The sequence below is a fragment of the Anthonomus grandis genome, chromosome 7 (genome assembly GCF_022605725.1).
Source record: "Anthonomus grandis grandis chromosome 7, icAntGran1.3, whole genome shotgun sequence".
NCBI lineage: Eukaryota > Metazoa > Arthropoda > Insecta > Coleoptera > Curculionidae > Anthonomus > Anthonomus grandis.
Window position 1 is genome coordinate 13,695,947 of NC_065552.1, and position 144,179 is coordinate 13,840,125.

At 31.7% G+C, this 144,179-nt stretch overlaps 2 protein-coding genes across 5 annotated transcripts; one reads left to right on the plus strand and one right to left on the minus strand.

Moving 5' to 3' along the window:
* Window positions 1–50,251: 50,251 nt before the first annotated feature.
* Window positions 50,252–96,325, minus strand: LOC126738522 (uncharacterized). Of its 3 annotated transcripts, XR_007661365.1 has the most exons (6): window positions 96,107–96,325; window positions 85,823–85,957; window positions 66,839–66,948; window positions 52,125–52,262; window positions 51,977–52,041; window positions 50,252–50,269 (listed from the first exon to the last, which is right to left on the minus strand). XR_007661365.1 is itself a non-coding variant. In XM_050443894.1 (3 exons), exons 1-3 carry the CDS (start codon window positions 96,194–96,196, stop codon window positions 65,908–65,910), a joined length of 1,266 nt encoding a protein of 421 aa, XP_050299851.1. In that variant the 5' UTR covers window positions 96,197–96,325; the 3' UTR covers window positions 65,788–65,907. The 3 variants fall into 3 exon arrangements, 1 of the variants encoding a protein (XP_050299851.1); XR_007661364.1 differs by lacking the exon at window positions 50,252–50,269 and having other exon boundaries at window positions 51,618–52,041; XM_050443894.1 differs by lacking the exons at window positions 50,252–50,269; window positions 51,977–52,041; window positions 52,125–52,262 and having other exon boundaries at window positions 65,788–66,948.
* Window positions 96,326–136,899: 40,574 nt separating this feature from the next.
* Window positions 136,900–141,031, plus strand: LOC126738537 (polygalacturonase-like). 2 transcript variants are annotated; one of them, XM_050443908.1, is made up of 4 exons: window positions 136,904–137,246; window positions 140,015–140,205; window positions 140,257–140,584; window positions 140,640–141,031. In XM_050443908.1, the coding sequence occupies exons 1-4, from the start codon at window positions 136,937–136,939 to the stop codon at window positions 140,897–140,899; spliced, it is 1,089 nt and encodes a 362-aa protein (XP_050299865.1). In that variant the 5' UTR covers window positions 136,904–136,936; the 3' UTR covers window positions 140,900–141,031. The 2 variants fall into 2 exon arrangements, with proteins under 2 accessions (XP_050299864.1, XP_050299865.1); XM_050443907.1 differs by having other exon boundaries at window positions 136,900–137,246; window positions 140,015–140,584.
* The last annotated feature ends 3,148 nt before the right edge of the window (window positions 141,032–144,179 follow it).

Consider the following 144,179-nt stretch of genomic DNA (forward strand, 5'->3'; position numbering starts at 1 on the left):
CACTTATATTAATGTAATTTTACAAAAATTAAGAAAACAATACAAATAAATAACAATTAATTAGACTTGTTAGGCTTGTTTAAAACAGAAACTGATGGTTTAGATTTTATTTTATTGGCCAGAGCATTAAAAATTCTAACTCCAATTCAACTGAAAGAGCCTTAAAATTTTGTAGTTTTATATTTTGGTACCATGAAGTTGTGTGAGTGACTCTTATTATAAGATTTTAAAAGATAAAAGATATAAGATTAAAGATAATGTCTTTATACATGTACAATATCTTTAGTTTAAGGAACGCTTTCTGGAATATATAAGATATATAATTTTCAAAGCAAAGTTTATTCTCCATAAGTTTACCCAACTTTTTTTTAAGAAGTTTATAAAGATAAATTATTTATATTGTTTGGATTATTTTTGGGCTTAGGGTTCAATAAAATAAACGTCCAAGCCTATTTAAATTTGCCGACGTTTCGTAAAATATATTTGCATCCTCGGAGCGCTAAAATACAATAATAATAATTAAGATAACAGAAAAAAGTATTTGTACATTTAAAACTTAATTATAATTATAATTAAAATAAATAAAACTTGATTTTCCTAATTTTGATTTTTGAAGAGAGGTGTATATTATAGGACAGATAATGGATTTCAAATGGACCAAGGGTTTGTTGTTAGACTAAATATTGCATATTATTTAGACATTTAATATTTGTAATAACCATAAAATAGCAGGTATGTCCAAAAGAGGACATTTATTGAATATCCTTAAATGGTGCATATATTTGACCCCAGATCCAACTCACTTAGCAAGAAGCATATTAATATAAAATATTTTTCGATTATAGCCGTCTATATTTAACGTCTCTTCAAAGGAACTAAAGAATAATAACTACATTTGATGATTGATTTGATGACTCTCATCAATACGTAAAGCCTAATTTAAAAATGTATGTATGTATAATAGCAACCGCAAAGAATCTAAACTTTTTACTATACACTGCTCTGTGAAAACTGTATACAGGTGTGGGTTTTTATGTCCGTTTTGGAATTAGTAAGAAGTAAGAAGCATAAAATATTTGTGGGCCACAAAAAAAACAACAATTTAACATTTATTGTAGAAAGATCATACATTTATTGCAAGACATACCAGCTATTGCAGAGAAGAAAAAAATTATCATGCTGTTGAGAAAATCGTGTTGATTATCATTATAAACTAGTTATTTTTGCCATGCGCTATATAAAGGTTATGGTATTTGATCCGATTTTCAAATGACAGGTATGTCGGAAAAGCTGAAAGAAAGAAAATTAAAGATAGCGATACTTTACAGCAAGTTTATTTATACTGGTTGGCTCAGAATAAACCGAATACTGGATAACTTTTTTGTTTTTCAAGCAAAAGAAATTGATTTTGGAATAAAGAAGAAATTTAGAATAAATGAATTAGGTCAGTGCTATTTAAAAAAAAACATATTTAATGTAACCGGTACATTTTTACATATTTTGATAAAAAAATGAACTTATGAAAATTAAAGCACTCCACTTGTCCTCAACTGTCATAACGTCAAAAAAAGAGTAAATGTTTTATTTCCTTAATAAGGTGATATATATAAATAAGTCAAATAGTATAACTAAGTTTGTGAAATTTCCATGATATAACCATAGAAAAATAGTTTTAAATATTTCATTACCTATTATTTTTTATCTTACAGTTATTTCCAATATTATTTAGTTAAAAGCTTATTTATATATAATTCTTTATATCTGCTATTAATAAACTTTGCTTAATACTTGTTTTTAAAATTCGTGCAGAGCACATAAAAAGCAAAGTGTGATCAAAATCATAACTTACTCATATATATAGTACTTTGTTATTTTTTTTTATATTATATACCTACTACGCTTAACCAATGTTATTAACATTAATAGAGTTAACGTTTTAAGTTAACATTATTCCCATTCATTACTAATATCATTTTTAATACTCTATATTGTGAATACGAATTATAAGTCCAAATCAATTCTCAGCATATCAAAGTGAAACTTCAAAACTATCGCAGATAATATTCTGTCCTTAAGGCATATATAGAATATAATAGACTCTTAATAAACTGATTATGACATAAACTGTCATGCCATTTTACAATGCCCTCTGGCGACAGCCGCCGTTGAGGTTCGGTCCAACTCCAAAGCATTGTTTAAGGTAAACAACATATGTGGTAAGCGTATGAGAGAGTCGGCAAAAGGGCATAAGGGCCTAAGGGCTTGCGATTCAAGTTAACATCAAGTGGACGGAATTTGTCAAAGGAAACATGTATTTTTGTTTGTATTTTAAATTCGTTTAAACATTTGTGTCTTTTGTTTGATGCCGGACTGTATGAGCCGTTCTCTGTTAACCTTTTTTCAGAAATTATTAAAAAAAAATTAGGGTTTCTTTGAGTATGTTAAAGGGTAAAATAAAATATTTACGTTTGTAGATTATTAAAAATATTATATGGCATTTTTCTTTTCTTGGCTTGATCTAAGAATGCATACTATAATTAATTTCCATTGATCAACATATTTCAATGCCAAATATAATTAGAACGCGTCATTTTAACTTGAAAAAAAAACATTATAAAAAAAATTATAACTTATTTATAAAAGATTGAGTGCATACTAACCACCCACTATTAAAAATAAATGAAAAATAAAGTCTTATTTCGAGAATCTGCTGCGTGGGACATAGTGAAAGATGAGAAAAAACCGTTTGTCTAATTTTATTTATTGTGATCGGCATAGCATTGTTAGACACACACATTTTTAAAATAGCAAATTATATATTCCCGGGTTGGGCTGTAATAAAATGATTTTCTGCTTTTTATTACGGCAGTGATACTGTAGCAATTTTCATAAGGTAACAAAAAACAATGAGTCAAAAGTTACTAGAAAAAAACGGTGTTTAAGGGGTAAATATTAATATCTGCGTCTTAAACGAACTGAAATGTACCCGATGTAAGTGGTAATGTACTCGGCGTATGATATGTAACCAAGCCTTTTTATACAGTAAAATGTTTTGAACCCTTAATTTGTGCATTTAATTGGCCTCTAAAAACTAATATGGAATTCTTCTATTGCTGTATTGTAACGTAATTCAGGAATACATTAATTTTTTGACAACGTCAAAAACTCTAACCTGACTCGTATTATGTCGTTAAATTGTTTTCCAAGGTAAACAACAAAACTATTGAAATTGATTAAAATATCGTGAATTGCAATCCCTTTTAAAGACCCATGGAACAATTTAGAAATATTTAGAATTGTTGTTGCCGATGCGACCAACAATTTAAAGAGAATGCTGACAATCAAAGCAAGCAAGCTTACATATTCCAATAAATTAAAAATACAGGGATTTATATATAACATAAATAACCCAAATTGGGTACAAATGATGTCCTCAAACAACACTGACTACTTAAAACCTAAACATGAACTACTTAAAAGCTTAACACTTTAAGTGAAAATAATGAACTAAACGTAAGTATAACCCTGAATAAATTTAACTAATCAACTTAAACTTTAAAATACGACCAAAACAATTAAAAACTATAAAAATAATTAACGTATTTACATTTTTATAATACTGCTATATTTAACACATACTTATTTATATGTGTTTACTTTTTTATTTATATACATATTTAACACACTGATTGATAAGTTTAGATGACTGATCAATCAACACTTCCAGAGTCATGATAAGGCGCTATCCGGACGATGTTTCCAATTTTTATCTTCGTCGTCAGATGTCGCTGGATCCGGTTAGGACTGAACTCTCTAAGTTAATAACCGGTATAAATCGGTTATAACCGGTTTCAAATGTCCGATTAAATCTTTTAACCATCCCATCAACCTGAGGAAGTAGGGGGTTGTGTGGGTTTAATTGATTTCCAGCAACTGTTTCATATTTGTTGAAGTATTTGTGACTCATATTTTTAATAATATCACATAATTGTGAATAAGTAAATAAAAATTAGCATATGCAATTCTGGAATAACACTTCAGCTACTGTGATTGCTTCGGGAGAATACGCCTCAAGCCACTTGCTAAAATAATCCATAGCAACTATAGCATATAGATTTCGGGACCTGCTAGTAGAAAAAGGTCTAGGTACGTCTAGAGCAATTCATCCAAAGGGTGCACTAACAACATACTGCACCATGATCCCTCTGGTTCGGATTCTAAAGCTCTTGCTTTTGCATTCTCTCACTTTTACAAAGGTCTAACTAATTCGAAAATATCCTCCATCAATACCGCCATGGATAGTTTCAAAACTTCTGGAATCCGCTTTAGAGAAAGGACTGTCAGATATATCTTTTTTTTCGATCTGCGCTCTCCCAGATTATCTTTTTAATAATTCATCTTGCAAAACCAATGAATTCCATTGAGTTCAGTACGCTTTTAGTTCTGGAGATTTGCATTCTGGCTTTGAAATTTCCCGAAACTTCAGCCGAAAATAAGGCCGAATACTGAGTCATCATACTGATGCTGCATTATAATACCTCCGCCGCACTCTTCAGGACTGTTAAAATTAATACAATGATAAGTAAGTATCTCTGGGTGTTGTTTCAATTCCTCCTTAAGACAATGTTGTCATGTTTTCATACAAAGTTGTCTGGATAAAGCATCGGCAATTTAATGATGTTCGCCTTTCTTATGTTCTATTGTAAAGTAATACTCTTATAAACTTTAAATATGTAAAATTTAATTTCAAACCTTTTCACTGCTATCTTCCGCCATTTCCATTGATTCTACATAATCCATATCAACTTCAGGTAAGCTAGTTGTAGGCATTTTTGCTTCTATTGCAAGTTTTTTTTGCGTCTGTAGTAAGTTTCAGAATATTTAAAGTCTTTATATCTCATCATTTTTAAAAGCAAAACAAAAATAATAAATCCCAATAATACCAAGCAAAAAATGAATTATAAAACTAAAAATATAGATTAAGTAGGTTATTTTGAATTGAATATTTTTTCTTCCTCTTATTCTCTCTACCTTTATTTTTCATCTTCTTCCTAAAACTCTTAACATGTCAAAAAGCTCCCTCTACAGCGAAAAATGCTTAACACAGACAATCAGGCAATGTAATACCCAAACAACGTTGCAACTAGTGAAAGTAAGAGTAATCTCAACTTAGGTGACTGCAAATTGTTACTTGGGAGGCCTAAGTTTTATAAGCAGTTTAATGTTAACCATTTTAACCGTGATCCACGGCTTAAATGGTCTTTCTTAAATTATGTTTTGCTTTAAGGGAGCATGCTTATTAATTAAAAGCATCATGTAACTATTAAATATATTTAGTTTATTAATTACATTAGCATTATAATAAATGATATCTCAATTTAATCAATGATCAAAAATGGTCTCTGAACTACAAAGTTCATTACAACTTTAAGGAGCTAGTGCCTTACTGGATATGATAAAGTCCAATAGACTAGAATTATCTCTATCAAAATTATATTAAGTAGGCATATTAACGTACAGCACATAAATTATAGGTTTCAAGTAAATAGTTTACAAGATATTTTTTTCCTAGGCTTTGACTTAGAAAGTTTAGGTTAAAATCTCCATCAAAAATAGGGTGATTGCCACGAGGTACAGTACAAGGCTCAAAATATCCTTAAATATGTCTAAAATTGGCAACATTCGAAGAAGGCGGTTTGTATATAGCAGTGAAAATAAATTTTTTTCACCTATATTAAATTTTATACATATATATTCACATGATTCTGAGTTTAGTTGAAGTTGATGGACTTATTAAAAATAAATTTTTAAGTAAATGCCTACACCTTCACCGTTACCTACCCTGTCTTACGTATAAATTACCCTTAAACTAGAGTTAAGTTAGATATGGGTCAATTAAAATCCAAGCTGTTAAAATCTTTTTTTCTTTAATGCGAATGTTTTGTCTTATATTAGGCCTTCTCCAGGGCGCTTGTTTTTCCTGCATTGTAACAAAAAAATTTTATGATTATTGAATTTTGCTAACTATGTGTTAACTTTTGTTTTTTTTTTATTTTATCTTAAAGATATGAGTTTTAAGTCCATAAGTGCTTTTAATCCTTTTTAAGTCCTCCAGAAATCCCATCCTGTATAGTTTTTTGTCCGTGTGATTCAGGAAGTAACTAATTTAATATGGTGTTTACTTCTAGGATTAAGTTGGATGTAGGGTCAGTTAAAGACCAATCTGTAAAAATCATAAAATTTCTCTATTAAAATTCAGAAAGAATAAGGGTTCTGCTGAATGCATAATATAGGCCAAAACGTTAAAATTATAAAAAAAGATTTAAGATTTAAACCGCTTGGACTTTAATTGTCTCTACATCCAACTTAATCAAATAAATCTCTTTCTCTAAAGAAAGAATAGAATTGGAGTCCAGAGTTGCTTTTTCATTAAATTTTTTACTTGCTCTCTATTGCATTTTTGACACATTCAAGTTCCAACATTTTTTCTTTACAAATTGTTTATAAAACTCTTTACCCGACTTCAGTTCAGCCCTTTTTTTGAACGTTGTTAGTCGCACGTAGATTTTTTGTAAAGCTAGGCCACGCTTGTAGTATTTAACTAGGTGGCATGAGAGAATTTTTGGCATATCTCTGAGAAAAAATGTTTCTTGGAATAAGGCACTTCATTTTTAATTTTGAATGTTTTGTTGAAATCAATAATTTTTTATTTAACAAGTGAGTAATCCTTTCAAATGATATATCAAAAATTAACTGAACAACCACTCATAAACTGAAAATAGCAAAACACTTATTACTACAATAATAATATGGAAGTGACACTATTCAGCTACATTTATTATTTTCAAATCTATTCTTGCGACTTTGACAAATTCTACAACTGGGTTTTCATTGAGCATTATGAGAAATTATAGCTGTAGTCCTATTTGCGTTTGTGCTAATAATGCCCTGTATTTTTTGCTGAAGTAAAACCGAAATATTTGTCAGTCTTCTCCTCATCATAATTATATGTGGTTTTGTAAGACTTTTAGCCAAACATGCAGTAAAAAATCGTATTTAAACAGTAATATCAGTATTATTTTCATAAACGGTTTTGGAATTTATGGTACTAAAAAGGCTGCAAAATAGCGTAAACGATTAACAGTTACTAAATCTGGTCACCGAATATTCTTCTCTCATCGGATTAGCAATGTCTATGCTACCTTTTGTGCTATTATAATATGTTTTACTTCTGGTTTTTCACTGGGGATTCTGGAGCGATTGCATCACTATTATGAAAAGTAGGAATGATTAGGAAATTTTTATGATTCTTGAGAATATTTGATATATTATTGGTAGTACCAAATATTCTGGTGGAATATTGCGCTTATTTTAACTAAATTTAACTAAAAACTTATTAGCAAATCCAGTAGATGAAAATTACTTATCGACAGTTATATTTGTTCGTGATATATTTATAGGTTTAATCAGCTTGTTGACTCTACTAGCTGCATGATTTGATTCATCTTCATATTGTGGAAATTAAATGTCCTTGAGTCAATAAGAGCGAACATCTTCAGGTGGTATTTTGCAGGTTTACATTTTATAAATTGACAAAATCGGCATCTAATCTTTATGAATCACCCTGTATATCCAAAAATATTTTAATGTTATGTACCTTAGACAGTAAAGTAACTTTGTATAAAAATTTTCTTTTGTATCACTATATAAGGAGCTATCGTCCGTTATCGCACTAATGGGACACCCTGTATATTTATACTTCGGATTTTTGTAAAGGTTGACAATCAGTAGCGACCGCCCAACAACTATACCCTTTACGCACTTGATTGTTACCAACTATTTATTAATTTGAACTATATAAATATAGTTTGCTAAAATGTACATAGATTTAGTGTAAATATAATTTTGCGGTATTGTTGAGACTTTTAACTTTTTGTTTTATTTTACTTTGTCTAGGATCATTTGACATTTGAATGAAATGCATGGTATTTATTTTCTTAGTTTTCTTACTTTCTACCCTTATTAAGCAACTAAGATAAAAAATAATAAGGAATCATAATAAGGGATTCTCCCAACAATCCCAAGCCTCCAATAGTTGCCATCTGCACTCTCTTGGCTAAAATTATATCTTACCGTAAAGTTAACGCTACAGACTTTGGACTGAAATTTAATTACCATAAGACAGCTTTACGCAGAAAGATGTCATGGTGATAATATAACTTACACAAGTATAAGTACAATTTCTCGAGACGACAGTCGAATACTCTAATTGCACATTCTATATCTATTCACCATTACCATAGTAGTAATAGTAAATTGTACAATGATTTATTTATTTATAATTTTGTTAAAATTTTATTATTTTTTTATATTATATTTAAAAGTTTTAAGTTCTTATGATTTTAACTTTTTGAACAAGACTAAAGTAATATATAAATTTAATCATAATTTTTAAAAAACTTATTTTAAATTAATTACTATGGACTAAATAGATAAATAAATAAATGAATATTACGTTTATTTGTCAATATAAATATATTATGTAGAAATTACATCAACAAAAAAGGGCAATAAAATGGTTACTCACATAAGCTGCACTAGTTTGCCACTTGTATGTGAAATTCTTGACGTAAAAGTCACATTCGGTGAAACAGTCACATTAGGGAATAGGACACTTTTCAATATTGTAGTCACATTTAAAAGTTTTTTGTCAAGTCCTTGACATCCTTTTGACTCTTTACTAGTAACACTAATACAATAAATAAGCCTAAAATTTTATGTAAGACTGTATAACTTTAATAACTTCGATGGAGATAATACATAAAATACATTTTAAGAGTTATTCACCAAATTATGAAATATTGATCTTTTTGTTTTTTTGTATCCAATTTTTAAGATCATTTTTAAACACTTAAGTTTCATATTATCTTGTAGGGTTTAAGGTAGTATATTAAAGAGTTTTGATGAGATAAATTTAAAATGTCTTTGACCAATAGCTTTTTTACTTTTTGGAATTTTGGCATGTTCATTTTTCTTTTTTCTGGTGGTGTAGGGATGTGTTCCTTTATTTGTGTATACCGTTTTAGATGCTGATCAATATGAATACCTAAATATTTCATGGTGCTTGTCTCTGGAATAATTATTGATCGATTTATTTGTAAAGGACCTAATTTTAGTAGGTTTTCTTCGTATGAAGTGAAATTTATATATTTGGTTTTATCAACATTAAGTGATAATTTGTTTGCCTCAAACCATTTTATTATTTTCAAAAAGTCCCTTTCTGCTTCAGTTTTTAGATTGTTTCAAGTTTTTTCTATATAGAGTATACGGCATCGTCTGCATAACTTTTAATTTTTCCTGTAATGGATAAATGTAAAAAACTGTTCAAATATAGTATAAAAAGGAGTGGTCCCAATACTGTTCTTTGTAGAATACTAACTAGCCACTTTTCTGAAATCGCTCTGAGTCCATTTATTTTTACTGTTTGCAATCTATTTGAAAGATAATTTTAAATTAGTTTCTTAGAAATACCGCGAATGCCATACATTTTTAGTTTCTTTAACAAAATTTTGTGATCTTCAGTGTCATTTGCTTTTAACAAGTCTACAAAAATACAAAGCGTCGGTTGATTTTTGTTAAGGGAATCATACAGGCTTGAAGTTAGTTTTAATATGGCATCTTCTGTAGACTTTTTTTCACGAAATCCATATTGGCCCTCAGACAACACATGATATTTTGTTATAAACTTTACAATCCTTGTTTTAATTATTTTTGCAATAATTTTTGTTGAGTGACACTGGTCTCTTATTACTAACGTCATTATCAGATCACTTTTTTTACATGGTGTTCCGCGCATACGACATTTTGACACTCCTTGCAAAGTTGTCTAGATTTGCGATCTCTATTTCGATCACAGAGATAATAACGTCCACTTTTAAGTCTTTCATTTTGGTTTTCAACTGGAGGAGACGCCAAGTCTGGAACAACATCGCGCATATACTGCCTTAGCGTCTTGCTCAAGCGTCCTGAGTTATTATATCTTCGTACAATATATTCTTTTACCAAAGATTCTCCTAACTGAAGCAAAAAATATCGTCGGTCGTCCTTCGATTTTTTGATTTTTGGATACTTGATGTCCCATAAAATAAAAGAGTTTAGTGCTGCAATATCTAATAATTGGCCAAAAATTGCCATTGGCCATCGATTGCAAATTCTGCAAGTAAAGTATTGCTTTACCATTTTATCTGTGGTGTCTACAGCACCCTTTGTATCATTATAACGAAGTATAATATGAGGTTTATTCTTATATTTTTCATCTGCAACAGTATCATCATGATGTTCCGTAGACAATAAAATAACTGATTTGCCTTTGCTAGGTGTATAAGACACAATAGTATGTTCTTTTGTGAATGCAAACATACTAGAAAATTCAGGCCTAAATAATTTGGGTTGCAACTCGTTTGGAATGTATGACTTTTTTTTTTTTGAGGGTTCCACACAGGGTATGTTCTTTTTCAGCAAGCTTATCTGCCAGTGGTAGACTTGTAAAAAAATTATCAGTGGTTACTCCATATCCAGTGCCAAGGGGTTCAACAAGATCCAGAACCTCACCCTGATTTTTTTCTGGTTTGTTATTTATTTTACCAAGATAAACCTGTAAATTTGCACTGTACGAATTTTTACTTTCCGCCATTGCCCAAATTTTAAAGTCATATTTATCGGACTTAATTTTCATGTAAACTCGAAAAGGACATCTCCCTCTGAAGGAAACAAGTTGCTCATCTATAGTAACATGTGACCCAGGTGAATAGACCATGATACAATTCTGAACAAACAAATCAAAAACTTCTCTAATTGGCGCCAATTTATCGTTTATCTTACGTTGAGGTCTAGTAGAATAGTCGTCAAATCGAATAAATGCTGTAAGCAACTGAAATTGATTACGTGACATACTTGCCGGAATAATAGGCCTGACATATTTCTTATCTGTACACCATAACATTTTTTGGGGCTCCTTGGTTGCTTGAAGCACTCCTTGGATCAGCAGGATTACTAGGTACGCCTTGATTTCCGTAGAATCGGTAAGCTGCCAAGTTCGTTGCAATTTATGTGGATATTTTTCATTCCATTGTCTTATTACCTATAACAAAATAATTCTTAATAAGTAACAGTAAAATAAAGAAAACTAATAATACTAATAAATAATATCAAATAAAATTTTAAATAAGGTTAATGAAAAAGGAAACTTACCTCTTCAGCTTTTCTATTCGTTTGAACTACTAATATATTCAATATATTGTCTGACATGAACAGTAAAAAAGTACTTCAATTTCAATGGTAAAATTTGAACTATACGGAGTAAGACCTTGTTTATTCTTTATTATATCTTTAGCTCCTCTGCGTGCCTGAGGATAGGGAACTTTTGACCACTGGGTACCATCTTTAGATTTATAAAATAGATTTCCACCGTCTATAGAGTCTTGCTGTTCCTGCTCCACAGATGTGCCTTGACTGTCACTATCGCATTCAATAAGATCCGACTCCTCGTCATTTATTTCCGGTTCCCCGTCACTTTCCTCATCGTCAGACAAAATTACGTCAAATTCTTCTATTTCATCATCTGAGTCTGCATATAATAGCCGTTCTAATTCGGCATCACACTCTTAAAAATAGGTGAATAAAAATTCAACAATTGTATAGATTTTACATACAATTTGATTCTGGAAATGGTACAGAATCAATTTGTGTAGAATTTCTCTATGCTATTGTGTTTAAAGAACTGTGGTTCTATAATCAACAAATTGTGTATCAATTTGATTTATTTTATTGTATATATAGTACACTATTTGTGTACTCAAATTCGACAATATTTTATATTTATTTAATATAATTGTTCAGTAAAAAAGCAAACTCTTAGTGTTTTTTTAACATGGTATGTACAGGAAAAAAACACAATTTGTGCATTTTAAATACACACGTTAGTGTAGGTTGTTTTAACAATATATTTTATTTTCTTTCATTTCAACTATTAAATTTTATTACAAATTGTGTATAATAATACTATATATTGTTTTATAAATTTAAATATAGTGTAGGTTACTTATTTTAGGTTTGTATATCAAATTAACATAAGAACTGGAGTTTTTTATTACAATGTTTTGTATTTATATTCATAAAAATTTAAAAATAATCAATATATTTGTATAAAAAAAATAAACAAATTGTTTAAAAATTTAAAATACATTTTAGAGAATTTCGTCATAAATCTGTGTAATAATAAATTCTAGTGAGCCTGGGAAAAACAGGATAAAAAAAAGCTGTTTTTTTATTTTAACAATTTATTTAATTGTATGAAATATTTTCGAAAATTCCACCATTAATACATTAAAGCAATGTATTAAATCTTTTCTTCAATCGTTTCAAACCTAAGTTTTTTCCATAGATATTTTACACTGTCTCCTTTATAGCTCCATGTAAGTTTAGGGGATCTTGGTGGACACGATATATCTACAGAAGCCTTCCTTCCTATCCAATAAAAAAAATCTTAATTATTTGTTTTAATAGTAATTTTTAAGAATTTTTCAAAATTTAATTTTAAAAGGTTTGTTGGTTGTTTTTTAGTTTGTTGATAATAGTTTAATTACCATAATAACATATCCAAACATGATTTATTTTCTTGTTTCCATAGCCACTAAACTAAACCAAAATAAACAGCAAAAAAAATGAACAATGGTTATAAAAGTTTATTTTTTAAAAACAACCCTATCATGTGATACATCATTAGAAACAGATTCCGAGATCCCTGTACTAAACATCGAAAAAAGCTCACCCTGTATATATCGTATTTTTCCCCCTCTCTAAGGTTTTAATAATTTAGTAGGAACTTTAGTAGGTATAGATCTACCGACCTATAGTTGTGAAAGTTATACTTGCTAGATTTAGTATCTGTGGACTGCGGTTCACTTTTATGAAAAGTTTGATTTAACTTTAAACAAACCACATTTATAAAGACTTACATAAAGCATTTCAATGCAATGACAATATTTGGTTTTTCTAAACCAAGTTAACCAAAGGACGAGAGTGTGAGAGCTAGTGGCTGCCCACAGCGAGTAGGTATATGTAGGTATAGAAGTTCAAATTTCTTTATAATACTACTGCAGGACTTGAAAAGGACGGTACAGGACTGTCAGACAGTGCTATGATTAAGTAGATACCATTTTGTAATACAAATTGAAATACAAATGCAATAAAGGTTACAAATTTAACCGACCTCTACATTAAAATTGGATAGGTACAAAGATAAAAAAGATGTAAAAAAAGTAAGTATACCTACTTATCTATTCTACTGTAAAGCTATCAGTTATCACTGAAAAACTAAATAGGTACCAGCTACCTGTCTAAACATCCAAATATCCAGTAAATTCCAAAGTATACAATAAATGCAAAAAAAAATATGGTGCTTACCTAATTACCTACCTACAAACTGCTCCTGGAGTTGGTCCAATAAACCCCACTCTTTAAGTTTATCTTCAACGAATATATCCATTTTTTCTTATGCAATTTTAACATTTAACGAAACGAAAAAACCTTGAAACAAATTAATGCCGGCCGATTGATTGAAGGACTGAAGAATGAACAGTTGAACACCTGTGGCAATTATAGCAATGCTGCCATCAAATGTATCTTAAAGATTACACCGCCAATTAAAAAAGTTACGTTTCCTTTTTCCTTACGTGTGTTATTATCACGATATTATTTAAATAAATAAAATTAGAACTTATGCTGATTGGGCTTATTTTTAAATATCCTATTAAATCATTTTCAATTAACAACTTTAAATCGACTGCGAATTTTAATGCATACCTTTACAACTGTTTAATATTGAATCTGGCAACATTGACGCTAACAACGAAGTTCTAGCGGCAAAGGCAAGGGCGCCGGGCGCGTCCCCCTTTTTACACAATTGTGTATTATAACTACACAATACATGTTTTAAAATTCTATAATTGTGAAGGGCTATTAGCAAGAATCTTTTTTATTCTACACAATTGTAAATAAAATCAACACAAGCCACAATAAAAAAATTATTAAAAATTGTAGTAAAAATATACTTGGTTATTAGATTTTTTACCAAACTGCATTGGATTTAAAAAAAAAATGTGGAATATTTATACACATTATCTTAATAATTAATATCCACTTATGGTGTATTAATTTAATATGCAATAATTGTATAAAATATACACATTAAAACATATACAAAATGCCTGAGAATTTTTATACAGGACTGTGAGATATTATCTAACAATTGTGTATTAAAATTAAACATTTTTTTTACACAACAAAATGTGAAAAAATCCATCGGGATTTTTCTGTGTGCACTAAGGCCTTTCGACATTTTTGATTAAATTTTAAAAAAGCGAAATACCACAAAACTCGCAAAACTAACTGCTAAAACAAAACACTTCAATGGTTTTGAAATAAATAAAACAGTAAATAAGTCTGCGCACACTGCAACGATCACTCTTATCCTAATGGTCTATTTTTAGAAGCAGCGCGCGCCGGATCGAAGTACAAAGCACCGCCAAGCCAGTAGGCGTGCATTCCCACGTGGGGTATAAATGTACCCCAGGCTATTCAAACAACTTTATTTTTGAAAAACCGAGAAAAAAATGTGGTTTAAAAGGCAGTAAATATTTACAAAGCTTTTATTAACAGAAAATAAAATTTGGGGTTGAAAAAAAGGGTTGTATCATAAATAAATCTTGAGTGCTCATTGCATTCATTTTCTTCAAAAGTAACATTTGTTGAATCTATTTTAGAGGCAAACTTTTCTCCAATTTCTCTAAAAAAGTTGTTTAAATAATTTGAAATGTTTGTTTTGTCTGTTATCATTTCATTTGAATTTAGTTTTAGTTGTTTTATTTGTTTCTTTTATATTCTTGCTTATTACATAAGTTGTTATATAGTTATATGAGTTGTTTATGGTGTTCCACAAACTTTTGCTTGAATTTTGACCTTTTGCTATTTGTCTTGAAATGTAGGCTTTCTTTGCTTTCTTTATTTGTTTTATGAGTAAGTTTTTGCATTTTCTGATTATTCGAGACATTTTTTAAATATATTATACTTTTGAGAAATTGCATTGTTTATAGTCTTATTGATCCAGTTTTGTTTACAGTATTGTAATACAATTTTATTTAATAAATCGCAACTCGTGTTTAAAAAAAATTAATTTATTAAACACAAGAATACAATTTATGTTACAATGTTGCAAAGCTTACTTTATGACTGCGCTAAGATGACTAACTACTCCTCTTTCACATCCTCTATATATATACTTCTAAATGCTGAATAAGCTGTGACAATTATTATCTTAAACTAAACTTATATTAAGCATAAGTGGCCATATAATTCCTCCCTTCTTTAGGTCTGAGAAAATTGGGGATTTTCGAGGGGTTTCAACTCTATGTCTACTTTTACAGTTTCTGTTTTATATTTTTTATAGAAATACATACTTATTACTAATGCAAGGATGATAACAATAATAATTAACAAAGTAATCGATAATCCGGAATTTATACTATCGAAGTGCTGTAAAGGATGAACTACCAATTTTTGAGCGTTGTCCAAATCTTCTTTAATATTTTCAAGATTTATTTCTTTTAAGTCTAAAGGTTCGATATTTTGAACTAATCGCTCATCGATATTAATTAAAGGAAGTTTTAGTCTTAGATTGATTGTCTCTGGTCTTTGTGAGTCAAAAATTTTATCATCTATTTTTACTTTACAATCTGAGGGTATAAGTAGGGTTGGTTTACTTATAGTTTCGATACTGTATTGACTGGGACATTCAAAATAGATGTTCTTCTCAGAACTCGGAATTACTATGATTGAATTATCATTTAACTGTGTAGCAGACGTCTCTTTGTACTTAATAGGTATCATAGGGCAATGATTGGTTAAGTTAATAGAACAATGCAAGGTTCGTTTTGATTAAGCAAATTATTAGGGCATAAAAACATGCCTTCTATTTTAAAGCAGGTTTTTCTTAAATTATAGAAATTATTATTAGATTTTAACAAATAGGAGTTATTAATAGTGATTAATTGATTATTTACAGGAATTGGGTATTTATGATAAAGCATGTAAGATTTTTCCGATATTAGTGGAATGGCTACGTAAAATATAATTAAATTATCTTTAATTGTTACGTCTGCATGTGCAATTTCATAGTATTTGATTATATTGTCAAAAGGTATCCGGTTTTTAGGGTCAACGTTCAAGATAATCGTTTTAAGCTCTTGATATTTAAAAATGCTGTGATGCATTATATTTATCTCAGCGAAATTAATTGCGGTTACGAAGGTTGTTTTCTAAATTGTCAAGTAGCAAAATAAAATAAGAAGTTATGGTTATAGACTGGGTCATTTGTTTCAAGTCAGTGACCTGGGTCAATAATACTTCTTGGTTATTTTTAATATTGCTTAGTTGGGTGTCTATGTCTCTCGTCAAGTTTTTAACGATTGTCTGGGTTAGGGAAAGGTCATGATGCAAGGTATTTTGGTTATCTTGCAATGTTTTTATATACGTATCATAACGTTCTTGGTCGTGTGCCAAATAAAAACTTTTGAGTTTTACCTATGAAATTAAATAATCCTCTTTTGACTCTATTTTGAGGGGTAGAATAATGTTCAATAAAAGATTCTATTGATTTTACTTGTTCAAATAGATTATGAATTCTTGTTATCAATAGCTTGTATAAGGGAAAGTAAGGGGTAACATTAGTTTTTCCGAGGGTGATATTAGTTTGTAAAAGGGTTGTTTTTGTAATGTTCAGACAGTCTTTTATGTCGGTTAAATTAACATGATAATATACATGATGGTAATTTGTTATGATATAACTAATTCCTTGGTACACTGGTAGCAAAGGATTCGTTAATTCTTCAATCTTATACTGGACATTGACTATTAGCGGAAGTAGAAGAATGATTAGCTTCATGGTTTTTGTTCCTGAAAATTATTATCGTCTTTTAATATTCTTGGGATGTCGCTGATTTCTAAACATAGTTTTCTTATATTTAGGTTCTAGTTTTGAGGCTAGTTTTCGCGGTGTACTTATATATATGATAAGTTGTGTAGTAGCTTCAGGTATTTCGGGGTCATTTTCTCGTTCTTTATTTAGTTTTGCTAAAATATTTGCCTTTTTTGCGTTTAATTTTGAGGTTATATTTTCATTGAGTTCTTTAAATATTTGTGCTAGTTCAAAAACATAATCAGTTTGCATTTGGTTTAGATTTTTTTCAAAATTTAATTGGTAATTTAAATTGCCTTTTAAGATTTGAAATGGGGTGTATTCATGTGATGAATGAATACTGTTATTATAATTTAAAATAGCTATGTCTATTAATTCTTGAATAGTTTTACTACGATGATCGTTTCTAAGGGCAATAAAGCTTTCTTGAAGAGTTGAATGAAATCTTTCTATTGGGGAATTTGAATTTGGGTTGTATGGGGTTATAAAATGTAATTCTATTTGGTAGATTTTACAGAGGTCTTGTACTAAATTACTTTTAAAGGATTTAGCATTGTCGGTGGTAATCTTGGAAGGTGTACCATGATGAGAAAAAAATTTAATCAAATTCTGACAGATTTCTATTGAGGTTTCATGTACAGGGTAGGCAGTAGCAAATTTTGAGAAATTGTCTATCAAGGTTAAATACTTTTGACCTGAAATTGAATATATGTCCATATATATATGTTCAAGCGGTCTCGATCCAGTTGGGGTCGGTTTATATACAACTTTGTATGGGTGTCGATCATACTTTGTTTTTTGACATGTTTCACAAGTATTTACATAGTCTATAACGTCTCTTTCCAGGCTCGGCCAGTAATAACGTTGTTTAATATTTTTTATGTTTTCCGTCATTCCTCTGTGCGATGTTTTCGTGGTATGATATCTTTCTATAATTTCTTTTCTTTCATCTACGTTTAAAACGTCTTCAAGGAGTGTGTTTGAAATAACAAGTTTGTATGCGTTATTTTTAAATGTGTCTTGAAAAATTCTTAAAATTAGGGGTTCTAATTCCTTATTTTGGAAATATAGGCAATATGTATCTGGTGGTAGATAATCCTTAAAGAGTGATTGTATATCAAAAGTTAAGCGATCTTTATTTACAAAAATAGATTAGTCTTTTTTTTGTTTCGAATAGGGTAGTTTTGGTCACATAGGGTTTCTCTTTTGCTGTCCATTTAAATATTATCTGATTTTTGAATATGTTTAAAGATTTATTGACATACGGGGCACCTAATATAGGGTCTTCCTTTGATGTGTGTACTGTTTCTGTTTCGGAGTTATCTTTTTTGTTGTTTACGATCTCTTGAGGTTCTGGTGGTAATTTTTCTATGGATAGACTAGCTGTGTCTGTTTCCGATCCATCTTTTTCTGGAATTTCTAGTAAAATGATGTCGTTTTCATGGCTTGTCGAAGGTTTTGGTGATTCTGATTTATTTTGTTCGGGTTCCTTGATTTTCTTCAATCTTGGTGGAGGTATTATTATTTGAGAAATAATATTAATCTTTTTTGTTTCTTTTTTTTTCTGTGGTTTTTCAAAAAGATTCGGTTGATCTTGAAAGTTATCAAAGAAATGCTTGATTCTTTCGTGCCATAAATATTGGTCATCTGCCTCATTGTCATCGCATGTTGCTGACATGTGAGTAGAAGGAGGTTTCTTGATTTCCATGGGGTGTATTTCTCTTGGTGGTCGTGATAGTGCATCGGCGTTGCTATTATGAATACCTTTTTTATATTGAATTGTATATTCATACTCTTGAAGTTTGAGTCGCCATCTTACTAATTTGGAATTAGGATCTTTGATCGAAAATAACCATTGAAGTGGTTTATGATCCGTTATAATTGTAAATTTTCGGCCAAAAAGGTAGGGACGAAAATATTTTGTAGCCCAAACTATTGCCAAAAGTTCCTTTTCAATTGTAGAGTAATTTTAAAAAAATTTACTCCCTGGATCACGAGCAATATAAAATTTTTAATGAAACTTAGAGATAAGGCACGTCACAAATATTTAAAACAGAAAACTCCTGGGAATTTAAATTACTACAGACAGCTTCGAAATTTCACTAAACATGCCATAAGTAGAGAGAAAGCGGCATATTTCAAACAATTTTCCTTAAAAAAAGGTAAAGATTTTTGGAATACCGCTAAAAAACTTAATTTTACAAAAACTAAAACCAATCCTTTACCAGAAACACTAAATAATGCAGTTGACCTAAACTCATTTTTTTCTAACTCCGTGGCTTTTACAAAATCAACCTCAAATGAAAAAATTGACTTCTACAAAAATAATAAACTAAATGTTAATCAGGAAGAGTTTTATATCAATTTAATTGATGAGGAAAAAACTGCGAATATTATAAAAAACATTGGAAGTAATGCAATGGGAGTTGATGAAATTTGTATTAAAGATTTAAATATATGTCTTCCTTATTGTTTAGAGGCTTTAGTTAATATTATTAATAGTTGTATTTTGCAGAAAATTTATCCTAGTGAATGGAAACAAGCTATTCTTATTCCTTTACCTAAAATTTCCTCCCCTGAAGAATTTAAAGACATAAGACCAATAAGCATTTTACCAGTTATATCAAAAATATTAGAACGTCACATTTATAATGAACTCTCTAAATATTTATACAAGTTTAAAATAATTCCTGATTGTCAGTCGGGATTTCGAAAATCTTTTAGTACTACAACAAGTCTCATAAGCCTTATTAATGATATTAGAATTAAAGAAGACAAAAAACAGATAACTTGCTTAACCCTACTTGATTTTAGTAAAGCATTCGATACCATTGATCATAAATTACTATTAGCTAAATTACACTATTTTGGGTTGTCTACAAATGCCATTATATTTTTCCAATCTTATCTTGAGGGTCGGTCTCACTGCGTTCGGGTAATCAAAAAGTCAAATTATGAGTTCTCCAACTTCTTGCCTCTTACCATGGGTGTTCCACAAGGATCCATATTAGGACCGTTGCTGTTTTCTCTCTATGTGGCTGATATGGAAAAGTGTCTTCAAAACTCAAAACTCCAACAGTATGCTGACGATTCCCAGGTATATATTGCTTTTGATACTCCAGGTATGCATGAGGCTCAAAATAAAATAAATACTGATCTACAGAGCTTGGCCGTGTTTACTGAGAATCATAACTTAAAACTTAACGCATCAAAATCGTGTGTAATGTTTGTAACACATAACAAGAGTCAGCTGCAAGAGGTTTCAAACAGATTTAAAGTAGTTGTTAAAGGCGAGTCTGTTCCAGTTGTAACTGAAAAACGTAATTTAGGTGTAGTTATTGATTCAAATCTTAACTTTACTTCCCATATTAAAGTCAAACTTCAAGCCGCCTACATCAGATTAAAGGGCCTTTATCAGTATAAGAAAATGTTGCCTTCAAAAATAAAACATTGGCTGTGTGATACACTAGTTCTTTCATTACTTGACTATGGGGATATTGTATACGGCGATTCTTTAACTAAATACTTATCGAACAAAATACAAAAACTTCAGAATAGTTGCATGAGATATTCATTTAATATTGCCTCTAGAAACCGCATAACTCCATATTTAAATTCTAATTTAATTCTGAATATGAGCAATAGAAGGAAAGTCCATATGTTTAATTTAATTTATAAAATAATGAAAACCGGACAGCCTGCAAATTTAAGAAATTTATTTTTTAATCAAGATACTCCTTATAATACAAGAAATCCCCATTTGCTTAGAATTCCTTTACATAGAACAGCAACCTTTAAAAAATCTTTTTTATATATGGGCATTTGGATGTGGAATGAACTACCTATTTATATAAAGGAATGTTCGCCTAAAAAATTTATTATAAACTTAAAAAATTTCTCTTAAACACGCAAATTATGGTAACCTAATGTGACCGTATTTTATAAAATGGTATTTTTGTTTTAATTAATGTTCTGCACACCTGATCTTGCTAATTGCAAATATTTACATTAAAATTAAATTCTCACTTGCCTGTTATCTACCCTTCGTGCTCGTCCCTATACCGTTCTCGCTCGTCTTTGGATTCTTTTATTTTTTTTTTGTTTTTCTTTTTGCCCAGCTTCATAGCCACTCGCTAGTTCATTGTAAAATGCACATATTGTCCCTTTTGATTTTGGTATGGACCTTATTGTAAATACATAATATTACGTTTTTTAGAAAATAGTTTATTTAGGAAGACGGGTTGTACAGCACATGTACAAGTAATCTATGTACTTGCATGTGTATCGGTTTTTTTTTATGAAAATCGCGTTGCACTCCGATTACCAAACAAATTGTTGTAATTTTGAATTATTTGTATATTCATGGAATTTAGTTTCGTATATTCTGTAATAATGTTTAATAATTTTGAATGGTAATAAAAGTATTTTTTTTTTTTTTTTTTTTTTTTTAATTACATTCAGTGGAATTTAATGTGCGACTAGCATATGAAATGGGTAAATCGGATCCGATGGGTCCTTGAGATAATATAGCTCCAATCGCGTATTCTGATGCGTCTGTTGTCAGTACAAAGGGTTTATGAAAATCAGGCTATTGTAGAATCGGGTCGTTAGTTAAAATGTTTTTACAGAGATTAAATGCTGTACGAAAGGCTTTATCGTGAATAATTTTAACGTTTTTCTTAAGACAGTTGGTAAGAGGTTTCGTGATCTTTGCGAAGTCTTTGATGAATTTTCTGTAATATCCGACGAGGCCTAAAAAGGATTTGATTTCTTTAGGGGTATTTGGAATTTTAAAATTTTTTATTGCTTCAATTTTACGTGGGTTTGGTTTAACTCCTTCAGCTGTTATGATATGTCCTAGGAATTCAACGTCTTTTTTCAGAAATTCACATTTGTCTAATTGTATTTTCATGTTAAAAGACACAAGTCGCTCGAAGACTAATTTAAGGTTGTTAAGATGTTCTTGCAGGCTGGTTGAAAATATAATGATGTCGTCCATGTAGACTAAACATATTTTGCCTAGTAAACCTCGTAACACATTATCCATTGCTCTCTGAAATGTCGCGGGTGCATTCTTGAGTCCAAATGGCATGCGTACGTACTCGTAATGACCATGTTCTACATTAAATGCTGTCTTTGGTATGCTTTCCGGATCCATTTCTATCTGGTGAAACCCGCTAGCAAGGTCTATGGTTGTGAAGTAGTTACATCGGCCTAGTTTATCCAATATGTCCGTGATGTTAGGAATTGGGTATCTATCGCCTATGGTTTTTTCATTCAATTTCCTATAATCAATGACGATTCTCCATTTCTTTTTTCCTGTCACATCGGCTTTCTTCGGGACTATCCATACAGGTGAACTCCATGGGGAATTTGAAGGTCTAATGATTTCATCATCTAGCATCTGTTCAATTTGGTTGTCGATTTCTTGTTTAAGGATATGCGGATATCTATAGCTTTTAGTATAGACTGGGATTTCATCGGTAGTGTTTATTTTATGTTTTACTTGATTTGAAAACGTTAATTTATCTCCGGGTTTGTGTAAGACTTTTTCGAACTTTCTTATTAGCTTAAAAAGTTCTCTGCGTTCCTCTTTATTTAAATGTTCGTGTCTAATCAGGGATTCTAAGTTTAAATCGTTACAAGCAATATTTTTACTAAAATGATTTGTTTTAAGGGTGTCGCAAGAAGAGATTTTATCTAATATTTCGTAATTATTAAGTTCAATTGGTTCCAAGGGTAATCCATTGGATACATGACCTTCTAACGCAATTGATCTTTTAGAATGATTAAGAATATATATTATATAGGATTTATTTTTGATCGTTACTAATGTAGGATGAATTGTTATTTCTTCATCATGAAAATAGGGGACTAACCAAGTTGTATCGTTGGGTAGATCGGTTTTTATTATACATTTTTGAACAGTTTCTGGGGGTATTTCGATTACGAATTCTTCAAAATTTTCTCTATAGTGGAAAGGAATTGTTAAATATTGATTTACCAAATTTTGATTTTCTAAGTCAATGTTTAAGCCAAGTTTGCATAAATCTTTAATTCCTAAAATACCATCAAAATATTCATGAAATAAAAATAAAATAAACTCTATTGATTTTGTTATGCCAAAATTTAGAAACAAGGGAATAAAAGCTCTACTTGTGGCTTTTTGTGAACCAGTACAAGTTTGTAGGGTACTAATGTATGGTTGAATTAACTCAGGAAAATAAGTTTCTGCCAATGAGGGTCTAAAAAGTGATGCATGTGAACCTGTATCTATAAGTAATCGAATATTTAAAACAGGAATGTGTATGAAGGGTAGTTGATTAACTTGGAAGCTATTTAAACTTAAACAGGGTTTGTTTTCTCTGAGGCTTCTAAATGAAAATTTTCTAGTTGTTCTACTAGTGAATCTTCAGAATTGTCTTCAGGATTGTAATTTGGAAAATTATGTTCGTCGTAATAGGGTTTTATAGTTTATTAAATGGTTGGTTATATGGTCTAGATGTGTTTGGTTCATTTTGTCTAAATTGATTTGATTGATTTTGTCTTTGTTGATTAAATTGATTTTGTTTATATTGATTAAATTGATTCTGTTTATGGTGATTAAATTGATTTTGTGGTCTCAATTGATTATTGTTAATTTGTCTTTGTTGATTTATTTGTGGTTGATTTGGTGGTTTGTGTGAAGTTTGTCTTGCAGTATTTTGATTATGAAGGTAGTTATTTTTGAATTGGTTTTGACTTGTTAAAATATCATAGTTTGTGATAATATCGATAGCTTGATCTAAGGTTTGTGGATTTTGCACAATTAGTAATGTTCTAAGTTCATTAGGGACGTTCGCTGAAAGATTTTGTGTAGCTGTTAGTTCATTTTGATTGATGAGAATTGTTTTGGCTTCGATATTATTAATTTCGGAACAAATCTTATTATTAATCTTATTAACTAATGACTTTAAGCGTTGAATATAATCATTAATAGATTCATTTTTTCTGCTTAAGAAAATTAATTGTTGCTGTAACTTAGCCCTAGTAATTGGATCGTTAAATTTTTGTTGTAATGCAATTTTTATTTCTGCCCAAGAGTTTAAGTCAGATCTTGTTAACAAAAAGTCTTCAGCCTCTCCTATAATTTTTGATTTAATTGCTAAAATTACATATTCTTGTTGTGATGGGTCTGCATTAAAGTATCTTGCATAAAAGGTGTCAATCTGGTTTAAAAATGTTTCTAATCTGGATGGTTGACCATCAAAGCTTTTGAGAAGTGTAACGGTTGATTTTAATGCATCAGCCATTTTATTATTGTTTACTAAATTACTATTGTCTACTAAGTTTAAATTTATACCTAAACTATTACTATCTAAATTAAGGGATGATAAAGTATTATTCGCTATTTCGGAATAAAGCTCGTTTAAGCCAGAATCTAAAGAAGAATTACTGGTTGAAGTAATCTCTAAACTCTTTACTCTAGGATAAGTTATGTCACTAACTCTATTGTTAATTTTTTTCATTAGAGTTCATACTAAACTTCAAAAAGAAAAATAAAATAAAATTCAAAAATAAATTATAAAATTTTCAAAATATTTTCTTAATTATTAGGTTTTCCAATTAACAGAAACAATTCTATACAGTACAATAAAAAGTTTCTAGTTTCTGACCTGTATCAAATGATGTCTTTGCAACAACAGCTATACTGTAGTGAAGGCACCACCTGTCTTGGAAGCTAGCTATGCCAATTCTTCCTACTGGCTACTCGCAATGGCGTACCACTTTTCGAGGGTTGTTGGCCAGGAATCACTCAGCTCGTCTCAGTTTGCTCAGCAACTAAATTCTTGATCCTTTCTAAACTGTTAAAACAGAAAAGTGAACTACTGGTAATCCGCACTTTCCAGACACTAAGCACTGTATCAACGCTTATAGCTAAGGGATCACTCACTCACGTATTTACGTAATTCACGTTACGTAACTCGCGATTACTCGTATCTGTACTCGACGACGATGTTCACAGAGATCCTCCGAAAGGATTCTACTCACTGCGCCAATTTTATTTAATAAATCGCAACTCGTGTTTTAAAAAAAATAATTTATTAAACACAAGAATACAATTTATGTTACAATGTTGCAAAGCTTACTTTATGACTGCGCTAAGATGACTAACTACTCCTCTTTCACATCCTCTATATATATACTTCTAAATGCTGAATAAGCTGTGACAATTATTATCTTAAACTAAACTTATATTAAGCATAAGTGGCCATATAATTATACAGAAACAATATAATGAAGAAAAAAACAACGCAACACGCTCTTGTGTATGTTTGTTTCTGTCTATATAAAAGTTTAATTTTGGAAGAAATTCACTTGTTGCTATATTTACGTTTTTCTCATTAAACGCAGAGGACCAGTATTCGTTCATTAAATTCTTTGTTAATATTTCATAGTCTATAAATGTCTTTAACCGTGTTTCCATTATTGTTGAAATTTTGTCATTTAGTTCGATTATCAAAGCAATAGGATAGTGGTCCGTCAGATCATATTTAAAAGTACTAACTGTATTAGAGTTCAAGCATTTTCATACAACCAACAATTATTTTTCAAACCGCTGTAGGAAATTATTTATAGTCATCCATTATCAGCATCAATTAAAAGTAACATTGCTGCACAAAGAAAATAATTATATTGTAACGAGCGAAAATGGACGAAATTAGCGAAAACATTCATGCCCGAATCTGTAAAGATACCTACAAAATGTATGTGCCCTGAAGGCTAATAATGTCAGGTTTAGGCATACATGTTTAAACCGTTTCGCCGTTTTGCTGCTGGGAATTATTTACAGTTTGCTAACTCCGAACTTTGATAAATGCTCTTGAAAATTTTATTACTGCCGTGAATAATTTTATGAAGTAAAAAAGATATTGATCCAAGGAAGTATGGAAAACCATAAAAAATTAAAATTTATATCCTTTTTATATACAACAGGTACAAAGATTAGAAGAAGGTACCACTTGGCTAGACTGGCATTTGGTAGGTGAATAACCAATCACCGAAGAAGTATTTTCAAAACACTATTTACTGAAGAAGCCCAATTCAGAAGGGAGTCTTAAATTTAAGAAACTCCCTTGTATGGGCAGATGAAAAGCTCCATTTCGTATGATTGGTTTGTTCTCAGTAAACGTTTTCGGTGATGTTTGGTAAGGCCTAATAAATGATATTTGACGTGGCTTGTATAAAGAAGTAAGTTTAAGAGGCATACAACAGGAGAGCACCCGTGCATTTTGAAATCAATGATTAAAATGATCTTGATCGACAACTTGCTGATGGATGGATTAGAAACGGAGATCCACATCCGTGGCCAACTAGGTCGCCAGACTTTAATCCAGCCGACTACTTTTTTATGGCGTATCTAAAACAAGAATTGTACAGTAATTCAATCAAACTATGGATGAATTAGAGATTAAAGAAAACGCTCAAATGATTCACCGTTCGATTGCAAACCTACAAAAGCGTGCACAAAAATGAAGAGAAATCGGTGGTATTCATTTTGAAAACATTTTATATAGATTTTAGTCCAGCTTTGATTGACATGTCTTTTAAGAATTAGCTCCATTTGTAGTTTTGCCCTTATCTAGGTTTTCAATTTTTTTTATCCAAATAAAAATAAAAATCATTCAGCAGAGAGAGTGTTTTAAATTTATCAGTATTAGAGATAGTTTTGATTTGTTTTTAAGACCAATCAGCAAATAATAGTTTTATTCTTAGGTATAGTTTTAGTGCACACATCAATAAAGATTTTTTTTGTATGTAATTTGTTGTGTGACACTGTAAACATAGTAGCATATTAATTTTCAGAAAACTATTTAGTATTAAGAAAAAAAGTAAAAAAATGGGTGGATCTATTACAAAAGCTCTTAAATCTTAAATAGTCGACGTACTCCTCAAAGGTTTTAGGCTTGTAGGCCTCCCAAAATTACTCTCCAAACGTAAATGAAGTTCGTCATCGAGGACAACTTTTGCCGAGTTTTTCCTGTAGATTCGTAAATAGAAGAACCGCGAATAAGAGTGGTTGTATACAGGTATCTGAGTTGGTTTACTTAGAGCCTTCCACAATTCTTAAATAGGTTTCAAAAGTACAACTAAATCTTTTAACCATTCCATCAGACTGAGAGTGTAGGAGGGTTGTGTGTGTGTTATTGATTCCAGCATCTGGCACACTTGTTGAAATATTTATGACGCAGTTCCTTCCTTAATCTAAATGTGTCTCTCTGGGGACACCAAATCCACAGATCCAGTTTTGGATCAGCACTTTATCTACTGTGGTTGCTTTTTGATTAGGAATAAGATAAACCTCGTGCCAGTTACTACAGAAGTCCATAGCAACAAGAGCATATCGAGTTTGGGAGCTTGGTAGCAAAACCGAGGTCCGGGTTCTTGGGATCTTGCTTGATGAATATTGCTTACACTATTCACAACAGCGTTCAATATCTTTATGAGTGTTCAGCCAGTCTTTCCAAGGTCTTACTAACTCTAAAATGTCCTGCGCCAACATAGCTGTTTTCGAGAAAGTGTAAAATATGCATTTTCTGTTCCATCAATGCTCTCCCATACTCTATTTAATAATCCATCTTGTATAACCAATGAACTATTGAAACCAGTAAGCATTTAGCTCTGGAGATTTATCAGAAATATATTTCCATTCTAGTTTCGAAATTTCTCGACATTTTATTTCATAAATAGGGCCAAATTAGAATGGTATCAGCATATTTAAAAATATTAAGAAAATTAATTCAAAAATTTTGAACATATTAAAAGGCATTTTGAACAGATTACTTATCACATCGGTATATAAAGCCCTTGTCAAGACAATAATACCATATATAATAGTCGTGTGATATTCAACTGAACAACTGTATAGTATTCATTCATGGTTTATTCTTTTAGTCATAAAAATAATAACTTGAAAAATTATGTAGGTCATAGATATAGCACGCGAAATAAATTAACTTTTATGTGTGTCACTTTTGTTTTCATAGAGTTTCTGATAAGATTTTTTCTTTTCTCTATTGCCTTGTTGATTTTGTATACATTGTCACCATTTTTTCATTAGTCAATGCTTTATACACTCGCCGGCACAAAATTCCGCCACCCTAAAATATTGGCCAAGTTTGATGTTTTATAATTTTTTTATTTTTTATCAGATTATCACGATTTTGCCATCAGTTTTTAGATACATTTGTAGTGATTTTTTAAAATCATTTTGTAAAGTAGCATTTTTCGATTAGGCTATATTATACAAGAGTAAAACAAACTATTGTTTTTTCTCGTAATTTCAAAAGACCCTGTAGGAAAATTAAGGTGGATAATTCTGTTTACATATTGTTCCTTATAATCTTTGATGTATTCTAAACATTTCGATTTTTGATTCATTCCATTATCTCATTTCTGCTGCTAGCTGCAAATTTTTTATTAAAACGCTGATTTAAAGCGTATTTTTATTAGGAGAAACAAACACTAGGTATATCATAAAGTTAATAAAAAAAAACAATTTTAATAGCGTGTATTTCCTCCTCTCGCAGCAATAATAGCTTGCAGTCTTCGCGGCATCGAATGAATAAGGGTCCTTATTCTTTCTTGAGGCCTTGAATAGCCTTATATTCTTCGATCAGCGCAAGTCGTAAGTCATGCAAGGTTTGTGGTTGTACAGGACGACGACGAACGGCCCTTTTAAGTTGATCTTAAAGATGTTCTATTGGGTTAAGATCTGGGCTACATGGGGGCCATTCCAATCTTGGAAGTCTAACTTCATCCAGATATTCGCTCACTACATGTGCAACGTGAGGTCTAGCATTATCATGCATTAATGTAAATTGGTTTCCAATGAATGAAGCAAATGGGACAACAACTTCTTGAAGGATTTCCTCAATATAACGGTAGGCGGTTAGAGCTCTATTTTCAATAAATACAAGATGGGTGCGTGCTTCGGTAGAAATACCCGCCCAAATCATGACTGAACCGGCACGATATGAGATTTGTTCTGAAATGGTGCCGTCAGCATATCTTTTATTTCTACGTCTGTATACCCGCTCACGACCATCCGGCATCCTTAAACAAACCCTGGATTCATCTGTGAATAGTACGTTTGCCTACTGTTCTAGAATCCACTCAAAATGCGATCTCGCAAATCTCAGTCGGTGTTGTCGATGCCGAGGAAGTAATTGTGAAGATCTTGCTGGCTTTCGTGAATAAACTCCAGCTTCTGCTAATCTTCTACGTATCGTTCTTTCACTTACACTTACTCTATGAAGTATTCGCAAGTTATTTTTTAGACACACAGCAGTATATCTTCGATCTCTTAAAGAACTAATGGTGACAAAGTGATCATCAGCTGCAGTGGTCACTCTCCTTCTGCCAGAGCCTTGTCGTCTAGTAAAAATTCCCGTCTGTAAATACCTATTTCAGGCATCTCGAACTGTAGACCGCGGAAATCTCACGTACGAGTACGGGCGACATAACTTTTGCTACGGCCATCCTAAATTAACGCAACAATTCTACCCACGTCTACTGGAGTTAATACCATTTTAACACACAACAAATTATAATAGTGATACTGTCAAACTTTATGTCACATTAATTGCGTCCTTAGCCAACGTCGATAATTTGTAACCGAAAACTTGACATTAATTATCTACAAATAAGCTTCAAATCAGCGTTTTAATAAAAAATTTGCAGCTCGCAGCAGAAATGAGATAATGGAATGAATCAAAAATCGAAATGTTAGAATACATCAAAGATTACAAGGAACAGTATGTAAACAGAATTATCCACCCTAATTTTCCTACAGGGTCTTTTGAAATTACGAGAAAAAACAACAGTTTGCTTTACTCCTGTATAATATAGCCTTATCGAAAAATGACACTTTACAAATTTTTTTTTAAAATTACAACAAATGTATCTAAAAACTGATGACAAAATTGTGAGAATCTGATAAAAAAAAAAAAAATTATAAAACATCAAACTGGGTCAATATTTCAGGGTGGCGGAATTTTGTGCCGGCGAGTATAGATACAATTAAAGTTTATTGTTTTTTTTTTCTTTATTTTTTTATAAGCACATACAGACGGTAAGTAATCTAGGTGCTATTTAACTAAACCTACTTGTTAAATTTTCTTGTTAAGAATAACATTGTTAAATATTGTAATATGTTGTATATAATATCATTATCATTAAGGAATCTTGTGGGTGGTAAGAAATAAATAAATAAACAATTCTTTATAAGGTACGCGTATCTTTGCTTATTTAATATACAACCTTTTTTAATTATTTCTCACAGTTAATATGTAATCAAAGACGTTCTACTCATAGTTTTACCAGGAGAAGAGTAAGAGGGGAGTCGGATTTCCAGAGCGAAATTCAGATGAGTCAAGTTTTTTCGTTACATTTAAGTTCACGATAAAAAATATTTTTATATTTTTTAATAGCTTTAATCAAAGTTTGCTAAATATTTTATATTCGCAAGTTTAAATATGTTTTTTTTTAACTTAGTGTGAATTTATTTCGAAATCCAAGTACCTAGTAGAATTCTCTTTTTATAGCCTTTCTTACAATTTCCCCCCTTTGTCCAGATTTCTCATTTCCTGAATGCTGTATTCACGAAAGTCAGTAGCCGTTACCCTATCGGATTTGAAAAGGGCAATTTACACCTTTTAGTCAACATTGATAAAAAAGGGCTTTGTTAAGCATATAGCATAATTTATGGAATTCAAAGGGCAAAGAGAATTAAGGCGAAATTTAGAAGAGAAAACTTTAGTAAAGTGTTAAGTTAGCATTAATACAGCATGAAAAAAAGTAAAGTAATAATTTAAATATATTGATATTTTGATGTTTTGATGACATGAAAGATTATATATTAAGCTAAATTGAAATTTGTATAACAGTAACCGATATTTATATACGATGCTATTAAATGAAGTACTCAAGAATAGCATTTATTTGGCGTCCAATTATGTTTAAACTAGTTTCGATATTTTATATTATTAGACTTACATTAAAGATCAGATCTATGTTAAAGTTTTTCTTAATAATTTAGATATTGTGACTTTACGTTAGTCAAACATTGTACAGTTAATGTATATAGACAGTAATGAGATGATGGGCTTTATTCTTAAATACATAGGTATCAATGTTGTCATGGTGGCGATATTTTATAGTTTAAATTATGGTTTGTATTTAGGTATATTTAAACTTACATTTATTAAATTGCAATGAGTAATAATTTTTAGGCATGAGAACAGATTTAGAATTTAAATTATTTGAAGAGTAGTGATATTTCAAACAGCATAAATATTTTAGTTTAATCTCTAAGAAATATTACACTGTTGCTCTACTCAAATTAACAATTTTTTTGATCTTCATATTAATATAATTTATTATATTAAAATGAAGTGAAATAACACCTTTAGCCGGAAAAAATATCGACTGTTCCTACCTATTTAGATCCCCATTAAACCCAGCAAACAAAGTTAAAACTACACTAATTAGTAAAGAAAGAAAAACAAACGCTCCAAATCATGAGTGGTTGGCATAATATAACAAAAAACACCAAAAATTATATATAAACTAATAAATAATGCAAATTAATACCTATTGTTAAAGCTATACTTGTTTAGGAGAATGCTAGACTACTTAGTTGCAGTTAGGCGTTCAAGAGTAGTCCTACTACTATTTAAGGTGACTTTAGTGATTGAAGAAATAGGAGTACTGTATTACTAAATATAAACAATATAAAAATGAAGTATTACCCCCGCTTAGAACGTAAGCCTTTTGTTTTAGGGAATCCATAAATTATTTGATTTGCCCCATCAAATAAAAAACCATCAGTATTCCATTTTTGTCGAATGAACGAAAGTATTGGATTGAGAAGCTTTTTCCCGATTTTTTGTGTTTTCGATATTATTGCATGACATATATATATTTTAGTATTTTCTTCTACTTCTTCGTATTTTTCACCCTTGTATCAACTGATACAAAATATTCATTTAGCCACAGGGCCATCAAACACAAAGCGATTTTGCATTTCGGTAAATATTAAACACATTAGTCATATAAAAGGGCGCGTGATAGGGCGACGTGTGCCCGTGCATATTTTACACGTGTCACTAGCTTGTTTAAAAGGCCATGATTTTGCACCGGGTGACAAATGGCCGTTTCCCGCCCCCCGACGTACGATTTCAATGTTTTGTTTTATCCACTTTAACATATTATATTTGTGTTATATTATTGGTGTAGCTAGTTTTAGATGAATATGGGTAGGATGACACGGACATTTGTATTCTAATATTAATGGATTTGTGTAATTCATTTCATTATTCCGAAAGCTTGTCCAGTCTATTTGTATACGTATACTAAAAAAATATTTACAGAGAGAAACGAGAATACAGACAAAAACCCACAAACAGAGGCTATTAAAAAAGAGAATTTATAAATTATCCTAGTTTATCAACTAAATGTTCAATATTTTCATCTTTACTCTTCATGAATATATACTGAGGTTTTGTTCCAATCGTTGCTTCACATGTTGCCAGATATTAAAATTGTTTTAACTATTTGTAATTCCTATCTCCTTTGTTTCGATAAATTTTCGATTACCAATTTGTTCTAAGAAACGAGGCCAACTAAATTATCGTCGAATTTATTTTATTTATTTAAATATTAAAACAGTAAAACAGTAAAAAACCGATGGTCCTGCGAGTTAGATAAAGGGATCGGCACAACTTCTTTTTAAAAACAAATTTTATTCAAGAAAAATTACAGATACGGATTTACGTTACTATTGACAGAACAAGTAAGAATGAGGTAAAAGACAAAAGTACATATATTTATAATCTGCGATTTTCATGGTCGTGGGACAATGCTGACATCGGCAATTCCGTGGGTTCGCTGGAAGTGACCATGGAAGATGTTCACATAACTCCTCCCTTTTCAAGTCAGAAAATAGGGATATTTTCTGGATTTGAGGCTGCTCGTTCCGCATCCTTTGGTGTCTTTTTCTGGCATCTTTGGATAGCGGTCTTCCCTTTGAGCAGACATATGATAAGTAGTACCAAGATCAGGATTGCTAAGGTACCTACTGATAGCATCTGGTATCGAACAGGTTCTTGGGAAACTTCTTGTACAGGTGAAAGCTGATTGATTTGTCTCGAGAGCTGGTAGATTTCATTGAAGTCTATTTCAGTAAAGTTTTCACTCCTCAGAACAGTTGAAGGATCAGAAAAGTTTACTATTTGTAGTTCAGGTAGTACGAGTGGCTTTCCATACTGGATCTTAAAATTATTACTAAATTTCTTTTGACCAACTTGGATAGTGCAGTTATTGGGCATCTTTAGTAAAGTGGGTCCATCCAGATCGAACGATTGATCCATATTACACTGAGTGGTAATTCTAAGTTTTTGCTGGGGTAAAATCAGGACCTCGTCTGTAGTCACTTGCTCAGCAATGGGTTCGTCAACATGGGCTTCAATTATCTGGCAACTAGAGGGCTTCACATTGTCCAAGATTTGGAGGATGCAGTCATCACGTGGATAGAACTCCTCCTTGCAGTAAAAGGCATGTTCCAGGAATGGGCAATCGGTTGCTTTAAACTGGACCTCTTGTTTCGGTCGTGCCAAGTAAGGGTATTTAGGGATGATTAATTGGGAGTTTTGGATTATAGGAAAAAGGCGAATGAACGAATATGTTTGAGGTTTCGAGATTGGTACGTGAATAGCAAAAATTATTTTGTTATCAGAGAAACTTACTTGAGTTCCCAAAAATTGATAATAATTAATTGGGTTCTTAAAGGTTGGCAACTGATTTTTGTTATAAATTGATTTTAAATAGCCCATCATATTTTCTAATTCATAGGTGGATATAATACTATCATGTAAAGCATTTAGTTTTGCAAACATAATGGCGTCCTCTAAATTATCTACAAAATTAATAAGATTTTGACAATCTAAATTAATTTGAAACAGAATGCCTTGAAACACTAAAAAATTATTGATGTTATTTATTTTATTTTCACTTTTAGCATGTTTAAAACTTTCCATACTTCTTTTCAATTTTAATTGGTTGGAATTAAGGAATGAAACAGTTTTATTAAAGTTATTTATAAGGCTTTTCTGTAACGAAATTTGTAGATTAAGTTCTTTCATAACATTTTCTTGATTTTGTAGAAGACTATTAATTGCTTGATCGTAACGTTCTCCATCGTCAGCGTCTAAAGTTCCAAATAACCATTTTTGACCTTTTCCAATTATGTCCATTAAACCTCTCTTTTCCTTAATATGAGGATACAAATTAAGAGCTTTTTCTTTTGCATTTGTAATTAAATATTCAGTTCTAGAAAGAGAGTTTTCAGACAGAATATGGTAAGATATCGGGTTTATATTAGATAGATTACTATTATCTACTTTTTCTATTTGATTTTTTATGATATTAAAGTACTTTTGGATATTTTCTAACTGATTAATTATAGGTAATATATCAACATAATGAAGAAATGTATGTTTAGTATAGAAAAGTTTTACATCCCCTAAATAAATAGGAAGTACAGGGTTTTTGATAGTAGTTAATTGAATATCATAGGAATTAGTTGTTACTAGGAATTGAAACAAGTAAAGTAAGAGTCCAATGTTCTTCATTCTGGTTTTCCTGCAAAGATTTTCGTTTTTTAACTTTTGGAAGTCTGGCAATATTTTTATGATAGGAACCTTTTTTAGTGAATATTTTAATACCACTTTGAGATTTTATGGGGACTTTTTTGAATTTTGGCATGTTTTTATTTCTTAATTTTGTTCTTATAAAAGCATTTTTCTCTTGAGAAAAGTCCGGGGGTTCTGATCTCTTTTCGTTACATTTATTTATAACCTTTTCCTTAGTCATCGCATTCCGTTCTCGAATCTTGCTAAATAATAATTTCGTGTTATCTTTATGAGACTGTACATAATTAGATATAATTACGTGGTCGCTTAAGTCAAAGGGATCCGTATTATTTATATGGCCTTTTATTATCTCGAAATGTGTATGCTTTGTTATACTATGAATAGAGTTGTTGTAACCTAATACGGCACGTTTTATCAGCTGGTCAGCTGTGAAATGACTGTGTTGTTCTTTTACGCACCTAAAATGTTCGATTAAAGTGGAATGAAACCGTTCTACGGGTGAATTACTGTTACTATTTTTTGGGGTGGTGAAATGTAATTCAATTTTATAGAGTTTACAAAAATCTTCAACTTCTTTATTTTTAAATTCAGTACCTGAGTCTACAGTTATTCTCTGGGGCAAGCCATGATGACTTATAAATTGGAATAGGCTTTCTATTATAGAAATTCCGGTTAATGAAATTAAGGGGTAAGCTTGACCATACCGCGAGAAGGAATCAATTATGGTTAAAAAACATGCATTTGAAATTTTAAAGGTATCCATATGGATGTGTTCGAAAGGTTTTGAACTTGTCGGGGTCAAGTTAAATTTAATGATAGGTGGATTTCGATCATATTTATTTTTTAAACAAATTTCACAATTATTTACAAAATTTTCAATATCGATTGTCGTTTTTGGCCAATAAAATTTTGATAAGAGGGCCATTTTTATTTCATTTATTCCTCTGTGACAAGTTTTGATGGTGTGATACAAATTAAGTTTTTCTTTTTGGTCATCTGATGTTACAATATCTTCCAAAAGTTTGGAACATAAGATTATTTTAAAAGAGGAATTTTTAAATAAATTTTGTTATGTTACCGTAAAATGTTTGCTTAATTTGTCGTTACGAAAATAAATAGCATAGGTGTATTTGGGGTCGATATATTGTTTTAATAAGTCAATAAAATTGGGTGTTGGATTTCTTGCTGAAACGGTTACGTACATTCGTTTGTTTTCGAATATTTTTTCCGTTTTTAGCTGAATTTCTTGGGTATCTCCGGTTGTAATAATAATTTGATTTTTAAAGGTATTCAGAGATTTTTCAGTTATAGGAAGATTTAAAACTGGATTTTCGGCAGATGTATGGGCCGTTTCGATATCGTTTGATTGATCGGGGTTTTCTGGTTCTAATGGAGTAATAGTTATTTCTGGAGTATTATCAGAAATATTAGGAAGATCGGGAAGCTGGTCCACAGGGAAAATTGTTATTTCTGAAGGATTGTCTTTAGGACTGCATTTAATTTCCTTAACAACTCTTGTTTTAGAAGGGGCTTGAAATATTGGGGTTATAGTAAATTCTGGCAAATTTTCTGGACTTTCTTGGATGAGGCTGGCTTGAGAAGACAGTTGTGTTTGAGCAGGCCTGATTGTAATATCTGATAAAATATTAATTCGACGAGATTGAGAATTAGGCTCAAGAAGAATTTCGTCCAGGTTGGAATCATCTAAGTTTGGGAGTTCATTTGGATTTTGTAGAAAATTATACACTATTTCATCCACATCACCAGGGTTGTTTAAGACAGATTCAGTTTCAACAGCATTGACACTCACGGGATTTCGGGAAAGTGCATCGGCTGCTTGATTAGATTTTCCTTTTTTATATTGAATAGTGTAATCAAACTCCTCTAACTTCAAACGCCATCTTATGAGCCGGGAGTTAGGCTCCTCAAGGGAAAACAACCCCTGAAGAGGCTTATGATCTGTGTGGATGGTAAACTTATGGCCAAACAAATATGGCCGAAAATATTTGCAACTCCAAACAATGGCAAGCAACTCCTTTTCGATGGTCGAATAGTTCACCTCGGCAGGGTTTAACGTACGGGAGGCATAACAAATGGGGTGGTTTTCCTGTGATAGAATGGCACCAACAGCATAATTTGATGCATCTGTCGTTACTTCGAAAGGCTTAGAAAAATCAGGGTATGCTAGTACGGGTGTAGATGTTAAAAGATTTTTACAGGTGTTGAAACTGCTAATAAATTCTTCTGAATGTTGGACCTTTTCATTCTTTTTTAAGCATTTAGTAAGTGGCTTAGTGATTTTTGCGAAGTTATGGATGAATTTTCGATAATAACCCACAAGGCCTAAAAAAGATTTGATTTCACGCTGCGTTTTGGGAATTGGGAACTTTTGAATCGCAGCAATCTTTTTATCGTTGGGTTTGATACCATCTCGAGTGACTACATGCCCTAGAAACTCTACCTCTTTACACAAGAACTCACATTTATCTACTTGTATTTTAAAATTAGCTTCCCTCAATTTTGAAAAAACAAGTTTTAAATTTTGAATATGTTCCTGCAGTCCAGAACTGAAAATTATAATGTCATCCATATATACCATGCAGATTTTATTCTGCGAATCCTTTAATACCTCGTCCATGACACTTTGAAACGTGGCAGGGGCATTTTTCAGCCCAAATGGCATCCTCAAATACTCATAATGCCCATTATTCACAGAGAAAGCAGTTTTTTCAATCGAATCTTTTTTTATTTGGATTTGATGAAATCCGCTGGCGAGATCTAAGGTGGAAAAATATTGAGCCCTACCTAAACGATCTAAGATGTCATTGATGTTGGGAATGGGGTACCTGTCATCGATTGTTTTAGAATTTAAATTCCTATAATCACAAACAATACGCCACTTAGTTTTTCCCGATGCGTCTTCTTTTTTGGGAACAATCCATATAGGACTTGACCACGGACTACTTGATGACCTAATAATTCCTTTTTCTAACATTTCATTTATCTGACGTTGCACCTCCGCTTTGTGCACGTAAGGATAGCGATAAGATTTCGTGTGAACCGGTATGTCATCGGTGGTTTTTATCTCATGTTGCACTTTCGATGTAATTGAAAGCTGATCTCCTGGTTTCAGGAATAAGTCTGAGAATTCATTACACAAATTAAATAAAAGGTGTTTTTCTTCTTTATTTAAATGGGAAGTTCGTAACAAAGAATTTATTTTTTCAGGGTTTTCAAAATTGGAAAATGAATTTTGGAAATGTTCGATTGAGAAAATTTCGAATTGATTTTCTTCAAATAAATCTGCCAGTAGATGTTGAGACACTGTTATAGAAACAGTTTGGTCTGTATGATTTTGAATTTCTACAGGGGCGAAACCGTTTTCTGCAAATGTTAAAATTTGTGGAAAATACAAATTATTACAAGTACAAGGTCTTGTTAGAATTTCCCCGTAAAATATATTTACTGGTATTCGCTTTACAATTTTCTCATAGGGGTTGACTGAAAAAGAAAATTTTACATCATGGGGTTGTCTATATTTAAAGGGTATTTCTAAGGTTTTCCCGATAAGTTTTTGGTTTGTTAGATCGATATTTAAACCTAACCTTTTTAGGTCATTAATTCCTAAAACTCCATCGAAAAAATCGTGGAAGTCAAATAATACGAAATCAATATTATTTTGTATACCAAATTCAACAAATAATGGAATAGAGGCTTGGAATTTAGTTTTTTGACTGCCGACAGCAGTTTTAATTACGTTATTTGTATGGTATATACAGTGTGAATAAAACTTTTCCGCAATAGCAGGGTCTAAAATTGATCTTGAGCTTCCGGTATCTATTAATAGTTTCATTTTGGGGTTTTGAACTTAGGGAAGTGAGTTGCAAAAGGAATAATTTATTTCTATTATGTTTTTATGTTTTCGGGGTTGTCTTCCCAAAAATTTTGATTTTCTGAAAAAGAGTTATGTGGGTGCATTTGAGAATCCTGATAAAAATTAGGGGTCTCTTGATATACATCGGTCGATTCTTCTTCACAGTAGGGGTAATTAGACTCATAGAGTTGAGAAGACTCTATTTTCTCAGGGGTATCTGAGGATTCATGGTTAAATAACTCTTGTGATACAGAGTTATATGGTTGTCGATTATAATTTTTAAAATTGTTGGAATTATTATATTGCCTAGAATTATGAGAATGGGTTCTAGAAGTTGTCGACATTGGAGTGGGCTTTGGAAGTTGATGATCTGGAATTTGGTTCGGCCGGAATACATTCTTGGGCGTGCCGAATACTTCTTGATTTGTTGGGAATCTTTGAGGTGGCATTTGTTGGGGTTGAATGTTCACAGGTTGTGAAGGCCATTGATATTTGGGTATAACATTTTGTGGTACATTTTGTTGTACTCGATGCGGCTGATGGTAGGCATTATATGGATAGAGATTATGGTTAGGGTTATAGTTTTGTTGTTGACTTCTATGTTGGGGTTGATGCAACTTTGGTCTAGGTTCATGAAAATTTCCATACAATTTCTCAAAATTCTCAAATTCATTGACGTAAGCTATGTCATCTTCAAGACTATTAGGCTTCTTTAAATACATATTATTTCTTAGGCTGCCACTGCAACCAGCAATAAATGTATTAAGAGCTGTTTTTTTATAATGCTCATTTTGACATACTTTTTGCATGGGTGACAGTGAAGTGTCATTGCTCACGCGTTGAATTACATTGCTAAGTAGTAATTGTAATCTTTGTCCAAAATTAGTTAAACTTTCATTTTTATAAGGTCAAACTCTATTTAATTTTTGAACAAGGCAATCAATATCTCTTCTGTCAGAAAAACATTGAATTAAGGCAGTTTTTAATTTATCCCAATTATCTAATTCTACTCTTCTACCTACCATTATTTCAGCTTTCTCGATAAGCTTTTCTTGAATGCACTCGAATATGTGCTGGTTCAGTTCAGTATTATTTAAGGGCTTATACTTATTAATTAAGTCTTCACTTCTTAAAATAAATTTAGAAAGTGTATCGACATTGCCGTCATAATTTTTAATGTTTGCAAGACGAGATTTGAAAAGATCGAATTTGAATTCTTCAGGCATTTTTACAGTAGTTAATGAGCTTTGCTCAGAATTAGTAATACTGAGTAGGCTACTTAAAAGTTGATTGGTGGTTACTTTTAATTCCACCATAAAAATTCAAGTAATTAAAAATAAAATATGTAATTGTCTGTATAATTACCAAAAATTAAATATATCAAAAATTATTTTAAATGATTTTTTCAAAAAACCTTAAAAAAGGAAAGTATGCGTTTTACATACGCAATTAAAACTAAACTTGTGTGTGCAATACACAGCCCTACAATTAAAAAAATTGTGTGAACGATACACAGATTAAAACTAAAATTGTGTGTGCAATACACAGCCCTAAAAATATCCCTAGAAATCCTCAAACAAAGGGTTCAAAAGGGGCGGAAAGGAAAATACTTAGCACTTACCGTAGTCTTCTTCTTCCCCGACTCTTACTGCTCTTATAGTCGTCTCCAGATATCTGGGTCGATCCAAGGTTCTGGATAGCGCTGAAGGGTTGAAACCTCAAATGGGACGAATCACCACCGCACTATCCTAGCGACTGCGCCAGTTAGATAAAGGGATCGGCACAACTTCTTTTTAAAAACAAATTTTATTCAAGAAAAATTACAGATACGGATTTACGTTACTATTGACAGAACAAGTAAGAATGAGGTAAAACACAAAAGTACATATATTTATAATCTGGGATATTCATGGTCGTGGGACAATGCTGACATCGGCAATTCCGTGGTTTCGCTGGAAGTGACCATGGAAGATGTTTACATAACTTGCGTAAGCTCGGCACTTGAGTAAACTGCGATAAGTTTATCTCTCTAATTATTATGCTTTTCAAAAAAAGAATTGACTCAAGCATTGATTTTCAAAATAATTTAAATTGTTTCACTTAGTGTTTGAAAAAATTAAAATATGCAAAATGTGTTAAAAAGGCAAAAAAGACTAAAAGGCTTTATGTAGCAAACTGAGCAGCTGTAAGATTTAACTATTAGAGCTTTTGTTGATAAGTCAGCTAGAAAACAATTTAAGAAAAGAAACATGTTTCCAGGATAAATAACAAAACAATGATTGATGATTGTATATAATAAAAAAGTGTTGTATATTATAGGTTTTAAACTTATTTATTTTTGCCATCAAACAATACTTCAGACTTGGGGTGAAAAATGGTTGCGCGAGATTTATTAATTCCCCTCAAGTAGTAAACTTGTTAAAATATTTCAGATTTTTTTCCTTTAGAAGTTTTTTTGCAAATATGCATATACGATTCTGAAATAACACTTCTGCCACCTTCTTATTTTGCCATTTTTATTGGTTTTTTATTTCAAATAAGATAGATGGTTCCAGGAGAGGCAACTGATGCAAGGTTCTGCATACCAACAGGGCATACTCGCTTTCGAGAATGCTTCTATCTTCCAAGCTGAAGTCTTCATTGTATTTACAATTGTATTCACAAATTGACATTCTAATTCTATACAGGGTGTTCAAAAAATAGAGATATTTCAATGGACGATTCCTTGTAAAAAAATAGGAGAAGAAGTTTCTATAAACATGGGTCCGGAAGTGCATATTTTTCAAGATACAAGGTAATAATTAATTTTTTATTAATAAAAAAAAAAATATTTACTCCATTCTTTTGAAATTTGGCAGTTTACTTGTTGTATTAAGCGGCTAATTTAGCCCTAATAAGAGATGCCTGTATGCAGAAGCGTTTCCCCAACGGCAACTTCCAGACAGTAAAACCTTTAAAAGCGTAAACCGCAGATTGCGGGAAAGAGGTAAATTTTCTTATTTATTTTTCGTGATGCTTTTGACAATAACGTTACTTAGGAAATTTTGCTATTCCCACCATTAATAGAGGCCGGCCGAGGTCCGTAAGAACGCCTGAGTTTAAGGAGGCAGTTTTATGTGCCGTGGAAGAAAATCCTGGTGTAAGTACCAGGACTATAGCAGCTCGATTAGAGGATAATCAATCCAACAGTACTGTGTGGCAGGATCTCTCCGAACAACTTTTGTATCCGTATCATGTTCAACGTGTGCAGGCATTACTACCAAGAGATTTTCTGCCCCGTTTATAATTTTGCCAATGGTATTACGAAAAAATTAATAATTACAGAAATTTTAATAAAATCATACTTTTTACGGACGAAGCTGGATTTCAGCGTGATGGTATTGTTAATTTTCATAATACTCATGTGTGGAGTGACGAAAATCCCCACGCTTCCGTACAATGTCGCCACTAAGAGCAATTTTTTTAAATGCGTGAATGGGTGTTGTTGGTGACAATTTAATTGGGCCTTTCTTTTTACCCTTAAGATTAAACGGCGAATCTTACTTAAAATTTCTTCAACAAGAATTGCCCGTACTTCTGGAAGAAGTTCTTCTAAATGTACATAATCAAATAGCTTTTATGCATGATGGAGCTCCTCCTCATTTCTGTATAGCGGTTAGAACTCATCTTAATAACATCTTTGGGGAAAATTGGGTTGAAAGAGGTGACCAATTCAATGGCCACCTCGCTCCCCTGACTTAAATCCAATAGATTTTTATTTATGGGGATACCTTAAAAGTCTGCTTTACGCTAGTCCTATACAAACAATAAAAGAGTTAAGAAATAAAATTGTAAATGCTTGCAAAGAAGTGAGAAATACACCTCGAATTTTAGCTCGAGTGCGTCGTTCAATAATTCGTCGAGTAAGAAGGTACAGAAATGGATGGCGGATATTACCAACATTTGTTGTAGTTGTTGTTGCAATAAAAAATTCCTAGAAATGTTTTTGATTTTTTATTTTCCAGGGCACCTGTGATTTTTTTACCAAAAATTAATAAACCAATTTTGTCAAGTGGCATGCAATAAAACGGTATTTATTTTTTAATATCTTGAAAACTGTGCATTTCCGGACCCATGTTTATACAAACTTTTTTCATATTTTTTTTACTAGGAATCACGCATTGATATATCTCCGTCTGGTTTTCGAACACCCTGTATAATACTACATCAGGCAGCATGGCTACCATTAAGGCTATTACGGCCAAAAAGGTTGGCTTAAATGTAGATTTTCTGGATGACTGGCCCTTTAGGCTATGCTGGAAACGACGAAGCGGACTCCCTTGTTAGACGAGGCTCTGCAAAACGGCCAATAGGAACCGAATCTATAATTGGTACAGGTATAGCTGTCGCGTCGATCAAGAGTCTGCTGGACACGTGAGCCTTTTAGAGATGGAAGGAAGCATCTGGCATGAGACAGGCAAAGGTATGCATAGAAGACCCCCTGCCTATCTCACCAGATAACCACTGTGCTTAGAGACGATACCAAATATTTTTATACAAAATGTTTAAGTTGTTTTATGTAATTTAGACAATATGTTATTGCTTAATTTTGTTACAGCATTAAGTAACGCTGAAAAGATACCATTTTTACTTCAGTAATATTATCAGTACTATAAGTAATATAATCATTTACATATTTAAATTTTTCCACAAATTTAATTTTCATATAAACATAACATGTATTGACAATTTTCCATGTATAGACTTCTATGTGAATTTTTTTTCATTCTTCCTTATTCCGTGCGGCCTACAATAAATGAAAGCTTCCCTCACTTCTTTACTTTAGCAATAAAGATGAAAGTTGGTACATATTCATTAGGTTGCTCATTTTAAGACAGATTTACTTTTTTTGGTTTAACAGGAAATCGCTTTGGTTTCAACAAAATCTTAAGTGTGTTTCTATTTTATTTCATAAAAGAATATATTCTAAAAAAAACCTTATCACTAAATAAAGTTCTCTAAATGGATATCTTATTAAAACTTAGAAACAGAAGACAATTCTACTTAAAATTAAAAAATTTAACAGAACAAAAAATGTATATTTACCTGCATGTCAAATAGTTTATATATATTTTTTTAAACCAAGAAATAACAATGTGCTTTTCTTTATCATGTACGGTATAGGAAAGGTATCAGGTACGGATACGGATTGTATAACTCTTCTGAGTTCCTTAATAAAATAACAAAAATTAATTACTAATAAAACAAATTAAGTTGTAGGAAAATAAAATTACAGCTTTTAATATGATTTCACAGATTGGTTAACAAATAGAATCCATTGCTGGAGTATGGCAAATCTAATTATACTAGCTATTACTGCAGCCGTTAATCAAAGAGAAATTAAGAACATGATTTTAATGAAACTGTTGGAAAGATACTGCTTGTTTACCTTAAGAACCGGCAGCGATTTTGTTATAAATTGAAAAAAAAAGAGCTCTGTGCTATAAAACTAGACTTGCTCTCTTTATCAAATCTTCATTTTCTTTTTTATTAATAGTCTCTTATCTCTTAACCTGTTTCTCAAACTTTGGTAATAGTAACTCCATTAACTATTACTCTCCATTCTGGTCTGTTGGTTAAATACCTTTACTAATTGGGGCGACCAAATATCCACTTTTAATACCAAATTTAATGAAACCTCTCGTACAGTAATAAGATCATTATTTTAAGAATACGCCTTTTTTATATTAATGCCAGATTATATTGCTTTCAACTAACTGGCGTTCAATGCCTGCATTTTGAATATCCAAGATAAACAATAAAACTTAATAATATCACGAAACCTATGCCCTTTAAAAGATCCATAGAATTATTTAGAAACATTTGCAATATGGTACGATAAAAAACATGAAAATTATTCACGTTCTTAAATAAACATAACAAAACTCTTTTAAATATTTAAAAAAATCGAAAAAAAACACTCTTGCTCGATGTTGCCTTGTCTTAAACCATTATAATTCATAAACTTCCTTAACTTATAATTGGCACTTATTTGCACCAATATTAAGAAGTGACATGACTATTTTGAAGACCCAAGTGGATGACTGTATTACTTGATAAAAAAGGCGGATAATCTAAATTGATCAACAACTAGATGCTTGCTACTCCTGCTAGTACCAATATAAAAGTACAATAAATGTGAAAAAATAAGCAAATCATTTTCATCGATACACCTAGTTTAATAGAAATACCATTTAAATGAGGTATGCGTTTATTGTGAACATACTCTGGAATCAAGACGATATTCTGAGATTAAGCCTTTTCTTTTTACCAGATGTAACATTTATTGACAGAAATGCAGCTGCCCAAGGAAACATTTCAACTGACTTTAACCACATCCAATCATTAACAGACCATCCAAATATTCTAAAAACCCTTTGAGAGGAAGGAAAAAGAATTCACCCTGCAGCCTGGACCTTTGGTACAACCGTCGGAACCATATTAATTATATTCTCTATATTCTTCGCTAAGTATAAGCTTATTAAAAAGGAAAAGACTACTGAGGAATAACTAGAACTCCAACATAAAGAAGAAAGAGAAGCTAAAGTGAAAGATGGTGCCATATAGTGCTACCCCTGGCACCACAAACATCGTCTAACACATCGTCCCTATTGTTTTCGACTTACGTGGTAAGAGTAATGTACATACATAATTATGGTACCCTATATATATTGTTTTGCTTATGTATATGCTTACTATTGTTATATTATATTTCATGCTTTATATGCAGTTTTAGTCATTAATAATAAATTCATTTGCATTTTTAAATAAAGTTAATCTGTATCGCTGACTGTCAAGAAAAAGGTACTGTTGGCGTGATAACTTACTTTAAAAAAACTTTTTTGCTAATGAACCTTAAATAAAAAGTTCAGAAGACTATCTGAAATTCTGTTGCATGGCAATGCGTAGTTTAAAATTAAAAACTGAATGCCCCTTTAAGACTTATCACAACAAGGACCGTTTTCTATGGATCGCCGTATATAATCCGTATATAATCCAATAAAATATTCCTAAAACTTAAGAAATAAATCCCCAATAGTTTAGCCCTTTCGGTCGCGGCGGTCCACAGACAGCTCTTTTAATTAATCAATTTATTTAAGTTAGCTAAATCATATAACCTAAAGGGGTGTAGTGACAAATTAGTCAAGTTTACAAACAAGTAAAAGGGTAACAGCTGTTTCAGATTTGTCCAGAGTCCAGGGTGGACTTGACAGGGTGGCTGCCGCAAGGCCATTACTTATGTTTCGAAAACCACTGCTATATACCTCTGCACCAACTACTACACTTTGGGGATACTTAATAAACATCTAAAAGTTTCAAAGTTTCGAGCTTGCTGGGGGTTGCTAAATATTATGTAATGTAAAATAAAATATAATTTTACTTATGTGATCAATAGAATAGAAATAGTAGAATATTAAATGAAATGAAGATAGTACAAAAATTTAAAAAAAAATCAAAAATGTTGCTAATATATTTAAACATTTAATCGCTAAAAATAAAACTTCTGAAATAACAGAAATTGTTTTCTTGCTATTGCATAATATGACTATATCTAACAAAATCAATTTGGCTGTCATATATTTAATCTGAAGTCATGCATGTATGCATGCCAAGGGACGCAGCCTGGAAAAAATATACGTAGTCTTATAAAGAAAACATATCTTAGGAAAAGACAAGGCAAAATTGCTTCTATTATATTTTTTGAAATGTTTAAAAGAATTATGTTATACTTATTTAAAGACGTGAATAATTTTAATGGTTTTTGTATTGTTATGCTCTTATTTTATAGTTCAGTTAAATTATCGTGGGCCCCAATTTAGATTATTTAGGTTAGTATATTAATTAGCTGGTTTCTATACTACTTAATTTTTCCAAGTTAAAAAAGGAAAAAAAGTTTTAAAATACTAGTTTCAATCGCCATAATAAAACGTAGAATGTTGCAAATATTTCTAAATAATTTCATGGATCTTTCAAAAGGTACCGTTTTTGTGCTTTATTCGGTTTTCTTGTTTTTTTCTAGGTATAATTCAAAATGTAGGCAGTCAATACCAGTTAGGTGAAAGTAGTGTAATCTGACATGAAAAATAATATAAAGAAGTGAGTTTCCTTACATTTGGTGTTAAAAGTGGATATCTGGTCGCTTGAATTAGTGGAGTTATTTAACCAATAAACCAGGATGGAGACTAATAGATTGGAGTTATTATTACCGAAGTTTGAGGAACAGGTTAAAACTTTCAAAGTTACAAGAGACTATTCGTTAAAAATAAAATGAAGATTTGATGAAATGAAAGTCAAATTAAAAGAATCCAGGAATAAAAAAAGAAACTAGTGACCAATGTTGACGCAACTATTGAAGAAAAATTGGGGTAAAAACAAAAAAGATTGGAAAATAATTAAAGAAGAATGTAAAGTATGCTATTTTTCATCCTGATCTTAATATAAAATCAGTCCTGAAAATCAAGCCACCAAAGTTCGATAGCAAAGAAGCATAGAGTACATATTTAACCCTAGCCGTCCCAAAATAATAATATTTTATTGGATCCCAGAAATGGATCAAAATTGACCCTTTTTTTGTAAAATTTTTATTTAAAAAAATATGTGAATCATAATAAAAGATGTTTCTATATTTTGCTTTACGTATATAACAAAAATAAACTAAACTAAACTTTTTTATTCTAAATACATATACCCAAAAAACTTACGAAAAAGAATAACAAACTAAATATTTACTTTTATTTGTCTAAAAAATCACATTAGTCCTTAATCTCCATTCATGTCTTTTAAACAATAGGAGCATACTACTGTTTTAAAAATTTTAATTTCTGAGTGTGTGTGATAAACAAATTTTCGACACTTGTCACATTTTGTGGAATATTTGTTATCATTTCCCCGGCACTGAAAACATCTACTTCTTTTTGCGCCCGCGTGGGGATTGGACTGCTTCTTTTTTACTGGAACTCCCGTAGTTTCAATAGCTTGACATGTAGCTGCGGAAAACCCTCCACCATCCTCATGATTTTTTTCTGCTCGCCGAACAATCTTATCCTGGGTCAACATGTTCCCTAGTTCTACTAAAAAAAGTTTCCTTCTTATTTTCAAGTTACCATTAAAACTTTTCCAGTCTGGGTTCTTTGTAATCCAGATGACAAAAGTATTATATGAAGCAACATGAAGCCAATAAAAAAATAATCGTAGAGGCCATCTTCTTGTGCATCTTTTGGAAGAGTACTCGCGTACAATTTTATCCAAGCAATCGACGCCACTTTTTGTCTCATTATAGGAGATTATTATATCAGGTTTAAATTTCAAATCCTCCCCCGCAATGTTATGTTGGTGATGCATTGAAGACAGCAGTACCACACATTTTTTGGGTTTCGTAACGTAGGACACTAAAGTAAGATTTTGTGTGAAAAGAAACTGTGAAGAATTCATTGCTCTTTCGCGAATATCCAGTAAGCACTTTGGCAGGTCTTTGCGAGTTTTGTGGACCGTCCCTACAATTCTGGGACAAAAGATCTTCTGCTAAGGTAATGTCGGTGAAAAAATTATCAGTGGTTATATTTCATCCACTACGATACCAGTGGCTTGCTAAAGTTTTAACAACTCGAGGTCCTTGATTCTTTTCTACTATTCCATTCCTAAATATACTTCAAAATTGCAGCAATAAAAATTTTTAGCATCACAAAGGGCCCATACTTTTATACCATATTTGCCCGGTTTACTTGGTATGTAAACTTTGAATGAGCAACGACCCCGGAAAGTTACCAATTGCCCATTAATAGTTCCAAAAGCTGACGGATTGTAAGATTTCCTGCAATTCTCAGCAAATATCTCAGTGATCTCACGAATCGGAGCAAGTTTATCCTCCTTTTTTCTATCAGCCCTTGTAGATAGATCATCGAAACGAAGGTGACGTAAAATGTCAGTGAACCTATTTCTGGACATAGTAGCCTGATAAATAGGCCTGGTGAATGCATTGTTTGTAGTCGACCATAAACTACATACACTTTTTCTACCCTTTAGGAGGCCTTTATTTTCTTGCAAGATATTGCATGATCTGCATTTTCCTGTTTGATGTGCAACAGTATACTAAGTGCAATTATCAACATCGTACGACTATTTATTGCTCACTGTTTCGTTTTCTAATGGATCAGATAAATGTATTTGTTCTTCTTCTAACTCTTAAAATGAAAGATTGCCGTCATGTATCTCAGGCTCTCCATCCGAGGTGTCATCATCTGACAAATCACTAAATGCCTGTTCCAAAGGTATTTCGTTTTCGCACTCGTCATCTGAAGAATGCATCAATATTTCGTAGAGTTCCTTGTCAGAACCATTTATCCTAAAACCGGGTCGTCGATGATCCATCCATCATTTTTTGAAGTTTTTACCACATAAAGCATTGTTATGATAAAATTTGAGAATTCATGGACGCTCACTGAAAAACAATCAGGGAAGCAAAAGATATTTCAGGATTTTTAACTTTCGGGTCATCGAAGACCCATACTCGGTACGGCGAGGGTTAAATTAGTTCGCTAAAATAACGAAGAACCGGAAATCAATCTTTTAAAGTTATGCGAGAGTAGCGAAGTTCTCGAACTACTAATGGTGCCATACTATGAGGATTAGCTGTTCCATAGAGATGATATTCCCTAGTGAAGCCTATCTAGAGCAGTATAGCAATATTATAGATGAACAAAGTGAAATGTATTAAAAAACCTTATAAAAGCCTTCAACAGTTTGTGGCCAAAAATGCTTATCGAATTTGGGTGAATTCTGATTTGTAAGACAGTGGGCAACCAAAGGGGCAATTTTACTCATAGGTTTCCTAATAGACATGTTGTGGCTCACCGAGGGCTACCAGAAGCCAATAGCCTTGGAAAAACGAGTGCGGCACTCTGAGGTAAAAGACTTAGATGTAACTATAGGTGTTATCCAGATGGGCACTTAACATAAAGTAGTCTGAAGTATCATTCTCTTTCCATCAGCACCGGCATTACACATAAAACTTTATAGACGTTCTATTATTTATTTTTCTAATTAGAAAAACCAAGTCTTTGAAGTAGCCGCCTTATAAAAAAACTAACGCTGTACTAAAACTACTAGAACTTAAGGTGTTTACCAACCTCAAGCCATATCAAGAATGTTTTTATGTATCAGTTTGGGAAGTTTAAAGGAATAATTGTATGTTTAGTTGTCTCAGCCTCTACTGAAGACTGCTTAAAGCCGACATATAGACTACTGATCGATCCTCTCCAATTGAGTCATCTGTATAAGCACACGTTCTTCTCTCCTCAAAGCACTGGTTTTATTTAACTCTATGTAAAGACCAACATGTGTTTTATGTGGTTTGTCCTACTAATGAAAACTGTATTTTTAAACTGAAAACTGTGTTTAATAACAAATATAATATACCATTGCTAATAATATACTAGTAGTTCTATGGCTACTAATACCTTATATAAAAGGACCTACCTAATATTTGCTGTTCTTAATATCTAGCTTTACAGAAGGCAATAATTACGTTACTTATAGCAGATAGATTTGAGCTTTTGAGAAGATTCCTGGGCTTCTTTATAACCCTAGATATCTAGATATTTTTTCTGTTTCCTATAGCCCTAATACTAAAACCTGAAAAAAAAAATTCCTATTATCTTGAAGGCTAAGATTTCTTCACTTGTGACATTCTTGACCGAAGATATAGGAATGACTCCCAAAACTATTATTGATATTTGGGTTCAATTCAAAAAGGAACTTCCTGCATTATTTTATATTTCTTTCTCGCACTTTATTTTTGCAGAAAAAATTCAAAAAGTCAAATGATACTGTTTGGTATTCATAAAAATGTTGAAAATTATTAGAGCCAATCATGTTAGTCAGGTACAAGATACTTAGTATTACGTCCGTTCTGTTGAAAACCTAGGAGACTGCGCTTGCAGAGATTTAACACCAATTAATTTAGTAAGTCATTTCTTGTAATGTCAGAGTCCCTCTTGAATTTTGTGGCATCAAAGTGAAGGAAATTTAACGGAATCTGATAGCTCAAATCTGGAAAAACCTGTAGTCTTTTTAGGACAAACAAATCTTTCCTTTGATGATAAATATTTACATTTTATTTTTTAAAATCACAGATTAACTTATTATTAACCTTAATCTATTTACATTCCGACAATGAAAATTTACCTATCGGTTTGAATACTGGGCATTATCATTTTCTGCAATAATTTTGGATGTTATCGGCCAGCCAGCTTAAATAAAACCAAACAAAGGGTTTTATCTCAATGCGCAAGCTATTTCAAAATAGAACTTAAACCAAATACGCTGTTTTTAGATAATTTACTTAAATACCGATTTACTTAATTACCGAATTTGTGAAGCAAAATGTTTGTCGCACTTAGCCTTGGATTAAGCTGATTCCTTAAAAATCACTATGGTAAAGTATCAAGGAGCTAAGACCAAGCTGTCTATCTTTGTTTGTTGTTTAATGGAAGCAATATATATCAAAGTTGTTTCGGATTTTGACTTTTAATACAGTTATAGCTGTACTAGGACTGCAGCACAAACTTTGTGGCAGCATAAAACAAATGGAAGAAACTACCTCAGTTTGATTCAGATCACTTAAAGATCGCCTGACATTTTCACGTAGATCTTCAGATTTTACTAGCTAGCTGATCAAATTAGTGAAATCGCACTTGCTGCGTCTGACTGATCAAACTATAAAGTTTAAAGCGTATTTAACCTTAACACCCTTTTGATCTTACAAACTGATAATTAAATACCTTTTAATAAAACAGTGAACCAAATAGACTGATGTGTGGGTAAAGATTAAATTAAAATTGAACTTTAGTTTATTAAGTAAGTAGCTAATTATTTCGCGGTCGGTTCCATAACTATTTTGAACTACTGACGGAAAAAATCCTAGTACCAATCATTTTTTAATAAGATTTTTTAATATTTTATTTATCAAGAAGGCATACGCAACAACCGAAAAACTACAGCCGCATATCACATGGTTTAAGTTTTGTTTTAAGATCTTTACTAGAATTTTATATATTCGAACATTAAAAGTAATAGATTCTTCTCTTTTCGATAAAAGGGAGCAGCGAAGAGATAAAAAAAGATTCAATAGTGGCAAAGAAATCTTCGCATTAATAGATGCATCATTCAGAATTCACATGAATTTTCTTTGCTTCTGCTCAAAGATCTTAAAGTTTCCAAGTCTTATATTATGTATTAAACGATTGATAACCCTCTGGAGATTAACACTTTTCTCAGATTAACATCTATTCATCAGAGGCTCAATAGGTGGTATAAGCTGATGAGTACAAAAAATCTTACTCTTTTCTATATCGCTGCTGTATTTGTGTCATTTCGCAAGACACGAGGTTATTATTGTGGACCACCTGAAAGAGGGAATCATAAGATAACTCAGTTGTTTTATAATAATACAGCCTTAAACTCTACGCAACTAGCAAGCAATACCTACAGCAGCTTCTTAAGGTGGTTCACAATTTTACTAGAGATGGGGGCATGAAGCTTGGACAAATACGCAGAACTTTAACTAGAAAAAAACCGATACGGGACTATTTTCTTGAATGACCAACTTACTGAGTTCTTCGTCCTCCTGGAAAATAATGAAACATATAATTATTTAAGTATCGGGCAAAACAAAACACAACGTTAGAGAAGTAAAGACAGCACTCAGAAACAAATATATGCAACGTTTCTGCAATTCGGAATCAGAACCCAAGCTATCAAAAATAAACAAAGTAGTTGTTACTAATATGCTGGCAATATTGCTTTACTCCTTCGGAGTTATTAAATAATCTGCAAAGGAAGTGAAATAGTTGGAAATCAGTACATGCAAATTTACGCATTTACCCTGCAGCTTGCATTGACGTTAATCGGTGCCCCGTAATTATTTCATATGCCAACAAATAGGTCGAGGCCTATTTAATCTAGAGTTTATGCACGATTATATCGTACTGAGCTTGGACTGCCAATGCGGATCCACTATTGCGATTTGTACGGCACCACGAGATCGCTAACGTCGATGCATAACTATTTAAGGCAACTGATCGAGCGGCTTAGAGGTTTGCTCTCAAATTTGAAATTAACGTTAAAGATGACAGGCCTGTTACAGTTGCAGAAATGAAGACAACTTAAGCCTTTCGTGAAAATTCACTTCTTGATCGCACGCCAGGATGGCAAAATACAGATTCTTAATGTATCGGAGAGCCAATTTGCCAAGATCAAGAATGAAACCCTTAGACATCTATTGTCTGCCTGTTCAGTGTAGAGAGTGTTCCATTTTCATGCGTTTTATGCAGTATCTCGTTTATGCGTGGAAATAGAAACTTGCGGTTTTCGCGACATTTGCTACTTTTTTGTGAAATTTGATATGCCGTTGTCAAAACTTTGACAGCTGTCATAGTTTTTATTCTACAGGGTCTTTTTAAAAATTTTAGATTTTCGAACACTCCTTGTATCTTTGTTACTGTATAGCATATTGAAAAAGTAAAAAATAGTTTTGATATAAAATTTTTCAGTAGAATTTTATTCCGGAATTATTATATAGGAATAAATAATAAAATTTATAAAAATTAGGTGCTTATAATCATAACTACACCGATTTGTATTAAATATATCTTATTCTACATAAAAAAGAAGGAAACTTGTAACTTACAATAAAACATCAAAGAAATTAACAATAATTATTAAGGAAATGCCACGACATAATATGTAAAATTTTAAACATTGCTCAAATTATAACCCATTTTCTCTAATACACAGCCGGCATAGCTTTTGAATTCTTTCCCAGGCTTTCAGAATGATAGGGCGACTTCTCAATTCTCTTAAGGAATCTTCTATAGCGCCACGCATATTTTGAATTGAATCATATTGCCTTTTGTAAACCTTATTTTGAAGATAGCCCCGTTAAAATAAATCCAAAATCGAAAGGTCAGGGGACCTAGGTGGCCACCGAACAGGTCCATTTGTTCCGATCCAATGATTGAGGAAATGTTCATCCAGCCAGTTTGTCACAGCTCGCGCATTGTGCGCTGGACCTCCATCTGGCTGGAAATATATATTTTGAACTTAAGCTGGACGAACATCATCCAAGAGTTGAAATAGGTTGGCGTGAAGAATTTCCAAGTAGTGATTAGCTGTTAAGCTACCTTCATACATAACATATGCAATTTTTATGGCTTAAATTTATTTCATTACGAAATTCTAAGTTAAAAAATAAAATCTTACCTCTGGAAGTAAAGTTCAGCTGCTTCATCCGCGTTGTCATTACATTGGATATAGCAAGAAATCATATCATACTTATGACGATTTTCAAATCTATTTTGCATAGCCATTATTTTATTGCTTAAAAATTGATAAACACAATATTATATTATTATTAATTTTATTATTAATTCATGGCCTACTACTCGTATATCAAAATTTGTATTTAAATTTCTAAAATCGTTATTTTTGTGCTTATTTTTGAAAAAAAGTGCTAGTGTTATATATTTTTAAAAAGGGTAAAATACGACCACTTTAAGGGTCTATAAATATACAGGATGTTCCATTTAAGAAAACTATATTTAATTTTTTTTCTCAAAAATGAAAAAACCTTATAATAAAATGGATGCCGAAATTAAATTTTATGGAAAAAATCCTATCAAAACCATTTTTACTTTTTCAATATGTTATAAAGATACGAGGAGTATTCGAAAAACTAAAATTTTTAAAAAAACCCTGTAGATTAAAAACTATGACAGCTGTCAAAGTTTTGACAACAGCATATTAAGTTTCACCAAAAAGTAGCAAACTGTCGCGAAAACCGCAAGTTTTATCTCCACGCATAAGCGAGATACCCCATAAAACGCATGAAAATGGGACACCCTGTATATAGTTAATGGTTCGACAACATCTGCTGCATTTATTGGCATTATCAGAGCAAGAGTCTCTTTGTATAGAGTTAGAATAAATTTAATTATAGAAATAGAAATTAGTTATAATACAGTTCTCTGCATCAGCGAAAACTAACATAAATATAAAAAAAAACAAAAAAACCGAGCCAAGTGCACTAATCTAGATCTGATTAGTGCACTTCGATCTGAATCCTGAATATACCCGTTCGATTGGTTGTCCTAATCGTTATTTTGAGTGAAGTAAGAAGCACTCTAGAAAAAGAAATTCTTCTGAACAAATCTGTCATCCTTGGGTCTTTCCGTCTTTTTAGGTAAATAAATTTAGCCAAAGATCATTTACCGAGCGAAAGTGAGGAGTAGATTTCTATGCCGTTGGCCTTCCGCATGATGCTCTATAAGGTTAGAGCTTTAGGATGTGGTATGACGTATTTTGTTATTAAAAATAAAAATAATAATCTAGTAGCAACAGAAAATAAGATAATACAGTATTTAAGCAACAAAAAATTCTATCAGTCTTAATAATCCTATATCACAACACAACAACAATACTCGAAAGGACATCGAGAATTTCTGGAGTGCTCAATACATAATAACAGGGAAGTCTAGCCTCAAAATAATATGGTATGTTACCGAACGACAAAACTGCCACACATGTAACCAAATGTATTATGAACCGTTTACAACTAAAGCTATTATTTATGATTGAAATATTTTTGTGGAAAGAAAATTGAGCCCATCAGTTGTATGCGCGCCAATGATGATTATACAATATTTCATCATATAATGAAAAATTCGCAATTACTATTTCTTAAAACCATCAAATTGAATTTGCATATCTGAACCGGTTTGAGAGCAATAAATAAACCATTCAGTTTGTAAGAAAATTTCTACACCACGTCCTTCGGAAATGAAGAATTTGAGGAAATACGTTTATATTGCAAACTAATGCAGAATCACCCTCTGAAGTTTACCGCATTTATTTACACCTGTATAGTTTAAAGCTCCCAGGCACATCATTATTTAAAATATTTTTTTGAAATCACGATGTTAAAACTTGAAATTTGCCATATTATTTTCTTTAAAAAATGCATATAAACTCTTACAGAACCCTTTAATTAAAAAATAAATTATATTTTAGATAGAATACCCAAACCATTAAATATTCAGTATACCACTGCGTCGAGGCAAAGAACAACAACGAACTGTTTTGAAGTAATCTCCTAAGATTGGTGCTCTATTATTCCTTGCTCCTTTAAGCAAACATCCTTAAGGAAACGGTTGTTATTACCTGAATATTTCTCATAACGGCCCTAATTCCAATTACAACCACCGGCGGGATTGTTAAACCAACATAACCCGAACCTGCTTTAGCCCCGGCACAAAATCTAAACTCTAAACAAAGACGCTACTTCTCCCGAATATTCTGACTATATATACGTATCGTTACAATAATAACATCTCAATCCTTTGACAAATTATTATAGGGTTAAGCATAGGCGTAGATATAAGGGTGACAAGTGGACATAAAATATAGTATAGAAGTTTTTTCAGAAAGTTTATATTAGATGATCATTTTTTTAGTATATTTTTATTGGTTAAAAAAAGGTTTTCTATATTGTTTCCCATATATCATATATTATATACAGAGGTCGGCATAAGTCAGTTAACCAATTTGCATACCAAACAAAAAGAAAAAAAAAACGATACAGAAAAATCGCACAAATTCGGTAAGGCAAGCACCGTTACCGCGTTTGCACTATTTTTGAAGTTAACTGACTTATGCCGATCCCTGTATTATAGTTATTATTATACAGTGACCGCCTAAAGTTCCGCATAAATTCATAAAAAATAGAGATATGATGTTTCGAGAAAACGCCCGGACCCGTCGATTTTTATTTTAAGTTGCGCATTATTTCATATAAATTTTTGTATACAGGGTGGAACAAAAAAAAAGACATGATGTCATCGGTCATTTTTTTTAATGGAATGCTATATATTTTATTGCATTTATGAAATATAGGCGAAATTCCAAGCAAGTCTCGTATAACACACCTTATCTCAAAACTCAACTGTTTCAGAAATATTTACATTTAACCAAGAAGAAAGCAAGTAAGTACGTCTATTTACAAATTAAGATAAAATGGAGGATAAAATGTTATACTGTTATTACTGTTATAACTGTGAACACTCTTATTAATGTATCAAGTGTTCAAACTAATCCCCATTTACTTCTTGGCAGAAAGCAAGACGGTTTACAAACTCAGGTAAAACACTATCGATTAATTCGGATGATATACGTCTAATTTCATATCTAATTCTATTTTTCAAATCTTCTATGTTGTTTGGCTTCTTAATATAAACTTTACTTTTCAGGTACCCCCATAGAAAATGGTCGCAGGGATTTAGGTCTGGTGACCTGGCCGGCCACTCTATTGGCCCTCTTCGCCTGTCTTTCTGGGAACACTGTATCCAAGTAATTACGGACATCTCGAAAGAAATGTGGCGGTGCGCCATCTTGCTGAAACCACAAATTATCTGTCGGGACAGCAGGTTCTTGTTCGTCTGGGTATAGGGCAGCCAAAGCAGGGATAAGATCTTCTTGAAGAAAATTCAAATATCGTTGACCTGTTAAGTTTTCTTCGAAAAAGTATGGCCCTATTACTTTATTTTCCACGATACCAGTCCAAACATTAACAGATTTACTGTGTATGAGTCTCAGTTGCCCAGTGTGGATTTGACACTGAGCGTACCGACAATTTTGCCGATTTACGACACCGTTTATACAAAAAGTTGCTTTATCCGAAAACAAAATTCGTAACTCAAACTGACAGTTATTATTGCAAATGTTCATCATTTGCTTGCAAAATTTGTTTCTTCGATCAGAAACAGTTGAGTTTTGAGATAAGGTGTGTTATACGAAATTTGCTTGGAATTTCGCCTATATTTCATAAATGCAATAAAAAATATAGCATTCCATTTTAAAAAATGATCAATGACATCATGTCTTTTTTTTTTGTTCCACCCTGTATACAAAAATTTATATGAAATAATGCGCAACTTAAAATAAAAATCGACGGGTCCGAACGTTTGCTCAAAAAATCATGTCTCTAATTTTTATCGAATTTTTGCGGAACTTTAGGCGGTCACTGTATAAAACAGGATAGTACATACACTATCGGACAAAAGTAGAGCAACAAAGTTCAATTTTATTCATGTTTGAATAAAAAAAATTATTGGGTTGTGATTTTTCGCTAAGCTTAATGTCACACTATCCTTACACTGAAAGTAATATTTCAGTACACTTTGGTGTACTTTTAATCATTTTAAGAACGGTAAATATTAATGATTATAAAAATTGATAAGAATGGGGGCGACAAAAGTAGAGCAACGAATTGTATTTAACAGTATTTTTTTTTACTTTAGTTCAACAAAAAATATTTAACACATTTTACAACAAAAACAATTGAAAGTAATACCATTATTGTTAATTACTTGCTGACGGCGCGGCATTGAAGCAATCAACTTCTGAATAACATTTTCGGGATGACTTGTCCAAACTTCACCAATTTTATTTATTTGGAAACATTTGGGTACGAATAGAACGTTCTACTTCTTCCCAGAGATTCTCAGTGGGGTTAAGATCTAGGGATTGTGCTAGCCACTGTAAAACACGAACATTATTTTCCCGAAACCACTGTTGAACAACTTGTGAAGAATGATTTGATCGTTGTCGTGTTGAAAAATAAAACGCAATGGCATTTCCCATTCTGGATAAGGAAGCATAACATTCTGCATGATATCCCTATAAACAAATCGGTCCATCGTATCATTAATAAAGTGCATAGGGCCTACCCCATTCCATGAAAAACAACCCCATAAAAATACACTAACTTTACCATGCTTAATTGTAGGTGTTACGTATTTAGGATTAAACCTTGTATTGATTCGTCGCCTCACACGCCTCATTCCATTAGAATTGAATATTTTGTAGCGCGTTTCATCACTGAATAGAACTTTTTTCCAGTCATTGACGGTTAATCATGCTGGTATTTTGAGCGACACTATCATAAGGCCATTTATTACTGATTCTACTTTAAATGGCCAAAAATAGCTTGAGTTACATCAAAACCAAGTTCTTCCTGTCATTCAATTCCTATTTAATTTAGATCTAGGATCGGTCTATTTGCAACAAGCTGCCCTACTCATAATGCGGTTATGGACATTCTGTAATCATTCTAGCCGTTTTATTAATGAGACTGGCGATATTAAATAACCCCCTATATATCAAGATTTATCCCTTATGACTTTTTTTTGGGGGTCTTCATAAGGAGACTTTTTGCACAGACCAGTTTAGTAGCTTAAGAAATTTAAAGGAGTTACGGGAAACAAATTGTTATATGTGGCAATTCCATTTGACCAAAGACTCCTATGAAACTACGAAATAGCTATTTTAACTTATTGTTAATAAGTTAAAAAGAAGGTATGATTAGGCCTCTTATTTAAGGAATTAATTTTTGTTAGGTTTATTTTATAAAAGTTTTAATTATATTTTTCTATACTGTTTAAATTTTTTCTAGTATTATCGGAACTTTTTTATAAGAATTTTTTGGGATTGCGATTTTATGTGGCTTGTAATTTTTAAAATGCCTAAATTTTGCGAAATTTTATTACAAGTAATACAGTCACCTTCATCAAAGTCAGACGCTTGCGTCGCAACGTCGTAGTTAAGAAAAAACACCAAACTTTTAGCACCTCTCTATGGATAATGATCAATTCCCCAACCTGTATATATGGCAGGAGAGTCAGTAGATTTGAGTTTATAAAGACCGACTTTTTTGAAAATCAGGTCGAATTTGTTGTTGTTTATGATAAGCTCGGTTATAAAAGAACTAGTGCTCTTCAGTGATATTTTAATATTAGTTTGATAATTATTTTTTATTGCTCTAAAAATTTGGAAAAGATTTAAAAAAAGAACGGATAGATGTTTATAATTAGGAGAGTCTAGAGTATATGACTACTATAAAGTAGGACTGCTTGCCTTTTTGTTTTTATCTTGGAGACTTGATTGTCAACATGGCTTGGGTCGCATCTATTGTTAAACACAATTTATTTAGTAATATCAATTTCATTAATAAAATCTGTTAAGGATATCGAAATATTAAGTAAGCTTTTAATTAAATAATTAAAGAGTTCCATTTTGTATGTCTACCATATGACGGTTGCCTTAGTTTGATTTTCAGAAAATTTTAAAGAGATATTCTTTTTAGTGATTGTGCGGTATGAGAAATTAAGGTTTTTATTCATTTCGGATTTCACCGTGAATGTAATAAATGGATATAAATTACTAAAACAAAATAAGAATAAAAATATTTAAAGGATCAATGGAAACTGTTGTAAACCAGTCATCCACGTATCTTATCCAGTTTAAAATTTTATTTTCATTCAACAATATAGAAAACGAACTTTCTCTATTATCTAGAAATAAATCAGCTAAGAGTGACTAGATTTGTTTCCTTAAAAATTAAGGGACCAATAAAATAGAAAATTATAAATGCTAAATCTTGCAAATATTATGCCAAATTGAAAAGTATACAACACTTAAGGCGGTTTATAATTAGAATATTTTATCTAGTGCGAGAGGGAAATTATCGCAAGAAATTTAACGTTGCTTTTATATTGTGCAACATATAAATTTTTATATAATAAGTAAGTTTAAATAATTTCCTCCATTTAATTTCTACGAGCCAAATTTTTGCTAAACGCCACATTAGCAAAAGCCTGCCAGATACTAGGGTAAGGAAAAAAACCCGAAATGGTGTAAATAATAGCTGCTGTCAAAAGTTTTAGTAGCACGTTTCCCAAATCATTCTCCCGAGTACAGCAACGGGAAAGATTTAAAGTTGTAGCGGCAGCCGCTTATCTGCCGCAGAGATAACCGAAAACTACATGAATTATTTACCGAATTTGATAAGTGTCTGGAAACTCTTGAGTTTGGGAATATCTTTAAGAGTCAAGGTAGTTAAAGTTTGCTAAAGTATATTATTAAATAAGATATACTTCGTTGAGGGTACATATTATAAATAAATAATAGATAATAAGATTCCAGACAAAGAACTAAATTGCTATTAGTCTTATCTTTTTTACTTCTTATAAAAACTATTTATAAGTGTCAAGAATAAGAAATTCAGACTTAAAATAAAACTGAAGATTCCAGTTTTTACTTGCCGAATTCGCTAGATTTTTTATACATTTTTATAAGGCCCAACGTACACATTTTCAACACTTTATATACATATATTTTACTTGGGTAGCATTCATTCAGAAATTTCAGAATAAAGTACTATTATTGTTAGTATTAGAGAGAGCTCATAGGGAGTAGTTATATAATATAATTCTATATAATGTATCCAAAAATGTTTTCGATTATCTTAAAGGAAGTTACATGAAATAATTGAAGGAAACTGCGTAGAAATCTATTGCAAGTAAGATATTAAATATGGAAGAGAAAACTTAGTTATTACAAAGTATTTTTATATGCCTAAATCCACTGGAGGAATAATATACTGCATTTAGCTATTTAGTCTTAGACAATTTTAAATAAATATATCTTTCTTTAATCATAAGTTATCATTCCAGATTATTGTTATAAAAATGTATATAGGTTAAATAACATTAAATTTTGTGTACTGTTTTACTCCTATTTTTTAGTTTAAGTTGATTAGTGAGTTTATTTATGGTTCTACTTATATTTAGTTTAATATTTTCCTATATCTTATTTGAGTTGTGATAATTGGACTCAAATTTAAGTTGTTTTATTGTAAATCCTGAAAGTTTAAATTTTTTAGACTTTGTATACTTGCTTGCTTTGGTTGCCAGTATTCTCTTGAATTTGTTAGTCAAGCAAAAGCCGTGTCGAAACTTTCGTGAGTCTTTACAAGGGACTGCAGTTCTTGATACGAGGGTGAATCAAATATGAACCGGACTTTGGTTTTAGTAATTTTATTGGTACAGTAAATAAAAGTTTGAACACATGTTATTTTTCTACATAATCTCCTCTCTTATTTACGCATTTTTCCCACCGGATCGGAAGTTTTTTAATTCCTTCATCAAAGAATGAAGCTGGTCGTGTCAGTAACCAATTGCGCACAAACGTTTCCACACCTTCGTCGTCGTCAAAGTGATAACCTCCCAATTCTTCTTTTAGTGGCCCAAACATGTGGTAGTCACATGGTGACAAATCGGGACTGTAAGGCGGGTGTTCAAATCGTGCCAAAAGCCTTTCACACACGGCAAGACGGTTTGCTTTCTGATCTTCCGTCAAAAGGCGAGGAACCCATCTTGCACACACTTTGCGGTAACCCAAATTTTCTGAAATGATTGATTGAGCACTTCCGTATGATATTTCGACGTGTGCAGCAATTTCCCACAATGTAAGGCGGCGGTCACCTTCAATCAGCTCACGGATCGCACGAATGTTCGCCTCATTGATGCTTGTCCTGGGTCGGCGTGCATGGCTCTCGTTTTCCACTACCTCTCGGCCATCGGAAAATTTTTTGTGCCAGTCGTAGACTTGAGTCCTTGATAAGGTTTCATTACCGAACTGTGCAGTTAGTCGACGCAAAATTTCGGAAGGTTTTACGCCCTCACGCGACAAAAATTTTATAATAACGCGTTGCGCAACAGACGTGTGTACCTCTTGTTCAGACATGATGCTACTAACAGCTCATCTACTCCGGTGCGCCAAACCGACTGACTCCCCTCCTCTTGACATCCCTATCTAGCATATATCAGGACGTCGCGCCACTCGCTTCACCTATGGCGCGCTAAACAGAAAAGTCCGGTTCATATTTGATTCACCCTCGTATTTTAATCAGTTCTGTTGTTTACCTTGGAAAGAATTAAAAAAAAGTTGTTAATAAAAAAAGTGTATTCCTTACATAAAAGTTTGCAATATACTTAATGACTATTTTCCTTATTGTAATAATTTACCTGATGGCACTTTAAATACCTTCATTAATTTTTATTAGAATGGTAATAACTCCCGTGAGAAGCTGAACTGAGGAATTTGTGAGGTGAGCAAAATAATTTTTTATTAAAATTTCGCTTTAAAAAGTTGGATGTCTTTTTAAACTTTAAATTAAAATAAATGCAAATATTTAATGGGTTATAAGAAAAATTATAAGAATAAGTTGACCATGTGCCATGTGCAACTTACCTAGGTTGGAATGTGGCCGTTCTTTGGAATTTTTATGACAAAATAACACAGAAAACCTTAAATACTCTTTAGTCTGTTTCTTTAAAACTGCCCTCAGTAAAACTTTAATTTAACTCACAAAAAAATCCAGACCTAGATAAGATATTTTCTTTGTAAATCCGCTCAAAGCGAAGCCAGCTGAAGTCTTCAACTCTCAGCTGACAAATGACCCATTAACCCAAATCGGTCGAAATGGTTCCCCTCCAGATTTTACCATGTTTAAGTCATCTGTCAGACTGTCAACCTTGGAATCTTACTGAAAATATAGACAATTCCTGCATGAAATAAGTAGTACTGTAAGTATGTACCAGCTACAATAAAACTTAAAAAGGTCCTGAGAAGAAAATCAATATTTGGGTTTGACAATTACTTTGTTTACAATTTTATTGAAATGAAGATTCACTAACATTTCCTACAATAAAATTATGTTAAAAGAAAGAGCAACAATTTTTGCTCAACTGACTATTGCGGACGTCACACATAATAAAGTCTCATTCTAATTTTCAAATCGACATTGACCAAGGCAACCGAAAGAAATCAGACACCTGTATAACCTCACAATGCAAGATCAAGGTACCAACAATATCAACCTAGTCAAGATTAATTATTAATATGAATTTTAAAATTATTAAAGCTTAAAAATTAAGCTTTAATATGAATTTTATTCTTAATAAGTAGTTAATGTTATAAAACAAAATATCCTTTCCATTAATGTTTATATTCTGTTCTGATATATTTATAAATATATTCGTCATTTAAATACATTTGCAATAAATATGGTTATTTCCTAAATGGATCAAAATTTTATAATTATTGAAACCTATACAATTATGGTTGATTTTTCTATGGAGATTACCCTTTCTTATAAGCCCAAACCCTGTTTGCTTTCTACCTTTATAACCACTAATCCAAGACTTTGATAAATGAAAGAAGTTTTATTAAATTATATTAAAATATTCCAAATTTGAATACATTGAGTTAAAGTATTATGCTCACAAAAAAAAACTGTAACAAACTTTGTTTAAGATAAAAGCTTAGTTTTAGACAAATGGATTTTTCTATAAGATATTTAATTAAAGAAAGTTTGTTTTCTATATTGTTGAATGAAAATAAAATTTTAAACTGGCCATTTTAAAATTTTAGACTGTTTTACAACAGTTTCCATTGATCCTTTAAACATTCTTATTCTTATTTTTTTTTAATAATTTTTATCCATTATGTCCTCACACCGCACAATCACTAAAAAAAAGAATACTTCTTTAAAAAATTCTGAAAATCAAACTAAGACCACCATATGACATACAAAATGGAACTCTTTAATTGTTAAATTTTTGCAGAAAAAAACACTTTTATACATTATTCATACGCGTATTCTGGAAAATATATTCCTGAGTTATGGAAAAAAGCTATAATTAAGCGACTAGATAAAGTTTCCGATCCTAAGAAGCTTAAAAATTTAATACCTATTGTTTTTACAAAATTATGAAGAAACATATTTATAATTAGAATATAAAATTTTATAATTCTTATAATATCGTTCCAAGCTGTTAGTTTGATTTTTGTAAACAGTTCAAGGCAACTACTTACCTTGTATTGAAGATAAAACAAATGACTTGCCTATATCTTCTGGTCTTTGGTAAAGCATTTAATACACTTAATTTTAAAATCCTACTTGCAAAGTGGCACTAGTTGCACGTTTATAAGATGATTCACTTAATTTATTGATTGTATTGCATATTTCTATCAGTATTTAGACGTAAAGACTAAATTTTATAATGTAAGTACTAACTAACTATGTATGTAGCATTAACTATTGGAATGTTATAAGGCTCCTAACTAACAGAGCCAAGAAGCTGTAGAATATACCATATTCGATGAATATTCCATATTCATCGATGATGATGGAAACCATATACTTCATGAGGCTGAAATATATTTCCAGCAAGACGGCGCTCCTCCTCACTATTTTCGTCCCGTTCGGCAATGGCTAGACGACGAGTTTCCAGATAAATGGATAGGGAGAAGGGGATCTATAGAACGGCCTGCTAGATCTCCTGATATAACGCCGTTAGACTTTTTTCTATGGGGGTCATTTGAAATCTATTGTGTTTACTCCCCAACCTAAAAGTTTGGATGAACTTCGTCAACGCATCCTCGACAGCTGCCATGATATCCCACAATAGGTTTTTAAAAATGTCCGTCAGGAATTTGAACATCGCCTATATCATTGTTTGGGCAAAAACGGGCATCATTTTGAACACTTATTGAAATAAAAACTGATATTTTCATGTTTTTGTTTTCTATCTGAACAAATTAAGATAAACAAAGATTTTTCTAATTTTCTCGAAAACGAATCGACCGATTTGAAAATATCAAACATCAAAATAAAAGATTTCGACCTTTTAAACAAGCTATTACTCGATACCCCTTGCCATTTAAATTTTTTAAAGGGATGATCCTGGGGGGCAGAGGGTGAAAGAGGGTGAAGTAATTTTAGGTTAGAAAGTTGTCCTCCTTGAGAAACCTTTTGACGTATTTCGGCATTTTTTTTAAACAGTGGTTTTCGATAAATCCGTGGTGGGAAGTTTTCAAATGAACACCCCGTATATTTTCTAAGGGTGCATTGCATAGGTTTTTTTTTACTTAAAGTGAATTTATGTATCCTATGTAACATTTTTCTCTTTGCTAAATAATTTTTTAAATTTGAATGTAATTGATAATCCACCGTGTTTTTAATTGGATAATGATGTACCGTATGTGACAGAGCAATAAAAGATCAAGGTTATATAATTTTTGAATAAGATTTTAAGTCTGGATACATCTCCAACAAATGTAGATAGGTGTATATCCTATTATTATGTATTTATTTATTTGAACATATATTATTTTATTAATGCATCTCAATTATAAAAATGTTTTTTATTGATAGCCGTACATTAAATGAAAGAAATTTAATACAACTTAAAAGAAAGTGTTTACTGGTACAATTTTATTATTCTTTTCTTTTACAACTTTTTTTATTTGACAATTTTTAAATATATACTATATTACATTATAAAACACTATAGATGATTTTATTCATGCTTCAGTTAATCTCTTTTAGCTCTAAGATATCTAGTATATAATCTGGCTATGATCCAAGAAAAAATCAGAGGAACACAAGTAAAAATAATTAATACAGCAGGGCCGAACGTTTCATAACTAACGCCAAAAATCAAAGGAACCGTTAATAAAGCAAGCTGGCCTGTGGTGGTATTTAAATTATATAGAGAGACATTTTTACGTGTACAAAACACTGTAGGCCATATATAGTTTATTTCATGACGAATGAATATCACTGGTACAGTAAGAAGCAAAAAAAGCTGGAAAGTTGGCATCCATATAGTTAAAGCCATTAAAACAGTTGCTAGAAATAACATTAAGTCTGCAATAGAGTCAGAGGGAAACACCTTGAAACTTACAGCGTGACTTTTGGAAGTATAATAACCAAATATAAAGTCTAAGAATGTAATAAAAGCCACAGTAAAACCTGCCGAAACTGGATCTTTAATGTTATAGTGATGTACCATGATCTTACGCACTTTTGCCATAAAGACCCAAAAACTTCCGACAAAAAGGTAACGAATTAGCAAAAGATCCCAATTCGTTCCTAAGTCAGATTGCTCGAAATCTTTTATATTTTCCATTAAAACTTGTTTAGTTTTTCTTACTATTGATGGGTTTACATCTGCAGTAATTTGTTCGTGGCTTATTTCCTGTATTGGAGTTTTTGTCAAAATTACAATATTTATAAAGGTAAGCACAGCGGATAGGCTACATATTTTCTCAAATCCTTCATCGATGCCATATAAGTATCCAGCACAAATAGGTCCAGCAATTAGACCAAACTTGCTTAAAATATTATATTTAATTAATAATTTTTCGTAGCTATTACTATCAAGTTCTTTGGATAGTAAATCAACTAAGCTTGCTTGAGTTTGGTTAATTAAGCTAAAAAATATACGAGTCAGTATTACAAACCAATAATTTGTTGGAGTCAACGGTGTGCCTATCATCAAAATCGTTAATAATGTAACACTAAGTATAAAAAGAAGCCGCTTTCTTCTGCTGTAGTTCAGAGTCAAGGTGTTCTGAAAAAAATAATTAAAAATTAATGTGGTAGAATATTATTTTTAGATTTTAGAATGTATTTATAATAATACGTTTACTATTATAATATCCATTCCATCATTTAATGAGGAGCGATAGGTCTTGCTACTTTTCTTAAAATAATAAACAAGATAATATATATATATAAATATATGCACTATCGGACAAAAGTAGTATGTTATATATATCTTATACATATTTATATACAGGGTGTTCCGTTGATCATGTTACAAACTTCTGGGGCAAATAGAAAACGTCAAAAGAAAAACAAAAGTTCATATTCGTCAACGTCGAACCTAACCTAATACATAATTGGCGGCTGGGGCTCGTGTTCAAATTTGATTTTTGGCTGTTTGAACTGCTATGTTTTTCATTTTAACTATCTACTTCGGCGAAGACTAGGCTGTTGCATCGTGTGGTGAGTTTTTGCTTTCTAAATCCGTTTTGCATCTGGCCAACTCTCTTGTCCCCGAAAGTAAACACGGCGCATTTGAACTTTGAACTCACCTGGGCAGACGTCTCTCAGACATTCCAAGTTGCTAGGTTGCCAGAAGTACTTTAATATCACCAATCGTGGGAAATGGTTAATAGAAACTGTAAAGGCTGTGGCAAAAACCTGGGTAAGGGAGGCCTTAAACTTCAGTGTGGACGGTGCTGTTCATATTTCCACCTAGAATGCGGAAAAGTTACAGAAGTTGAAGGGAGGCTAATGCAGGCCCAGAAAACTCCATGGAGTTGTAAGGATTGTGAGAGGAATGCTGCTGGGAGGGTATCCTTGTCCCAATCTGCATCTAGACTAGTGGATAGCGACATGCAGGAACTGAAAGCCATGATCAGGGATTTGCAGAGTGAACTTAGAGATGTAGGGCGATCCATGGAGTTTATAAACGAGAAGTTTGAAGAGGAACGAGAACGTAATAGAGTAATGTCTGGGATGTTTTCGGAAATATCAAAAGATAATCAAGCATTAAAGCATCGAGTTGAGAAACTGGAAAGGGCCTTGGACATGGAACACACAAAAAAAATCCAACAAAATATATGTATTTCTGGTTTTCCTCTCAATGAGAATAATGGTACAAAGGTGGCCGCAAATGATATTATTAAGCTACTTTCTTCGATGGATGTTACTGCTACGCCCGAGGATTTTGTAAAAATTCACCAGTTTGACACCAAAAATGGCACTAGAATATCTGTTACCTTAAAGGATATTAATCTTAAAAATCGCATTTTAACTGCTCGGTCTAAAAAAGGCAAGATGACACCAAGAATTTGTGGTATGGGTTTATCAGAGGCGCCAATTTATTTAGATGAAGAGTTGACCAAGGAAACATATAACCTTTTTAAAAAAGCCAAAATCCTGAAAGATATGGGTTTTAAATATGTATGGCATCGCAATGGTAAGGTGTTGGCTCGCAAGAACGATGGAGATAATGCGCTGTTAATAAAGAACGAGAATTTTCTCAACGGACTTACTTCGGAATCCTAAGGTATTTGACGCCAAATTCTTTATTTAATAAATATCTTGGTATAATTTTATTCAGTAATTCGCAACTAAGCTTTTTAAAAAACTTTATTTTACAAAATTACTAAATATGTGATCTACGGCGAAGCAACTTATGGACTGACTCATAAATGACTGGAGTCGTATTTATAATTATATGAAAATAGCTGAGACAAGCATTATTCTTATGACTAATTATGACTAATACAATGATTAATTATTATTAGATCATCGGAAATGGCCATATAATTCCTCCCTCCTTAAGTCTGAGAAAATCGGGGTTGATTTTCGAAGGATTGTTTTTCAAGGGGATTCAATTTTATGTCCACTTTTACATTTTCTTTTGTTTTACATTTATACTTATAATATACAAAGATTATTATCCCTATTATTATTACAATAATAATTATAATTAATGTTACAGATACACCTGAGCTGATAATATTTAGTTTTTCTAAGGGGTGTGTTGTTAATTTATTGACATTTTTTAATTCTTCGTGTATATTATTTAAATTAATTTCTTCGAGTTCTAAGGGTTCTAATTTTTTAATTAGTTCTTCATTAATTGTTATTGGTGGTAGTTTTAATCTTAAGTTAATAGAATCTGATTTTTGAGAATCGAAATAATCATTCTTTATTTTGACAATACAACTTTTGGGTAGAATTAATGTTGGTTGATTGATTGTTTCAATGGTGTGTTGATTAGGGCATTGAAAATTTATTTTTTCTTGATCTTTGGGAATTATTATAATTGAATTATCCTCTAATTGGGTGACAGATGTTTTTAAATAATTAACAGGAGTCATTGGGCAATGATTTGTCAGGTTAATTGTCTCAGAGATGCAAGGTTCATTTTGATTTAATATTTTTGCATGGCAAAGAAAGATGTCCTCGATTTTTTGGCAACTTTCTTTTAAATTATAGAAATCTTTGTCTGATTTCAATAAATAGGGATTACTCAACATTGTTAAATGATTATTTATTGGGATAGGGAAAACATGATAGAAAGCATAAGTTTTCTCAGATATTAGGGGTATTGCTATATAGAAAATTATTAGGTCTTCCTTTATTGTTACGTCAGCATGTGCGACTTCATAATATTTAATTATGTTATCAAAAGGAATTCGTGTTTTCTGATTAAACTTAGATAGGATGACTAATAGTTCTTGATATTTGAGAATACTATGATGCATAATGTTTATTTCTGCGAAATTAATTGCAGTTTGCACATTCATACGTATCTCATTGATGACGCGAAGATTGTTTTCTAGCGTATCAAGTAGTAAGATAAAATATAGTGTAGTAGACGTTGACTGACTCATCTGTCTTAGGTCATTAATTTCCTTATATAATTTTTGCTGATTATTTCCTATGTTAGTCAGCTGAGTGTCAATATCATGGGTTAGTTTCTTTAGAACAGTTTGTGTTTGTAATATGTCTTTTTGTAAAGTATCTTGATTATTTTGGAGAGTTCTAATATAATTGTCATAGCGTTCTCCATCGTCTGCGTCTAATGTACCGTATAGATATTTTTGCGCTTTTCCTAAGAAGTTAAATAATCCTCTTTTATTTCTTTTTGAAATTGGCTTGGTTGTATAATGATCTAAAAATGATTCTATTGATCTTGATTGATTGAGAAGATCATTTGTTTTTACAGCTAAAAGATGATATAAGGGTAGATTTGATTCTCCCAAAGTCTTATTTGCATACATAAGCGTTTTCTTTGTTAGTTTTAAGCAATTCCTTATATTAGTAAGATTTACGTGATAATAAATATGATGATAACTAGTTACTACATAACCTTTTCCTTGATAGATTGGTAATATTGGGTTGTTAAGAGTTTCAATCTGGTATTGTGCGTTCACGAGCAGTGGAAGTATTACAAGAAGGGTCTTCATTTCCTAAAATTTAGAATGCCTTTTAATATCTTTAGGATGTCTTTGCTTTTTGAACGTCTTTATTTTATAGATAGGTTCTAATTTCTGTGATAATTTTTTAGGTGTTTTTAACAATTGATCAGTATTTTCCGGTATTTCAGGGTCGTTTTCTCTATTTTGATTAAGTTTGCTAAGGACATTTGCCTTTTTTGCATTCATTTTGGAATAAATGTTTTTATTTAATTCCTTGAATGTTTCTGTCAATTCATTTATATAATCCGTTTGTAATTGGTCTAGGTTTTTCTCAAAATTTAACTGATAATTAAGGTTTCCTTTAATTATCTGGAATGGGGTATAATCATGTGACGAATGTATGCTATTGTTATAATTTAATACAGCTAAATCAATTAGATTTTGAAGTGGTTTTTGAGAATAATCGTTTTTTAAAGCAACTAGGCTTTCTTTTAGAGTTGAATGAAATCTTTCAATAGGTGAGTTTGAATTCGGGTTATATGGTGTTGTAAAATGCAACTCAATTTTATATGCTTTACAAAGATCTTGAATTAGGTTGCTTTTAAAATTTCGAGCGTTATCTGTTGTGATTCGACATGGGGTTCCATGGTGTGAGAAGAATTTAATTAAACTCTGACATATCTCAATTGATGTCTCATTTATTGGATATGCTGCAGCAAATTTTGAAAAATTATCTATTATTGTTAAATACTTTTGAGCTGCTATTGAATATATATCCATGTAGATATGCTCAAAGGGTTTAGATCCTGTTGGGGTTGGTTTAAATATTACTTTGTGTGGATGTCGATCATATTTCGTTTTTTGACATACTTCACAGGTGTTAATAAAATCTATTACGTCTCTTTCTAAGCTTGGCCAATAGTAGGATTGTTTAATATTTTTAATATTTTCGTTTATTCCTCTATGTGATGTCTTTGTTGTATGATATCTATTAATTATTTCTTTTTGTTCATCTTGATTTGTCACATCTTCAAGTAGCGTATTAGAAATGACTAATTTAAACATATTACTTGAGAACGTTTCTTGGAATATTCTAAGAATTACTGGTTCTAGTTCCTTGTTAGGGAAATGTAAACAGTAACTGTCTGGTGGTAAATGGTCTCTTAGAAATATTTGTATTTCTTCTGTTATTGGGTTTTCATTTATAAACATTATTATTCTTTTCTTGGTTTCGAATAATTTCTTCATTATTGAATAGGGTTTTTCATTTCTTGTCCATTTAAAAATGATTTGATTTTTATAAGTATTTACACTTTTGTTGACATAGGGTGCACCTAGTATTGGGTTTTCTATTGATGTATGAATTGTCTCTGTTTCTGAATCTTCTTTTCCATTTTCATTTTCTTGTTTAGAAGTTGATGGTAGTGTTTCATTATTATTTTTATTCGGAGGTCTTAATTGAATATCTGATATTATTCGAATTTTTGGTTCTGGTTTGGCTTTTTCAATTTCTTTTTGTGGTTCAAACAGGTTTTCCTGCGATTCAATTCCTTGCGATTCGAAAAATCGTTTAATTTTATCATGCCAAGCATATTGGTCTTCAGTTTTTTTATTTCTTTCGCATACAGCAGACATATGTGTTAATGGTGGATCTATTATATTTAAAGGGTGTATATCCAACGGTGGTCTTGAAAGTGCATCGGCATTTAAGTTTCGAGTACCTTTCTTATAGTGGATAGTATATTCGAATTCTTGAAGTTTTAGTCTCCATCTGACTAATTTTGAGTTCGGTTCTTTAATGGAGAATAACCATTGAAGTGGTTTATGATCTGTTACCACTGTAAATTTTCTACCAAATAAATAAGGTCGGAAATATTTGGTGGCCCAGACAATTGCTAATAGTTCCTTTTCTATTGTAGAATAGTTACATTCAGCTTGGTTAAGAGTTCTGCTTGCATATGCTATAGGCAAATCTGATCCAACGGGACCTTGAGAAAGTATAGCGCCGATTGCGTAATTGGATGCGTCTGTAGTCAGGACGAATGGCTTTTCAAAGTTAGGATGTTGAAGTATAGGATCATTCATTAAAATGGTTTTACAAAGATTAAATGCTTCTACAAAAGGTTTATCATGAATTATTTTAACATTTTTCTTTAGACAATGAGTTAGGGGTTTTGTAATTTTAGCAAAATTCTTAATGAATTTCCTGTAGTATCCGATAAGTCCTAAAAAAGATTTTATTTCCTTTGTGGTATTTGGAATCTTGAAATTTTTTATTGCTTCGACTTTCTTTGGGTTTGGCTTGATGCCGTCTGGTGTTACGACGTGTCCTAAGAATTCTACAGTTTTACGTAGGAATTCACATTTATCTAATTGAATTTTCATATTAAATGATATTAGACGTTCGAATACTCGTCGCAGGGCATCGATATGTTCTTGAAGTGAGGTCGAATAGACAATAATATCGTCCATATATACTAAGCATTGTTTTCCTAGTAATCCTCTTAAAACATTTTCTATAGCTCTTTGAAATGTCGAAGGAGCATTTTTGAGGCCAAAGGGCATTCTTAGGAATTCATAATGTCCATGTTCTACGTTGAATGCCGTTTTAGGAATACTATTTTTTTTCATTTCAATTTGGTGAAATCCACTTGTTAAGTCAATGGTCGTAAAATATTGACATCTTCCTAGTTTATCTAGAATATCCGTTACGTTTGGCAATGGATAGCGATCATCGATTGTTTTCTCATTTAATTTTCTATAATCGATCACAAGTCTCCATTTTCTTTTGCCAGATGCGTCCATCTTTTTTGGTACAATCCATACAGGTGAACTCCAGGGTGAGCTAGAGGGTTGTATTATTTTATCTTTTAACATTTGTTCTATTTGATTATTTACTTCTTCCTTATGGATGTATGGATATCTATAATTTTTTGAATGAACTGGGATTTCATCTGTTGTATTTATAACATGTTTGACTTGATTTGATGATGTTAAAGAATCTCCAGGTTTAGTTAAAATTTGGCTAAAGTTCTTTAGAAGTTTAAAGAGCTGAAATCGTTCTTCCGGGTTTAAATGTTGATGTCTTATTAAGGATTCTAATTCTCTGCATTCAAGAGTTTTTCTTTCTTGATTTAATTTTTGTGGTTGCGTTTCTTCAAAATTTATTACTTCGTAATTATTGATTTCAATTGGTTCTAATGGTAAATTTTCATTTATATTGCATTCAAAAGCGAAAGTTTTATCCGAATGATTAAGGATATCAACTGTATATTTATGGTCATTAACTGTTATCAATGTTGGTTGAATTTCAATATTTTCGTCAGAAAAATAAGGCATTATCCAAGTTGAATCATTAGGTAGGTTTGTTTTAAATACTACTTTTTGAATTGTTTTAGGCAATATTTCGATTGTATATTGATCGAAGTTTTGTCTATATTGAAAAGGAATTTCTAAGTAATTATTCTTCAATTTCTGATTTTTTAAGTCGATGTTCAAGTTAAGTTTACAAAGATCTTTTACTCCTAAAATTCCATCGAAATATTCGTGAAATGGGTATAGGACAAAGTCTATGTGTTCGCTTATGCCAAAGGGTAAAAGTAATGGAATTTTAGCTTTAGCTGTGGCTTTCCTTGATCCAGCACACGTTTGAAGGGTAGAAATATAGGGTACGATTGATTCAGGGAATAAGTTTTCAACTATTGATGGTCTGAGAAGAGATGCATGAGATCCTGTATCGATTAATAATCGAATGTTATAATTGGGTATTTCGATATAGGGTAATTGATTGACTTGAAAACTGTTTAAATTCAAGCATGATTTGTTCCCGAGGCTTGTAACTGAAAATTTTCTAATTTTTCTGTTAAAGTCTCTTCAGCAATGTAATCATTATAAGGGTTTTCTTGATAGAAATCATTATTTGAAGGTTGATCTTCAGATGATTCAAATTGTGGGTCAATGAAGTATTCTTCATTGTCTTCATAATTAACATCAGTTTTATTTTCATCTTCTAAATGCGTTATTTCTTGAATTAGATAGTTGGGTTTTGAGTTTTGAAAATGGTTTTGAAAGGGTCTTTGAAAGGGTTGAGGTGATCTTATTTGAGAAGGGTTTCTCTTAGGTTGGATACTTACTCCTGACATGGGTTGTGGATATTGTTGTTTACTGGGCGGAATTGGGACATTCCTTTGATTAGAATTCAAAAATTGATGTTGATATTGTGGTTTGAAGGGAATTCTTGGGGGTAATGGAGGAGGTTGACTTTGTTGTTTATTAAATATTGACATTCTTGGGTGATTAGAGATTTGGTTGGGTGTCATCATTCGTGGAATATTGATTGGAGAAGTATTTTGATTTGCATTGTGTCTATTTTGAGAATGATTATGTACGAAATTATTTTTAAAATTAGCTTGACTTGTCAAAATTTCATAGTTTGTTATTATATCAATAGCACTGTCCAAGTTTTGAGGATTTTGAACTATTAATAAAGTTCTTAGTTCATTAGAAATATTGGCTAATAGATTTTGTGTTGCGGTCAATTCATTTTGAGAAATTAAGATAGTTCTTGCTTCAATATTATTAACTTCGGTGCATATTTTTGTATTTATTTTAGTAACTAAGGCTTTGAGCTTTTGTATGTAATCTTGAGTGGATTCATTCTTTTTACTCAAAAATATTAATTGTTGTTGCAAGTTACTTCTAGTAATTGGGTCACTAAATTTTTGTCTTAGAGCTAGTTTAATTTCTTCCCAATTTACTAAATCAGGTCGAGTCAAAAGAAAATCTTCAGCTGGTCCTAAAATTTTAGATTTTATTGCCAAGTTGACATACTCTTGTTGAGACGAATCATTATTAAAATATCTTAAATGAAATGTATCAATTTGATTAATAAAGGCTTCCAAATGTGATGGAGTTCCGTCAAATGTTTTTAAAAGAGTAACTGTTGATCTCAAAGCGTCAGCCATTTTGAAATTAGAATTATTGGTACAAATAGCAATATCAGAATATAATGTTTCTATATCTAAATTAGAAAAATCAGTATTTGTTACTGAGCTATTTCTTCTTAAATTACTACTAATTCTCGGATATGTAATATCTTCAGAGAATGTTCTATTTCTACTCATTAAAGTTATTAAAAGTTTATTAATCAATTAGTTTATAAATAATAAAATAAAATAAAATAAAAATCAATATTTCTTAACTAACAGGACTTTCCAACAATAAGAAACAATTTTAGTAAATCACTTACAATTATTGTTCTTGTCTTCTTCCTGTATCAGGCAGTAGCTTTGCCAAGAAGATGAACTGCTTGGGTAGGTTGCTGCTTGTAGTAGACGCTAGCATAGGCCAATACGTCTTACTGGTTGTGTCGTTGTGGCGTACCAAAAAGCGATTTTCAACCAGGAGCCAAAGCTCTAGGCCGGGATCTGTTTCTGATTCCTTTCTTAATCTGTTGACACAGAAGGGTGCACAGTCTTGATCATGTGGGCACTTTCACATTAGAGTTTACACTCTAAAGGTTACTGGTAAAAGCACTACTAAGAGAGCACTGATAATCCAGAAAGCACTGATAATCCAAAATCCAGAAAGCACACCGAAAGGTATCCTACCGACTGCGCCAATTTTATTCAGTAATTCGCAACTAAGCTTTTTAAAAAACTTTATTTTACAAAATTACTAAATATGTGATCTACGGCGAAGCAACTTATGGACTGACTCATAAATGACTGGAGTCGTATTTATAATTATATGAAAATAGCTGAGACAAGCATTATTCTTATGACTAATTATGACTAATACAATGATTAATTATTATTAGATCATCGGAAATGGCCATATAATTGTATGTTTAAGTTATAAATATTTTTATTTGTTTGGTTACAAATAGTATAACTTATAGTTTGTTTTATTAGTATAAATTTAAGGAATTTATTATATTATATAGGTAACAATGGCTAACATAAAAAAATCTCAAGTAGGTCATGTAAATATTCGATCACTTTTGCCCAGCAAGAACGCTGTCTCGGATTTAATTATTAAATTGGAGTTAGATATTTTGGGAATTTCAGAAACTTGGCTGGGTACTAACATACGCGACGACGCCGACGACTTGGTTATAGATGGTTTTAGGTTCTACCGGCAAGACCGTAATACTCGTGGAGGGGGAGTAGGTGTGTATGTACGAGACGATATTTCTGTTAATACAGTAGACACTGGTGAAGAAGTTGAGTTTTTTGAGCAAATTTGGTTGATACTGCGTATTTGTGGGCTGGGCAATTTTTACCGTCCGCCTAATAGCAACCTATTAAATAGTATTGAAGCTTTAGAGACATCTGTCTCGACAATTGTTTCCTTGTGTGATGAAATAGTATGTATGGGTGATATGAATGTAAATCTTAATTTATGCAACAGGTCTTCTGAACTCATTGACAATTTTTTAAATTCTTTTTCACTGTACCAAGTAGTTAAAAATCCAACGCGTTGTTGCGGAAATAATTTTAGCCTGATTGATTATATAATTACCTCGAATGTCGATTTGTTGTGCGGTGATGTTATTCACTATGACATGCACGAAATTACTGATCACCAACTTATTTATTGCAAACTTAAATGCAAAGCGTCTCGTAGAACACCCAAACTAGTCGAATTTAGAAGTTTTAAATATTTTAATCTTGAGGCTTTCAATGCTGATTTAGTCAACACAGATTGGGGAAGAATTTTTGACACAAATTGTATAGATGGGAAAGTCGAGCTGTTGACCAATAATATGTTAGACTTATTCAATATTCATGCTCCTCTTCAAAAAGCGCGGGTAACCAGACCTAAATCTCCTTGGTTTACTGACGTCCTAAAAATTATGAAGTCAGAACGCAACAAATTATTGTCTAAATACAAAAGAACAAAAAAACAGGAGGATTGGGAGGCCTATAAATCCCTAAGGAACTATTTTACTCGTGCTGTGCGCCAAGAAAAAAAGTCATATTTAGAATTCATTACAAGTAAAAATTGTTCCAGGGAAACGTGGAAAGCTCTAAATGAGCTAAATATATACAATAAAACTAAAAACAATATTAATGTACCTTACCACCTAAAAAAGCCCAATGAGATTAATAATTTCTTTATAGATTCTGTAAATGCTTTAACGCTAAATGTGAATAATAATTCTACTGCTAGTGGCCAAGAAAGCCGAACAAACAATGTTTTCCAATTTTTGCCTTTTACTGAGACAGATGTGTTACGTGCTGTATCTAGCCTAAAGTCAAACGCCTGCGGTTTTGATAACATATCACCTGACATGATTAAACTCTGCTGTCCTGTAATTGTACCGATTTTTACTCATATTTTTAATGAAATCATTAAACATGGTGTGTTTCCTCCCAAGTGGAAAATATCTGTAGTTCTTCCCTTGCCTAAAAACAAAAATGCAGAGAGTTTTTCTGATTTACGACCTATTAGTTTGTTGTGTGTCTTTTCAAAAATTCTAGAAAAATTAATTTACCTCCAAGTGTCTGCACATTTCAACAAACACTCTTTATTTAGCTCTACACAATCGGGATTCCGTAAAGGGTACAGTACAGTACATCAATTCTACTCAAAGTGATGGACGACATTTTTAAGGCTGCGGATAGGGGTGAGACTACAGCGCTTGTTCTTCTTGACTATAGCAAGGCTTTCGACACGCTTGATCACAGACTATTATGTGCCAAACTGAGGTCTTTTGGTTTTTCTCCCGAAACCGTTGAATTTTTTAAAAGTTATTTAATGGGACGGTCTCAGTTTGTAAGGATTGATGGAGTGGGATCTGATCTTAAATTGCTTACTAAGGGTGTGCCACAAGGGTCTATTCTTGGACCCCTATTATTTGTCATTTTTACCGCTGATTTAGACTCTGTGATTGGCGATGACTGCTCTGGCAATCGATATGCTGACGATACCCAAATCTCTAAGAGTTTTTCTAAATCTGAGAGTCATGCGGCCATCAGTCAACTGAATCAATGCCTGGAAAGAGTGGCAAATTATTCAGAAAATAACGGTTTAAAGCTCAATCCTTCTAAATCAGCTGTTATATACTTTGGTCCTAATCACAAATGGGCAGCAGAAAGTTTGGTAGTCCAGATTTCCCAGAGCATTATTCCAACAGTACACGAATCTAATAACCTCGGTGTAATAATGGATTCTGGTCTTAAATTTCGATCACAGGTGGCAAAAGTAGTGCAAAGGTCTTATATGTCATTACGCAATTTATACAAGAGCAAAAGCGTTCTTGGTACTCATCTTAAAAAGACTTTGTGTGAGTCCTTGGTACTCTCGCATACTACCTACTGTAACTTTGTATATGGACCTTCACTTGACTTAATATCAAAAAAGAGATTACAACGCATTCAAAATTCTTGTATTCGCTTTATCTATAATTTGAGAGCAAGAGATCATGTAAGATACAAGTTGCCAGAATTAAAATGGCTAAATATTCAGGACCGCGAAACTCTTCATTTTGCATGTTTTCTCTATAGAATATTAATGACGGGTATTCCTGATTATCTAAGGGTTCGTAGATGACGTACAGATCCTCTACACATGATCGGATTACACGCCATAATAATCTCTTAAATGTGCCAAAGCATCGAACAGCCATGTTTCAGCACAGTTTCTCGTTTTTGGCTTCCAAGTGCTATAACACTTTAATATGTAACAAATTTGAAAATCTCAGTTCATCGGGTTTTAAAACTCGACTAAAGGGCTTCTTACTGGGTAAATATAAATAAGAATAAAACTTCTAAACTGTTTAAGAAGCATTATTATTTTTCTCGCGTATGAGTAGTAGGTATCTTTATAAGTATTTTTTCACCTGTTTTTCCCTTAAAATTAATATTGTAACATAGTAGTTTTTAATTAATGCTGAATTATACATTTGACTGTTATTATTTAGAATTTAATGTATTTAGTTAGATGTTTGCCGATATTTTATGCAAAATTGTAATTATGTAATATTTGATTTTTGTATGCTCGGTTAAGCAAACAGCCATGGCTGCCCTTCGCCGAGCCTAATAAAAAGACGTTTATTATTATTATTATTATTATTATTATATAAACATGGGTCCGGAAAAGCTTCCTCAGGGAGCTAGAGCTCTTTGAAAATAACCTTTAAAAACTAGTTTTTTTTTTAATAGCTCCGGAACTACTTTAGCTACCGCAATCAATTTTGGGAGGTAAATTATTGTTAGTACGTTTATTCTTTTGAACCTACTAAATAAAAAAAATATTTACCAGGGGCTTCAGAATCAGGGGAGTATTTGTTAAATTTAGGCCCATTTCTTTAAGACTTTAATTTCTGCCCGTTTGGGTATTGGATTATGATGTTCCTATGCTTTTTACATAAAAAAGGTGCTCTTAGTAAAAGTCGGTAAATGGTAAATATCACCGTTTTTGTGAAAATTGACGAAAAACAAGTTATGAGATACAAAAATTAATTACCTATTATTATTAATAAACAATTAAAAAAAAATCTGGCGTAAAAAAAAAATGTTTAAAAAAAGTTAAGGTAGCCACTTTATTAAATTGGTACTCAAATTAATTAACTGTCACCTTAATTACCTTGAGGCATAAAATGTTTAAATGATTTTAAGTGTAATAAAAAACCATCAAATTAACAATTTTTGAAACGTAAACAAATTTTATTAAAGATTGGTATTACAAAAATAAACTTAAAATATTAATTGCTCAAAATGCTAGCCGCCACGATCGATACATTTATTGTATCCTACACACCATATTAAGGTTGACGTGGTTAAAAATATCATGCGTGGTTTGGATTACTTCAGCAGCTGTGGAAATTCTGGCCACCAGATCTTCTTCTGACTCGACTGGAGTTTCATATGCCCCCAAAGATCCTAATGATTGCACCTTTTGCAGGTGGTAGGGTCGAAGAAGCTGTTCATTAACAACGTTCCATACCCTAACATGACTTACATGCATCGCATCAGCTACTCCTCGAGTACTTACTGATGGGTTATCTTCAAATCGCTGAAGCACTTCTTCCTCAAAATCCAGGATTCGGATGTTCCTTTGCGCGCCATTATCTTGAGATTTTATTTTAACGGAGGCAGTCTCCCTGAGCCGTGGATTGACCCTTTTAAAAAGTGTGTGAGCTGGGATTCGCCTTTCGGGAAACCGCTCTTCATATAGTCGAGAAGCAGCTCTACCATTACATCGAACTTTCCCATAAATTAAAAGCATATCGGCGTATTCAGCAAAAGTGTAATCTTCTATTACTTAACCGTAATAAAAAGGCAATTACTATCATGAAAAAAATACTGACAGAGACAAATTTAAAAAATACTGACAGTGGCAATGAATTAGCATTATTATTATTATTAAAATAATTAATTCAGGTGCTGTATCTTAGTTTGGTTTTAGTAAATTTCCACAAAAACGGTGATATTTACCGACTTTTACTAAGAGCACCTTTTTTATGTAAAAAGCATAGGAACATCATAATCTAATGACCAAACGGGCAGAAATTAAAGTCCTAAAGAAATGGGCCTAAATTTACCAAATACCCCCCTGATTCTGAAGCCCCTGGTAAATATTTTTTTTATTTAGTAGGTTAAAAAGAATAAACGTACTAACAATAATTTACCTCCCAAAATTGGAAGTTAAGGGGAAGTCTTTTCTTCACAAATAAAATGCTAATCCTCTGATTTCAGGAGTGATGCATTTCGGCAAGTGTTCTTGCCATCATTAGACTTGGGTTACTACTTAACACATATACACAATTTCTCACTGCATCACTCCTGAAATCAGAGGATTAGCATTTTATTTGTGGAGAAAAGACTTTCCCTTACTTTTCAATATCAAAAGAAAATTATTGGATTGTGATTTTTCGCTAAGCTTAATGTCACACTATCCTTACACGGAAAGTAATATTCCAGTATATTTTGGTGTACTTTTAATCATTTTAAGAACGGTAAATATTAATGATCATAAAAATTGATTGGAATGGGGGCGACAAAAGTAGAGCAACAAATTGTATTTAACAGTATTTTATTTTACTTAACAAAAAATATTTAACACATTTAACAACAAAAACAATTGACAGTAATACAGTAATAATTAATAGAATATCCATTATTATTAATTACTTGCTGACGCCGTTGTCAGGCGCGGCATTGAAGCAATCAACTTCTAAATGAACTTCTGACAACATTTTCGGGAAGACTTGTCCAAACTTCACTAATTTTATTTATTAAGGATTATTTATTTGGAAACATTTGGGTACGAATACGACGTTCTACTTCTTCCCAGAGATTCTCAATGGATTTAAGATCTGGGGATTGTGCTGGCCACTGTAAAACACGAACATTATTTTCTTAAAACCACTGTTAAACAACTTGTGAAGAATGTTTTGGATCGTTGTCCTATTGAAAAATAAAACGCAATGGTATTTCCCATTCTGCATAAGAAAGCATAACATTCTGCATGATATCCCTATAAACAAATCGGTCCATCGTATCATCATTAATAAAGTACATAGGGCCTACCCCATTCCATGAAAAACAACCCCATAAAAATACACTACCTTTACCATGCTTAGTTGTAGGTGTTACGTCTTTAGGATTAAACCTTGTATTGATTGGTCGCCTCATACGCCTCATTCCATCAGAATTGAATATTTTGTAGTGCGTTTCATCACTGAATAGAGTTTTTTTCCTGTGATTCTTGGTCCAGTTTAAATGCCGACATGCAAATGCCAACCTTGCTGCTCTATTTCTTACTGAAACTAACGGCTTTTTAGCTGGACGTCTACTAAATAACTTTGCGTCTACTAACCTTCTTTATACTGTTCGTATACCAACCGTAATTTCTGGAATTTCGGCAATAATTTGAGGTGCGGACTTCCAAAGATCATTTTGGGAAATCCTTTTGATGCGTCTGTCAGTCATTACTGATATTTTCGTTGGCCTTCCCGATTTTGGCAACTTCTCTAAATGTCCCCTCTCATTACGATGATATTATTTGGGACACAGTGTACCGGGGTAACTCAAACTGTCTTGAAATATCGGCTTGTTTGTTATCTTCCATGAATCCATTCACAACTCTTTGCTTTAAATCTTTTGAAATTGGAATTTCTCTCGGCATGATTAATCTTACACAGAAATGTTCAAAAAAACATAAAAATCACCTTACACAATTATTTTATCCCTTTACTTTTGCTAAAACCCTTCTTTTGAACAAATTATTTGAATGTTGCTTTACTTTTGACGCGTTACTATGAAGCATAATACTTACTTACAACTTAATGGATTTGTATATATTATCATGCATTTATAATTTTAAAATCGGTATTTGCAAATATTTCTAGAAGTGTTGCTCTACTTTTGTCCGATAGTGTATATAAAAATCTAAATTACCTTATTATTGTCAATATATCAATGAAATGATATATTGACAGTAATAAGGTAGTATAAAGTAATTTGACATAGGGTCAGGTAGTAGAAAGGATCTAAATCCTTTAATACATTAATTTAATAATCTTAAAACAAAATTTTCTATCAGACATGCTTAGAACATTGAAAGGCTAGAAGTAGAATGCCGTGGAACCATGGGCAGTTTGTTGATCGCAACATGATCTGATGCATTGATGCCAAATACTTATATGGAAATTGCAAAAAAACACTTTATAATATCACAAAAATTTATCACTTAATTTGACAGGCACGTATTCCTCCCCAATAAAATATTAAACATTGTTAAATAAACTATGATAAGATCATCTTTAATGAGTCGGTATTCAACGTTAAAAGAATGTAGATAATGTATTTTAATGAAAATGGTAATGACATGGCAACGCCGCTCGATATCACTGCTGATGCCACGAACACTAACAGTGACATCAAAAAAATATTTACCTGATCAATAGTTGATAATAGAGTATGATTTAAAGATTAGTAATATTACCTTTTATCAAATATTTATGTGTAAAGAACCTGAAAAGAAGCATTTTTATGTAAATTAAATATTTAATAGATTTCTTAATGATTCATATTAGGATACAAATTTTTAACATTTTGCATAATTTTATTTTTTTAAACAAATATCAGTTTTATACCACTTATTTTATATCACATCAGATAATATATACAGTGTGCTGACTTCTTTAAAGGGGCAGTATTGCTATATCGGAAACTTAAGGAGATTTCACTTATACATACTAGGAGATAATAAAATATAAGAAATTATTCTTACTCTTAGAATAGGTTATATCTACTTCTACGTTTTATTTTTAATCCAAAATCCAATACAAATAATTTATATTATGTGTTAATATACAAATTTGCTCTTTTGGAGACGTGTAAACTGGACAACAGACAATCGGTAAATATGTTTGTCAACAATACACTTCCTTACCTCTGGGCACTTGTTGAAGTCAAACTAAGTTGTTTACTGATTGCCTTTCAATGTTGTAAGACAAAATTTATAAAGTGAATAATATGTACAGGTTGGGGAATCGATCATTACATATAGAGAGGTGTTCGCATCGCGATCACGTTTATCATCGAATCGTGTTTATTATGCTGTATGTTGCATAATAAAATTTAAAACGTTTGATAAGCTTTAAATAAAAACCCTAAACAGACCTCCTTCTTTGGTTAAAGAAAGCCATATTCGTTCCAACAAAGTTTCTGGAGAAATAGAATTGACACATTCAACAATTTTCTATCGAAATTCCTTGTAATTTATTGGCCATCTAAATTCTAAATCAGGCAGGAATAATTTAGTTTTGCAGCAACTTAGGTGCATTTTTATATTATTTTTGAATATAAAATAAAAAATTGCTCTATAATATGATCGCCTAAAATACCAGCTCAAAAATTCAATGTTTGGAGATACTGAGTACGGAATTAAAAAGTTATGTGCTCAGTTTTGTGAGACTGATATTGAAAAAGGGAAATTAGAATATTTTACAAAATTTTGGTTTGCTTTTTTCATTATGATTTTACCAAATTCCTTGCTTTGCCACTGCTCTTCCGAAAACATCTCTTGAGTTGTGGAAAAATTGAAACATCCGTACCCGTGTTTCTTCTAAATAATTTCCTCAGACGGTTCCTCTGTAACACTTCTACTTGTTAATGTTCTAGAATCTACTTTTAGGGCACTACAGCCTATTTTTTTCAGTCATTTTATCTCCGAGATCCTTTTGAAAGAAGGCTTTTGCACTTTAAGTGTGCAATATTAACAAAAAGATTTTAAAAACACATTCAAAAATTGTTTTTCGCAAAGAATAGGCTCTATTTTAAAATATAATTAAAAAGAAATCACAGGGAATTTAAGCAGCCATATTAAGTTAAGAAAAAAATAATAGCGCTTGAACATTTAACAATGCAGCATGCAGTCATAAGTAAAACGGGGCATGCTGAAATTAATATTGTTATTTTGTAAAAACTAAAAACAGCTAATACCTATCAGATCGTTTGAATCGCAAAATATATTCAGAGTTTACTTTAAAATAATAAAGCCAAATTGACCCTCGTCTTAACCTTGGCGTATACTAATTTAAATGCGTAGCTAGTTTAATCTGTGACCGAACTAAAAAATATATTTTTTTTAATAACTATACTTTATTTACAGAAAGAACATATTATATTATACTAATTAAAAACTTGTAAAACTTTGCTTCGAATAGCACATGATAATTTGTTTTTAATATTTTAAGAAAGAAATTAACACTTTTAACATCTTAAAATAGCTATTTCGTTTCTGTATGCTGACTATATTTCTGTGGCTGGTCCAGAATTCCACCTTCAACTTTGGTTGAAAGTGGTAGTACGTACGTTGGTGAAAATGAAAGGTACCTAGCTCATATAACTCTTGTTTATTTATTGCCCTTTCTCGCTTATTCCTAAACTTAATACGGCTTTTTCTCAACCATTACCAGTAGTATGATGTTCATTTAGAAGGTATGCAAGTAGAAGTTGCTACAATAAAAACGTATAGGCAGTATTAAGGGTTTTCTTTCAATTGTTTGAGTAGGATCATTTTAATAGAGATGGCCACAAATTCCCACTGCGGGTTGTAAGGCTTTTTTTACGTTGGTTAATAGATTAACCAGCAGACTTTAAGTATACTGCTTGGCGAGTTGAAGATTTTTTTAAGCTTTATGAACTATAGCCATTATGAATTATAAATGGAATAAATATATTCTGCTAAGCAAAAAACGATTTTGAAATCTTAATAACCGAAAACTATAAATATTATTACATTTATTAAAAATTGAGAAAAAAAATTTCATTGTGTACTTTTATTATTAACAGTTAGTCACATGCTCGTATATAGATTACAAATGATCTTTGATTAGGAAAAACAAACCACAAAAGTGTTTTCAAACTGTTAAACTTTGAGATCTAATAACTAATATTTTAATCGTAATTTAAAATTTTAAATCAAAAATGTATTGCGTCTTTTATAGATAATGTGCAATGAACGAAAAAAGAAAAAATATTTACTTACTGTGACTTCTGGCGAAATAAGATCACCTAAACATAGCCCAATTTGCAGTATACCCACGTGAATTTGATTAGCTCCCATCCTTTGGGAAATATGGGCAGTTATGAAACGGTACATAAGGCCATAACTTAAGGATTCCTGCAATAAAAATAATATTAATTTTCATAGCAATTATATCCGAAGTGTCAGTTTCGTTAATATAAACTATCAAGATCTTGTTAAATAGGATGCAAACCTGAATTTATAAACAGTAAATTCTCTCTGAAGATGAGGTAAAAGAATTAAAAATTATACTAAGCCAAATTAAATTCTTGTTACATTTATACAGGGTGTTTCAGAACTATGGGATCAAACTTCTGGGGGTTATTCAGTGCAACAGAAGAATCCATTTGAGTATAGGAACCCATGTCCGGAAATGCGTCACTACGCCACTACGGCCCTAGGACGCGTTAAAATTTATAAAAAACATTAATTACCTAAATAGGATCTGCTGTATTTATTTTTACCTTTTTTACAAGATACCATAACAACAATTGTTTGCAATCAACGCTTATCAATGTCAATTCTCAATGTCATGTTTAAAAATTTTATAGCTTACAATTTTTAAACATTTATTGCTAATGGAAAACTTACAATCAAGAATTGGCGGATATGCATTTGGCATACGGAGCAATAAACTGCAATGCACGAGCAGTATCGCGGTTGTGTCATGAACGTTATCCCGAACGACAGCATCCTGGATACAAAAAGTTTATTGCGGTTCATCGGCGGCTCGCTGAGACAGGCATGTTTAAGACCAAGATGCATGATACTGGTGTTGCTGGAACCGTAAGAACGGTCGAATTTGAAGAAGAGGTGCTTCAGCGAGTTGCCGATGAACCATCAAATAGCACACGTGACGTCGCTAAGAATAAAGACGGGACGAAGAAAATCCTTATGCAATTTTTCCAAGAAAACATCAGAATCGTTGGTCTGTCAACATATGGGCAGGCATTGTTGATGATTATTTAATTAGGCGACCTTCTACCGGAACGGTTAACAGGACCTATTTATCTGCGTTTCTTGGAGGAAGTTCTAAAGAGGAAACGTTAGACAGCAAATGTGGTTTCAGCATGATGGAGCGCCGGCTCACTTTGCTGTAGAAGTACGCGAGTATTTGGCTCAGCGGTTTGGGCAGCGTTGGATTGCCAGAGGTGGAGCAGTTTCTTGGCCTCCTAGGTCACCTGTTTAACGTCGCTCGATTTTTTCTTGTGGGGACATGTAAAGTCTTTAGTCTACAAAACTCCAGTAGAATCAGAGCTAGATTTAATTGGACGAACAACAGCAGCATTTGAAATCATTCAAAACGAGGATCAAATTTTAAGTGTAGTCCGCCGAAATCATGTGCGGCGTAAATCGGTGTATTGAGGTTGGAGGAAGACATTTTGAACAATTGTTGTGATGGTATCATATACAAAAGGTAAAAATAAATAGTGCATCAGATCCTATTTAGGTAATTAATATTTTTAAAAAATATTCTTAACAAATAAAAAAAAGCAACTTGGCAATATAGAATATCTCATATGTTTACAATGTAAGTATCTAATATTGCCCCTTTGTATTTTTTTTCTAGATATTTTTGCGTGTGTGAAGGTCCGATTGATATCCAGCAATAAATCGGAACGCAGCATATATCACATTTTTTTTGCTTAGATATTTATTGTATATTATAGAAAAAGCTTATCCTTCGGGAGTTTTAAGAGCCTTTTTTATTTCTTTGACATTTGAATTTTTAATTATTTGTCCCAAAAAAACCTTAGTTTGTAGAGTTTCTAACCACCATAAATCGATTTTGTTAGTAGTTTTTAATATCTGTACAAAAAATTATTAAAATTCCTTGATAATTCCAAGAGATACAAGCATTGCATCGAAAAAATAACAGCGGGCGCGGGCTAAAAATAGGTCGCTAGCCAACGACATATACTGCGTTCCCGAACTTCTGAATATCGACCAACACTGGCATCATACATATCATTTTTGCGGCGTTTACTGGTTCGAATAAGCTAAAAATGTATTGTAAAAAAAATGGAGGGAAAAAGCTTAATTTTGGTTTCCAATATTACGACACCTAACAAGCCTGTGAAAGAAACGATTTGAATTTCCTTTTTTCAAATACCACAGATTAAACTAGCTTCAACTAGTTTAGTAAAGTCCAGTTCAGAGATCTATTAGAATCTTTGATGTGTCGCAAATGCCGAACTAACTAGTCCGTGCGCCTATGTCATATTTATTGTTGCATGATATATATGTTTAAATGGCAAAATTTTATATTGCCTATCTATGAAATCATTTTAAATATACGTAAAACCCCATGTTTTATACTATTTTTTATTTTTCTTTCGAAAATGTCAATTTTTAGAAAGAAAATAATATCACAAGAAAATAATATCAAAAAATTGACCGCGGACTAAAATCCAAGCATCTTACAAAATATTTTAAACACTTCCAGCACTCACAGACTTGTCACCTCTTTTTATCCCGTCTACTAAACCAGGATAAAACATCTGCGTTTTGACAATTCCTACTTTAGGCTGTGCAAGTGATTGTGTATCTCTCTCTATCCCACTGAATTTAAGAATTACGGGGCCGTACCCAAATAAATTTTTGGACCGTTTTTGTATTATTTTCGTCGTGTTTTTAAAGAGATCTTTACGGATGGGTCTATCGCCTTTAAAATACTTGTTGGATGGGTCTATCACCTTTAATAGTTGGGAGGGGGGCCATGTGAGGTTATTATTTGATGTGTTTTGCCGGTTATGCTTTTTACACGTTTATGAAAGTAAAGAATTTAGAATTTGGCCTGTATTCCTGTAAATTTTTTGCAGTTTTTACTGTGAGAAACAGTGTTTTTTTATTTGTGTTTGTGGATTTGTTTTGGTATTATACCTAAAGACCTTAAAATGTTTCGACCCTGGAAAAATAGGCAGGAAAATTTGGCAAATGAAGAGGAAAGTGTTTGTGCGGGCTTATGGAGATCGTGGGTGTACAAGAAAGACAATAACATTTGTGATAAAAACAATAAGAGTGATCTGGGCAGTGATTTAGACTTACATAGTTCTGATAGTTCATTTTCTAGTATTGAGGAAGCAAAAAGAAGCAAGGGAAGTAGAAGCTACAGAAGAAATCAAGCAGTTTTGAAAGAACAAATTTATCTAAATATCTATAACAATCTAAGGAATGATACTCAGTTCACAAATGATTGTAGTGCTTTGCAAAAAATAGCGTTTTTAACAGGGGTTCCCTATAGTACAATATGCCTGTAAAAAAAGGATTAAAGATAGAATAAAAAGGAAAGATGCAGGACAATCAAAGGGACTTGACATGGATATTGCCAAATTGCTAAGGAAAGGTGTGTACTCTAAATACAAAAACAATGAGGTTCTGACCATAGAGACACCTTATCGGCAAGAAACAAACATTTCTCAGTCTCAACCTTGAGGAGATACCTGATAAAACTTGGATTTAAGCTTAAGATGGTTAACAAAAGAGCTGCTGTAATGGAATTATCAGGTGATGTATAGAATATTTGAGGAAAATTTAAAAAATTTGGGAGGAAGAAAGATCCATATATTATTTAGCCGAAACATGATATGATACATTTATGATTGATGTATGACTTCCATTCTCTGGGAAAAAAGTCCCTTTTTTGCCATAGTAAGAAAACCATATTTTTATTAATAAAACAAGTTTAAAATTTTGTTTTTTCCAGCTTACTGCCCCTGTTGTTCTTCAGTGATACAATAAAGACTGCTTCTTCCACCAATCTCTGGGAAAGACCCTTTTTTGCTATGGTAAGAAAAACACTGTTTTTAATAAGAAAACAAATCTAAAACTTTGTTTTTAACAGCTTACTACCCCTGTTGTCCTTCAGCAACACAATGAAGACTGCTTCTTCCTCCATTCTCTGGAAAAAAGTCCCTTTTTTGACATGGTAAGAAAATCCTATTTTTATTAATTAAACAAGTTTAAAGTTTTGTTTTTTTCAGCTTACTGCCCCTGTTTGTCCTTGAGCGACACAATAAAGTATATATAATGTAATGCTTTAAAATCCATATGCTGATGTGCGAGATGAAGTTGGAATCCATGGCGGCAACAGAGAAACTGTTTCCTTCCTTAATGGAAGAAACTGCTAAAGAACAATGGCAAAAAAACAGAATTTACAAAATTTGTATTAACTTTTTGGGCCAGATTCAAAAGAGTGGTTAAATTTATAAAAGTATTTAGTATCCTCACTGTAGTTTTAGGATCCAGTATACTTAAAATATAGTGTTTTGTATAAGATTTTTAGTTTTTAGTATAAGCATTTATTTTTGTTAATTTTTATCTAATCTCTCCTAATATGCATAATAACTAAATACGAGGCAAACAAATTAATAAATACGTTCAGGATGTAAAGTGAATTTTTTTTCTTATAAGTAAAACTTGTGTCTTTTAAAGGCATAAAGTATAGACAGCCAGATGATTTTTAATGTAAAAGTTTATTTTAAAAAATATACTTCCAATTTTCTGACTACATAATTACTTTTTATCAAAAGAAGTTGGTACTAAATATAGAGATGGGGGGTTTTCATGAGTATATTATTATAATAATATATCATAATATGTATTAATTAAAAAAAACTATAATAAAGAACATTGAATATGGCAGCCACAATCCCCATTAATAATCACCACCATGTAAAAATAAATCTCAATTCCCAAAAAAAGGAAATATATATAATTTGAAGACAAACCAAAACATTTTACACTTTTGTGTCAAAAAGTAACTATTTAATGCCTTAATCCACAGAATAAATGGGCCTAAGTAGTTTGTCACCTACTCTCTCATTAAACTCAAAAATGCTTTATTGTCAATATAAACATAGAAGTTGTAGACAAAGCCAGTAGACTGTACATTAAAGGAATAAAAACGAGAAACTAATTTAAAATAAAATAAAATTATATAAAACTTTGAAAAATACTTAAATGCTAATCATTAAAAATTCATCATAGTTAAGGTGCTACATAGTTTAGTACGCTTTACTAGCAAGAAATATTTTCTTCCTTGTACGTAGGCTTTTTTCAGTCTTAAGTTGTCTTATTTCTAGTGGAAGTTTATTAAACAGCTTTCTACCTCCATATATGATAGAGCTACGGACAAGTTCAAAATGAGGAATGGGTAGCCTCAACAAATAGTTTTGTCACGTATTATAGTGGCTTCCTAAGTGGAGTTCCTGTTTATATTTTCTAAAAACTAAGCAAACTGTTTCCAAAATAAAAACACAACACAGGGTTAAAATATTATGACTTACAAAAAGCGGGCGACATGAATCACGAGGCTTGGCCCTACACAGATATCTAATGGCCCCTTTCTGGAGTACAAACACTGAACTAAAAAGTGAATTTGAACATGAACCCCAAAAGCAAATTCCATATCGAAGGTGCGACTCGATAATCGCGAACGGTGGCATGTTGATGGCTTCATTATTTAAACATATATCATTTGTATTACATTTAAGGATATTTGTTTTGGAAACATTAAATGTCAAAAAATTTGCATCACACCAGTCTTTTATTTTTAACAAATCTGCACGTATATTGGCCTTCATTTGAGAAACATCACAGTCGTGCCAGAGGATGGTGGTATCATCGGCACACCAGTTGCCTGCAGTTATGGCAGATCGTTCACATACATGTGAAAAAATAAAAAACCAAGTACTGATTCTTGCGGAATACCCACATTTATATTAAGTTCCTTAGACATACCACCATTAAATTTGACAGCCTGGACACGATTTGATAAGTAGGAACGAAACCACTCAAGGGCAGTTCCCCTGAAACCATAGAGCTCCAGTTTCATCAGCAGCACTCTGTGACTCATGCAGTCAAATGCCTTGGACAAGTCACAGAATACCGCTGCTGCAACTTCACCAATATTCAGTCGGTTGTACAGGTGCTCTAGAAAGCTAAAGATAGCATCATTTGTGCTCACAGACTCACGAAAGCCAAACTGCTGAAGACTTAATAGGCCAAATCTATTTGAAAATGAAACCATCCTCACCTTAACGAGCCGTTCCACTATCTTGGCTAAAGTAGGCAATAATGCTATAGGTCTAAAGTTAGAAGGACAGTCGCGATCGCCACCCTTGTAAAGAGGAACAATCATTGCTCTTTTTAAGCACTCTGGGAAAACTCCAGACATAAATGAAAAGTTAATTGACTCGGCCAAGACTTGCAAAGCAACAAGAGGTAAAACAGAAAATATTTTAAGAGAAAGCCCATCCCAACCTGATGAACTCTTATTCTTAATATTAACCATTAACTGTTTAAGCTCTTCTACACTTGTGGGGGCAAAAAAGCAAGATTCGGCTACTACCACATTGCTGAGATAGCTCCTGGGATCTATTTTTTGTGAGAGATTGGCTGCAAGGTTACTAGCAATATTACAGTAGAAGGAATTGAGGACATTGGAATCTAAGGTACTTGGAATAACCAAGACATTATTTTTACCCCTAAGCTCATTTAAAATCTTCCAAGACTCTTTTGCTCTGTTGGAGGAATTATTTATCCTCCTTTGAAAGTAGATCCACTTAGCCATTCTGATTGAGTTTCTGTAAATCTTGCGGTATCTGTTATAATAATTTAAAAATCTTGCATTGTTCATAGCGTATTTCCTAATGTAAAAAAGGAAGCGCATATTTTTCCCAGATACTCGTAAACCCTTAGTATATCAAGGTTTTCTATTTCGTTTCTTAATATTGACAACAGGAAAAGCAGTGTTAAAATTGTTTAATACTATTTGATGAAAGCTATGCAGTGGGTTAACAGTAGTCAATACATTATTCCAACTTGACATATTGCAAAGCAAAGAGACTTGACTTGTTAAAAGGGACTGATGGCGCTAAAAACTAAACTTATGAAATTAAAATTTTTGGTTAAACTCATTTAACGTACTTAAATCCTATATTTAAATTAAATATTATTTTGCTATCAACTATCCTGAATTTCTAACTTAATAAAACTAAACCCAAAAATCCCGAATAATAAAGTTTTAAATACAAATAAATTTTAAGGCCGGACCTGTGCAACTTTTCACGCTTGAGTGGCTGTGACTAAGGTCAGGCGTTTAACAAAATAGTACGTGGGCACATGCAGTCACATTTTACGAATAAAATGTATAAATTCTTAAAAAAATGCTTAAAACATTTATTTATTTAATGAAATGAATTAATATCGCATAGAATAATACTTTATGACTCTTTCCACATAAAATTTTGCGGTTTAAAGATGCATGTCATGTGACAATACAAGCAACACCGGCCCACGGACTATTGGCGGTACATCAAAGATTCTAATAGATCTCTGAACTGAACTATATATGTGACCCACTTTAGACTTCTTTATCATTTATCATTGGAAGTTTTTAATTTTATTATTAATTAAAATAACGCACTGAAATCACTCAAAATATTCTTCATAGATTAATGCTACTTAGATACTAAATAGAAAACTCCCATAAGAGCCAATAGAACACTGAAACGTCGAAGAAGGTTGCGCCCTCTGAATTTTGAGGAGTAGTACTAACAGGAAACGAAAATAAATTTGTGCCATCATAATGGCAAGGGAATTTGATTATGGCGCCAAATTTGAATTTTGCTCTATTATACCGTGCATTTAAAATTAGTGGAAAATGTGTGGTTCTTTCGGAAACTATAATAAGCAGTTTTAAAAAGTGTCAATTTGGGACTTTTTTTATCTCCATATAAAACAAAGCCTTCCGTTTATCACTTTTTCTATCTGCGTACTATAATTTCTACCCATACATTTCCTACTAGATAGCTAGATACATAGGTCTGAGTTTCAGAAAATAAAGACAAAATATGTATAATATATGTAATATATTAAAATATATACAATACAACATGTTGTAATGTGATCTGTGTAGGTCTAGGCCTGATGATGCTCCGATAGGAGCGAAACACGTGTAGCTTTTAAAATATTATATGGATTTGATGAGACCGTGACTTTGTGTTTTTACCTTTGTTTTGTTTTCGTTTGGTCTCTTAGAGAAAAAATGGATGATACGTTTCTATTTGCATTAATTGTTGTTGTTCATCATCATCGGAATAGAGAAAAGAAAGTAAAGAAAAAACGAAACACCCACTAAATAATTATGCTTTATTGTTCCTGCAGTAATTTCTTAAAAATGTATTTTTTTTTAAGAATATAAGCTAAAAATGTTTTCGGTATTAGTTTGGCAGCTATTTCTAATTTTTGAAATTTGATAAGAAAATGATCTTTTATAAGTTTCGGTTGAGTGAAGCAGAGGTGTTAGCCTTCCTTTATACCGGGTATTAATATTGTGAACATCTGGGCGAAATTTTATTTTATTATATAAGTAAGATGGAGATCTTAAATTAATTATTTAAAAAAAACATTGAAGATGCGTGAAAAATTCTTCTGTTGTGCATAGTCAACCACCTGGTTTCCTTAAGCTTGTGTTTTTTGGAGTTGCGCTTCCTTATGCCATATATTAATCTAAGGCATACATTTTAGAGTTTCTGAATTTTACTCTCTTCAGCAGTTCTCAAGCATGGACCATACACTGAATCGCAATGATTAAGCTGTGATAGGACCAGCGAATCACACAGTAGAATTTTTGTTTTTCTATTTAAAACGTAAAGATGTGGTTGTTTCAGGCTATATACTTTTGAAACAGCGTGTTGTCTTAAAAATAGGTGTATTTTTGGTTGAATAAAACACAGTCTTTATATAAATAAGTTCATGTACACTTCCATCACAGGACGTTATTCCACTAGCTATTACAGAATCTTTGTTCGTTGACAGGGCCTAGTCAATTAATGTAGCAGAGGAGGATGTTATGCGTGTTGGTCCCTCAATTACCTGAGTCAAACCCAATGCATTAAATAACTCATGAATTTTAATTACATCCGAATTTTCATAGTTAAGTAGACTTATAATAAAATCCCCAACACAATAAATATTATCATGTACTGGAATCAGATTTATCAAAGTATTCTCGAAATTATTTAAAAACTTCATGAGTGAAAAAGTTGGTGGATACACAACCCCTATAACAATATTTTTTGCTTCATCGATAGTTTAAACCAAAGCTGCCCTATTGCAAGCGGAGAATTTATTAACGAAAAAATAAATTCACTTCTTACATAAGCGCTGACACACCTTAAAAGCCTATATCCAGGAATCTCAGAAGAGTTACTTACTAAATACTTTTTAAGCCAGGTCTCAGTTAATGCAATAATATCATAATTTGAATCTAAGATTAGCTGCCTAAGTTCATTAAAGTAAGCATGCAAAGACTTAATGTTAATATAAGTCAGTAGTCTCATAATGCCTTGTGTGCTTCTGGTTGCAAAACAATATTAATTTAAGGAATAGCATAGAACAAAATAAAATAGATAAGAAAAGTTATTTTTTCCCCTTGTGCAAACAACAGTTTTCTACTTAAATATGCTTAATAATATATGGTAGATTCAATTAGCTAATAAAAAAAATAGATATTTATAAAATTAGTAAAGCTAGAAAGACCCCCAAAACCGAAAAAATATACTAGAGAAGTTAGGCAACTTAAGTAACTACCAGTTCTATTATGCTATATCTAAGGCAGTAGAGGGAAACATAAGTTGACATGATTGAGACAAGCTAACAGATAGAACCTAAATCCTTCTTTTAAATCAGTATAGGACAAATCTTTTATTACCTAACTATCATCAAACCTCCCTAGAGTTAATGCGGCTTCTCGGCTATTTTGCTACAGCAGCCGATTTTTTTGAAATGATCTCAAAGCTTACTGTACCCTAACTATGGTGCGGCAGTGAAGACCATCCAAGTTGGTTTTAGGAAAACGCGAAACTGAGTATATATATTCTGAAATTTTCATTTCTAGCAAAGATGGAATTTGGTGAATTTGCTTTTTGTTATTAGGAGGATGGGACGTGTAGAAAGGGTAAATGAAGGTCAGAGGTAATGAAGTGCGTTACCGAGGCTGGCGAGACTTTTTCGGTAGACTACAGTCTGTCTAACTGCGAATAGAACTACTCCCTAGTTTAATAAAATGAATTAGCATAACTTCTACGCTAAAAATAGCAAATTTTCCAATTATCAAAAATCTTAGAAAAAAATATTTAGTATTTCTATATCCTATAACAAAAGTAAATAGTATTTTTTTATAAGAAATGTTAGTAACATGCACAATTGCACATGTCACCATAAAATATTGTTACTTACCAATGTAGCAATAATACACAGGTTTCTTATAATTTTTCTCTTTTTCAAATTATCGTTATAATTTCCATTTTGCAAAATATGCGTAGTCATTGGTGCTTAACGGTAATTTTTTTATCAGTTTTCTTGGATATTATGTAAGTTAAAATGAAGATATATAATGAAGTTTTACTAGAATTTGAAAAACAGATACTCTCAATATTTGCACTAATTAATTATAAAATATATATGTCAAAGTCACATTATATAACAGATATCAAAAATATCGATAAAAAGTGTGTATATAAATTTAAGGCATCTTTTAGAATTATTATAATAGCGTAACTTATACGGAAATTTTAATAAATTCATAATTACAGAAAATCGTGCAAAAGCGCCAGTCCTGGTGTAAATAAATCCTCCTCCGCTAATTTTTTTTTCTTTAGTCCTATTTTTATTTTTTTTTACCAAATTAATTGGGTTGCGAACGATAACGTATTAGCCATTAATTAATATACGATGGTCTTCCAATATTAAGTATTTATTTAAATGATTGCATCACGAATATCAAAGAGTAACAAAGGGTTCTTGCCAATAGCTTGGATTTTTTTTTAGGTCAAGGCTAAAGGAAAGCCTAAAGGGAAAAAAGACATAGAGGTTCAATACCCAAAGGAGCAAATAACCAATTTACTTATTCATCGATAATATTAACAAGGCATATTCCCTAGCTGCCTTGCCCTGAAGAAGCAAAAATACTTATGCGCTAAAGATTAACAAAATACAAAATGTTATTTGTATTACTCTCAGGATGTATAAAAACATACCAATTCTGACATTCAGATGCACTACAGAGAGTGGCAAACTAAGGTCAAAGAAGGGGTTTCAAGTTGAAATCGCGACAAGGGAAGAATGGTCGGCAAACCAAATTAAAGAGCCAAATGGTTTCCAGGCCTGGCACACAGATGGATCATGGATGAATAGAACTAATTCGGTCGGAGCCAAAGTGTACAGGATGGAATCCTTTCCGCTAACACACTACAGTTTCCCAAGCGGAGGTGTTTGCTATACTCGAAGTAGCAACCAAACGAAAGGTATTAGAAGGTAACGGAGGGATTTGCATCTACTCAGGTAGTTAAGCTACCCTCAAGGCGATTCAGAAACCCAGGGCCAAATCAGCGCTAGTCCAGAAATGCAGAAACGCACTGGAAAGGCTTGCAGCACACAGGGAAGTGAGACAGAGGTGGGTCCCAGGACACCAGGGTGTCGAGGGCAATGAGCAGGCCGACAAACTGGCAAGATAAGATTTCGTTAATCCCTTCGTAAGCCCGGAACCTTTTCTCGGTCTTGGCAAAAAATAAATCTCCCAGACACTTATTAACTGGGACTGGGAATAAACAAGAAAGAATTGGAGAAGGACAGAAGGATATATACTGGCCAAGGAAATGATACCTATACTATAACGGCTCTAAAACAAGGCGACTGCTAACAAAGAACCGACAGAGTATTAAAAACTTGGTGGGAATCCTGACTGGGCATCTACACCTTCTTGGTATAAGAGAAAGCCCACTCTGTCCGAATTGCGGTACGATGGAGAAAACTTCATACCACATACTAGGTATCTGTGATAGGTGGAGTCAGACATCATGGGCTGACTCAGTAAAGACCGCGCATTGGGAGTGGAGGCGTAGGGGTGGGTGAATCTGGGGTTGGTGAAAAGGGACTATTTAGGCCTACTTGCCGAGCTCTAGCTTTCCCACCTTTACTACTACTACTACTACTACTATTACTAAATTTCCGATTCCCTTGCTTACGGAATACTATAAAAATTTCGCCAATTTTTCAGCAATTCTAAGGTTAAAGCAGTCAAAAAGTCTTAAATAAAAAGAGTATTGAAATAAACTGTGACGTAAGAAAAAGTTTAGCATTTTAAAGAAAACAATCATTTAAGTTTTGATAACACTTTACTAAAGAAAAATTTTTAGAATATAATCACACAATTAAGAACTAGTGAAGATATTAACGTTAACGTTATAATATAAAAAACTCTCTAACAAATTATCCATATGTATCAAGATCGGGGACAGTGGCTAGTATGGACATTTAGGGAGAGGACTCGGTTTAGACAGTCTCCGCCGCCGCAGGTATCGTCCAGGGAGCAGTTACAAAGGATCTGTTATAAATTTGAAGCTCCCTTCTAGGATAAATGTCTTATTTTCAGATGGTGTCGTTAGATTCGAGCTTTTGATCTCTGTAACATCAATCTTTTTTTGAGAAATAACTTTACTTTCGATTTTATCTTTTTGTAGCTGTAATAAAAAATGAAAAAGAAATATAATCCATATAAGCCAATTGTATACAAAACTTCTAGCGGCGATAAAAACTTATTTACGGGATTTCCTTTTCAGTTACTTTTATCGCGGTAGTTTCCGAATAGGACCTTTTCACGATCAGCCACAACAATGCGAATTTTATGCGCTTTTTCGAAAACACCATTTGGGAGATATCAAACTTTTTCCACTAAACGGTTTCCAATCTTTTGCAATATTCGTTGCTTTATATCCCTAGATAAGGCGGGGATATAAGACGCGATATTATCTCTAGTTATAGTTTAGGATAGCTTTCATTATTATCGAAACGATTAAATTAAACTGTTTACAATAAACATTTATTATTTATTATTGTAGTTTATCTTTTTTGTTAATTTATTTACATTTGTGAACGCTTAAAAATAGTATTCTTACACAAATCAGATTAAGTAAAGTTTTAAAAAAGCTGCTAAGAAAATTGATGAAAATTAAAAATTATAGTTAATGTTATACTTTTAATAATTAAAACATTTACTGATATAATACCCAAAAAACTATTTAAACCAACGACAAATTAAAAGCTTTATACGAAATTTTATGATCAGACGTAAATTCTACTAATTTGTACAAAAATTAAAAATAATATAGAACTTACCCTAAAAGGAAAAAGTCATTAGGATAACTTTGCTTGGAAGCCAAATTGAATGACACATATATAAAAGAAGCTCCAGGGTAGGTTCAGCAAGGATCATAAGGCTAGAATATATCAAACGAAAGAAACAACATTTAGTTAACCACTAAATTAAAGCTCTCTGAACCCATTGTGATTTTCAAATATATGGATAAATCTGATCTACACGAAGAATTATGAATAAAGTATTTTATATAAAAATCAATAAAGAGTATTTTTTAAGTGTGTGAATCCTGGCAAATAGGATAATACTATTACATATGTAACAAATTAACCAACAACCAATAATGGAAAACAAACAGAAAAGTGAAATAATAAGAAACTCTGAAAATTCTTTATTCTTTAATCGAAGTAAGAAATATTTTAATATAAAATTTTATGAACGATTTAATAATTGGCACCGTTAAAAAAATCAAAATATAATTTCAGACATATTGTGATAAAACCAAGTAACAAAAGTTAAAAAGCGTTTTAGGTAAAAAATGTTGCAAGAAAACGGATTGCGTATCATGTTTCATGTTATCATCCAGGTTAGAAAACATGAAAAGACTGATTACGATACAAGACTCTCTAAAGAAGCATTACATACAATATTATTCTTGAATTCACTGTTCATTGAGATACTAATCTTATACAACCAAGTAACAAGAGAAATATAAAGAAGTACATAAAATGGACACCTTGTAAATCAATTGTTAATGGAGATTTTAGAGAATCAGTTTAACCATACAAAAGCATTTTCAAAGAATCGCAATGGTAAAAATAGTTCCTCACTGTTTTGCTTTTTGAACTATTTTAAGGCTTTCTAACATACTCTATAAGATTTTTTTATACAAGAACGGAGCTAAACATTTTAACCTGGAAAAAAGAAAGTGATGGATACCCAACTTCACTGATAGCATCTTGATCTGCCAGCGGGCTCTATTTTTTCCAGCTTAGATATACCACGTATTAAATCAAATAGAAAGAGAACTCCATTTGTATGGTTTATCCAGTGGACGTTAATAAATTCAAACCGCTCTGCGGTCTGAGATAAAACTGAATTAATGGCCGGCTTTTTTTGTTGGCTTTTAGGATTTCCGCTATATTTTTCTTTTGGAATGTTAACGCTTTGCAAAGCTTTTTATTGATATACATGTATTTATTATATATAATATAACAACCTTATATATATCTAATTATATATTCATACTATTCACATATTTATACATTACATATTCACATTCTCTTTATATATATATATCCGAAGCCGAATCTAGGAAAACCCATGTAAATTTAGGTAAATTTAGTAAGGAGGTCTATTATTGGCTTCCCTGTACATTTTATAGAAAAAAATGTAAGATAACCTTTTGAAGAGATTAATCTGGCAAACCCTTGTGCTAAGTTTCAAAAAATTTAATAAGCGAATCTTGAATTATTCAATTAAATGTAATTGCAAAATTAGCAAATTTTCGGTTCCGAACCAAACGAGCACCAGTAAAATGAATATTATATATACATATATATATATATATAATTAATTAACTTTTTAACTAATTAACTAATTTTAATTATTTAAAAATAAAGCGTCTTCTTATTATGTTAAACTTTTCTTAAATCTTCTCACTTCTTCTCAATTTAATAAATACAATATTTAAAAAAATTGGTAATCAATAACCTATTAAAGGGTCAATCAAAAAATGTAAATCTTATTGCTGACCACCTTTGTACTCATAAAAGTAAAAAAAGTTAAAAATAGTAAAAACTCATTTAATAAATAAACTTAAACTTAACAAAAAATTAAAAATTAATAATATGCCAAAAAAAATTCTAAAAAAAAATCATCTCGACGATATCAGAGAGACTAGTTCTTTTTATTATGCGAATATACCACTAAAATTTAAGTAAATCTGCTTAAACGACGGCAGATTTCAAATTTTGTAGATTTTAAATTTTGTTTTAAATTTTGATAGTTATGTATCCCTTACAATTAAATACTCAGTAAGATAATATGATCAATTGTTTTTATAATTCAATAAATACAAACATAGCAACATAACAGTGGAGGTCAACACTTAAATTGAATTTTAAGTGTTTATTCAAGACACTTTATTTTAATCTTGCCACATCTGCGGAAGAAGATAAAATTCTTTTACCATTTAAATGTATTCCAATTTTTTTGTGAAGGTGTTAATATTGTTAGGAAAACTCGTGAATAAATAGTTTTGGTTAGTGGTAAAACTGTTTTGTGATTAGGGATTTACTAAGATATATTTAATATGGCCGTGAAGAACATATTTAAAAGAATAAAGGCTTTTCAGTTTAAGGTTAGCCCAGCGTAGCTTTTTTAAAACATGCTGCTGAAAACTTATCGAAGCTGTCAAGGCCTAGATTTCTGATATATTCAATAGAGAAGAGGGATAATTTATCCTTTTATATGAATAGTGTTCAAGACAATCCATGCCCCGTCAAAATTGTTTTTCAGATCACCATTAATACCAGTGAGTCCTCTGGCAAAAGTTTTCAGAATTAATTAAAATAGATGTTGGATGTGATGAACATTAATGAGTCTGTACCATTTCAGACGGCAGCGAAAAGGGCAAAAAGTATGAGACCAAAAATGGTCTTCTGAGGTACTATATCTTAAAGATATTGAATGCCAGATCTAGTCACATCAACCTACACAATCTGCCTCGAATAGTTTAGATATAATCAGAACCAACATCAAGCTTGACCAGAAAGTCCAAAAAAGTGCAGTTTGGAAATTATCACATTATTGTTAATATGGTCAAATAATGCCTTACTGTAATCTTAAAGTACAAGATAGAAGGCCTTTGATTCTTCCATACTTTTAGACATGCTACTAGTAACCTTACTAAGTTAATAAGTTGCTCTGCTATTAAAAGCTCTAACTCCAGACTGAACATCTGGCGATATGTATGAAGAGCTAACAAAATTGTTAATCTTGTCGGAAAAAAACCGCTTCAGTAATTGTTCAAGGATTGGTAGGGGGCTAATTGCTCGTAATTTAGACTTTATTAAAGCGTTTTTCACATGACAGCTTGCGTATTTAGCATTCTGTTAACAATAATTAATAAAATAACTTGCTATCACAGATTTTATCTTACATTACGATTAATTTATGTAAAAGATTTATAAACATCATTTTCAGCAATGAGCAAAAATATTTTTGATGAAAGCTACATAGTGTGGGAAAAGTACTATTTAAAAAATTCTAAATCCACTAAAATGGCTCTATCACTTATACTGATACTAATTTTTAACCCTTAACAACGGACCATGAGTCTCTCGGACTCCGCGCTATGCGCATTACACTGCTACTCCCACCACAATCGGCATTCGTTGCTGCCGTTTCGGGTACCTTTCGCGCTTTTAGTTCTCTACCACGTTTGAAAGTGATAGTATTGCCAAATTTTTCTTTCTTGGCTTTTTCGTGTTTCGGAGTCTGTCAGACTCAGTGTCCGTACTTACGTTATAATAAATCTCTACATTATGGCAAGTTTTGTGCCCGGAACATCAAAGCAAGCAAATGTTTTTGATTCCGATTTTGAGAAGAAAGTTATGTCATGGTACAACGAAATCGATTCTGATAATAGTGACATTGAGGAAGATAGTGTTCTGTATTTAGAGAGTGATCATGATTCTGCAAGTGAACAAGAAGCTAGTGATGATGAACACGAACAGGAATATGTGCCCAACGAAAATAGTATGTCTGAAAATAACAAAGCCCCTAGTGACAGTGACTCTGAAAAAAGTGATGATAAAGCAGAACTAATAAAAAGTGGACCTAAAGAAAGTGATAGTAGTCGACAAGAACTAAAATCGACTCAAATATATATCTATGGAAAAAACCGTTTTAAGTGGAGTACGCTGGAACCTGTGAGGAATGTTCGCACCCAAAAGCATAACATATTACAGTTGCCATTGTCTCGTTTAGATATAGAAGATCGGACTAATCCAACGTTATTTTTCAATAAACTTTTTTCTGCAGAAATGTATGAAATTATTATAGCCCATACAAATAAAAAACTAGAAAATATGAGGCAAAATTACAAGCGGCTTGATAGAACTGAACTTTCTAAACTTACAATTGATGAGCTAAACGCTTTTATAGGCTTACTACTATATACAGCAATTTTTAAGTCGAATGATGAAGACATCTGAAGTATTTTCGCTACAGATGGTACAGGTCGAGATATTTTTCGAGCGGTAATGTCAATGGAACGTTTTGCGATTTTATTAGTTGCTCTACGATTTGATAATGCCGAAACCCGAGAAGAAAGAAAGCAAAACAACCCAGCAGCAGCAATTAGTGAGATTTTTAACATGTTTGTTGAAAATGCCAAAAACTCATATATAATCGGAGCTACAGCTTGCGTGGACGAAATGGTGGTAGGATTTCGAGGAAAATACAAGCTTAAAATATATATACCATCGAAACCTAAAAAATATGGGCTAAAAGTTATGGCATTGACAGATGCCAGAACTCAATATCTTTATAATGCATATATATACGCAGGGAAAGATACTGATAGCTACGGATTAACAGTGAGTGAAAAAAAGCTTAGCAAACCTTCTCAATCAATTGTGAGATTAGCTATAAGCCCTTATTTAATTCAAATCGAAATCTTACCGCTGACAACTGGTTTTCGTCTATAGAACTTGTAGAATATTTGCTAAAAAATGGACTCACATTTGTAGGAACTCTGAAGAAAAATAAAAAGGAGATTCCTCCAGAATTACAACCGAAAGAAACCGAAAAGTAGGTGACACCCTTTATGGATTCAAAAAAAAATATGACCATGGTTTCGTATGCAACTAAAAAAAATAAAGCAGTCATCCTGCTATCGTCCATGCACCATTCGAAATCTACTGATCCTGAGTCTGGAACTCCACAAAAGGTGGGGTTGATGCTATGGACGAGAAATGCGCTAAATATAGCTGCAGTCGACGTACTAGGATGTGGCCTATGGCAATATTTTATAAGTTGTTGGATATTAAAATTTGTAGTGTAAACGCCTTTATAATTTACTCATCATATCCAAATAATGACATGAGGCGTTTTGATTTTTTACAAAAATTAACAAATCAGTTAGATAGAAAATCATTTACGCACAAGAGTACAAAAACCACAGTTATCTAAAAAAATTAAACTTTTGATTCGTCGAATTTTACAAAGTCCTAGCGAGACGCCTGAAATGAATGAAGAAAGACTTCGAACTCGAAAGTATTACCGTTGATTGAATATTTGGGAAGATACGCAATCTTGTGTTAAAAAGTGTACCCGGTCGACTATCGGATTGCCGTTCAGTTTCGTGCACCGTGTGGTGCTGCCGCGAAGCATCAAATCTAGGAACGATTTATTTTAGCTGCGTGGACTTGGCTTTTGGCTTCTTTGAGTCAGGTTTTCAACGACGATGGAATCTCCGGTTACGCGGCCGTGTTGGATATTTTTTTAAGATATGGGATGATGCTGCCAACTATGTTTTTATTATTTTTTTTGAACATACAACACAGTGTCATTTATGTAGTGGTCAAGTGATAAGTGATATACTTAAGGGTGGAGGCATATTGAAATTTCTTAAAAGTTAAATTTTATAATCAAAAAATTACTTACCAAAATATGTTTTTGAGACAAAAATTAATACAAAAATATATATAAAAAGCTATTTTTACAAAATTACCAAAAAAGTTTAATACAAGTTATAATTCCAACAAACATTATGTTTCCTTCATTTTGTGTTCAAGAGGGTCAAGTTTTTAAATAAAAAGCCCGTTGCACTTAATTAACTAAAAACTAATATACAAAAAATATGTGGAACAAATTTTAAGATATAAGTAGGTTTCACGTAAATATTATAAAGAATAATTGAAATAATTCATAAGACTTAATACCGATGGTAATATAACTTCTTGATCAATAATTTTTTGTAAAAAGTAACCCATTTTGTCATGTGATTCAATATCTGAAAAATTGTGCAGCCTAGTGAGATCTGTAAAGTAAGGGGTTGTGAGTGAGGATGTTAATAGAAATAGAAAATAGGCCACATTTTAAGTTTTAAGCGACACAGGAAAATTCTCAATTACCAGTTGTTACAACTATACTTAAAACTATAAAAAGATACCTAGTAACAAAAAAAAAACATTTTGTTTAAAGACCCCGCATCACGGTTATACAGGACGTCAATAGAGGTGGTCAATTAGAGGAAAGTTGAGCAATATAGTGTCCTTTTATAATAAAATCTAAATACTTCCTAAATTTTGCAAAAAACTGAAATTTGGCAAAATCATTTTATTTTTTTTCTGGCGTTATTTCAAAATATATGACAAAAGTATTTATTAAATGAATAAATTATTGTGACCACTTTTTCTCGCCTATACGATGACACCTTTAAATTTAAAATACGACGTTCTGTCTTTAAAGAGCCATCATCAACTTTGTTTTTCTTTGTCGGCGCTATATTGACCATTTGCAGTTTAACGACGCGGGAATCTTTGGGCGCCCGGCCGTTTTGTTATTTTTTTAAGACAAGGGCGATGATGATAACAGCGCTTTTATTTATTTTGTTATTGCCGATATTTAAATGCGCTGTGATCTCGCATAAATAACTAGATAAATGTGGTGGTCAAGTAATGTATTGGAAGGTGCTATCTCTTACAACTTAAATTTTATTAACAAATAATAAATTACTTACCAAAATCCTTTTTTGAGACAAAAATAAATAAATAAAAACAAAAGAAAAATTCAATAAGCTTTTATTTATTAATTAGAAAATTAAAAAAAATATTAAATAAAGGTGATGATATAGGTAGGTTTCACGTAAATATAAAGAGTAAATTAAATAATTAAAGATTTAATATCTATATACGATACTATAGTTTTTTAGAGTGAATAATTTTTTGCAAAAAGTAGCCCGTAATGTGATTTTTGACAATACGGGTTTGTGAAACCAGCCAATATCTCAAAAACTGTGTAGGGTAGTGAGATCTGTGAAGTACACTTTTTTTGGACAAAAATATTGAAAAATAGATACCTTTAACTGAAATTAATATAAAAATAAAATCGCAAAATTTAAAAGGTTTTGAATAAGGGTGTAACAACACTATAAAATATAGAAAATAGGCCACATTTTAATTTGCAATACTGGCAAACACTTAATTACTAATTCTTAAAACTAGAAAAAGTTAATAAGAAAAAAAACAAATATTTTGTTTAACAGTATGAAGGGTCTCATCGCGATTATACAGGATGTCCAAAATAAGGATGAGCAGTAAATGGTTTAATTAGGCGAAAGTTGCGCAATATAAATGCAATGATTGAATAAATGCAATCTAAAAATTGGAAAAATGCCAAATACTTCCTAATATTCAGGAAAAAGGTGAAATTTGGCAAAATGGTTTTTTTATTTTTTTCTGGCATTATTTGAAAATATAAAATAAAATCATTTATACATTGTTGTAAACACTTTCTCTCATTTACAAGTTAACATCTTTAACTTTTAAATACGACGTTCCTTCTTTAGAGAGTCATAATCAACTTTGTTTCTTCTTGTCGACGCCATGTTGGCCACTTGCAGTTTTGAATAACCCTTTTAATTACTTTATCAACGAGGTAATTTCTAGTGAGTAGTTGGAATCATCCCTATTAAATATTATATACCTCTCTCTCTTTTAAATACAATTTCAAATTTCAAAAAATTCAAAACATACTTTATTCATAAATACATGGTACCTACTTGTTGACATGGTACTTTTATGATATAAAACAGGCACATTAATCGACATATTACTAACACATAATTTAAAAACAATACACAATAGTGGGTTCAACATACTAGTATAAAAACAAAATGTATTTTCAATTTCAAAGCAAGACGACTTAAAAATTTTTTAGAGTAACATCACAAATTCTAACCTTTACATCTTTACTAAAAACTAATTATATACTATTGGCCTATTCCTAACTATCTTCAAAAAATTCTAATGCTATAAAAATATTTGCTTTTAAGAAGTTTCGTTAAGGACTTTTTAAAGCGAGGAGAACTTCTAGAGACTTTTATGACATTTGGAAAATGATTACAAATTTTTATGCTCAAGTAAATAAGAGAATTCTTAGTTCACTTTTCGGGATGGGCATTGGAATATTGTAATTTTTTTCTGATATTATAATGTTTTAAGGAGCCATTATTTTGAAGATACAATTTATATTTTTTGTATATTAGTCAAGCAGACTCAACAATAAACAAGCAACACAAGGAAAGTATCTTTAAATAGGGGTCTGCGTGTCCTGTGGAGATTTATGACACATATATTTAATGGCTCATTTTTTAAGAACAAACATCGAGTCAAAAAGCCGTTTACTAATGCAACTCCAAAATGTTATTCCATACTGTAGGGATTTTTTTATGAAAGTAAGTTCCAACTTTCGACAAAAAAAATATCAATCTCAGTTCATTTAAAACCATTCTAACAGCATAACATCGTCTAGCCAGTTTTTGCCTCCTGACATATCTCCATAAAACTTAGGTTTATGATTGATAACAATTCCAAGAAATCTGTTAAAATTATTCACTTCCAATTCTTTGTTGTGAATCATGAACTGCTCTGAGCATAAAAACTTAACAATTTAGTCTTATCTATGTTTAAAGACATCAAATTAGCATCAAACCACTGTTTAATCATTAATAAATCTTTAGAAATTGTTCTAGGTTAATGTGCTTTTATTATTGTCCATAAGATAGTGGTGTCATCTGCAAAAATAGTGAAGAATCCTCTTATCTGGAGAGACCCCAGGTAAAACACTAAAGACCATAAACATAATATATTGATTTAAAATTTTCTTAAAGTAAAAAAAAGAAAAAGAGAAAATGGCTCTCATAGACATGAAGAGACAGTATTTTTAAGAGTTCGGATTGATTTTTGTAGATAAAATAGATAATTTTCTGTGAGGTTTATAATTAGATTTTTTTAAAGATTTTCTAATAAGATTTTGAGATTCCCATATTAGGTTGTTATAAATCAAAGTCTTAATTAATATACGTACACTGATTAATTTTGCCTAAAGGAGCCATCGTCTCACAAACTAAACACATTTACATATATCTATCTATTTGTGATTATGATATCCAAGAAAAATTTTTAACAACTACCAAATTGCAATACGACAAACACGAACCTGTGCAAAAACTCTCCCACACGACTCGGATGATCGGCCGATTACTAATGAGAAGCGACGGACGAAATTATTTTCGCGCATACTGGAGAGAATCGCCATCTATTTTTCACGCATATTTGCGGTCAGGCTTTAGCCCATAAGGTTGCGTATCTTCCCAAATATTCAATCAACGGTATTACTATATAATATGTCCTTGTAAATTAAGAAGAAAGACTGCGTTTACATGTATATTATGTAAGCGGCCTATTTGTCTGCAATGTTCAAAGAAATGTTGTATACACTGTATGGATAAGCGAGATTGAACATAAAAAGTCGGGTCATCAATTGACTTGCAGGTTTTTTTATTTTGCTCTTTAAGAATATTTATTTTAGTTTGGTATTTTTGTATAAGTATTATAAAAACAATTTGACAAAAAAAACTTTTTTTTTAATATTTGGTGTTAGTATAATAGTATTTTATTTGGGGCGTGGTTCAGTGTTTTCTCTAATCATAAATCCTCATTTTTCTTTAGTTTTATATGAAACATTAATACTTTTTTATAATAAATAAATAAAAAGTACATTGGGAATTTATTATTTGCCAAAAAAAATAAAATTTTTAAAATTGAAGCACGTTATTACACACGGAGTCAGGCAGATTCTGATAATAGTCAGGCAGACTCCGTGTCCGTAGTTGTGTAATAAAAGTTGTCAAGGGTTAAGGTATCTTTCAAATTTTTAGGGAACTCAAATGAAAAACAACTGAGCGCCGGTATTTGTCATTGGTTTTTTTCTATAGTTATGATTTCTTTGAGTATATAAGTTATACAGATCGTGTTATCGTGATCTACGTATTACCCAAAATAATGGCAACACCGCTTGGTTGCTTTTTTGAACCGGGAGTCAGCAGACCTCACTTTGCTGTGTTACTGCACGTTGCATTAATAATTTTTGAGCGTTATTTTCCTGTTTTTTTCACTATGGCTGTTTATACCCCTTCCGAAAAAGTTCAACTAATTAAATGGTTTTATGGAGGCAATTCGGCAGTACAATGTAGAGATTTGTTTTCAGTGACATTTGAGAATAGACCGATTCCTTGTGCAAAAACTGTTTTAAATGTGGTTACAAATTTTAAGACATTTTTTTGTCTTCAAGATTGTAAAAAATGCCACACAAAACGTCAAGAGCCACCTGTTGAAGTGGTCCAGGATACAGAATGAAAACTACTTAATTATGAAATTTTAAGTAAATTATGAAATTTACTTAAAATTCGGGCGAATCCGCAAATTTCCTGCATAAAATTCTTGAAAATCAGTGGACAATGGACATAGTGTTAATAAAAGTTAATTGTTTATCAATGCTACAACGGTTTATTGCTCTATAAACCAACTCAATAACAAAATTTAGGCTATTAAATGAATTTAATATTATGATCTATTATTTGACCAGTAGTAATTTAGCTTAGTTAATGTATATCTGAAAATGCACTGTATATCCATATACAGCAAGGCACAGTGTACAAAAATTCTCTATAAATATTAATAATCTCGCATATGATCATTAATAATCGAATTTTCTTTTAAAGTAATTAAAACTTGAAGCTTCAACTTTCGGTAAACAAAAGGCACCTTGATGCCTATAGCGTTCATGAGTCCTATATAGCAACAACAAACTGATTCTTATCTGACCTGACAACCCTTGTTGTGCATATTTGTACCTACAGACAGCGTCCCAGTATTTTATCCAAACAGGAGCTGATAACGTCCCGCATTCAGTTCTAAACCAGAATCATGTATGTGTGTATATATTCGTCTGACAGCGGCTTGCTTATGAGAACAAAGCCGCTACCTTGCATTGTCTCAGTTTTACTCTGTTATTTAAGCGTATCCAAATGCTCGTTAAGGCTTAAAATAGATATGGAACATAATATATTTAAAAATAATGAAGATACAGGGTAATTGTTATCAGGAAATTATCTCTTTCTTTTTCTAATAACATCATGGAAGTAACAGAATCAGAAACGAAAACAAATTTTTACAGTAGCCCAGATAAGTTCTGCCCGCAATATATTTTTTCCATATTTAAGGATTAAATCTGATTTTAAACATCTAAAACAAAGTAAAGAGAAAAACTATAATTACATGTAGATAAAAAGGGTGTAGATTTAGTTTTTTTTCTCGGCATAAAAGATAAGTGTTTGTAAAATAATAAATAATTTAAAAAAATCACAGTAATTGTTAAAAATTTTGTTACACCTTCAAACTTGGTGTATTAATAAAAGACAGTAAAATACACCATATGTCTCAAAGACATACGTTTTTGCAGGGGATGAAGGGATGTGCGCCACCACCAAATAGTTTTAAAAAATCATTGAAAGAAAGAAAGAAAATATGCTATATTACGTAAGAATAATCTTGTGTACAAGCATCCTACAAGCTAAAAAAAACAAAACAAAAATACAATTTCAAAAATTGACAAAACAATAAACAAAATTAAACACAAGAAGACAAAACTTTTTGATCATACTTGAATTAAAGATAACTAAATAAAACAATCAATTACTAAATAAAGGTAAACTTGTTGACAAAACTAGAGAAGAAAAAAGAAAAAAAAATTTCCAACCAATGTCCAAGGTTAAAACCTATCATTAAAAAAGTCATCCAGGTTATAATATGCCTTAGCCAATAAAAGCGTCTTTAATTCTCTTTTAAATCTCGTAACATCCGATATATGTCTAACACATAGAGGAACATGATTGTAAATTTTTTTACTTATGTAAATTAATGAGTTTTTGGTAAGGGAAGACGTAGGAATAGGTAGGGTAACATCATTTACACGACGAGTCAAATGGCCAGTGTCAGAGGGTAGTTTGGGAATTTTGTGAATAAGAGCAGCTGTTTCTAAGATAAGGAGTGAAAAAAGAGTTAGGATTTTTTCAGAAATGAAGAGGGGTTTGCAACAATCTCTTAACTCAGCGACAGGTATCTAACTGCTTTTTTTTGAATAACAAAGACAATGTTAAGTAGCCCCTTATTGGTTAAACCCCAAAAAGGCAAGCCTTACCGAATATGAGATTCAATAAGTGAAAAGTACACTGAACGTGCAACCACTCCTCCCAACTCTCGTTTTGCCATTCTTACTGCAAAACATCCAGAAGATAATTTCCCAGCTAACTGTAAAATATGATCTTCAAACCGAAGGCGACCATCAACGGTAATTCCTAGGAACTTGCAGCACTCTTTATTCTGCAAGAGGGAATTTTCGTCAAACATCAGACTCTGAACACCGCACTTAAACCCCATAATAGACGTCTTTCTTACATTAAACACGAGCCTGTTGGAAGTACACCACCCTGATAAAATCTGAAGGTCTTCAAGAATACAAGTCTTAATATAATCAGAATTTTTATGGCTCCATAGTATGGTGGTATCATCAGCAAACTAAACCACCTTGCCCTGCAGTTTCAATGAACTCAAGTCATCCACATACAGTAAAAATAACAGTGGTCCCAACACTGAACCCTGGGGAACGCCGCATTTTAGGGATCTAGAAGCAGACAAACGCCCTGATACTGTAACCTTCTGAGTACAATTTGATAGATAGGACTCAAGCCATCGCAACGCTATGCCCCTAAAAGCATATTTATCGAGGTTAGATAACAGTATTCCATGATCCATACAGTCAAATGCTTTGGATAGATCACAAAACACTGCCGTCGATGACTCTCCAGAATTCAAGGACACATATACGCTCTCCAAAAAGCTAAAAACAGCATCATGAGTCCCTTTACCGGCTTGAAATCTAAACTGATTTGCAGACAAAATGCCATTATGATGTAAAAAGGACAAAATTCTGCTTTTTGCAAGTTTTTCAACTATCTTAGAGAGGGTGGACAAAATAGAAATGGGACGGAAATTACAAGGCTGATCCAAATCTCCACCCTTATTAAGAGGGATAACCACTGCCTCTTTTAAACATGAAGGGAAAATGCCAATATGTAAAGAATTGTTTATGGCAGAAACTAAAGCATTTAAGGCTGAATCAGGCAGAAAGAGTAACAACCTCGAAGATATCCCATCAGCTCCAGATGATTTATGGGTTTTTAGGCGTTTGATTTCATTTTTTACTTCGGTAAGATCGACAGGATGAAACAAAAATGAATGTTCAACCGACACTTGTTGAAGATAATGTAAGGGATCAATGTTACTACGAATGCCCTTGAGCAAGATATTTGGTATATCACAATAATAGTCGTTTAAAATGTCAGGTCTTAACTCCGGTTCAGATACTTTTCTATGGCAATGTCTAAAATCATTAATAATCGACCAACACTCTCTTTGCCTATTTGATGACATATTTAAGCGATCCCTATAATAATTAGATTTTGCTGCTTTAATTGTCTTTCTGTACAGACTACGGTATTTCTGATGATATATAAGGATATTTTTATTTGTGGTATTTTTGCACAATTTAGTCAAAAAACGGAGGTTTTTAGCTGAAATTCTAAGGCCTCTTGTAACCCATGGTTTTCGTTTCTTAGTTTTAAGCCTCATTTTAGGAAAGCACAGATTGATCTTATCACACAGAACTTGAAAAAATAAAGTAAGTGGGTCGGAAGCCGTTTCAAGTGCATTCCAATCAAGTATTTCCAATAGCTTCATGGTCGGAAATATCAGATGGGAGTACTGTGCATAAAACGTCATCAAAATTTGTACAGAAATAGTCAATTATAGTTGCAGATGAAGAACTTATTCGTGTGAGAGAAAGAACGTGCATTTTCAAGTCGTAAGAATTTAAAATACTTAAAAGAGAAGTAGGTGGCAAGGTTTCATCAGTGTAGTTGATATTAAAGTCACCAGCCAATATAACCTTAGAGTGTAGGGACAACTGGAATAAAAGAGAATCAAGTTTGTCCAAAAACATAGCAATATCTCCTGTAGGTGGCCTATAAACACAAAGAATATATAAATTAAAACGCTTACAAAAAGAAAGATAGGATTCAAAAACATTCTCTAACAGAAGATTATCAATATTACTTATCAATATTACAAAAAATCGTTTCAATTGTTTGCCTAGCCAAGATCATGGTTCCTCCATGTATAGATTGTTGACCACAAAAATTTGATATAGGAACATAATCAGATATTAAAAAACATTCACTAGGCCTCAACCAGTGCTCAGTCAGAAGTACAATATCAGGAAAATTACATGTATCCAGCAAAAGATGAAGCGCATGCATCCATGTAATTAGTAATAACTTTGTTACACTTTTAAACGTGGTGTATAAAAAAAGATAATAAAATACACCATATATCACGTGTGTCTCTAAGACATATCGTGTATTTTATTATCTTTCATTTATACACTAAGTTTGAAGGTGTAAAAAACTTTTTAACAATTACTGTGATTTTTTAGATTATTTATTATTTTACATTTATCTTTTATGCTGCAAAAAAATTAAACCTACATCTTTTTTCTTTACAGGTAATCATATTTTTTCTCTTAACTTTATTTAGAAGTTTAAAACCAGATTTAATCCTTAAATATGGAAAAAAATATATTGCGTGCAGAACTTATCTGGTCGACTGTAAAAATTTTATTTTCGTTTCTGATTCCTGTTACTTCCATGACGTTTTCTAATAACGTTTTTATCATAAGGTGTCGATACCTCTCGGTAAGAAGTTTAAACAAGATACAAGCGAGTAAACAAGTGAGTAAACCACATCACAAAAATTAAAATGATTCCCTGTCAGTAAACGGCTTTAAGGTACAGTGAGGTAGTTGATTTTTGTCAGAAGGATTTAAAATATAATTTAGCGCATCCAGATATATCCCTAAATTTTCTAGAAGTTGCTTAAATGATTATAATATTAGATGTAATATTTGCATGTTTTTAAGATTAAAAGCTTTATAATTAAGCGTTTCTTATTTTTTTCAAGACATAGGATTTTTCAACAATAGGAGTTTAAAAATAAAGGTAAATATAAGTTATAAGTATCAATATTAAAAAGCAAATGTTCAAGATTACAGATTTGTGGAACACCATGCCTTCTTATAAAAGATATACCATTAATGTGTCTTTGAAAATGTAAATACGTTAATTACTCTCATGGTTTTTATACTGTTTTGCTTATTTTATAAATTAAAGTGTGGTATTCAATAATGTAGGGTTCTACTTTACGTTTATTTTATTATTTTAACTTACAGGGCCTAGTTTTTAGTAATTCATTTTGTTTAAAGACAATTTGGGCACCATTAAAGTTATTTTATTGTAAATTCTGGTTCTTTAAATTTTCTTAACTTTGTACTTGCTTGTGTTGGCTATAGTCAGTATTCTTATACAGTTATTGGGCATCGACAAAAACAATCTGGAAACTTCTAAGCATTTCCAAATTATTTCATGGGTCTTTAAAAGCTTCTACGTTTCAAGACATTTCAATCGGTTTCAGTCTTTACCTTAAAAACAATTAAAGGACAGTCAACGCGAATCTAGTGAAAATTCTGTAATCTGACGTTGTCGATAAAAAGAGTGTCTTCCTGACACAAAACTGTATTCCTGGCGTGTAGACCTAAGTTATGTCAGAAGTAAAGCTATCTTGAAGCTCAATTGAAATGCCTTTAACCAGAAGTCGTTTAAAAACATTTCTGGATTTGCTGGAAGTTTTACCTGGAAAATTGATTTCCAAAGTCCATATAGTTATTTAAACTTATAAGAGGGAAGTTGTTATTGATTGCTATGAGTTTGAATATATCAAACTCTTTTTTAAAGGCTGCATTGGAGGGAGGTAAATCTAATAATCTATATAGAAGAGAGAGTTAAAAGTAGTTTTAAATTTGTGTTGGCCAGGAGAAAGGGAATCAAAATAGGTTGATATTGATTAACTTTGATAATATTATCCGTTGCGCATGGTTTTCTGCACAATTTAAAAGTCACACAATTCCATTGTTGCACCTATTTAGAAGTAAATCCAAAAACGCAAAGTCTTATTAACTTTTTTTTCTACAGTTAAGATTATATTACTGTAAAGGGGATTTATAAAGTCCAAAAATAGCTCCTCGTTTCCTCCTAAACTAGAAAAACGTCATCAACGTACATTTTTTTATGTAATTATAAATTTAAAAAACTTAATAACTATTATTTGGTTTTCTAAATAGCTCATAAATACTTTGCTTAAAAAAAGTGAAAGGAATGAGCTTATAGTAAGTCCAGCTGATTTTCGTTAAATTTAACAAAGTTTTGTCCAAAACTAGCGATAAGAGACATACGAGGTTGTCTATAACTAATTTACGGCGGTTGGTGGAGTTAGGCAATTCTTTACCTAACATTTTACATTCTGAGGCGGATATGCTGGCCAAGAGATTTTTACGTCCAGGGAAATCAAAATAGCATTATGGAGAATATTCATTTTTTTAATAAAGTTTGCAAATTCTATTTAATTTTTTATCATATTATGGTCTTAAAAAACTGTTGCTGTCCTGAGAGTAGCGTTAAGCTAAGACTACATTCTATAGCAGGGCGAGTTGATAAAAGAAACCACTGGCCTTATGAGAATACCTTCTTTATGTATTTTTGGTAAGTCATGCAGTGAGAAAGTTCTAGGGGTGATAAGTATAGCCTTTATTGGATTCAAATTACTCTAAAGTTAAAAGACAGTGGTCCAGACAGCTCTTAACTTTGGTAAAAAAGTTAGGATATTTAATTACCAAAATAAAATCATCGCCACATAGAAACTCCGAAACTTTATCTACATAATCAGCTTTGTTGATGACTACCAGATTGTGTATTTAAATTTTATTTTTAAAGGAATTTAAATGTTTTTTTATAAAAGTTAAAAGGTGTTCTATTTATCTTTTCTTAATTAAGAAAATTTATAATTTGGCTCTAATTATGTTTTTGTTAGGTAAACTGCTGGATTGAATTAGATTCTCAGCCTTTATTGCTAGGATTTCTTTGACGTTTTTATTTATATTTTGACTCAACTTAAATTTTAATTTAAGGATATTTTTTTCTTCTTTGGTAAAAAGCACATTAATGACGTTAAGAAAGCGTTTATGGAAAAAAACCATTCAGAGGTTTTTCGGAAGCTGCGGTTTGGGTGGTGCTTGATATTAACAAATCTAGTTATTAGTTGTTGGGAGAGGCATCGATGTAGGAACCATATTTTAGACAGAGGTTTTTCCTTGCAATCAAGTTTAATCGATAGATCTGGATGGGTTTGGTCTGACTGGCATTTTCAAATTGTAAGAAGTCTCCATATTCTCAAACAGAACTTGATATTATAATCATATTAAAAGAGAACAGCACAAAGTCTCCGACTCAAAAAATGTTACTAATTAATAACATTAAAAGTCGTGACGTATTTCGGTCTTGAGAGCATCATCAGAACTAAAAAATAATGCAAACAAAACCAACTAATTACAGTAAAAACCCTAAAGTTACACGAATAAGTATACCTTAAAAAGGGTCAAACACGACCAACGGGTCACATTATATACACACATTAAACAGTAAAATATAAATCTAGAAATATGACAAACCATAAATTTAAAAAAATAATAACAAAGAATTCTAATATAAAAAATAATAAAGAAAGTAAAAAGAAACTGTCGGGATTCGAACCTACAACCTCACAGTAAAACTGTTAAAATTCACTGCGTTGACTTTTAGCCCACCACCATTCAAGCGGTAGCTTGAAAAGAAAGGAGGGGATTAGATAATATTATTATAAATTTTGAGCCGCTTTTAAAAACTACGAACTCAATAAACATAGCATTTTAACTGAAAAGTTTCATGGTGGCCCAATCTAGAAAGAAAATCTGGGCTGTGAACTATATGTGAACATGAAAAGTAACTAGGTGCATACATAAGGTATACCCAAAATCCTCCTTACCCCATTTATCATCTAGGACCAAAGCTTACCTTTTTGCCAAGCCAATAACAAAATCGCAGGCGAAAGGTAACTTTCCTGATTAACGGTCGGTATCATAAAACTATTTTGACAGATAACTGAAAGTTAACTTGTGGAATAACGTCATAAGTCACAGTTAACTTCAAAATGTAGAAATTAACGTTATCGGGTGGATGGGATATCAGGTAAAGGTAACTTTATAAAAAAATTCTGGGCTGGGATTCTAAAATCACGACTCGATCTCGATACGATCACGACTTCGAATTTGATCGCGACTGAGTCGTGACGAGAAGGGTGGTTTTAATCGTCGACTAAACTCATTTTATTCGATTTGATTTAGGTTTCTTGGTATATATTTGTTACTTTCACTAATATTTGACAGATGAAAATGTCAATTGTCTTTTCTATTGATAAAGACTAGGCATTTTCACTTATTTTGTTATTTATTTTCGCCTCCCTGTTTTTTTATTTAAATATATGCGTATATTATTTCTTTAAAATAAAAAAGGAACGTCGTTTGAAACCACCACTACCCATTGGCAAATAACAATTGAATTCATAGAAAATCACAAAAATTTGTTATGTTCATCCACTTTTGGTTTTAATGTGGCAACATGGGTGCAATCAATAGAACCTATAACACCAGGGAAATTGGATCTTTTCATAAATGTTAATTTATTAATTTGTCTCTCATCTCTTATATTTGGAAAATTAATGAATCGGTCAGCAAGGTGATTGTCAATAATTTTAGCAATTTTATGGATCCAACGACTTGCAGTAGTTTTGCTAATTTTAAATTTAAAATCTTGTCCAATGTTTGTTATTAACAATCTGTGGCATAAAATCTTGACATACTAAAACCAATATACCCAAGCGTGTCATCGACAAATAGTTAAAAGCTAGACAATTTGCAAGACACGATTGGAAATTTTATGTAGAATTAGTCATATCGAGTAATCGTGTCGAATCGTAATTTTAGAATCCCAGTACTGGTATTTGGCATACAGGGTGATTGATGGTTGATGGTACCTTAGACGTTTACGGAGAACGGAAAATAATTTTTTTTTGAAAATTTGGCGACATGGGTTTTAGCTGACCTAACGATTAAAAATATTTTTAGTGATGCAGCGTTGCCGCTTATACTAAAAAGTAGTAGCAACTTTGTTATTTAAAATGGAATACCCTGTATATTTTTTTATTTTCCGATCTGCTATTACTTTATGATTGGTTCTGTATAAGGTATTCCTATACCTATCTTTAGTGGTTTTCGAGAAATTAATTATTTTCTTTATTTTTTGACGAAAACATAGATCCAAATAAATTTGTATTACTACGGCACTGAAACGCGCAGAACCTTGAAATTATAATCGTAATTTATGGAAGTATTGTACATTATTTTTCACTATGAAAATTTGTTCTATGTTATACAGGGTTGCTCAAAATTAGTGATTTTACCGCTAGATACAAAAATGGTAAAAAGTGCATTTTTTAAATGGAATACCCTCTATATTATAACATATTCTAAAAGGAAATTAAAATACCTGTCTAAAGAGGTAATATGTTCCTATATCGAAGTAGTTCGGTTTCGGAAATAAAAGCAATTTTATGTAAAAATCGGAATATTTTGACATATTTGCTTTAGATGGCCATGAAAGGTCATGATGAAACAATGCTATGCTATTGATGTTTGACAGTGACATTTAGTTGATTAATAGTAAATACGCTTGTGTGTTTCTTTAAAATAGTGACCTAAAAATTCATTGAAATGGAAAGAAATAGGTATTCAAATGAAGTTTTGATGAATCTATTTATTATTCATGGAAAATGTGACAAGATTGTAGCAACAACATGCAGAAAGTTCAATGAAATATACCCGAATTTATAAAAAATGGATGAAAGAAAATTTGTGCGAATACAAAATAACTTTATACAATTTGGTTCACAACTTAAAAATGATACAAGTTTGCCCAAGCCTGTAACGTCTGATGAGGACAACATCGTTAATGTTTTAGCCTACTTTCACGCATATCCACAATCTTCCATCCGGAGTGCAGCAGATGATTTAGGCCCAACTTATTATTCTGTGCAAAGAATTCTGAACGACAATAATATGCATCCCTTTAAATATTCAAAAGTTCATCAGCTGAAACCGGATGATTACCAACGTCGCATTTAATATTGTGAGATACTTCTGACACGCACTCAAGAGGATCCAAACTTTCTAAAAAAAATAATATGGACAGACGAAGCAAAGTTTTCTAGAGAAGGTATTTTTAATAGAAGAAATCAACATTTTTGGGCTAATCAAAATCGACACGCGGTTAAGGAAATGGGGTTTCAAGAAAAATTTAGTTTTATTGTTTTTTGTTTACTAAAAGACAATCAAATAGCTTTTTTTATTCACGACGGGTCATTAACCTCCGATAAATACATTCAGATTTTGCGCTCAGTAGTAGAAGATTTTCTGGAAAATTGAACGCTTGAAGATTATCGCACTTGCTGGTTCCAAATGAATGGGGCACCTGCTCATTGCACTGAGGAGGTGACACGTGAGTTATTTGAGAAATTCGATGACCGCTGGTTTAGGCGTTTGGGACCATGGGACTGGCCTGCGAGATCACCTGATCTTACACCACTTGATTTTACTAGATTCATCAAAACTTCATTTGAATAACTATTTCTTTCTACTGTCAAACATCAATAGCATAGCATTGTTTCATCATGACCTTTCATGGCCAACTAAAGCAAATATGTCAAAATATTCCGATTTTTACAGAAAATTGCTTTTATTTCCGAAACCGAACCTTCGATATAGGAACATAATACCTCTTTAGACAGGGATTTTAGTTTCCTTTTAGAATATGTTATAATATACAGAGTGTTCCATTTAAAAAAATGCACTTTTTACCATTTTTGTATCTAGCAAAATCACTAATTTTGAGCAACCCTGTATAACGTAGAATAAATTTTCATAGTGAAAAATAATGTACAATACTTCCATAAATTACGTTTATAATTTCAAGGTTCTGCGCGTTCCAGTGCCGTAGTAATACAAATTAATTTGGATCTATGTTTTTGTCAAAAAATAAAGAAAATAATTAATTTCTCGAAAACCACTAAAGATAGGTATAGGAATACCTTATACAGAACCAATCATAAAGTGATAGCGGATCGGAAAATAAAAAAATATACAGGGTATTCCATTTAAAATAACAAAGTTGCTACTACTTTTTGGTATAAGCGGCAACGCTGCATCGCTAAAAATATTGTTAATCGTTAGATCATCAGCTAAAACCCATGTTGCCAAATTTTCAAAAAAAAATTATTTTCCATTCTCCGTTAACGTCTAAGGTACCATCAACCATCAATCACCCTGTATATTCTGTCAATAATTTTGAATATAACCTACCGCTGAAAAAGCTTCTATTTATCGACATATAAATGGCGGTAAAAAAACGAAATTATCTCCTCAAGACTAACGGATTATCAAGCATCTGATATGTCATATAAAATGATGACATTTTTCATAGTTCTTTAGCTTTTAGAGGCTTTCTTTCTAGAATTATATCTACGATCAAGCCAAGCCAAAATAAAAACACGAAAAATCTTTTGACAGTAGCACATGGCTCTAATAACGTCTCAAAGACGAAGAAGAAGAAATGGGACGATTATAAAACTGAGATTTTATTGTTAAGGGTAACTTGATGGTTAAAGTTAAAGGTAACTTTTGAAAAATATTTATAATACCGGCTCTTAGACAGAGAGCTTTTTTTATACTGATAAATCAGATCAAGGTAGTGATGAGAGAGACGTTTTATTAATTGTCTTATCTGAAAATTTAGATCAATATTTATTTCTATTAAGGTAATGTAATGATTTTAATTTATCAAAATGTAAAAGTAAACCCGATAAAGGTGAAGTTGTTTATATGTTACATAAATATTAATATAGGTGTCGTTATTTTTATATTTTTGAGGAACCCACGAGTATGTATATTTATTAATCTTATGTAACATTATTTTAAGTAAACACGTGTTATAACATTATTACAATAATATTTTATATTAGAATTAGGGTTAATAAAAATACAGTATGTAAATTTTGCTAGAAACGTTAATTTATTATTAAAATTAGCACTAAGGTAAAGCAGTTTTTTAATGATTTAAAATAGAGTAATAAGTTAAAAAAAATATTTTACACCAAATCAAGCACAAAATATTTGAATATTTATTTCTCATGTTATGAAACTAAATCGCCAAAGTTAATTTATAAAAAGGACCACCAAACATGTCATCGTCCTTCAATCAGTCGCTGTTTTCTTCGTTTTTTAAACTCTTTTTACGGAAGCTTGAATAAAACATCCAGAATTTTATAAGAAAAATAGGATTTATTACGTATTTTACCAGCCATTGGCCCTATATAAATCATATATGATTGATACTGAATCATATATAATTAGTGCACTAATTTCATATGATTCAGAATATAGCATACGAAATATAATGTACTAGAGGTAATTTCGCTTTTAGCTAATGCACTTTCGATTTCTGATAACATATTATCCATTATCTATTATCCAAACTCCACACCTATTAGGAGTTGTAATGTATTGTCAAGCTTGCATAATATCTTATTGTATTTATCTTATTTCAATATTGACGTAAGCCTAAACTTTTTATTTCATGAATCCGTAAACTCAACTACACTATACCGATTACTGTTGTCTTTAGTGCCTTATAAGGATTTTGGTACAAGTTAATAAGATAGGGCTATATACATTTTCTACCTCTTTGCCTTTAACCTCGGCGCTTTTTACATAAACTACAAATTTGATAAATATATAATTTTAAATTTTTGTGGTGCCCTATCTAGCAAGAAAGTCTGGACAGTTAACTAAGCAGATAGTTAACCACACAAGGTGTACCCAAAACCCTCTTTCACTAGTTCATCGTACCCTTATAACTCGGAGCTTAACTTTTTGCCAAGGTGTTCATAAAATCCCAGGAATCATATCATAGGAATATCTTCCTTTTCATCAGGAGAAGATATTCTGGTAGAACAATTCTCGTGGGGCATGCAACTATATTTTTGCATCGTCAGTTTAGAACAAACTGTAGGCCGCCACGGACGTATCCATAGGCTATATGTATTCCTCGATTTGTATGCTTGTGTATGTTTCAACAAAGTCTGAAAGACCTTAATTGGAGTTATTTTATTAAACAAGACATTAATTTAGCAGTCGAATTTTTTTGTACATGCAGGGCCACCAAACGACAGCTTTGATACTCAGACGAGGTTTTTTTTACAGTATAGACCTACGTTTAATCTCATGAGAACAATACCTGGAGCGCCTCTAAATATTCTTCTTAAGCTACCGAAGCTCCCAGTCTGGATTGAGAGGGAGGCCATGGCGCTACATAAAAGGACAAAGGATAGCGACAAGTGGCGCAATGTTCACCTAGGACAAGGTCGTATGACGAGTGCTTCTAGAATATGTAAGAACATACCAATTCTGACATCCAGATGCACTACAGTGGTAAACTGAAAGATTAAATAAAAGCTTTCAAGTTGAAATCCCGACAAGAGAAGAATGGTGGCCGAACCAAATTAAAGAGCTAAATGGTTTCCAGACCTGATACACAGATGAGTCATGGATAAAAAGCACCAATTCGAGCGAAGCCAAAGTGTAAAGGATGGAAGCGAACACAGGGGAATCCTTTCCGCTAGGGAAACACACCACCGTTTTCCAAGCGGAGGTGTTTGATATATATTTACAGTAGCAAACAAACGAGGAGCATTGGAATTTAACGGAGGGATTTGCATCTACTTTGATTCAAGCTACACTCAAGGCGATCCAGAAACCCAGTACCAGCTCAGCGCTAGTCCAGGAATGCAGAGACGCATTGGAAAGATTTGCAACGTACAGGGAAGTGAGATTGAGGTGGGTCCCAGGCTACCAGGGTTTTTGAGGACATAGAGAGGCTCGACGAACTGGCAAGACAAGATTCCACTAGCCCTTTCGTAGGCCCCGAACCATATCGCGGTCTCAGCAAAAAGCAAATCTTCCAGGCACTTAATAATTGGACCTGGGAAAAAACAAGGAAGAACTGGAAAAAGCTAGAAAGATGTAGACAGGCCAAAGAGATGATACCAGATCAGGACGGCACTAAAGAATGGCGACTGCTAACAAAAACCCTCGACAGGGTATCAAAGACTGATGATAAATGTCTAACCAGGTATATACACCTTCTTGATATAAGAGAAAGCCCGCTATGTCTGAATTGCGACACAAGAAAGGACTTTCATACCACATACTAGTTGTCTATGATAAGTGGACTCGCTTGAGTAGGAAAAATTTTTGGAGTAATGACACTCCAACAGAACGATTCTAAAGATCTGGACTGGGACAATGTGCAAGCCTTTATTAAAAGCATGGACCCGACCGGTGAAACCGCGCATTGGGAGTGGAGGAGTCGGAGTGGGTGATTCTGGGATTGGTCAAAAGGAACTGCTAAGGCCTTCTTGTCGAGCTCTAACTTCCCCATCCTTACTACTTCTAGGTTTAATCGAAAGCAGGCCTAGAGCGTACGAATGTCTAACCGACAAAATTAACTAAACGCAGAGCGTGATAAATAAAAAACGGTGACCAAAAGCGTTAAGTGATAGAACGTAGTTAGTATAGTTGTCTACATAGATTTTTATTAAGCCATGTTGCTCCTCAAGTTGTCACTAGCAATAATGTAGCGATAAGTTGAAAGAAGTAGTTAAAGTCAATCTTAACATAATACCCTCCAGCTTGGTATTGCTTGAAGATAAAAGATAAGGTAACATTTCTGATTAAGACAGAATGGCTTTTTTATACTAATAGATCAGATCCATGTAGTGACAAATACATTTTGTATTCTACTTATCAGGTTAAATTTAGATCATTATTTATTTTTATTAAGGTTCGCTAACGATTTTAACTTATCAAAATTTAAAAGTAAACTTGACAAAGGTGAAGTTGTTTGATACTTATATTATATAGATATTACTATCCTCACATTTATTTTACCTATTAGGTGTCGTTATTTTTATATTTTTGAGTAACCCACGAATATGTTTGTTAATTAAACTTATGTAACAATATTTTAGGTAGACACGTGCAATACCATTATTACAATAATATTTTACATTAGAATTTAGTTAGTGAAAATATATTTTGTGAATTTTGATAAAATCCTCACGATCGTATATTTATTATTAATATTACCAGTAAAGTAAAGCAGGTTTTTAATGATTCCAAACAGAGTAATGAATTAATAAAATATTTTTACAGCAAATTAAGCACAGAATATTTGGCTTTTTATTTATCATGTTAAAAAACTAAATCATTAAAGTTAATTTATAAAAAAAAGCAAACTTTCTAACTTCAATAAGTCGCTGTTTTCTTGTTTTTTTTTGCTGTTTTTTTGACGGAAATATGAAATATCCATAATGTTATAAGAAAAATAGGATCTATTAACTATTTTACCAGCCGTTGGCCCTATAATTAGTACACTAATGTCATATGATTCAAAATGTATCATACGAAATATAATGTACAAGATGTAATTTAACTTTTAGTTATTGCACTTTCGATTTTCGATAACATATTATCTTTTCAAAATGCGCTGCTATTAGGAGTTGTAATGTATTGTTCAGTTTATATAACGTCGTTCTGTATTATTATATTTTAATATACCTAAGCCTAGGCTTTTTATTATATCGATCCGTGAACTCAACAATAATATTTACCGATGGCTGTTGTCTTTAGTGCCCTATAAGGTTTTTTTCATGAGTTAATAGGGTATCGCTATATACATTTTCCACCTTTTTGCTTTTAACCCTAGTGCAATTTTTATAAGCTGCAAATTTGATAAACATATTATTTTAAATGAAAAGTGTGGACATTAACTTAAGTAGCTAGGTGCTAGGTGTCTTTACAAAATGTACCCAAAACCCTTATTCACCAGTTCATCGTCCCTTTATATCTCGGAGCTTTTTTTTTTAAATGTCGATTATAAGATCGCAGGCACCATGTCATAGGAACATCTTATCAGAAAAAGATATTCTGAAAGGATATTTTTGTGGGGTCCGCGACTTTATTTTTACATAGCCACTTACATAGAATAACAGTATGCATTCCTTGATTGAAGCATTCCTATGATTGTACTTAATCCATCAGAGTTTCGAAGGCCATAGTTGGAGTCATTTGCAGAGATGCTGCAATATTTAAATATACTACAGTCAATCTGTCATCTAAAAAGTGTCAATTTCGGCAAAAATAACCGATATTGATACTTTGCCAAAAGTTAAAGGTCCTTATAAAAAAGCAAAAACAAAAAGTTGCAATCTTTCCCCCCGGAAACTTTTTTGGATAACTGAAATTTTTTGTGTAAAATTACTTTTTTCAAAATTTCGTCCTAACTCAAAAAAGCCTATAAATATAATGTATGAATTTTTTTTCAATATCTCGTTATCGAGACACTGCACGTTTATTTTCCAAAAATTGCATGATTATACCATACATGAAAATACCATATTTATGGTATTTCTTACGAAAACTACTCAATTTAAAGAAAAGCTCATAAGCCAAAAAAAGTTTAGAATATAATTGTTTACATTTACTACTTGTGCAATCAATAATTGGACAAGATAGAGGGCGCCAAAGACACTAAAAGTTCATTGCATACATCATTTTGTAGGCTTTTTTGAGTTCTACACGTTGAAAATGTTTGACTTTGTTTTGGACAATTTTTTCTAAAATCCACGGTTTTTGTAAAAAATCAATTACAAAAAAATTTTGAGGTTTTTAAAAAAGTACGGGGGAAGGAATCGCAACTTTTTGTTATTGGACTTTTCAGAAGGAACACTAACTTTTGCCAAAATGTCAAGATTTCGCTTAATTTTCTCAAAAAAAAGTTACAGGTTGACTGTACTAATAGACAAGATATTGGTTTTTGTCCAGTAGCACTCGAATTTTTTTTCTGTGCAGAGTCACCTACCGATAGCTTTATATATCAGAAGAGGTTTTTTTACAGAACAGACTCAGGTTTACCAGAAGGCTGGCCTAAGTGCAACAGTGTTTCACCGACAAATAAACTATAATAAAAAATGAAAAACGCTAACAAAAAGACCTAAGTGGTACAACCAAGTTATGTATAGTTGTTTACATAGATTTTTTTCCTGTTAACACCATAACATCCACTTTGGTATTGCTTTAACACAAAAGATAAGGTAGCATTCCTAATTACAAAAGAATAACTTTTTTTACACTGACAAATCAGATTAAGGTAGTGACAAAGACCTCTTATTATTTTAACATCAAAAATTAATATTATATATTAATACATTGATATGTATATATCAAAATTTAAGAGTTAACCTGATAAAGGTGAAGTTGTTTGATAAATACATTACGTAAATATTAGTATCATCACTATTTATTTAAGCTATTAAGTGTTGTTATTTTTATATTTTTCATTAACACACGTAGGTGTTTATTAATTATTCTTTTGTAACAAAATTTTAAGTGGATACGTGTAACACCATTATAACAATAATATTTTATATTAAAATTAAACTTTATAAGAATATATTATGTGAATTTTAATAAAATCGTATATTTATTAATAATATTATTACTAAGAAAAAGCAGAACAAGAGACACGCCGCTGTTCTCTTCGTTTTTTTGCTCTTTTTTTAACGAAAATATGAATTAAATAATCCAGAATTTTATAAGAAAAGTAGGATCAATTATGTATTTACCGGTGATTGAACCTATAATGGTAATGTACATTATAGGTACATTACATAATATTTCAATATGTACCATGTCAAATATTATGTGCTAGATGTCACCTTACTTTAGCTAATGCAGTGTTGAGAATTGTAATGTATTATCGGGCTTACATAATGTCTTTCTGTATTTATCTTATTTCAATATTGACTTAAGCCTAGGCTTTTTATTTCATCTATCCGTAAACTCAACAACAATATATCGATTGTTGTTGTCTTTAGTACCTTATAAGGATTTTTGGATAAGTTAATAAGGTCATAATGATATAAAACGACATACTTGTGAAGTATCTATTGAGTATTTGATATCAAAATTAGGCTTGCTCCCTTCTTTTTTTTAAGAAAATATTAATAAAAATGTATTATTAATATTAATGTATTATATGAGGCCGTTATTTGCAAAACTCCCTCTTTGCTATTTGATTTACTTTTCAGGAGCAACAAAAATATTTCAGCTTTCATGTAAATTTTATTTTCGGATTGTTATATTTTTTAACCAATACAAAATATTCATTAATAATAAGTGATAATGATCGTAAATTTAAATCTCTTACAGTTTTTGAAAAAAATATTTTTTTTCGCAAAGAGAGAGTTTTGCAAATAAAATAATGACAGAAACTCATTAAAGTTTTTTTAAATGAAAAGTTTATTAATTAAACAAGAAATAACTTGTTACAAATATTAAAAAAAGTTTTTCAAATAACAACATTAAGTTTCAAGTATCTTCTTATTCAAAAAACCAAGAAATAATAGGAAAAAAATTAAATAATTTTAGTGTCGGTTTCGTTTTCACACAAATCTTGGTCACCATAACTTGTTATCGTACTTGCAGCAGTTTGCTTTAGGATATTTTTGTAGAAGCCTAACTCTGGTAGTTTTCTCCAGTTTTCACCATAATGCTTAACCAGTGAACTAATAATAGAAGCTTTATCGCCTTTAAGTTTGTTGCTTAGTGGTAGTTCACCTGGCTCTAGGGATGAAAACGAACAATTTTTTTTACAAACAGTTTTAGGCATTCCTGTGTTATTCAAGTAATTAATCTCACCTTGAATTAAAACTGTGTGTGCCTTTTTATAAAAAATAAATCGTTTTGCGTTGCTAAATTTGAAATGCCAGGCTCCAGGAAGTTTTACGATTTTTTTTGCTTCAGTTTTCCAGTCTTGTACAGTCCAGTCAACACCTATTTTTCTAACTGTAGCATGTTTACTTATTATAGCGTCGTAATGACTGGATTCTACAATAACGGGCATTTTTTTTACTTCCTTTTCTATTAATTCGAAAACTCTATCTGGGGGGATAAAAGAGTGCCCTACAATTGAAAATGTGAGTTCAACATTTTTAATATTTTCTGGAGATTCTTTAAGAAGCCAGTAGGCTAATATTGTCATCATAGTTGTGTTCTTATTTTGTCCACCGCACCCATCAGCGAACAAGTTAATTTTTGTGACAGAATGCTCAAGAATGTTTAATGCATGCCTAACTGCCGAGGCTATTGTGTTCGCATTTTTTTGAGTATCAATTTCCGTCCATAAATACGCGTTCACGTTTGCAGGTGTTAACTTGGTGTTAGACGTTCCAGACACTATAGTAAAATTGTTGTAATTTATTTGCTGGCTCAAATAGGCGGCTTGGTCTGGTATTCAAGTTTTTCTGGCAGTCAAAGGAAAAAGACACTGTGTTTGGTTTTGCATGTTTCGAGAGACGGAAGGACGCCTTTGCCTTCAATAAATGAACGCGATTCTCTGTTGTTAACTTATATCTTTTTTCAGCTGACGTTGTCAATTTTAGTTGCTCTTTGAACCGTAGGCACGTTGAACAGCAATCTGTAAATGGAGTTTCAAGCGCAATATTGTAATTTGCATTTACGAATTTTCTAAAATAACTGATTCTAACGTGCAAATCTTCAGGTTGATAGTAAGTATAAAACTTTTTAAAATTTCAAAGATTCTATAAAGTCTTTTATATATTTACGTTTCTCATCGTTCTTGCGACCTACTCTGTCCCCTCCGCTTCTTTCTTTCGGGAGCTCTCCATTTTTGACAAAATTACGAAGTATTCTTTGCACTCGGTTTCCACTAAAATTCGTAATGCCTAGAAACGCATTTTTGCACACTCTTATCAATTCACCATCTTTCAAACGAACATTGTATTAAATCGAGACTTGAGCGTGATTGGATTTTTCTCTCTTCGGTTTATGTCCTTTGCAACAGTTCAGTATGAGATTATCCTGGTCTATTTTAGATCTAGATTCATACATGTATCCATGGAATTGTTTAATTTCATTCATTGTTAAAGTTCTGCAATAATACGGTTGTCCGGGTTTACCATCGTGACCACAAGTTAGAAAGTTTGGAAGCACGTGTGGTGTATGTCTGAAAATAATATAATTGTAGCTAATTAGTTAATATTTAACCGACTGAGGGCCTTTTTTAAGCCATACCTATCCCTTTTTCTAACAGCCCTAGCGTAGTTTTCCGGTTGTCGCTCTTCCTTGCGTGCTTTTCCTCTTGGAGAAGGTAAAATCTTATAATCATTATTTAACTCATCGATAGCAGCAAATCGCACCAAAAATCAATTGATATTACACGTCAATATACAACGAAATTGCTATTTGAACTAAAAATATATTCGATTCACTCTATGTAAACAAAGCATGGCGTTAGTCACGTAGGCACAAGAATAGCGTGCTTATTAGTTGACGAGCAAATAAGCAGTTTTGCAAATGAACTGTGAAAGCAAAGAAAGAGTTTTGCCAATAACCTGCAAATTTGTACTAACTTTTATATGAGAAAGAGGCAGTTATGAAAGACTTTAACGATAGTAATACGTTCCTTATTTAAAACCTGTTGAACTTGGGGAAAAAAGTGAATTTTGATTATTTTGTCGATTAGGGAGTTTTGCAAATAACGGCCTCATATATATACAGGGTGTTCATTTGAAAACTTCCCACAACGGATTTATCGAAAACCACTGTTTAAAAAAAAACGCCGAAATACGTCAAAAGGTTTGTTAAGGGGGACAACTTTCTAACCTAAAATTACTTCACCCCCTTTCACCCATTGCCCCCCAGGGTCATCCCCTTAAAAATTTTAAATGACAACCCCTTGCCATCAAGTAATAGCTTGTTTAAAAGGGATTTCGAAGTCTTTCATTTTGACGTTTGATTTTGTTAAATCGGTCGATTCTTTTCGAGAAAATTAGAAAAATCTTTGTTTATCTTAATTTGTTCAGATAGAAAACAAAAACATAAAAAATACAGTTTTTATTTCAATGGGTTCAAAATGTTGCCCGTTAGGGTTTGCCAAACCTACAATTTGTTTATAATTTAAAACGAAAACTACCAACATAAACAGCAATTTCGAAGATTAGACGTGGAAAAAACTAAATAACTACCTGAATTTTTTACCGCATTCTTTTCATCAACACAGATATCCTCGGCGAAGTGTATTTACTGTTATAGCTGCTTAGTTATTAAGTTGCTAAGGAAAATAAAGAATTTATTTTGCCATCAGTTACATTTGTGACAGTCTTGGAATAGTGAAAATTTATTTGTTGAATTGAAGATTTTACTTCCAAAATGGTTTACACACTAGCCGAAGGAGTGAAAGTTATTCTAATTTATATTGCCCAAAATCAATGTGCTCGGCAAACTGCCGTCACGTTTAACGCCAGATATCCGGAGAAGATAACTTCGCCTAGGTAGATTTTGGACCTTGTTACTAAGTTTACTGAAACTGGATTTGTTGCAAATAAAAAACATGATCATTGGCGAATTTTGGATGAAGCCGCTTCAGTTGACGTTTTGGGTCATTTTGGAATAAATCCTAATACTTTATTACGCAAAATTGTTGCTGCCACTGGTATTTCATTAGGCTCTGTTCACACAGTTACCAAACTTCATAAATTTTATCCATTCAACATAAAAATGTTGCAAGAGTTAACCGAAGACGATTTCGATAGACGAGTTGAGTTTTGTGAAAAAATGACTGAAGCGATTAATGATAATACTATTCATGTAAAGAATATCTGCTTCAGCGATGAATGCACATTTTATCTAAATGGATTTGTTAATAAGCATATTTGTAGATATTGGAGCAATGAAAATTGCATGCATTTGTAGAAGGGCATACCCAGTACCCTCAAAAAATTAACGTATGGGCAGGCATTTTAGGAAATAAAGTGATTGGGTCATTATTTATTAACGGAAACGGTTTGGTTGAACTTCGTCAACGCATCATCGACAGCTGCCATGATATCTCACAACATGTTTTTGAAAATGTCCGTCAGGAATTTGAACATTGCCTATATCATTGTTTGGCCAAAAACGGGCAACATTTTGAACACTTATTGAAATAAAAACTGATATTTTCATGTTTTTGTTTTCTATCTGAACAAATTAAGAAAAACAAAGATTTTTCTAATTTTCTCGAAAACGAATCGACCGATTTAAAAAAATCAAACGTCAAAATAAGAGACTTCGAAAGACCTTTTAAACAAGCTATTACTCGATACCCCTGGGCATTTAAAATTTTTAAGAGGATGACCCTGGGGGGCAATGAGTGAAAGGGGGTGAAGTAATTTTAGGTTAGAAAGTTGTCCGCCTTGACAAACCTTTTGACGTATTTTTTTTTTTAAACAGTGGTTTTCGATAAATCCGTGGTGGGTTTTTCAAATGAACACCCTGTATATTGTTATTAATATAAATATATTGTTATAATCTGGCAAAAAATATGAAGTTGTTAGATGTTAAAAAATATGAACGGCGATAACTCTTACTACTCCCGAAGGATTCTTCTTTTTCCTTCTTATCTTAAGCTCGTATAATTTTAGAGGACCATCCAGATTCAATCTTATCGACCTACAATTATAACGTGAGTTCCGAATCCCAAACGAATTTTTATAAATTTGAAATAGGCAAAAAAATACAAAGTCTGGTTCTCGAAAGTCATATAATAAAATAATTTTTTTATGATAACACTAAGTGTTATCATTTCTGAGCGAAACATTTAACCTTTTTTTTAATTTTTAATGGAGTTAAGCCTTTTTCATTTCATCAACGTTTGTCTTCAAGTTACACAAAGAGAACCTTAATTTGTAGAGGTTTGTAACCACCATAAATCGATTTATTTATTCATTGTTAATATCAGGACAAAAGAATATTAAAATTCCTTGGGAATTTTAGAAGACGGGTATTATATCTATTAAATAACAGCGGGCGCGGACTATAATAGCTTTGCTGACAAGCGACATATGCTGCGTTGTCGATTGCTGGATATCGATCGGAGGCAAGCTTCAAACACATGCAGAAATATCTAGAAAAGAAATACAAAGTGGCAACATTAGATACTTATTAATATAAAAGTAGTTTACGTCGCCCAGTTTATCTCTTCTTTTTCATTAACTTTTTGGTTAAGAATATTTTTTTATTCTGAAAAGTTTGTTGATTAGTCTCAAAATATATATATAGAAGAGAGAGACTGTATGTTTTTTATTTTATCTTAACATACATTTTTACGTTATGAATATTTTTTTTCTTTTATCAAGTTTTTAATTTATTTTAATTATGTTTTATAGTATTTTATACCTATAAATAAATGAAATAAATGCCATGTATTTTTTTAATTTCTTTTATGATCTGATAATTTATCATTCTATTTTTAACTTTTTATTTATCTCCACTGACGTAATGTACAGGGTGTGCATATTATTTCATGTAGAGGAAGAGTAGTATTTGAAATACATTATACAGTGCATTTACGATGAAAGGAGCAAAATCATTTAAAATTCAGATGATTTTTACTTTTCTTATTTTTCGAACACGTCGATTAGCATTAACACTAGCTCGTGTTTTGCAATAGAAAATGTTTATACAATGTACTTCAAGTAGAAACTATGGTGTGAACATTAAGTTTTTTAAATAGAACACCCTGTTTCTCATGACATTTTACAATGCTAAAATATACGATTTATTCTGGATACTTTTTGTATAGCATAACATTTGCCTCTAAAGTCAGCGGTTTGTCGAATTTGACGTAATATACTAATGAAACATACGACATTAAAAAATAAAAATTTATACAATATTTATTGCAACTAATGTTTAATTTGTTGTCCATTTACTCCAATACATTTTTGAAGTCGGTAAACCAATTCGAATTGGATATTTTTAATCACTTGCGGATCGATTAAGACTAATTTCACATTAACTTTAGACTTAAAATCTAATGGGGAAAAACATGAAAATATCAGTTTTTTATTTCAATAAGTGTTCAAAATGTTGCCCGTTAGGGTTTGCCAAATCTACAATTCGTTTATAATTTAAATCGGAAACTACCAACATCAACAGCAATTCCGAAGATTAGACGTGGAAAAAACTAAATAACAACCTGAATTTTTTTTCCGTATTCTTTTCAGAACTGGAACTTGACTGCTGAAACTAGATCTGTTGCAAATAAAAAACGTGATCATCGGCGAATTTTGAAGCGAAGCGGCGAAGTTTTGGGTCATTTTGGAATAAATCCTAATACTTCATTATGCAAAATTATTGCTGCCACTGGTATTTCATTAGATCTGTTCACACAGTTACCAAACTTCATAAATTTCATCCATTCAAAATGAAAATATTGCAAGAGTTAACTGAAGACGATTTCGATAGGCGAGTTGAGTTTTGTGAAAAAATGACTGAAGCGATTAATGATAATACTATTCATGTAAAGAATATCTGCTTCAGCGATGAATACACATTTTATCTAAATGGATTTGTTAATAAGCATTTTAGGAAATAAAGTGATTGGGCCATTATTTATTAACGGAAATTTAAATGGAGACATTTATTTGGATATGTTGGAAAATACCATCAATCCGCTTATCACTGAATCCATTGAAAACCAAATCGATGATGATGGAAACGCTATACTTAATGAGGCTAAAATATATTTCCAGTAAGACGGCGCTCCTCCTCACTGTGTTCTTCTTGTTCGGCAATGGCTAGACGACGAGTTTCCAGATAAATGGATAAGGCGAAGGGGGCCTATAGAATCTAGATCTCCTGATATAACGTCGTTAGACTTTTTTTCTATCGGGTCATTTGAAATCTATTGTGTTTACTCCCCAACCTGAAAGTTTGGATAAACTTTGTCAACGCATCATTGACAGCTGCCATGATATCCCACAACACGTTTTTGAAAATGTCCGTCAGGAATTTGAACATCGCTTATATCATTGTTTGGCCAAAAACGGGCAACATTTTGAACACTTATCTACATTTTTATTTCATAAAAACTGATATTTTCATGTTTTTGTTTTCTATCTGAACAAATCAAGATAAACAAAGATTTTTCTAATTTTCTCGAAAACGAATCGACCGATTTAAAAAAATCACACGTCAAAATAAAAGACTTCGAAAGACCTTTTAAACAAGCTATTACTCGATACCCCTTGCCATTTAAAATTTTTAAGGTGATGACCCTGGGGGGCAGATGGTGAAAGGGGGTAAAGTAATTTTAGGTTAGAAAGTTGTCCCTCTTGACAAACCTTTTGACGTATTTCGGCGTTTTTTTTAAACAGTGATTTCCGTTAAATCCGTGGTGGGAAATTTTCAAACGAACACCCTGTATAAAGAGTTCATAAAACAATAGCCATTACTATTTAATTATTCATTAAAACTTACCCATATGAAGAAAAGAAACAATATTAGATGATATCTGAGTAATTTTTGAACTTTGGTTTTTCATTCACTGGAATTAAAGCCTGAGAGAAAGATGTAGATCAATCCATTATAAAGATATGCAGAAAAAATATCGAAACATGGTAACTGTTAACATTCCATTGCGACCGTGAAACTTATTACAATAACTTATTACAAAATAAACAATATTTTATATTATAACAGCAAAAGATTTTTTTTTCTTGCAACAAATACTGTGGTAGCAAATTTTAAACAGTAGTAAAATAAATGCTGAGGATGAAAAGAACCACTTTCTCCAAGTCTGTCGTACAGGTTTTTAAAAGTTTTAAAATTAGAATGCTGTATAAACTAGTGGTTTTCATCACTGGTCTTATATATTGGTTTCTTCAGGTGACCAGAAAATCAAGGAAATGGAAAAAATACATATGGGATCACAGATAGGGAAAAAAATCTATTTGTATAATCAGCTTTAATACCTCAGATGTTAAAGAAAAATTACTACTTTTACATCAAGGAAGCATCGTATGACAACCTATGTAATAAAACTTAGGAACCTGAAATAATAGAATTCAATATCCCGACTAACACAATCTTTTTTATATTGTTTCGTTATACACTGAGACTTAAATACAGAAGTCATTGCCAGCATTTCTTCATAAAATTTCAAATATTAACTTTTCCATCTTTATTCATATTTGAGTCCCTTTGTCTAATACGCAAACACGGTTCAGCATCTGATAGGCCTTCCCATAGTTATCTACTTAGATACACGGAACATGATCTATACCTGCCTACCCCACATTCAGAGTTGGTCAAAAGTTCCATATTATATAATGCAAAAAAAATGCACAATCATCTGCCATTGGAAATTAAATCCATCACATCTTTTTTTGCATTTCGTAAAGCATTTAAAGCGTTCTTACTGGAGAGAGCTTTTTACACAGTTAACGATTTTTTTTTGTAATCATTGATTTGAAATTTCGCATTATGTATTTTTACTATCTGTACATGTTTAGGTATACTGCTTTTTGTAGCTATTTTAGGATTTTTTATAATTTTTTACTTTTTTAAACATTTTTTACATTTTTTTTTAACGTAGAGAGATTTTTTAATGATCTTTTTTTTTGACATTGTATACATTAAATTGTATATTTTATAATAATATTTTTGACTACTTACAATTTCTAAATTGTATTAATCTGTATATATTGTAGATAATCTATTCTATTTATTTATTAATATTTTTTTTAAATTTTGTTTTGTTTTTCTCTTTTTTTTAATTGTGTTTTGTTTGCATTTTTGTGTCTTTTTTGTTTTACAGCTTTGTCTACAAATTGTAACAATTTCTTGATAATAAAGCATTGATTGATTGATTGATTGAATGTTTCCCCTTTTTTGTTAATATAAATGTTAAACTTATATTAACAAAAGGATTTAAAAGTAGTTTAAATCCTTTTGTTTTTTTCTTTTTTATTAGAATAATTTTTAGACAATTGACAGTTAAATACCTATTAAGGCTTATTAAATATTCTTTAGATATTTCTTCTAAAATTATAATATCAAAATTACAGCATTTTCTGACAACTTTAGATAAATTACCATTATTTAAAGTTCTGAACCTTGTTGTCCTTTTAAAAATATAGTCAAAATATTCTAGTAGTAGTTAGGTGTTTTATTTCTGCAGTTAGATATAAACAAATATTAAATAAATGTCCTGGTTTTTTAAATGGAATATTTCGAAATAAATTTTGATCGCACGCATTTCCTAAATTATAATGTTACATGAGAAAATATAATATATTGACTAATGACTAGTTTATGATTAAATTAGTAGAAGATTATTTTTAGTAGTTCCACAGAAATGTAGGTAAAGCTTTCTTTGAATCATATATTTTATTTTAACTAAAAATATGATAACTTAATAAAAGAAATAATTAATTATTTTATATTGGGAAATCATATGCTTAAAAATATTTCCTTGTATTCAATCGAAATAGATATTTAAAGTGTCTTGTTTTATTAAGTCAAAATGAGACCAACGGAAAGGTTTCACCAAAATAAGTTTTCTTAAGATAGAAAAACTCTTGAATATCTGGCACAAAAACATATTTTTTTAATCCATTTTATCAGCCTTAAATAAACAGTAAATATTACTTGAACTATTGTACTATTCATTGTTCTTCTGAAAAGATAAAAATCTAGAAAGATAAATAGGCAACTTTTTAAACAGATTTTTTCTATATATATATAGCCTTAAAAGTAGACGGAATATATAATAATAATTAAAAATGTTTAAGCTTTTTGTATCTATTGCCGCTCTAATTTGGGTAGCTTTGGCTTCCCCTTTAAAAGACAGTTGTACCGTGACCAGTTACGATGCAGTTAGTACAGCTGTATCTAGTTGTACCAACATAGTAATTAAAGGTATTACTGTACCAGCTGGTAAGACTTTGACTCTGGACCTAAAAACTGGTACTACATTGACCTTTGATGGAACTATTACTTTTGCACACTCAAACTGGGCGGGTCCTTTAGTCCAAGTTAAAGGTAGCAAGGTGACTGTTAAGGGAACTTCAAACTCAAAACTTGATGGTTTGGGTAAGTTCATTTCTTAAATAATACAAGATAGTTAGTATGTAGGTCTAAAAATTTATATAATTAAAATATACCGGGTGTTACAAAATTCGATGCAAATATTTTAAAATCATATTGTTAGAGTCAACATAAGATTTGTTTTTCATAAGCATATGTCTTAAAATGCAACCCCTCAGAGCTACAGTCTCCGTCAATTGCTTATTTGGAACACTGAGAAAATCGATTATCTTGAACACTGACTATAGTTATGCGTCAATGTTTTTTAGAATTTGTAAATCCCTGTTTTATAGGTTCTCTTGATATTTTTCGTCCCAAAAATAGCGTTAACTCAGATTCAGGGGGACTTGCCCCTGTGACATTTCCTACAAAAACTTTGAAAATGTAAAACACCATCTCGTTGGCCATAAAAAAATCTAAGATTATCGTTCTTTGTATTCTTTCGATATCATTAATTTGATTTGATAAAAATTAAAGCAGTTACGACCCACTTCTTTTTTTATAATTTGATAGTTTATTCGGGCTTAATAACAGATTATTTGATCATTAACTACTACCAACGAAACGTTTAAATATGTAGCAACTCCGCAATCCTAACGGTGAGCCTCCAAAGGAAACTCTAGCTGTTATTTATTCGTTTTGATTTTTTTATTTTATTTAGTAGGGGCTCGGTATTGATGAAATGCATATAGGTTTGAACAAAATCTTAATGAAGTATTACTCAAATGTCGTTAGATATGTTTAAATCGACTTTCCATGCAGATTTTACATATATGATTTTAAAATCCGGGCCCATTTTTTTAAATGTTTTGTGTTAAGTAATGCAGACTAAAAATTATGAATTACTCAACATTAATTTAAGTGATGAGAATAATATATACATTACCGTAAATAAAGAGAGATTGCAAGTTCATTCCCATAAAGCCAAACTTAAAGCCCTATCAAATTATAAACAAATTGGTGCGATAGTGGCGGCATTATAGGATATCTGCCTACTTATCCAGAGATCGTCGGCATTTGTCACCAACATGAACTGGTGAAACAACAACACAGAGAAACAGCGTGATACGATGAGCAGGGTCCAATTTGCAGAGCCAAACGCTCCAAGTACCCCACATACTGATACAAGTTTTAGGCAGCTCAAAATCAGTATTACAAGGTACTTTGGAACTCTAAAAGACAGTACTGGAGGCAATTTTGCGATAATGTTAACACCGTCTGTAGTACGCCTTTGCAAATACAATAGCATAACTACATCCACAAAGAAAACATGCAGTAAGATAAGACATCAAATTATTATTAGATCAGATATCAAATTAAAATCTGAGACGATAAAACTTATAATAAAAAGATGAAAGACTGACATAGATTTCCCAAAATATAATACTCTAAATAAGACAATAAAAAAAAGATATAAGAAAAGACCTGAGGGAAGACGAAACGAACAAAATCCTTTAATCTATAGAGAAAGATAAAGATCTGAAAGTTCTGAGATCGAACCAAGAGTGGGGAAAACAAAAAATTATAAAAATGAAAAACACTCAAGAATACCAATCATGGAGAAAAAAGAAATTATAAGTATTCTATAAACAGCTCTAAAAAGATAGGATAATACCGGAAATGCTAAAGATGGGTGTAAGAAGATTTATAGAGACAATAGAAATGCTGTTAAACAAATGGCTGATAGAGAGAAAAATCGTGTAAAAATTGGAAAATGTAGATGTAGCATATAGGAAACTATAGACAAATAAGTCTGCTATCACACCTATTATCAACAATCAACTGATTACGAAACTAAACTTATACCAACCGGTGGCTTTTAACAAGCAGGCTTTCAAAAGGGTTTTAGCATCAAAATTTAAGGTAGTCGAAAAAAGAAGTCCGAAAAAATAACAGAATATAACTAGAATTTAACTCCTATATTTTTGCGAATGTATCGCAATAATCCACTCTATGATTCTGTATGGGAGCCAGTTATGGAGTTTTTCGGCCTATGCGTGTCATGTATTTATTAGTCAAAAACAAGTTATTGGCTGTATGGTGGGAGTACCCTCTAAAACTTCCTGCAGATCGCTTTTTAATTACTTTGAGATTGTTTGTTTTTAAAAATCTTAATTTATTTGTGAGAAATAGTTTTTTTCATAATTATCCAACTAGACTAAGAAATTATTTATCTTTGTTGCGTACTAGATTAACTCTTTCAAAAAATTTTATTCTGAAAATATGTTCAAAAATACTTAATAAATTACCAAATGATATAAAAAATTCCAACAGTTTGTCAACATTTAAAAATAAATTGAAAGCTTTTTTAGGTTTGAAGTGTTACTACGATATTAAGACTTGTACTGTAACGTATATATTTATTTCTGTCACTGATTTATATTCTTAATCATGTTTTTGAGTATGTAAACTAGGTTTAGTGATAGTGTAGATTTGGATATATAATATTTGAAATTTCAGGTTTTTTGAAGATGGACGAAATTCATACACTGTATTGTTTCAATTTTGGATAAGAAGATTTGAATTTAAATTTCAATTTAAATGACACCTTTCACTTCTAAGAAAGTAAAAAGCTGATAACGAAAATCAACACAATGAAATTGTATAAACATACAAATTTACACATTGTCACGAAAGTAATTCACGGAAGACACTTAGCAAATCAGAAAAAACATACAAACAAACAACTCATTTGTAATTGATCTCCTCAAGAATGGTCCCATGGACCCTATGCCATTGCATTTTCTCTTTCATTTATTAGAACTTATTTTCAGGTGCTAAATATTGGGATGGTAAGGGAGATAGTGGAGTAACAAAACCAAAATTCTTTAGAATTAAAACGACTGGAAACTCACTATTCCAAAATATTAACTTGGTGAACTGTCCACGCCAGTGCGTGTCGATTAACAGCGCAAGCAATACTGTCTTAAGTAACTGGGTCATCGATGTCTCTGCTGGAGATTCTGTAAGCATTTTTATAAATAAATGTTTAAGTTTATTACATTTATATTTTCAGGCTGGTGGTAAAAATACAGATGGATTTGATGTTTCAAGCTCTACAGGCATTACAGTTCAAAATAGCGAAGTTAAAAATCAAGATGACTGTGTAGCTGTAAACCAAGGATCAAATATGATTTTCAAAAACTTGACATGCAGTGGTGGTCATGGGCTTAGTTTATCAGTAGGTCAAAGCTCCAGCAGTGGTAGTGCCAATACCGTAAAGAATGTAACTTTTACCGACTGTAGCGTCGTAAACTCTAGAAATGGTATTCATGTTAAAACCCATACTGATGCTGGCACTGGGTCGATTAATCTTGTTACCTATAAAAACATTAAATTCTCCGGTATGTGTAAAATATTAACTAGTTTGCTTGTGTTTCTATTTAAATTAATTTTCAGGTATTACAAATTATGCAATTAATATTCAGCAAGACTACAAAAATGGAAAGTCAACAGGAACTCCAACTAATAATATACCAATTACTAATTTAAATTTACAAAATGTTGCTGGAAGCATGAGTGGAAGTTCCAAAAGCATGCCAGTATATATTTTGTGTGGAAGCAACGGTTGTTCCAGCTGGACGTGGAGTAAAGTGTCTATCACCAATGGAAAGAAATCTAACAGCTGCAATTTTTCGCCCTCTGGGTTTTCATGTTAGATAAATATATGTATATAAAAAAATAAACATTTTATTTTTAAGGTTTTAAAAAAAAATAAAAATAAATAAAAGTTTATAATAATTGTACAATTTATTTTTAAGTTTAGTGATAATATAAATGGAGAAGGAAAAGTGCCAGACTTTTTTTTTAATCCTGTGTCTATATAGGGGGCACCATCAAATATGCCACCCATTATACAGGGTGATTGATGGTTGATGGTACCTTAGACGTTTACGGAGAACGGAAAATAATTTTTTTTTGAAAATTTGGCAACATGGGTTTTAGCTGATGATCTAACGATTAAAAATATTTTTAGCGATGTAGCGTTGCCGCTTATACCAAAAAGTAGTAGCAACTTTGTTATTTTAAATAGAATACCCTGTATATTTTCTTATTTTCCGATCCGCTATCACTTTATGATTGGTTTTGTATAAGGTATTCCTATACCTATCTTTAGTGATTTTCGAGAAATTAATTATTTTCTTTATTTTTTGACCAAAACATAGCTCCAAATAAATTTGTATTACTACGGCACTGGAACGCGCAGAACCTTGAAATTATAAACGTAATTTATGGAAGTTATTTTGTATTCGCACAAATTTTCTTTTACCCATTTTTTGTAAATTCGGGTACATTTCATTGAACTTTATGCATGTTCTTGCTACAATTTTGTCACATTGTCGAATCTAATAAATAGATTCATCAAAACTTCATTTGAATAACTATTTCTTTCCATTTTAATGAATTTTTAGGTCACTATTTTAAAGAAACACACAAGCGTATTTACTATTAATCAACTAAATGTCACTGTCAAACATCAAGAGCATAGCATTGTTTCATCATGACCTTTCATGGACAACTAAAGCAAATATGTCAAAATATTCCGATTTTTACAGGAAATTGCTTTTTTTTCCGAAACCGAACTACTTCGATATAGGAACATAATACCTCTTTAGACAGGGATTTTAATTTTCTTTTAGAATATGTTATAATATACAGGGTGTTCTATTTAAAAAAATGCACTATTTTCCATTTTTGTATCTAGCGGTAAAATCACTAATTTTGAGCAACCCTGTATAACGTAGAACAAATTTTCATAGTGAAAAATAATGTACAATACTTCCATAAATTACGTTTATAATTTCAAGGTTCTGTGCGTTCCAGTGCCGTAGTAATACAAATTTATTTGGATATGTTTTCGTCAAAAAATAAAGAAAATAATTAATTTCTCGAAAATCACTAAAGATAGGTATAGGAATACCCTTACCCTACAGAACCAATCATAAGGTGATAGCGGATCGGAAAATAAAAAAATATACGGGGTATTCCATTTAAAATAACAAAGTTGCTACTACTTTTTGGTATAAGCGGCAAGGCTGCATCGCTAAAAATATTTTTAATCGTTAGACCATCAGCTAAGACCCATGTTGCCAAATTTTCAAAAAAAAATTATTTTCCGTTATCCGTAAACGTCTAAGGTACCATCAACCATCAATCACCCTGTATATTCTGTCAATAATTTTGAATATAACCTACCGCTGAAAAAGCTTTTATTTATCGACATATAAATGGCGGTAAAAAAACGAAATTATCTCCTCAAGACTAACGGATTATCAAGCATCTGATATGTCATATAAAATGCTGACATTTTTCATAGTTCTTTAGCTTTTAGAGGCTTTCTTTCTAGAATTATATCTACGATCAAGCCAAGCCAAAATAAAAATACGAAAAATCTTTTGACAGTAGCACATGGCTCTAATAACGTCTCAAAGATGAAGAAGAAGAAATGGGAGGATAATAAAACTAAGATTTTATTGTTAAGGGTAACTTGATGGTTAAAGTTAAAGGTAACTTTTGCAAAACATTTATAATACCGGCTCTTAGACAGAGAGCTTTTTTTATACGGATAAATCAGATCAAGGTAGTGATGAGAGAGACGTTTTATTAATTGACTTATATGAAAATTTAGATCAATATTTATTTCTATTAAGGTAATCTAATGATTTTAATTTATCAAAATGTAAAAGTGAACCTGATAAAGGTGGAGTTGTTTATGTACACAAATATTAATATGGGTGTCGTTATTTTTATATTTTTGAGGAACCCACGAGTATGTTTATTTATTAATCTTATGTAAATTTTGCTAAAAACGTTAATTTATTATTAAAATTAGCACTAAGGTAAAGCAAGTTTTTAGTGATTAAAAATAGAGTAATAAGTTGAAAAAGAATATTTTACACCAAATCAAGTACAAAGTATTTGAATATTTATTTCTCATGTTATAAAACTAAATCGCTAAAGGTAATTTATAAAAAGGACCACCAAACATGTCATTATCCTTCAATCAGTCGCTGTTTTCTTTGTTTTTTTAGCTCTTTTTATGAAAGCTTGAATAAAACATCCAGAATTTTATAAGAAAAATAGGATTTATTACGTATTTTATCAGCCATTGGCCTTATATGTATGATATAATCATATATGATTGATACTGAATCATATATAATTAGTACACTAATTTTATATGATTCAGAATAGAGCATACGAAATATACTGTACTAGAGGTAATTTAGCTTTTAGCTAATGCACTTTCGATTTCCGATAACATATTATCCATTATCTATTATCCAAAATCCGCACCTATTAGGAGTTGTAATGTATTGTCCAGCTTGCATAATATCTTATTGTATTTATCTTATTTCAATATTGACGTAAGCCTTAAACTTTTAATTTCATTAATCCGTAAACTCAACAACACTATACCGATTGCTGTTGTCTTTAGTGCCTTATAAGGATTTTTGTACAAGTTAATAAGATAGCGCTATATACATTTCCTACCTTTTGCCTTTAACCTCGGCGCTTTTTACATAAACTACAAATTTGATAAATATATAATTTTAAATTTTTGTGGTGCCCTATCTAGCAAGAAAGTCTGGATAGTTAATTAAGCAGTTGGTTAACCACACAAGGTGTACCCAAAACCCTCTTTCACTAGTTCATCGTACCTTTATAACTCGGAGATTAACTTTTTGCCAAGTTGTTCATAAAATCGCAGGCATTATATCATAGGAATATCTTTCTTTTCATCAGGAGAAGATATTCTCGTGGGGCATGCAACTATATTTTTGCATCGTCAGTGTAGAACAAACTGTAGGCCGCCACGGACGTATCCATAGGCTATATGTATTCCTTAATTTTTATGATTGTGCATGTTTCAACAAAGTCTGAAAGACCTTAATTGGAGTTATTTTATTAAACAAGACATTAATTTAGCAGTCAAAT

Excerpts from the sequence above, each read along its gene's own strand:
- LOC126738522 (XM_050443894.1), bottom strand. The coding sequence starts at position 96,196 with ATGACTACGCATATTTTGCAAAATGGAAATTATAACGATAATTTGAAA. Across the intron at positions 85,958-96,106 it reads TGTGTATTATTGCTACATTG|GAATCCTTAAGTTATGGCCT; the intron begins GTAAGTAACAAT and ends TTTTTATTGCAG. Across the intron at positions 66,949-85,822 it reads TTATTTCGCCAGAAGTCACA|AACACCTTGACTCTGAACTA; the intron begins GTAAGTAAATAT and ends TATTTTTTTCAG.
- LOC126738537 (XM_050443907.1), top strand. The coding sequence starts at position 136,937 with ATGTTTAAGCTTTTTGTATCTATTGCCGCTCTAATTTGGGTAGCTTTG. Across the intron at positions 137,247-140,014 it reads CTCAAAACTTGATGGTTTGG|GTGCTAAATATTGGGATGGT; the intron begins GTAAGTTCATTT and ends ACTTATTTTCAG. Across the intron at positions 140,585-140,639 it reads TAAAAACATTAAATTCTCCG|GTATTACAAATTATGCAATT; the intron begins GTATGTGTAAAA and ends ATTAATTTTCAG.